A 144,179-nucleotide genomic window follows, 5' to 3' on the forward strand; every position below is an offset into this window, starting at 1 on the left:
CAAAATTTCCCGACATTAGAAGTTAATTTCAAGAGTCTTCATGTGTGACAGAAACATATACGTCTTATAACACGTAAGGCTTACCGCGATAACAAAATATGACTGTTAATGATTTCTTATAACACGTAAGGCTTACCGTGATAACAAAATATGACTGTTAATGATTTCTTATGACACGTAAGACTTACCGTGATAACAAAATACGACTGTTAATGATTTCTTATAACACGTAAGGCTTACCGTGATAACAAAATATCACTGTTAATGATTTCCTATAACATGTAAGGCTTACCGCGATAACAAAATATGACTGTTAATGATTTCTTATAACACGTAAGGCTTACCGTGATAACAAAATATGACTGTTAATGATTTCTTATGACACGTAAGACTTACCGTGATAACAAAATACGACTGTTAATGATTTCTTATAACACGTAAGGCTTACCGTGATAACAAAATATGACTGTTAATGATTTCTTATAACACATAAGGCTTACCACGATAACAAAATACGACTGTTAATGATTTCAACCCTAAGTAAGGCTTACCGCGATAACAAAATGCGACTGTTAATGATTTCAACCCTACGTAAGGCTTACCGCGATAACAAAATACGACTGTTAATGATTTCTTATAACACATAAGGCTTGCCACGATAACAAAATATGACTGTTAATGATTTCTTATAACACGTAAGGCTTACCGCGATAACAAAATGCGACTGTTAATGATTTCAATCCTACGTAAGGCTTACCACGATAACAAAATATGACTGTTAATGATTTCTTATAACACGTAAGGCTTACCGATATAACAAAATACGACTGTTAATGATTTCTTATAACACGTAAGGCTTACCGCGATAACAAAATGCGACTGTTAATGATTTCAATCCTACGTAAGGCTTACCACGATAACAAAATATGACTGTTAATGATTTCTTATAACACGTAAGGCTTACCGATATAACAAAATACGACTGTTAATGATTTCTTATGACACGTAAGACTTACCGCGATAACGAAATATGACTGTTAATGATTTCTTATAACACGTAAGGCTTACCGCGATAACAAAATGCGACTGTTAATGATTTCAATCCTACGTAAGGCTTTCCGCGATAACAAAATACGACTGTTAATGATTTCTTATAACACGTAAGGCTTACCACGATAACAAAATGCGACTGTTAATGATTTCTTATAACACGTAAGGCTTACCGCGATAACAAAATGCGACTGTTAATGATTTCAATCCTACGTAAGGCTTACCGCGATAACAAAATACGACTGTTAATGATTTCTTATAACACGTAAGACTTACCGCGATAACAAAATACTACTGTTAATGATTTCTTATAACACGTAAGGCTTACCGCGATAACAAAATATGACTGTTAATGATTTCTTATAACACGTAAGACTTACCGTGATAACAAAATATGACTGTTAATGACTTCAATCCTTGTCAATGTCTCATTTGTTCGTTTTCTTCACTTAACGGTGTCACATGTTACACGTGATACATATTTACGCTTTAAATAACAACCCTTTTCAATATAGTGAGAGGAATCCTGTTCATGTCTAAGGCTCTAAACGTGTACATGTACAAGGAAAACGTCTGATCACTGTACACTTCACTATAGATAAGTTTAAAATCCAAATAGGTAGCTCAACTTCATAAACTGTCATATATGTAGCTATACATTCACATGAATTATTTCTGATGATGTGGCCACAGATATCACAGTGCCACACTTAAACTCTTTAACATTTCAATATTACGCTGTTAGTCTATAGTTGAAAGGCTGGGAACTAACTGCCAATCGCTGATTGATCAATGAAAACATTGATCAGTTTCACGATACAAAATCAAAGTAGAGCATGTATGGAATCCTGGACACGTGACAATAAATATGATACCCCCTACATCTCCCTTCAGGTGGATTTGATATAAAACCGTCAATTCATAAAACGTCGGTCAGAAATTTAAATTATCCTTTCATTTCAGAGCTATGCTTAAATACTCGCATATGACCTTCGCATTTTTATGATGAACACAAACCAATATACCATCATATCTCGCAATAAAACATTCTTGTTTTTGATACAGTCCAAACATCGAAGTCTGTAGTATATCTAATTGCATTTATACAATAAAACATTCTTGTTTTTGATACAGTCCAAACATCGAAGTCTGTAGTATATCTAATTGCATTTATACAATGTTTACTGAGTTAAATAAACAGAATTATATGCATTATGAAAATTTAGTGTAACAAAGATAATTGTGAGGAATGGAACATACCAAGGATATAACTGCTTCACTCACTGTGATACCTACTTCCGGAATATTTTTTAACTTTCTTTTACATGCAATAAATGTTTCAACAATTAAGCACAATTCAAACTGCATCATACTGACAAAAGTTTTGACATACATATTGTGAAAATTTATCATGTAAGACATGCATTACAATTATTTTTTGAATTGTCTAGTGATATATATCGATCGATCGATCGATCGAGAGAGAGAGAGAGAGAGAGAGAACAATACACCTATACATATCATAAACTTTTATCAATGGTTTAAGTAGGATGTAGATGGTTGAGATAGGACATAATCGTAACATTTATTGTATATATTACGTATTTTGTACCGTTTATGTAGTTTAGAGAGTGAAATGATTGAATTCCTAACGATATCAAAACAATATAAAACGTTCAATCTTCACAACATTCCTCTGTGAAAAGCGTACTCCAATACACTGTGAGTTATAGAGATCTCTGCCCTCCTTGTCGTGATTAGGATGCTAGAAGTTAAGTGTTCTAAACGAAGAATGCGTTCGCTAAGACATCATTTTCTATAAATATATAGCATATTACACAGGTACATACCAGGATAAATGACTGATGGTGTTCACTGTAAACCTTAAGCGTTTCACAGGGTCAGGAACAGTTAACTATGTACATCGTTAAATATCCAGTTTTATAACTATTTAGCACATGACAGAGCTACATATATCAAAGGAAGAATGTGCCGGAGAAGTCAGAATTCTTATATACAATATATTCAGTATTATTTCAGTCGTACATACCTCCTTAATTGGCTGGGTATCATCTGGTCAGGATTACCTAACTACGTATTTCGTTAAATGGCAAAACTGCACCCGGTTGACTACTAATATATGCTATCAAACTTTAGAGCTTTGCCTGATAATTACCTTGGTGATGGTCTGGGGGTTTTCTAACAAGGACACTACCGGGTATTTTAAGTACTCGGTCTGGCCGATATTTTTTTTTTAGCAGATAACAGTTCCAGGTAGATATAATGAGACATTTTTATTTTGTCATGGTGTTGGTGGGTGATAGTGCGTATATAACGGCAGAGTGATATCTCTCCACACAGGTATCTCCTGAGGTTTCTACAATTTAGCAAAATTCCTCAATTTGTTAATTTCTCCAAGTAACCCGATCCTACCCCAGGTATGTCAAGGAATTCCTGTTTGCTCAGATCTGTATTTTGTATTCTCCATAAGATTTATGACTTTGATCACTATCCTTTTTTTTTTCACTTGTCTTCAGATGTCTCTAAATAAAGTCCAACATATAATATTGATCAGTTAGATTTTTTTTCAACCCCAGTAAAACGTATGAAGTAGGTTTAAGCATACACATATCGAACAACTGAAAGAGCATATATTACGTTACAAAAGGTCTTTCTTTTTTTCACAAAATCAGTTCTTCTCAAATCAAAAATAGTTTTAAATGTGGCTTAAACGAAACAATTTGCGTTGTATTCAATGTTGGAAACGACTATATTCAAATTTCTCCATATTTCCTCCCGAGATTTTCCGCATCATATTTTGAAGGAAGAAAAATATACACGGAATATATTTAAGTAACAAACAAGCCAATTGTCACGTTAACGGCTTAAAAATAACATTCTGTTTATAAACCTTACATTTCTGTCACTGAACTAGAAAGGTGAAAATAACGAACATTGGATCAATATCATAACTCCTATAAACAAAACAAATAGATAGTTGGGCAAACTCGGACCGCTGGACACACCAGATGAGATCAACTGCCTAGAAGGAGTAAACACCCCCTGTCGACCTGTAGTGTCCATGGGAATTCCACCAGAGTGTTGGAAGACCTGATCACCAAAGATCACAAATATATTGTCAATGAGGAACCCTTGCACATTTTTTAAATTTCAAATTCAGAATACTTATGCGTGGAATCAGAGCACTGTTTAACAAATTAATTTTTAGGATGACTGATCACTAAATATTAATATTTCCGTTTTCCATTTTTGCTGAAGAACTGTGAATGATGTCAAAAAGTCTAGTCTTTAATTTCTCGTGAGAGATGGTCGTGTAGAGTGATGAAAAGTCATAGATTTTGATTTTGTTGATCTGAGAATAGTTTTGCGATTTTAAGTTAGCTAAAAGTTCTCTAGATTTTTTTAGAATCCACATTTGATTTAAACAATTTCCCACATATGTAGCCGCCCAGTAAGTCTGAAGGTTCTCTTTCACAGCTGTAAATATTTACGTGAGGTACAAAGATAGGGGCTTGGTAGAGCACTTACTGGATACAGCGATGTGTCTTTGTAAGGGATTTTATGAAGTTTAGAAATCCAGTATAAGTACGGTAACTCATATATATTCATCCGACATATTGACTGTGCTATTAAATGTATCTAAAAGTGAAACAGGGTTTTGAAGAGTTTCATCTTTTGATGGGGAAATTAGAGTATAAGTATGATTACCAAAAGAGGAATTAATGCCAAGTTCGTTTACAATTCAGTTGTAATAATGAGCCTTACCAACAAAGATAATGTTGTTACAAGCTTTGTAAACTAGAACCAAAACATTCCGCATGTAATGTATCCAATAACAAGGTGTAATAACCAAACGGACACGTGTAAACGCAGATACAAACAACATGTCGTTGATTTAATAACCACTTAATTATAATATACACAAATTCACACTGCCGCAGCTATACTCAAGTCACCGTTGGCATAACAAGAACAAGAACATAACAAAAAAAAAAACCGGAGTAAAGTTCATGCAACTAAACTCAACAAACTGTTTAGCATAACTATAGACAACACATAAACGGTACTACGCACACAGCACTCCAGGATTTATCATCACTCAGTCAATGACACGCTAGTGGTACTACATTCATTAGGCCATGATTTAACGTCACTCAGTAAATAACACGATAATAGTACTACACTTAACACTCCATGATTTAACGTCACTCAGTAAATAACACAATAATAGTACTACACTTAACACTCCATGATTTAACGTCACTCAGTAAATAACACAATAATAGTACTACACTTAACACTCCATGATTTAACATCACTCAGTAAACAACACAATAATAGTACTACACTTAACACTCCATGATGTAACGTCACTCAGTAAATAACACACTAATAGTACTACACTTAACACTCCATGATTTAACGTCACTCAGTAAACAACACATTAATAGTACAACGCTTAACACTCCATGATGTAAAACGTATACGGTACCAATTTTGATGCGCATTTCGACAAATAATGTCTCTTCAGTGATGCTCAACCGAAATGTTTGAAATCCGAAATAACTATGAAGTTTTAGATCTAAATATAGCCAAAAAAACAGCGTGCCAAACAAGTGGAGCCAAATTCGTCCAAGGATAAGAGCTATGCATGAGACAGATAATCCTTAATTTTGAGATGAATTTCTAAATTTTATAACAGCAATTAAATATACATCCGTATTTTCAAACTAGTAACGAAGTACTTAGCAACTGGTCTGTAGAGACCCTCGGGGACTAACAGTCCACCAGCAGAGGCCTCGACCCAGGGGTCATAATGTAAAACGTATACGGTACCAATTTTGATGCACCAGATGCGCATTTCGACAAATAACGTCAATCAGTAAACAACACAATAATAGTACAACACTTAATACGCCATTATTTTACGTCACTCAATAAACAACACGCAAGCGATACTACACCTTATACTCCATGGTTTAACACTACTGTGAATAACTCGGTAATAGTACTACACACAACAGTCAATGGTTTAATAACACTGTAAACAATACCCTAACGGTATCACATTCAACACTCAATGGTTTAACATCACTCAATAAACAACACGATAACGGTACTACACACAGCACCCCATGATGTAACGTCACTCAATAAACAACCCGTTAACGGTACTACACACAACACTCAATGATTTAACATCACTCAGTAAACAACACGCTAACGGTACTACACACAACACACAATGATTTAACATCACTCAATAAACAACACACTAACGGTACTACACACAACACTCAATGATTTAACATTACTCAGTAAACAACACACTAACGTTACTACACACAACACTCAATGATTTAACATCACTCAATAAACAACACACTAACGGTACTACACACAACACTCAATGATTTAACATTACTCAATAAACAACACACTAACGGTACTACACACAACACTCAATGATTTAACATCACTCCGTAAACAACACGATAACGGTACTACACACAACACTCAATGGTTTAACATCACTCGGTAAACAACACGCTAACGGTACTTCACACAACACCACATGGTTTATCGTAAACAATACGCAGTCACGCTAACACAATTACAAACAACACACATTCGTTTAACGTAATTCCAAACAACACAGTGTCATTGTGCCGCACATAATTGTTTAATTGTTAGATAATGCTCATTAGGGATGACACGGATCATTTGATTGATGTCATCTTTTTATGCAATGCACTACTTACAATTTATTTTAAAGGAAGAATGTGCTGGGTAAGTCAAAATTCTTATATACATGTATATTCAGTACATTTAAGTGATGCATACCTGTTTAAATGGTTGAGTCTCACCTGGCCAGGAACAGCTGACTATGTAAATTGTTAAATCTTAAAACCGCACCCGATAATGTATGAATGCAAACACATGCTATCATAATTTAGAACTTCGCCTGATAATTGCCATGGTGATGGTCTTGTTTTTTTTCTACCAGGGATACTACCGGATATTTTGAATACTCTGTCTGGTCGATAGTTCACAGACAAACAACAACATTTCAGGTGGAGATGATAAGAAATATCGATCCTGTCACCGTGGTGGTGGGTGAGAGATTGCGTGTAAACTGATCACGTCCAGACAGAACAGACAAGCAGTGATCCCTTTCCACACAACAGGTGTCCTCTGAGGAATCTACACATAGTTAAAAGAAAATCTACAATTATCAAAATCGATAAGACAAATTTTACACATGGATTACTCCGTTTCATTACGGAGGTCACTTTTTTATCGTACCTGATCAGTCTACAGGGCTCACGGTAGATGTCACCGGTCGACAGTGGATGCCCACACCTTATACGCATGTCATCCCACCTTTAGTGTTTATTGTTTATCCTACTCTAAATTGTCCATTCATTATAGGATTTTGAAATTACTCATTGCCTGTTATTTCCATTTTTTCATAAAAAAAAAAACAAACTGTACATGGATATCAAATGTTGGTGTTTTTAGATGGTGTTCCTTGGCGTTATATCCCTTTGTCGGTCATGTTTTATATAAAAAATACAGTTAAATATACGATTTTTACTGACAAACGATCGATATGTATGTTTTGATAAATCCCGCTCTGAAATATTTTAGCGACTTTATAATTACAAGAACGATACTTATCATCTCCGATATGTAATATATATTAGCGATACAGGATATAGGGCTCACGGCGGGTGTGACCGGTCATGAGTGATTCAACACTGTCAGTAATAATGCCAAAATTGAATCGTCGTTAAAAACTGTACCATTGACAAACGTCATTAAACTTAATAATTAGATACCTCAGGGTTAAAATGTAGGAAGTTTTAAAATCTCCTCTAGAACAAGAGTACTCTTTATTAGTTGTAGCATATTATGTTTTAGAATTTGATGTGTAACCTGTAAATAAAAGGAATGTCCGGGTATGGCGGTCGCCCGCTCGGACACGTGGCTTTCCCTCTGGCACTTCAGTTTCCTCACTAGCACAAACACCCGTGCATCAAAGGACCCCATTCGAAATAAGCTTTTGAGCTTTCATGGGTTATCCTTGGTATCTATGTATGTGTATTTGTATGTATGTATATACCAAATATACCAAATAAATATTGATTTTTTTATGTCTTCTGTTCAAAAACTAAGGAGCTAGTTTCTTTGATGAACGTTGATGATGTTGAATTATATATTTCTGCCGATTGTAGAATTGTTTAGCCTCCTCCCCTCCATCAAATCCTGATTCCTCATCCTCGCCCGTCCGTCGTGTGAGAATCACGGAACCTTCATCGGTACATGATGACTACATCAGTCAATTAGAAAATCTACAGCGTCTCAGTGGAATGGATTCTGGTGAGTGAAGATCTGGATCCAAATCTCCTTACAGGCAAACTTCATTTGATTCCTATTTAGATATTTATGTAAAGGTTCTAGCAAAATAGATTTCCTCAGAAAATCAGTATACAGAGAGTTACTGCTTAGTATAAGTAATTAACAGTGACACAATCGGATGATATTAAATGTCCTGCTTGACATTAACGGATTTTATGTTTAGTTTTGATTTTATATCAATGCGGAAATTAAAGTAAATTGTAAACATGAAAAATATTTTTCTTGAAGACATGATGATATAAATTGCTGCGCTTCTTGTTAGCAGAAAGCTCATGCTTAGCATACGTAATCAACAGTGACAAAATAGGCTGATATTAAATATTCTGCTTTACATTGGCAGATTTTATGTTTAGTTTTGATTTTTTATCAATGCGGAAATAAAAGTATAATGTAAACATAAAAAAATATTTTTCTTAAAGAAATGAGGATATGGATTGCTGCGCTTCTTGTCAGCAGACATTAAAATTAAATTCCAATTCATTTCTGAAGTATTTGCAAATGCTATATAGACAAAAGAGTGAATTGAAGATTGAACACATGACTTGAATAGTGTAGATGAAGCACGTGGCATACTATTCTGACCTAGATGAAAACTATATATATGGGTCAGTCATACAGACACTATTAGAAAATGTTGTGATTTTCTAGCTGACAGAGAGCACACCAATATTTACATACACATATATCAAACATAACCAGGACACATACATCACACTTAAGCAAAATACATACACATGCATCACACATAACCAGGACACATACATCACACATCACACATAATCAGGAGACATACATCACACATAACCAGGACATGTGCACATACATCACACATAACCAGGACACATGCACACACATCACACATAACCAGGACACATACACATACATAACCAGAACACATACACATGCATCACACATACTTGTAACCAGGATATATACACATACCCAGGACACATACACCACACATACCCAGGACACATACACCACACTTAACCAGGACAGATAAATCACACATAACCAGGACAGATACATCACATATAACCAGGACACATACACATACATCACATATAACCATGACACATACATCACACATAACACATACATCACACATAACCAGTACACATACATCACATATAACCATGACACATACATCACACATAACCAGGACATATACATCACACATAACCATGACACATACATCACACATAACCAGAACACATACATCACACATAACCAGGACACATACACATACATCACACATAACCAGGACACATACATCACACATAACCAGGACACATACATCACACATAACCAGGACACATACATCACACATAACCAGGAAACATACATCACACATAACCAGAACACATACATCACACATAACCAGGAAACATACATCACACATAACCAGGACACATACACATACATCACACATAACCAGGACACATACATCACACATAACCATGACACATACATCACACATAACCAGTACACGTAAAGCATTACATACAACATATCTAGACTTGTCTACCCTTCACAGTGTACTAAACACCATCATCACATAAACATGTCTAGACTTGTCTACCCTTCACAGTGTACTAAACACCATCATCACATAAACATGTCTAGACTTGTCTACCCTTCACAGTGTACTAAACATCATCACATAAACATCTCTAAACTGATCTACCCGTCACAGTGTACTAAACATCATCACATAAACATGTCTAGACTTGTCTACCCTTCACAGTGTACTAAACATTATCACACACAACATCTCTAGACTTGTCTACCCTTCACAGTGTACTAAACATCATCACATACAACAGCCATAGACTTGTCTACCCTTCACAGTACTGAACATAATTAGTCACGTGAATAGGGGAACATTTTGCATGTTTTTTCACTGAGACACCCTCTGTAGTGCATTCTTGGAGATTTTGCGACACTTTTTCTGACAATTCATGATTACATAAGTAACAATAATTACTAGATGTTTCTTATAACATGGCTTGCATGTTACAAATATGTAAATCATACATATTTGTGTGGCATACATATTCATAATGACATGACCTTTTCAAGGTTACATGTGCAGCATAATTACTTACATCCTGTGGGGATCCGGTTAGAATAGGTCCTCAGTACCCCTTGCTTGTCGTAAGAGGCGCCTAAATGCGGCGGTCCTTCAGATGAGACCGCGAAAACCAAGGTCCCGTGCCACAGCAGGTGTGGCACGATACAGATCCCTCCTTGCTCAATGGCCATAAGCGCCGACCATAGGCCTAAATTTTGCAGCCCTTCACCGGCAGCGGTGACGTCTCCATATGACTGAAACATTCTCGAGAGGGACGGTAAACGAAATTAAATTAATGAATCATAATTAGTTACATGCATATTCAAATTTACATTTTCATATCTATTTATGTACCAAGACATTCATAATTCAGTATTTTTTGCACAGTCACCCTTCATAATACTAAGTACATATGCACCAATCACATTTTGTTTTCTTTCACCACATATGAAGAGCAATTGGGAGATATTTTGTGATTAACATGTAATCTTAGTAGTCTAGGTCTGGTGGGCGTTTTATTCATTTGTCTGTGACGTTCATAGTAATCTGTGTTAATTTGGAGCTTGTGAACATTGTGTTTAGATCCTTTAACATAAATTCAAAAAATCATATCATTTAAATCACAGCTACACCTCTTTCATAAAGAGAACTTACTTATAATTTATTTCCATGGAAAAGGAACATGTATGATTTAGCAGGGCAAAGTATAAAAAATACAAATTTGTGATTAATTGAAACATATGCATTCATGGCATGCAATATTTATTCTGGTATGTCCATGAGTCATTGTTTGCCCTACTGTTAATTTTGTGTTCTTCATTAAAGTAATAAGATTAATCTCTGTTCGTTATCTTCACCTTTTTCGCTTACCAGAGCTGAAAGCTCGTGGGCTTTTTTCTGATTACTTTTTGTCTCTCTGTCTGTAAACTGTTTACATTTTCGACTTCTTCTACAAAAACACTGGGCCATACTTGGTAAAAAGCGTCTTGGGTAAAGGGCTTGCAAGTCTATTCAAGTAAAGGGACATGCACCCTTCAAAGAGAACATCACACAAATGCAAAAATAGGATGGGGTCATTCGAAAATCTTCTCAAGAACCACTAAACAATAAGAGCTGAAATTTACATTGAAGCTTCTTGACATAGTGCAGATTAAATTTTGTTTAAATCATGGTTCCTTTGAGTAGGATGAGGCAACAATAGGAGATAAAAAATTTACATACAAATATAAAAGGAAAATATTTAAAAATCTTCTCAAGAATCACTAGACTAGGAAAGTACAAATATACATAAAAGCTTCCTGACATAGTGCGGATTCAAGTTTGTAAAAATCATGGCCCACGGAGGTAGGTTGGGTCTACAATAGGGATCACAGTTTTACATGCGAATATATCTGGAAAATCTTTAGATATGAACTGAGTTGACTCAGGTGAGTGATGTGGCCCATGGGCCTCTTGTTTACTTTTATTATAAAAAAGGCCTGGAAAACTGGTTGACCTATTTTTAGTCCAAAAGTAGGTCAAGGATGGGACAATCCACCTGAAATGCAAACTGAACCTGAATTCCTCGAGAGATAGCCTATGACTAAATATCAGGGCAATATCTGTATCTGTAATAAAAAAGCACGGAAAACTGTTTGACCTATTTTCAGTTTAAAAGTAGGTCATGGATAGACCAATCCAGTTGAAATGCAAACTGAACTTGTATTCCTCCAAGAGGAAGCCTCCGATTAAATTTCAGGGCAAAATCTGTATCTATAATGAAAAAAAGCCGGGAAAACTATTTGACATACTATTAGTCCTAATGTACGTCACAGACGGACGGACAAATACAGCAGACATACAAACTCAACTTGCATTTTTCTGAAAGGAAGCTGATGTGTAAATTCCAGGGCAATATCTGTATCTGTAACCAAAAAAAAGCGGAAAACTGTTTGACCTGCTTATAGCCCTAAAGTAGGTCAACGATGGACCAATCCAGGTGAAATGCAACCTCACTCTTACAATTCTTGAGGGATATATTGCGACCAAATTTCAAATTACATGCATCTGTTACGGAAAAAATTCCGGAGAACATGACCCGGGATGGACGGACAGCGCCATAATATAATACGTCCTCTAAACCAAAGTAAACCTCGAACCTGTCTAGAACGATCTAACTCTAAGGACCGTTTCCCAACTCTACGTTAGTTTTACTCACTGTATGCTGAAAAACCCTATTCTACGGTAACAAATGAAGTCTTGTAAAACAGGGATTTTTTTTAAATACGCCCTATGTGGCAATTTGGAAAAGGATTAACTGAACCCCTCGATCAATAGGATTGAGTCCCTTTCTGATACTTTCCTGCTCAGTGTCGAATTTTGTAAAAAGATTGGTTTTGTTCAAAAAGTAGGTAGAATTTTTAAAGTCATCTGACCCAGAAAATATATGATTCCAGTAAGAGTTCCAAAAATCTGACATTCAAATAAGGACTGTATGTAAACAAATCCAACCTACGTTTAATTTGATCCAAAATTGCTTTGCGTGGTATGACATGAGCGTGAAGTTGGCACAAAATAAATGGAAAAAAATATTCAGAGGGGTTTTCCTTTCAGAAAACATACAGCCCATGAATCGAGCAAATTCATATTCGAATTCATTTTTTCATCTTTTCTTAATACACAGTATACATTTCATTATGCTCGACGGATATGACACCTTTTCTTAAGCAATAATATGGATCAAATTTAACAGTTATCAAGCTCTTTTTGAAAAATAAGGCAGGACAAACTTTCATTCATGAAATAATAAAGCTATCAAATAAGAAATAACTTTAAATTGAGATGATATACTTGGCATGTTAAGCTTAAATTCAAAACACAGATCAAGCTTGATTCAAAACATATTTAAAACAAGACAACATTTTGGGTCTTTTATATACTCAACCGTACCTTGTTTTTTTTTTTAACAGACATCCATAATACAGATAGAAAAAATCTAAAACATTTACATAATTGAAAATTCTTTTACAAAAAAATGCATCATAAAACTTATGTAGAAAATATCTCTCATCAAGTCAATACAAATGTAATATATAAAGTGTCAAAATGAAGGTTTGATCAATGAATCACATGGAGGTTATGATCAACACAACATCATGAATACTTGACACAATGATCAACTTTAATGTATGTCTGCCATCACTGACTGAGAAATGTAATCAATGTCGACCATCACTAGATGAGGAAATGTAATCAATGTCGACCATCACTAGATGAGGAAATGTAATCAATGTCGACCATCACTAGATGAGGAAATGTAATCAATGTCCACCATCACTAGATGAGGAAATGTAATCAATGTCCACCATCACTAGATGAGGAAATGTAATCAATGTCCACCATCACTAGATGAGGAAATGTAATCAATGTCCACCATCACTAGATGAGGAAATGTAATCAATGTCCACCATCACTAGATGAGGAAATGTAATCAATGTCCACCATCACTAGATGAGGAAATGTAATCAATGTCCACCATCACTAGATGAGGAAATGCAATCAGTGTCCACCATCACTAGATGAGGAAATGTAATCAATGTCCACCATCACTAGATGAGGAAATGTAATCAATGTCCACCATCACTAGATGAGGAAATGTAATCAATGTCCACCATCACTAGATGAGGAAATGTAATCAATGTTCACCATCACTAGATCAGGAAATGTAATCAATGTCCACCATCACTAGATAAGGAAATGTAATCAATGTTCACCATCACTAGATGAGGAAATGTAATCAATGTTCACCATCACTAGATCAGGAAATGTAATCAATGTCCACCATCACTAGATGAGGAAATGTAATCAATGTTCACCATCACTAGATGAGGAAATGTAATCAATGTCCACCATCACTAGATGAGGAAATGTAATCAGTGTCCACCATCACTAGATGAGGAAATGCAATCAGTGTCCACCATCACTAGATGAGGAAATGTAATCAATGTTCACCATCACTAGATGAGGAAATGTAATCATTGTCCACCATCACTAGATGAGGAAATGTAATCAATGTCCACCATCACTAGATGAGGAAATGTAATCAATGTCCACCATCACTAGATGAGGAAATGTAATCAATGTCCACCATCACTAGATGAGGAAATGTAATCAATGTCCACCATCACTAGATGAGGAAATGTAATCAATGTCCACCATCACTAGATGAGGAAATGTAATCAATGTCCACCATCACTAGATAAGGAAATGTAATCAATGTTCACCATCACTAGATCAGGAAATGTAATCAATGTCCACCATCACTAGATGAGGAAATGTAATCAATGTTCACCATCACTAGATGAGGAAATGTAATCAATGTCCACCATCACTAGATGAGGAAATGTAATCAGTGTCCACCATCACTAGATGAGGAAATGCAATCAGTGTCCACCATCACTAGATGAGGAAATGTAATCAATGTTCACCATCACTAGATGAGGAAATGTAATCATTGTCCACCATCACTAGATGAGGAAATGTAATCAATGTCCACCATCACTAGATGAGGAAATGTCATCAATGTTCACCATCACTAGATGAGGAAATGCAATCAGTGTCCACCATCACTAGATGAGAAAATGTAATCAGTGTCCACCATCACCAGATTAAGAAATGTAGATTATATGTTTTAGCTGAAGGAATGGTAATGGCAATCGTATGTCACCTGTAAAACATGAAATACAATCATTAAGTCATTTCTGTAAACTAGTGAGAAAACACTTTTCTAAAGAATGTAGGAGTGAAAAAAATTAGCATTTCATTAAGCGTAAATACACACTAAAATTTTAAATTGATGTTTTGTACGTTTCACATATTGAAATTTTAATACAATTTCAAAGCCATTTTGCACTTTAAGATTATGTGACACCACTGGGAAAATTAATTCTTACATCTACACCAAGATACACCGCTGGCAAAATGTTTTAGGAGCAGCTTCTACCCTGGCGTCCTCGTCATCAGAGTCAGATTCTTCTCTGGCGTCCTCGTCATCAGAGTCAGATTCTTTTTTGGCGTCCTCGTCCACACTGTCTGGATAATCTAAAGGTATCAAAAAGTACAGAAGGTAATCAATCAATCACAAATCCTACATCAGAAGCCAAGAGACTAGCTTGCCCACTCGGGCATCTGAGTATGACTACTCCAAAAGAAAACTTATCACTAGCAATCTTGTCACAGTTTGTCTATAACTGAGGCAGATGTTAAGCTTTTAATCTTGTAGAAATGGGTCCAACCTACCACAGACAACATCAATTCTATATTGATCAATGTAATTAATGATTGATCAATTATTTAAATTCATTCAATCATTTAATTACATTTATCACGCATTACATGACCTGCTATTCAAGGCAAGATGCCAATGGGTCACATTGCTCACTTGATCAAACAGTAGCTTTTTCTTCTTGATTTATAACAAAAAATCATTGCTGTGCATCAATTCATATTGGTCATGTAGGAGTTTAATTCAATTCAAATCCACACTACTGTAGTATAATAATTGTAAAGTGAGAAGATTTATTTTGTAGCATGTGACATTCTCCTGGGGCCAGTGTACCACTTACTGCATTACAAATATACAGTGCTACATACATATCACTAGTTATACATGAATCTAAACAATGTATTACACTTGACCCTTGCCCTTTGCAATCAAAATTTCTCAGTGACAAAAATTGGGATGACAATGTATCCAACTGGAAACTTCTGAGATGATACTTGTTGAACCGAGAGCATTATATCAAATCTAACGTTAGAAGTGTTGATTGCATGCGTAATTAGTTATATCAAGTTTTACCTTCATCTTCACCTAATGCACGAAAACCAACTACACTCAACATCCAAGTGCCGGATCTGATAGAAGATACGAGGTCAAATGAAGAAGGATATAAAAAGCACTAAAAATGACCAACAACACGAACAACAGTGAATTGTCAAATTCTCGGGTAGACCTTTCCTTTCCCCAGGATGATAGAATTTCTACATAGAAACGAAAACTAAATAGAAAAGCAAACTAACACTTAAAGTAAACCACAAAAGCTGATAACAAACAAAACGTCTCCATGTTGAAATGAAGTCGTAATTCACTATCCCTGTAATGTAAGTATGTACTCTTCTTTAAAACATTGCTTCCCAATTTCACAACAATCCGAATTCGTTTAACTAAAGAATATTTTGTACAGTCGACATCAACCTCCAAACCTAAAAAAAAATAATAATAAAAAAGCCAGATTTTGTCAGATCTGTTGAAGAACAAGAGGCCCATGTGTAACATCGCTTACCAGACTCACATTGGCTCGTATTTAAAGATTTTTTCCCTATATATTCACATGTAAAACTTTGATCTCTATTGTGTAGGGCTGTCATAGTTCCAAAAAATTTCAGGTCGGGCCGGTTCTAAATTTTTAACTTCGGATCCGGGTATATCGGTTTGGGTTTACGTAACTTGTTTTAAAAATATAATATACAGTTTAAATCAAAAACATTTATTGTACTTTGTCACAATAATTACTCGGGGACGTGGACGGAGGTTTAGACTCGAAAACCATGGTACTAGACACAGCATTGTTACTTCTTCTCGTTTCCATTCCGTGTTTTCAATGTTTTGTCATTGACGATGTCGAACCCGTGGCGTATTTTCAATGCGTTTGACGTATCTTACATACTGTTATTGTTTATAGTTCTGTTCAAAATACCATCATCTGAAAATTGATCAAAATACAGCCACCTTTGAGGATTTTGACGACATTTCGTTTCAATGGATTTCTAATATTGATTCTATTTTAAAACCAAACCCGAACCGAAATACGGAAAAATGGAACTGCGCCCAACCCAAGCAACACAACCCGCGGTTTTTAGTTATGTCGGGTACCTGTTGCAGTCCTACTATTGTGGCCCCAACCTACTCCAATGACCATGATTTTTTTTTTTTCAAAATTGAATCTGGACTATGTCAGGAAGCTTTCATGTGAATGTAAACTTTTCTGGCCCAGTGATTTTTGAATATTTTTAATGATTTTCCCTATATATATATATATATATATATATATATATATATATATATATATATCTGTATGTAAAATGTTGATCCCCTCTTGTCACCACATTTTACCCTAATTTTAAGAAATTTCAATCTGCACCATGTTACTAAATAGGAAGCTTTCATATAAATTTCCACTTTCTTGGTCTAGTAGTTTTTGAGAAGATTTTTACAGATTTTTACTATATATTTCTATGTAAAACTTTGACCCCCCCCCCCTTGTGTCCCCATCCTGCTCCGGGGACCATGCTTTTTACAAACTGGAATCTTCACAGGGTCAGGAAGCTTTCATATAAATTTCCACTTTTCTCTCCCAGTAGTTTTTGAGAAAATTTTTAAATATTTATCCTATATATTTGTATGTAAAATTTTGATCCCATATTGTGGCCCCATCCAACCTCCCGGGGGTCATGATTTTAACAAACTTAAATCTACACTATGTCAGGAAGCATTCATGTAAATATCAGCTTTTCTGGCCCAGTGGATCTTGAGAAGATTTTTAAATGTCTCCACCTTATGTTTTTCATTTTTTGATTATCTCCCCTTTGAAAAAGACTTGGCCCTTCATTTGAACAAACCTGAAAGCCCTTCACACAAGAATGCTTTTGGCCAAGTTTGGTTGAAATTGGCCCAGTGGCTCTGGAAAACAGTCGAAAATGTAAAAAGTTTAGACAGACGACGGACTATCAGAAAAGTTCACTAGAGTTTTCAACATTTTTGGATCCCATTTACCCAAGGCTGTTCTGTACTAAGTTTGATTGAAACCCAGTGGTTCTGGAGACGAGGTTGAAAATGTGTAAAGTTTAGAGACAGACGGATATATTAAAGAGAACGGGTGATCAAAAAACCTCACTTAAGTTCATGTGAACTAACAAGAGATCCACAGGCCTTAACTGTCACCTGAATATTAAAACCCATACATAACCAATACAAGAAGTCTCATATTCACATTTAAGCCTCAATATGAAATCCTCTGTGCACATGTTTATGATTTTTCAAAATAATCTACCATATATTAAATGTTATTTTAGTGAAATGTGTTCTTTTCTTTCTTTTTTTCTTTTGATGTTTTCAGATCATTGGTGATCAGATTATCGCTTTTTAATTCGTCATATGTTTTACCGATTGTGTATATATACATGTATTAGATTTACTTTTCATTACATTACAATGATGGTACGATACAAACAAGAGGCCCACAGGCCTTATCGGTCGCTCGAGTACTATTGAAACATTATCCCTATATACTCCCAAAGGCTATATGAAATCTAGAAAAAAATCCTATTCTGCATATATAAGCTAAATTTTAACATTCAGCAAAAGTATAAAACAAGATGTGTTCTTAAAGCTGCAATGCCCTCATAAGTGCATACACTGATGAAATGCTTCACATAGTATAATAGGCGTATTAAGATTAAAACATTAAAATATAATTCTGACTAATTTGGACCCATCCTAGAATAAAAGCCCTGGGTTGTGAAATTCACCATTTTTGTTCATCTTTTTTCTGTTATTCCTTAGTATGAAGATTTTATACAGTTTTATACAGTATCAGCAAACTTACAACTATAAACACTATGATACTAAGATTGGACCCACACTGCGGTCAAAACCCCTACCACGGGGATCATGAAATTGACAATTTTGGTAGAAGCCTTCCTGCTTTACATCTTAATGCATTTACTTTTTCTTAAACATGTGCCGTTCTAGAAAAAGAATTTTGAAAATGGGTCAATTTTGGGCAGTTTTTGTCTTGCTCCCAAGGCCCCAGGAGTGCAGAAATCCTGAAATTTACAATGTATGTCTCCCTTGTTCCAAAAATGCTTCATGCCAAATTTTAAGGGAATAATGGAATTATAGTTATCAAGAGGAAGTTAAAAATGTCTATTGTTCGCACATTTAATACCTGACAATATTGGACCCACCCTGATACCAAAAACCCCTACCCCTGGATCATCAAATTTACAATAATAGTAAAGGACTACTTGTTCTTTCTTGATATCCAATTAGTTTCGATTTAGTATCAATATCACTAAAGAAGATGTTATTTAAGTGTTTTACACTTTAACACTATATAGTAAGTTTGGCCCCACCCTGCGGTCAGAACCGCTGGCCTACCCTGGGAATAATGAAATTTACAACTTTGGTAGAATCCGTCCTGCTTTACATGTCCATACATTTAGATTTTCTTAAACAGTTGCGGTTCTTGAGAAAAAAAATGAAAATTGGTCATTTTCGGGTAATGTTTGCCCTGCCCCAATGCCCCAGGGGTGCTGGAGTCCTGAAATTTACAATTTATGTCCCCCTTGTCCCAAAGATGCTTCATACCAAATTTAAGAAGAATTGGACTGGTAGTTATCAAGAACTTAAAACATTTCAATTGTTAACGAATGACTCATGACGGCGGACGGCAACCAATTGCAATAGGTCACCTGAGTTTACTCTATAAAACAGAATGAATTCCTGGGGATATGAGCGAAAAAGTAAACTAGTTATACAATACAATGTCCTATAGATTCCATGATTAAATATAAGTTTACATTTTCCTCCAAGAATGGACGTCTCCATATGAGAGACGTTAAACAAGATACAATCGATCAATCAATCAATCCATGAATGAAGGAAATAAAGTCGTAAAGCTTTTGACCATTACCACTGGAGAAAAATTGTCCTAATTTAGGGATAACTTCATCAAGGGTATTCTTCCTACTGGTAACACGTGATTGTCCTTCACTGTTTTTACACATAAATATTGAAGTATTTGTATGTATAAACTGACAACGCTGGTAATCGTTTATATTTATGTATTCAGTGTTAATCATACAAGACTTACAATATTATTAATTTGCAATCGTTCCACAAGGATACACAGCAACACACCACCATTCACTCTCCAGACCAGACGACAACAACCTCGTACATGCGCATCACACACGGTGTCTAGTTAACTCGTACCTGCACACACTCATACCACACTACACTCCCCTCCCTTTTGAGAAAGAGGGAGGTACTCCTGTACCTTAATACAATATATGCAAGTCTTGTTATCAAAAATTACTATTCTTACATGTGACTAGATTTGAATACAAAAAGATTGAAAAATACTATGCAAATAATAATACTATTTTGTATGAAGTGGACATAGTAATAAAGCATTTTAGCAAGCAACATCACATGTAACATGGTAACAACCTGAAAACTGAGTACATTATGAATATATGTCACATCATGATGAACTCTACATAAGTAATATCCCTTTTCAGCTAATGAGAAAAAAAAATTACAGCAGAAAATACTTTCAAATCTCTCTGTGTATCTCTCACTCATGCATGATCCCAAGTAAAATAAAACAACAGTATGATGCATGTTAACCTACTAGTATACATTCATGTAAAATGAATAAACATGTACAAATCACTAGTATGATTCATATTAAACAGTACATGTGCAATGAAGAAAGAGGGGGAAAAATATATCATTTATCATACTGTTCATGAAGTAAACACTACCCTGCATTCCTTGCAAAGTAAACAGTTAAATTAAATGGGCACTTTAAACATCTTGCCTCTGCCAGGAACAATGTAATCTGCCATCTGAAGGATTTTGGTCCAGCTTTTTTCCTGACGGTCTGGATTAAGACTGTTTTTCCTCCATAAGACTGGGTCCACCAGGTCCTCTTGGCATTGGAAAAGGTCACCCACTATCGCCACGGTCCCCAGCTCAGTGTCCTTGACCAATACGGCTACATCAGTACATGATGATCCTGACGTGGAATTAACATCAACATATTTGTCGATTGGAAAATGTTGACCCGATTCAAAGTCATGTCTGAGATGTAGATCACCCGGGCACATGTCAAAGGAGGTAATGTAGACTGTTTCTGGGAAAAGATTAAGGTTTCCTACAAAGTCCACATTACAATTGGTACAGATGCAACACTCTACATCATCGCCGGATACATAATTCTTCTGGAGACCCTCCAGAATGTGATCTTTGTCCGTGGGGTGGCCAGTGTTCACAATTATTGTCATAGGGCCCTTTAGGAGTGTTATGGTACCCCCAGTCCTGACCTTGTTCTGCTCTTCGACGGACACTGCGTACCCCTCTTTGAGAATGGCTACTTCGTACAATTCAGTTTCACCTCCACACTGATCCACCACTGTCCATTCTTCTTTTTCTTCTGCCTTATCCTCCCCCTGCTCAATGAACTCCTGGTCTACTCTCTGCAAACTTACCCTCCTTGACTTTACACAATTTTCTAACTTTGCCAGGTCTTCTTTTCCCCATGCTCTGAACTCCGCCCTCTTCTCAGGTGACATAGTGCACACTATGGCCATCAGAATCCTCCAATGTAAAAGTTATTGGCAACATACTGAAGGTGTCCTTCATAGGCCACTTCATCATACGGGTCAACTGACCCACCTGATGCAGCGTCCTCTGCATGATCGGGTACTCCCGAGGCAAGGGTATCTTCTTGTTTACATAGTCCACCAAGTCCTGAACTGTTGCTGCTGGACCTAAAATGTACTGGGCCAGTGCAAGAAGGCAGGAGGCTCTCAGACTGTGATAGTCAAGAGAATAATCTAGCTCATTCTAAGGGCGATCCCAAAAAACTCTGGGAATCTGCCATGGTTAGTAATACAGACTGAATTTCGAAGTTTGACTTTGTAGAGATATGCTGATACTTTTTGAATAACAATACCTGGTCCTTTCCAGGGTGGATCCAGTTTCTTAGAACGACCTTTAGTTTTGGCGCTATCCAACACATAGATGAGATCACCAACTGCATATTCTCTGGTATGAATCTTTACATCATAGTCTCTTTTCATATGGATTTGATGTGTCTTCAATACATCTCTGGACACTTCATGAGCTATTTGTATAGAGTCTTGTAATCTCGACATATAATCCTCATGGTCAATGGGTGCATTTGTTTCAGGTGGTCGAAAAACTAGATCAGCAGGTACGCTCACTTCTCGGTCCAACATAAGTTTGTTTGGTGTGAAACCAGTGTGTCTGTTTACGGATGATCTAATAGCTCCCGCAAGCTGAGGTAAATGTTCATCCCAATTATTTTGTGACTTGTCCACAAAACAGCGTACAGCATCCATAAGTGTTCTATTAAATCTCTCGACCTGCCCATTTGCTGAAGGGCGATAAGGCGTTGTGCGACTTTTATGAATCTGAAGTATGTCACAAATAGTCTTAAAGAGTCTGCTTTCAAAGTTTCTCCCCTGATCAGTGAATATGTTGAAGGGAAAACCAAATCTAGCAAAAATTCATTTATAGCAGCTCTAGCTGTGACTTCAGCTGTTTGTGATGGTAATGGGACACATTCCACCCATTTGGTAAATTGGTCCACCATGACTAAAATGTTTGAGTTTCCTGAAGTAGATTCGGGTAAAGTACCCAAGAAATCAAGGTGAACTCTCTCCATTGGTACTCCAGCCTGGTATTTTGTCATAGGACATTTTGCTTTTCTGTTGGCCTTTTTGTGTTTACTGCAAATGTCACATATCCGAACAAAATCTCTTATTGACCGATTCATGCTATACCAATAAAACTTCTCTTTCACTCGTAGATATGTTCTTGATATACCTTGATGCCCCATAACCGGTAAGTCATGGCATAGCCCAAGTATCTCATCTACCAAGGTCTTTGGCACCACCAGTCTTGGTTTTCCACCATTCTTGGGGTTATTGCGCAGTATTCCCTCAGCATCGATGAAAAACATCTCTTTATTAACCCAGTATTTCTTTGCTGCTTTACTGCTTATAAAGATTTCATCTTCCGATGGGATTTCATTTGACACCAGATAAGGCAGTATCAATCCAAGATCAGAATCCTTATTCTGAAACTCTTTCAGTTCTTCAGGTGAATATTCAATGCCTGCAAACCCAATAGTACGGGAAGCAGTGCATACTTGATTACACTGTTGGTCTTCCATACTAATGAGAATGGGTATATCTGGGTCTGCAAAGGAAATTTCCAACGATATATAATTCAAGTCTGAGCTTGACTCTTGAAAAAACAATTCCTTGTCATTGGATTCCTTCTGGTTAAACAACCAGGATAAAGCTGCATGCACTTCAGTTGTTTCTACTGTCTTACCCAGAGGAACGACATCATCCACATCTTCAGTGAATTTTCCCCAGTTGCTATGTGCTCTAGTACAATACTTGCATCCTCCACAGGGAAGTTGGGTTGGGTCTATTGTCACCTTCATTTCTGGACAAGGTTTCGCACCAGGTGCTCAGGAAAGTGCATCTGCGTTCCCATGTTTCTTTCCTGGTCTATGTATCACAGTCACTTCAAGCCATCTTGCTAACTGACCTTGTGGATTCCTGAAGTTAAGAAGCCAAGCTAGACTGCTATGGTCAGTCCTAACCACAAAATATCTGCCCAACAGATAATGATTGAATTGTTTGGTGAAACGTACAATTGCGAGTAACTCCTTTCTTGTTGTACAATAGCGCTGTTGCTCTGGGGCGAGACTAAAACTACCATAAGCAATAACTCGCTCTTTACCCTCCTGCACCTGTATGAGTTCTGCACCTATAGCAAAGTCTGATGCATCGGTGTCTAGGATAAATAAATCCTTAGAGTTTGGCAATGCTAGAACTGGAGTAGTTGTAAGTGCCAACTTCAAACTGTCAAAAGCGTCTTGCTGCTCTTGTCCCCACACATACGGCTTCTTATCTGTAAACCGGTTAAGGGGTGTTGCCATCTTTGCATAGTCCTTAATGAATGTTCTGTGATAGTTTGCAAAACCCCAAAATTTCTCAATTTCTTTAGTTGTTGTTGGGGTCTTCCAATTTTTCACAGCTTCTACATACTCGTCACCTATAGCCAATCCTGTTTTGTTTACTTTCCTGCCTAGGAATTCTACTTCTTTCTGGAATAGAAGGCATTTCCTCGCTTTCAGCTTTAATCCGTATCGCTGAAATCTATCAAAGACTATTTGCAGGTTGTGCAGATCATCCTCCAATGATTTTCCCATCACAAGGATGTCGTCCAGGAAGGCTAACACAATGTTCCACGTCAGTCCACGCAAGACTAAGCTCATGACTCTAGCATAAGTCGATGGAGCATTGCAAAGACCAAAACTCATCCGGGTAAACTGGAATAGCCCGTACTTCGTTATGAAGGCTGTTTTGTCCTTATCAGACTCTTTTACTTTTATCTGATAGTACGCTGAGTTGGCATCAAGTTTGGAAAACCACTCATTTCCGGACAATGTGTCAATGCACTCTTCGATTAGAGGTAAAGGGTAAACATCTCTCTTTGTCACTGAGTTTAGTTTCCTATAATCTATGCACCATCTCACTTTGCCGTCTCTTTTCCGAACAAGTACGGGCGGCGACGCCCACTCTGAGGTTGATGGTTCGATTACTCCTGCTTCCAGCATTGTGTGCAAGTGATTTTCTTCCTCCTGAACAAAGTCTAATGGTGTGCGTCTCATCCTCTGCTTAATTGGAGATGCAGAGCCAGTGTTGATTGAATGTTCTATTTCTGTAAAAGTACCAAGATCAAATTCATTCTCAGCGAAAACATCTTGATATTCTTTGAGGATATCCATCATTAATTTGCTCTGACTTTGGTCTAAATTTGCAACAGATTTCTGGAAAAGGGAACTCAAGTGTTCTGGAAGTTCTGATAATGGTCCTTCACTTTGGGATTTTGGTTCTGGTGCAATAGTCACTGGGTCTGCTGACAAAGCTTCTCCTACTATGGTGCCTTTTCGGATGGTAAAGTACCGGTCACTGGCATTAACTAAACATAGCCTAGGTGAGATTTGTTTGGAGTACACGCACCGTGGCATCATAACCGGAATATCTTCCTCAGGTTCAATAATGTAGCTTCCCTCAAAATGTTGAGATAGCTTACCATTGACATGTATGACTGAATTTGGTGGAATCACAGTTTTACCAGGCACTGTTACTTTAGCAATTATTGGAGCTTCCCGACTTTTTCCATATGACATCTGTAAAACTTCAGAGTTAATGGAGAACTGGTTCTTACTACAGTCTAGTACTACATTGTTTTTCCGCATAAAGTCTAATCCCAGAAGCATGTCATCATCCATAGGAGCTACGTATATTTCAGATGGGTATGTTCTGATTCCTATCTTGATGTCAACTGGACCAATGATGAATGTATTCATTTTCATATTACGCCCTGCACCATGCATGACAGTGCGCTTTTTAATAGGCGGCTTTATCTGCATCATTTCATACACTCTATCCGAGATGATAGTGACTTCTGCTCCTGTATCTATTACTGCAACAATGTCTGTAGAGTTCACTTTTACATTTAATCTCAGCATAGAAGCTGATCCCAACTGTAGAATGGTCATTGTTTTATCTATGTCTGTGCTTTTATCCTCAGAATGGGAAGTATGTCTATTTCTGTCTGATGATTTTTTCCTAGGTCTTCTATGCTTCCTGCATTTTCTTGATGCATGCCTTATTGATTTTGGGCCTGTTTATTCTGAAGCACAATTTTTCTCGAGGCAATTTGCAGTATTACGGGTCGGATTTACGCCTGTTCACCCGGCCCATTCTCGTTTAAAGGTGTCGTCTCAGACTGTGAACTCCTGTTTGTATTCTGACTTCTACTTTGATTCTGTGTCCTCAACTTCTTAGGCTTTCTGCAGTCTTTTGCTAGATGTCCTGGTCTGTCACAATTGTAGCATGTACGGGTCTCCGTATTTTTTGGTCTTCTCTGTTTATTCTCCATATTGCTTAATTTTGTTTGAAACATCTGCATGTTGTCCACCAAAATCTTTATCTGTGCCTCCATAGACGTAAGCTGATCTGATTGATGTGCTTGTGGAGAAAAATTCTTGTCTCTTTTCACTGCTGCATTAATTGTTCTCACAGAATCAATCTCATTCTCCGAGTCTTCAGAAAAGTCTCGACGTCTAATGGGTTTACCACAAATGGCTTTGGTAGTATGCTGGTACCACTTTATCTTGTCTATTGCATATTCAATAGATTTTGGTTTGGACAGCATTTTGACCTGCCTCTTTATCACAACAGCCCTGATAGAATCTCCATACAGCTTGTGAGTATATGTGTTCTTCTGGTAGCCCTGTCTTCAAGTTTTTCTCCTGTGTTCCGATGGGTTCCCATAAACTGGACTTGGAGAGTTTCTGGTAGGTCCACAAAGTTAAAGCGTTTTTCTAGCTTGCAAACCAATTCGAAATAGTCTATGCCGTAGTCTCTGCTCACAATACTAGTGTAAAACTCGCTGGCTTTTCCATCGAGACACCAACATAACTGGTCTTTGCGTTCTGTAGCCGTCCAGTGAGATACATCTGCATATCTGTTGAATTTCACAAAGAAGGCTTCCCAGTTAGTGGTTCCATCATACCGCAAGGCTTTGGGCAGATACACAGGTTTTGTTTCGTGCCGCCCTTGATTTTCCGAGACTGTCGCTCGACGTCTCACAAAAGTTGGCGATAACTGAGGTGAAGGCAAAGTACGCCGATATGTATGGGAGGACAAATTTCTAGTATTATCTGTAAGCTGTCCACCGCCATTATTTCCAGATATTGCTGATATCCGTTGTCCCCTGTCTACACCTGAATAGCTGGGTGGATTAAAAGATATTGGCCCTCGTTGCATAGGGAATGTTTGGTCAGGTTCACATTTATTTTCGTGTTTGACCTGAGGATTTCTGCAACTCTGATGTGAGAGTAGGGGTGGTGTCCTTCTTGGTTCAGCTAGTGGGCTTGCTGTATAATGAAAATTAAATCTTGACGGAAGATCTGTTGTCACGTTTTCTATTTCCTTACGGGTAGCCCCCATAATATTCAAGTCCTCATAACTGTCATAAATATTGGCTGAACTGTTCACCATATATTCCGCTAGATAATCGTCCATACCATCACTAGTTGTTTGTTTAACATACCCATGGTCAATGTGAACTGATGGTTCAAACTCCACACAATCCAGTAGTTCTGGAGTTATTTTCATTCTAGGAATGGTAACAAAGACCTCTTTTGTGATGTGACCTTGTTTTCTCAGTTCCCATATCCGGTCAGCTAACACCTGACCAACGCCTGGTAGGATTCTCAAATTTTCATAGGCACAGGTGTTGATGTTTACTCTAAAGGGACTTCCTCTCGAGTTAGACATCATGATATTGGTGTGTGTGTGTGTGTGTGTGTGTGTGTGTGTGTGTGTGTGTGTGTGTGTGTGTGTGTGTGTGTGTGTGTGTGTGTGTGTTTGTAAGCCCTGTCAATTGAACCAGTGAATAAGAAGGCACACGTGTAAATCAACACGGGGTCGGCCAAAGGAACACGGAAATGGTGGTGTTCAGTTGGATTTTTATAAAAATCAGCATAAAATCATTAAATAGGTCATCTACCATCAAAATCCTGAAGTGTTTACTTAACAGGATTTATGAGATGTGTGTAACAAGTGTGTAAAGATTTAGCACTCGTCCATCTTTTTTCCTTGCGAGCATGGCTTACACACTTTCGAAGTGCGCATGCTCTGTTTTAAATGACGTCATTTGTGATATCATCATAATGGAGTTTTCCAGGGAAAGAAGTTGGCCCATCTGAGGTAAGTAAACACGGTTGAAAGAATTTTTTTGCATATTATCAATGGGTTTTTTATTACATAGACTGATTAAATGGTGTTTCATACCGATTGTGTTATGTACAAGCGACAGAGTACCCGAGTTACTGAAAATTTCGATGATAAAAGTGATAAATCTGCGTGAACTGTTTGGGGTTTTTTTCTTTTTGAAATATAATCTTTGCAGTTAATGTACTCTGTATACTAAGAATTCATATTGATTTTGGATAGAATTTCACAAAAAGATTTGCGCCAGGTCCTTAGGAATCAACCCCTCTACCCCACCCCCACCCCCACACGGCACATTTTTTGGATGATTGGAACGTATACCCCTTTACATCTGTCTCCTTACTTTGAAGTTTTTTCCAACGCCATGACATAAATAATAAATAGATAAATAAATAAAAATGCAAAAATAAAAAAGAAAGATGTATATGTATTCGGATTGGCATGTTCCACTTTGTCCGGGTTGAAATCCCTGAGGATGCAAATGTACATTACGCCGCACTGCTTGCAGTACGTACATGGTACAGGCGTACCGCATAGGTATGTAACTACTAAGACTATAAACCAAAGATACTATGATATGTAAAACTATTACTCTGAATGCGTTTTACTTGTCTACAATGTAGCCTGTCGGGCTGTGGTGTCACACGCGTGGTTTACACGTGCACTTTAGGTGGCAGTGGAGGAAATTCGAACGATGTATGGATTATTGTCTCCTGGTAACTTTGGCAGTTACCTTTTGCTTTCAATCTACTTTTTAAGAATAATTCAACCCTCGCTAATCATTTCCAAGCTGCATTTCGATCTTGGAAGAATGATCTTCAGCTACAATACAAAATTAAGGGATGATGTTGTGTATTGACTTTTTCTTGATTGTTTACATCTGGTGATTGTTTATGTGATGTATAAACTGATCAAGCTGTACAGTGTCATGACATATAGTGGCATAGCTTCCATTTATATGCTTGCGCATTATTTTGTCAGAAGAAGAAATTTCTAAAATTAAGATTTTTAACATGTATATGATTATATGTGTTTGTTTGATTTTAGTATAATACCTGTAGAGAATATTTCAGTAATATGAAGTGCGACACATTTAGACGCATGCATGTGGTGTTTAAAGGTCTCATCTGAAAGACCAGCAACTTTCTCTTTTGAATGCTAAATATGACGTTGGAGCATTCACCTCACTACCTACATTTACACCCTAAATAAAGTACATTAGCATGGCTCGAAACCATGATTTCTTCATCATGAAGCAAATGCTCTGTTACCACTGAGCTACCAATTTTTTAACATGAATTCATAGCTAAAAATTTTAAAAATTTATAACTAATTTTTTGGTTAATTCCATAAATATTATTCCTCTCTCTAGACACAATTCTGGGTAACCCCCTGCCTTTGGGGATATAAGCACATCATTTCTTTCAGAATGGGACAATGTCAGGAGAGCTTTTGTTATTTGTTATACTCTTAGTGTTGATGGCATTTATGAACAACAGGATAATGTTTTTAGATTATTATTTCTGATATCATATTTGTAAATTGTTTATGAGGGGTTGTTCAAGTTTGTGGACAAAACGACACACTTTTAAAAAATTCAAAGTTATGATAAGTAAAATATATAGGAGATGTGTAACAAGATTGTAGATTTGAACATTTTAATTTTAATTAATTTTTATAAGTATTGATTTCAGATACATGTATGACATTGCATGCTTGATTGGGGAGGGGGGCTACAGTTAGATAATATTCTGGTCAGCACATTCGATAAACTACAGTTGTACATGGAACTCATTAAATCACTTCTTTTTCTTTCAGTGGTCTTCAACTTTTAATCTCCAAGAAGGAAATGTAATTAAAAGATGAATAAAGTATCCCTAAGAATACCAGAAGAAAGGCTGTGTTGAGAAAAACAGCCCTTCCTCAGAACTAGATGATAGCCCTTGTTACTGTATGCTGAATATGACACAGTATAGAAGATCTGATCATGAAGAAGTTACACCATTGATACACTTGCCAACTGCCAAAACTACTTTCTGATAGTATGACGAGATTAGAAAATATCATGGTGTAGTCATGACACAATCTGCAAATCAAAGATTGTCTTCCCCAGAGGATGAACAGAGTGCTTCACATGGATAACATTTCCTTTTCGAGTTTTGAAATTAGTAAGTATACAAAATATTTTAGGCCACATAGTCATAAATTATTTTTTAGATTTCCATCCTTGCTTGGAAAAAAATGGGGCAGGTGGTGTATTTTTTATTTTTCAGAATATATATTTCCCGTTCATTATACTCGCATGTTGCTGTAGAGTGTAGATTACTTCATATTATTTTTACATTGTTTTCTTTGGACAGAAAATTTTCATACAGCAATATTATAATTGTTTTTAAGTGATTTTGAAGTACATTTTCATGCAACACTGAAGTTGAACATTCTTTTGCGCTTTTTTGAATAATAGTAATTTTTAGCTCACCTGAGCTGAAAGTTTAAATGAGCTTTTCCAATCCCCTGTTGTCCGTCTGTCTGTAAACTTTCACATTTCTGACTTCTTCTCAAGAACCACTGGGCCAATTTCAACCAAACTTGACAAAAAGCATCCTTTGTGAAGGGCTTTCAAGTTTGTTCAAATAAAGGGCCACACCCCCTTTCAAAGGGAAGATATAATTACAAAATTACAAAAATAGGGTTGGGTCATTTAAAAATTTTCTCCTAAAGAACCACTGGGCCAGAAGAGCTGAAATTTACATGAAAGCTTCCTGACATAGTGTAGATTGAAGTTTGTTCAAATCATGACCCCCCTAGGTAGGATGGGGCCAGAATAGGGGATTAAATATTTTACATACAAATATAAAGGGAAAATCTTTAAAAATCATCTTCTCAAGAAACACTGGACTAGGAAAGTACACATTTACATAAAAACTTCCTGACATAGTGCAGATTCAGGTTTGTTAAAGTCATGACCCCCTGGGGTAGAATGGGGCCATAAAAATCTTCTTCTCAAGAACCATTAGGCCAGAGCAGTTTACATAATTTACATGAAAGCTTCCTGACATACAGCTCTGTAGTGCAGATTCAAGTTTGTAAAAATAAAATTTCGAAAAGGTGTCGCTGTGTTTGGTGTAATTTTTGTTCGTTCTGCACAAACTTGCTCACTCAGCTTGACACAGCCTAGGTGTTCATATGTACATTTTTTGTTTTTCGTAACTTAAAATGTCGTGTAGCAATGGTGGCCAGATCAAATTTTCCTTCCAATGTTATAATAGGACTAGACATGGGTATCATTTTGCATACAATTTAAAGTATGTTTTTGCATATACACATTTTTCTAATGCCTGTACACATTGAATTATTAAACACCAGGCACGTCCTCCTATCCCCTTTACAAGCTATGTTTGTGTGGGGTTTTTTGGAGTTAGATTTTAGGTAGGATAAATCATGGCCCCGTGAGTAGGTTGGGCCACAATACTTAAATAGGGATCAAAGTTTTAGAAGCGAATATGTAGAACAAATCTTTAAATATGGGCCAAGGTGAATCAGGTGAGCGATGTGGCCCATGAGCCTCTTGTTTGAATATGCAGTTTATGCAGGATCAGGATATGCCATTGCCGTATCCGCTAATTAATGAGTCATAATTACCATCATTGTACCACAAAGCAACAGTCACTGTACTGTAGTTCTTTTGCTTAACATTATTCAATTCAGTTTGCCATCATCTTCTTCTAGTCTAAGATGCGCACACTCAATAATAAAAGTTCCAAACACAGAATTGGGAAATGGCATGGTATCGCATACTTTCACATTCAATAGCATCTCCATTAATCAATTTTAACAAGGCATACATGTGCAGTCACTTGACCAAATGCATATCACACTGCAACAGTCCTTCACAACTACCACATCTTTGGGTACCCTTATAATAGAAACATGTCAAATATAACCACAACATGCCAAAATGTTAGGGTCAGTCATTGAAATGCTCTAAATGTTTGATATACAAGCCAAATATTTGTTCTCAACTTCTTTTTAAAATAAAAAAAGGTAGAATAAAAAACAATGGGGTGGATAATTTTGAGAGGGGTGGGCGTGGATCTGTAAATATGAAATTCTATGTGGCCTTAAGTACAGTAAATATGAAAGCAGATCTTAGTATTTAACAATTTTGTTGATCCATAATTTATTTACAGATTTTATATGATCTTATTTTGTATAATTAAAATCTTAGATGATATATGTAGAATAATTATATCATTTAGCAAAATGTAATGATTTGTAAACTATAGATACATATACATGTAGTAAATTTGTGTAACAATTAATCCATTCAACCCAAAAATGAATTTGCATATTTTAATTGATTTTTAGCTCACCTGAACCAAAGGTTCAAGTGAGCTTTTCTGATCACATTTTGTCTGTCGTCTGTCTGTCCGTCTATAAACTTTTCACATTTTCGACTTCTTCTCCAGAACCACTGGGCCAATTTCAACCAAACTTGGCCAAAAGCATCCTTGGGTGAAGGGCTTTCAAGTTTGTTCAAATGAAGGGCCATGTCCCTTTCAAAGGGGAGATAATCACAAAAATAGGGTGGGGTCATTTAAAAATCTTCTCAAGAACCACTGGGCCAGAAGAGCTGAAATTTACCTGAAAGCTTCCTGACATATTGCAGATTCAAGTTTGTTCAAATCATGGCCCCCAGGGGTAGGATGGGGCCACAAGGGGGGATCAAAGTTTTACATAAAAATATATACGGAAAAACTTTAAAAATCTTCTTCTCAAGAACCACTAAGCCAGAAAAGCTGAGGCCAAAAATAAAAATTGATTTGCTTGATGTACTCCGACCGACCAATCAAATTTGCTCCTACCTGACCATTTTTTCCAGCAATTTAAAACTTTGGGGGGGGGGGGGTCCCTTGAAAAATAGAAAATTCTCCTTATTCTAAAAGAAAATATTACAAATTTTCATGATGTTAACCCCCCCCCCAAAAAAAAATACCCTACCTACCGACCCACCTTGAAAAATGTGAGTCGGAGTACATCAAACACAAATATTTTTAATGATGGCCTGAGATTTACATGAAAGCTTCCTGACATAATGCAGATTCAAGTTTGTTCAAATCATGGGCCCCGGGGGTTGGATGGGGCCACAATAGGGGATCAAAGTTTTACATATAAATATATATGAAAAATCTTTAAACATCTTCTTCTCAAGAACCACTGAGCCAGAAAAACTGATTTTTACATGAAAACTCTCTGACATAGTGCAGATTCAAGTTTGTTCAAATCATGGCCCCCGGGGGTAGGATGGGGCCACAATTGGGGGGGAACCCATCAGTAAGCACGCCCCCTACTTCCGGTGTAATGGCAGTAACTGCAAAAATGAAGGCCATTGTGTACAATACTTCATTATCATTTAATGTTGTTCACGTTCTTCTAACCCAGGGATCGAATATTTTCCTACAATTTACAGTGGAATTGTTTTATAGTTTTTTTCTTCTTTATGCATATATGACCCAGTATGTCTCTGCAGAGCACAGATCTACATCTGGCATTTTCTAATGACTTAATGTTCACTATTTTTAGCGATCAATTAAGTTTTTTAAAATTAGTTTTTCAATCAAAATTAGCATAAATATAAATCTATAGCTAACCAGGGGTATGATGCATGTGACCCAAATTTGTCATTATGCAGGGGCCTATATCTATTCTACGAAGTATATTTGATGCGCATTAAAGTTTGAAAATTTTAATTCAAAATATGCATTAAAACCGCTGTTTGAACAAGGCATAAGTATCATTTTAAAGTTACATATGTACATAAGTATCTTTGCTAGATATGATGTTCAAAAAGATTAATCAGTTTTTTTAATTACTGATTAGATCACCTGAGTGGGTATAAGGATTGATAAACTAAGATTTTGAATTTTTAAAAAAGCTAACAGACAGATGAAAGAGCTTGATAAATACCATAATACAGTCCATCATAACATGGGTGCATGAAAATCAGGTTCTAGAGCAGATATTAATATATTAGGTAGAACATTGATGATACGTCTGGTATATGTAAGTTGTAACACCCTCTTCATTAATACTGTGTATTTTGACAAAATAGTATATGAAGTCCAGTGGTTCCATTGAATTTGAACATATGTTGAATAAATATATAGTTAGTAGTGGTAGGGAACAGGTATTGCTTGAATGTGTCTACTAGATTTCTTCTTAAATAACCTTCACTTTAATTTCAGTCAAACATAATTTTGCACCAAAGAGAAAAAGTGGCTTTGACATAACCTAGAAAATACAATATTCATTAAAAAGAGCATGGCACCAGGATAGCTAGATGCCCATATTCCCAGCAAAATGAGCCAGTCCTAAAGAGAGTCCACTAGAGATGAAATAAAACTCATTAAAATGTATTGAGAAAAGGTATATATATACAAGTTTTGATTTGCACCGTAAGAGTATATTGATAATTTGTATTTTGACAGCCTACAACTGAAATACAATGAAAATATTGCTGCAGTACTGTAATTATGTCTCCCCTCTTTCAGGGGAGATATATTGTTTTTGTACTTTCTGTCCGTCTGCCACAAAATCTTGTGAACACTTCTCCTATATGGCTTATCGGATAGACTTGAAACTTTGTACAATGCTTCATTGACATTTGTAGATGTGTATATTGGTGGGACGGAAGGATCCAATTATTTTCCTAAAAGTTAATAGTAGATCTAAGAGGGGTGGAGGATGTAAAATACCTTGTCAACACTTCTCCTCCTATATGGCTTATTGGATAGATTTGAAACTTTGTACAATGCTTCATTGCCATTTGTAGATGTGCATATTGTCGGGACAGGAGGGTCCAATTATTTTTCTAAAAGTTAATAGTAGATCTGAGAGGTGTGGAGGATGTTAAAATAGCTTGTGAATACTTCTCCTATACGGCTTATCCGATAGACTTGAAATTTTGTAGAATACTTCAATGCCATTTGCGATGTGCATATTGCAGGGACAGATCAAAGATCCAAATGTTGTCCCTAATATAGTGGATTGTAGGGGTGGAGGGTGTAAAATAGTGTGTGAACCCTTCTCCTATGTGGCTTAATTATTGAAGTTCATAATGTCTATGTTCCTGCTCATGCTTTATCTTCCATACCATGCAGTACATTAAGGGGTTGGAGGTTTCATTTGGAGCACTTCCAATTTGGGGAGCTGGGGATACATTTGTGTTTCATAAAAACAATCTGAAGTTATGATATATTTGTCATAAAATGTTTATGATATCTGTATCACTTTGAATCTTTAAAAATGATAATTGATATGTGAATTAATATTTACAGCTGATCATTTGATAAACACTTACTTTGTAGAAATAGAAATTATGATTTTTATCTAATTGTACATTTCTTGCTACCTTTTACGAAGACCTTTTACTAATCACTTCTCTAAATATTTTTGCAGATTTGTCAGAATGTTATGCATCATGATCAACAGAAAAAAACTTCACAGGTAGACCAAAGCTGACATGGGATGAGATCCTAAAACGAGACCTAGAGTTTAGAGGATTGGATAGGATCAATCCACTGGGTCGCCAAGTGTAGAAGTACAAACTTCAACCTCGACAGGACAGCCAGGCCTCACCCTTGCAAAAATATTAATTTGGCCTGGATAGTCAAAATGAGTGATGATGATGATATCAAGGTCTGACACTGTAAGCTCAGTAAGGGTAGATGCTGGCAATGGAGCTGTTAAGCAATACAACAAACAGGTTTAACATTGAACATGTTTATATACTTTTTTAGCTCACCTGAGCCAAAGGCTCAAATGAGCTTTTCTGATCCCCTTTGCCTGTCGTCTGTCTCTCTGTAAACTTTTCACATTTTCATTTTCTTCTCCAGAGTGAACCACTGGGCCAGTTTCAATCAAACTTGGTATGCATCATCAATAGATAAAGGGTATGCAAAAATAGGGTGGGGTCATTTAAAAAACCTTTTCAAGAACCACTGGACCAGGAAAGTTGAATTCACATAAAAGGTTCCTGTTTTGTGCAAATCATGGTATCCGGGGGTAGGGTGAGGTCACAATCGAGGATCAAAGTTTTACATTCATATATAGTACAGATTCAAGTTTGTTAAAGGTCATGGCTCACAGGGGTAGAGTGGGGTCACAATAGGGGGTCTAAGTTTTATATGTGAAATATATACAAGGAAAATCTTTTAAAATCTTCTCCTAAAAAACTAGATGCAGAACTAAACCCAAAATCGTAGCTCTTTGAGAAGATATTGGGGCAAGTCAGAGCGCTAGAGCTTCAGATGAACCCCTTATTAAAAATCTTCAATTTACTGCACAGAAAAAAAGTGCATGGTTAAGTCCCTCTGTCACTGCATTCCTGCATCGCTGTCTCATGAATTTAATATTAAATAATTCCTAACATATTTTCCCACTATACTTGTTTCCAAGCATACTTTCAAATATTCCTTAAACCCACATATAACCTAAAAACTCACAGCTTCAAGTGATTTTCTTTGTTGATGTAGCCATGTTAGGTATACGTAGCCAGTCAATTTGAACCCCAGTTCATTTCCATACTCGTACTCATTTTGAAACATAATGTCTGTGTGAACTAATATCCCCACAAATATTTTTAGTGAAATATTTTGGATGAAATCATCCCAGTTGGGTTAAATACTTATTATTCAAAAACTGTAGGTTTGAATATTGAACTAATCTCACAGCTTTCTTAAGTTTGGTCCCCATCCACTCTAGTCTGTTTTTACGCTTAACTATTGAAATGGAGTGTAAGGGATCAGACTAGGCTTTAATAGCATTATCAATTTTCAAAAGCTTTAGAAAAATTATACAATTTTAGGTCACTTGAGTAAAGTCAGATGACATATTGCTATTGGTCTGCGTCCGTTGTAGTCCGTCGATGTTAACAATTGAATATTTTTAACTAAATTCTATAACTGAAAGGTGAAGATAACGAACAGCGATCAATCTACGATTCGAATAACAGAATTCTTTTCAAATTTAGTATGAAGCACACAAATTTACATTAAACCTTCCTGACATAGTGCATATTCAAGTTTGTTAAAATCAGTTCCCGGGAGGTATGGTGTGGTAACAATAGGGGATCAAAGTTTTATATGCTGATATATTTAAAGGAAAAATCTTTAAAGATATCTCTTGAACTATTTAAGCTAGAGCTTTCATATCTTGTATATACAATTTTTATGGCAAAACAAATCTGACCTATTCAGTGTGTCCTGAACTACATTGTGCTTAAGGTAAAACTTATACGGTACCAATTTTGATGCACCAGATGCGCATTTCGACAAATAATGTCTCTTCAGTGGTTGGCGTGGGTTCGAATCCTGCTTGCAACGGTAAGTGAGAAAGTTTCCCAGTTTACTATCGGAAGGTCAGTGGTCTCTTCCCAGGTACATTGTATCTGGGTTCTCTCTTCCACCAATAAAAACTGGGCACCACCAGATAACTGAAAAATTGTTGAGTGTGGCGGAAAACAGCTAAAACAATCAATCATATTATGTTCTTTGACCTTGCGATCCTGAACTCTGAGTTTGACCTACTTTTAAGAAAGTATAACTTATTAAGTATATCCAGGACTATTTTAGATAGGGCTTTCATGTATTGTATATAGATTACTTATGGCAAGGTCTTTCATATCATTCCAAGACCTATGACTTCATACCTTGGTCTTATCCAGAACAGCAATATCATGCCTGTCATATCTTTGTGTTATATGATTTCATTTTAGTAATGTTGTGTTCTTTAGAGGTAGGTTTGGGTCACATTATTCATGAGAATAACGATTGATAAAATAGCATTTAAAAATCAAAACAGCAGGGCCAAGGTGACTCAGGTGAGCGATGTGGCCCCTGGGCCTCTTGTTGATTTCGATATTTGTACAGATATCGTTTGTATGAGAAATGGAACTCTTTTTTTCTTTTACAAATACATGTATTATCATATGGATCCATCTGTGTTGATTATTTAATCAAAGGACTACATTCAATGTGTTAAATGCAAATGTATTGATATGTCTGTGGTTGAATTACTCATGTATGCATACATTTTTTTGGCACATGCAATTACATATATAATGTATATATATATATATACTAATTGTACATATAACATATCCTGTAATATAATAAAATATATGACTGAGAATAAAAGACCTGCTGTTTTCATTGCTACCATGGAACATTAAAAGATTAGAATAATTCAAATATCTTAATGAATTCTGTAATATATGAATTTGATATTTGTATACAATTGCCTCACTGGTGTTCAATGTGAACTTTGGTTTATCATTTCAGTTTGCTCTTTATATCAAAGCAAAATTTAAGACAAATAAGGAATTATTTCCGAAATTGGTTAATATGGTACATTGTAGTAAAATAATCAAGAGTTTATTCATATGAGATAGCTAAATTCCACATGGATAACCAGTGACTGATTCTTAATTGTCAACATTTTCACCAAACAGTTTAGAAATTACCCCGGTACATACTATTGGGGGATTATAAAATTCCTTAAAAAGTGACATATTTTTAAATATCACCTTTTCAAGGAGAAAAATCCCTTTAAGTATATGAATCCTATGAAGAAATTAAACGAGAGGTGGCTATAGGTATATGCGACCCACCTGATCTTTATTTTTCTGCAACATATTCAAGTGTGTTTTTATCACTTGTATGGTGAGATTCATTTGTGGCAAGAGCTGTTATGATGTCTCGAGTCAGAAAGCACCAGAATCCACTAGGAATAGTTTTAGATCTATGGAGCGCCAAATTAACAAACTCAAATATTTGAAGATATCTTTAATTATTTGAAGATATTATCAATTCATTTCATGCACGCAATCAAAGATCTCTTCAAATAATTAATATCTTCAATTCTGCATTATATATATATTGCGAGCATGAATTGAATTATTGATATCATTATTTATTCTGCTGAATTGATGCACGCAATAATTTAATTGTTGCTCTCTTCAAATGAATTATAATTTAATGATACCAACAATAGAATTAATGCATTGCTACAATTCAATTGAAGAGAGCAATAATTCATTAATGCTAACATCACTTAATGTGCACAATAATTGAATTATTGCTCTCTTTTATTGAATTAATGATATCATTAATTAAATTGATGCGTGGAATAATTATTTTAGAGAGATTATCTAATTGAGATATAATCTTCAATTCAAGATATCCACAATTGAATGATTTCTTTAATTGAATTGTTGCTCTTTTAAAACAAAAATGATGCGCGCATTAATTGCTTATGAAATAGCCTTGTATATATAATTAAAAAGATCCTCCATTGAATTAAAAGAGATAATCAAGTCATTCATACAGAGCTCTAAATTAATTTTTGCGAGCAATATTTCCACCACATGGATGTGCGCATCAATTGAATTAATGAGAACGATAATTGATTGATGCGCGTATATTATTGGACTTCAATTTGAGCTTATGTAAAACATTAATAAGATTTTAAAAATCAACCTGGTGAATTTGTATTATAAAGGTCATGAGAGGACACGTCCAGTTTTTGAACAAAAACAGAAGGTAATATATTCCCTTGAATTTGCAATTGGTCATCTCTGTCCTCAGATCGGCAGGGAAAGGAGTGGGGGTCCAAATCACTTTTATGAGGGAGATTATTTCTCATTCGAAGGCGCGAATTGCCAATGTTCAGGGAATGTTTTAAATCTCTACTTGCCTTTCGAGACTGAACTAAGTTCATCAATAAAACTTACAAATATGTAACTTGAATTTTACCTTTCGTTATAATAGTTCAATTTATACGCAATGTACCAGGTTCAATTGTCGGTGTGTTTCAGACGTGGTTAATGAGGGGGGGTGTCCAACACGTAACACGTTTAGGGAAGGGCGTAATGAGTGCCAAAGGCACGAAATCTCTAAACAAAAATATCTAAGATGAAGCAAAATCGTGATTTTTGGGGGTTCTCTATTACAATTTTGTCCTCATATTTCAAGGTGAGATGATAGTCAAAATTGACATAATGTGCATGTACATATCATAAACATGTAGATATTTTTGTAACAGTATATAAAGGAACCGGGAACAAATCCTGATTCTGAAGTTATGTTTATATAAACTGGTGCTATAAACCGGATTTTCAAAGAATTTATGGTTTTTGCAACGTTTGATTAAAGTTTTCTGTAAGGTCACATCTATGTAGTTACATATATAAACAGAATGTTCATGAAAATGTTCCCTTTTAGAGTGGAATTAAGATATCGCGTAACATTTCTTTACAAAGATATCTAATTTTTATTCATGTCAAAAGTCAACAAAAAACTTAAAGTGATACAAAAAATGTATATAATTATGAATACTTGTTTTAGATCCTTTAGGCACTGTATTACAGAATTTTGATTTCATTTATCAAACTTTTTGGTCGAATTACTACAGAGTCTAGCCCGTACAGCATGCATTGGCAAACGAGGGAGTCTATAATCATAGAAGTATATATACAGGGCCGTAAATTACATGGAGGCGGAGGAGGCAGCTGCCTCCTCCAACTTTTGAGCCAAAAAAAATTAAAATTTAAAGTTCATTAGAATTTATGTTGTTTCCAATAACTAAGAACATGATACCTCCCTTAAAAAGCATTCCAAATCTTTCTTTTAGAATGAGTTAGTCAAGTAACATCTTAGAAGGCCCTAGAATCAAGGATTTTGCACGAAACGTGTTCAGTGTGCACAAAATGTGCTCAGCGTCTGGGGGCCCCCAGACCCCCGCCTAATTTCCTGCCTCCTCCAAATTGAAGGTTAATTTACGGCCCTGATATATATAATAATGATGATTATCATAAGTTATTATTACATTAAAAGTCATCATTATGGACACTGCTACCCCTCCCCCCGACCTGTCGCGGTAGCTCATTGGTAGAGCGTTCGCTTCGTAACCGGGAGGTCGTGAGTTGAAGCATCGTTCATGCGTCAAACCTAAGACGTTAAAATTGGTAGTGTTAATTGCTCCTTCGCCAAACGCTCGACATTTAGAAGTGAGAATCACGGATCTTTTGGATGTGACCTTATAAACGTATATCCCTTGTCGTACATGTAGTAGGTGTTGGCACGATATTTCAAAGAACCCTCACTGCTACGACCCTGAACCCTATGGATACATTGGATGGGTCTAAATTCGTGGTACTCCGCTTAAAGCTGGTTACGTCTCAATATGAATAAAATATTCTCGACGGGACGTAAAATATATAATCAATCATCCAATCAATACTACCCCCCCCCTTTATTTTTTATTTTCTTGCGGCGATAATTTCAACGAAATGTGTGGATTCCCTGTCTATCCCATCCCAATTTCGATTTATGTCATCGTTTCACGCTTTTTTGTAAGCTTTAGAGATTTGGTCTTATTTATTTAGCGTGGTGAGAATGATTGTTTGGATGTTTCAGAGTGTTTGATTGCCCGTGTGTATCAGAGTGTTTAGCTGGCTGCGTGTATCAGAGTATTTAATTGCCCGTGTGTGCCAGAGTGTTCAATTGCCTGTGTGTAAAGGAAAGTGTTCAATTGACCGTGTGTAAAGGAATGTGTTCAATTGCCTGTGTGTAAAGGAAAGTGTTCAATTGCCCGTATGTAAAGGAAAGTGTTCAATTGCCCGTGTGTAAAGGAAAGTGTTCAATTGACCGTGTGTAAAGGAAAGTGTTCACTTGATAAGCAAAAATTCAAGGAGTGAATAAAACGATATTTCACAAATTTCGACCGCAGCAATGTCTTCTATGTTGTTTTTAGTATCAAATAGTAAATTTTCGTACTAAAATACCAATAACTGTAGAAGTGTTCAGTTGCAGGTGGGAAGTTAAGGTGTTCATTTGACACGCGTTACACGTATGTGTGTGTGTGTGTGTGTGTGTGTGTGTGTGTGTGTGTGTGTGTGTGTGTGTGTGTGTGTGTGTGAAACAACAAAAACTAATGCAAGATTTATTTCACAATACACAACAAATGATAGATACCTATTCAAATACGTAAAAATACGTGTGAATATGACAAAAGTTATTCAATTCAATCAATTTTCAACCGCCAATGGTCTCGCATTCGGTATCCTATACCATGAGCCCAATGATGTGCACGTACTGTACTTTCCGGTGATTGGCCTCACCACAAATTCTCAAGAAATTGCACAAAAACAAAAACAGTGGTTAAACCGAGGAATATTACTGACTGAAGCACGGTAATAAATCTGGAATTCGCCTAACTTACTACAAATTATTGCTTATTATGTATATAATCTACCGTGACTATATGTGACGCTTGACAGTTTCCCGCCACAAGAAAATTCAATACACAGTTTCTCGTGCAGAATCGATTGCTCGCAGCGCCAGTGAAGTATTTGTATGTATAAACTGACAACGCTGGTAATCGTTTATATTTATGTATTCAGTGTTAATCATACAAGACTTACAATATTATTAATGTGTAATCGTTCCACAAGGATACACAGCAACACACCACCATTCACTCTCCAGACCAGACGACAACAACCTCGTACATGCGCATCACACACGGTGTCTAGTTAACTCATACCTGCACATACTCAAACCACACTACAATATGTTTCGCAAACCATCCTCACCTTCACGTTCGTATATTTTGAGTAAATGGTTGAGACATAGTCCAGAACCTGCCACATTTTCAGCTGTGGGCATCTTTATAATACCTTTTGCAATAAGAGGGTGCAATGAATTTATATATTTTGCCTTTTCTCTGTTGAACTGAAGTTGGTTATGAACAGCAGATGGAGGGAAACTGTAGGCAGCAACCTCATGAGGATCCATCTTTGTGTGAGAAATAAGAGCCTCATAAGAAGTTCAAAGCAACACCTTGATTAAATCCTCCTGTTTATAAGACGACTGTGCAGGGAAGGCTTTCTTCAGAATAGGTATACTGCCAATAAGTCCAATAACGCTCTCACAGAACAGGGCTTTACATTTCAAGTTAATCAATGCAGACACCATAACAGGAAAATCAAATTTCTGCCCATTATGAGCAATGAGAAAAACACAGGAATGCCTTTTTAACCACTTGCAAATTTTTTCCCCATCAGTGCAAAATTTCTCTACCTGGACTTGCTGACCATGCACTGTCATAGTGCGACTGTTGTGGAGAATGATGCCGGTGATCTGTTGTGCATTGGAATACATTGGCAATTCTGGGTAAACATAAGTAGATAACTCCTTATCTGATCCTATCACTGAGGCTGCAATTTGTGTGATATGTGGGTGTTTCCTTCCATGTACTGAAACAATAATGTACATTATAAGCTTTTTTTTCAATCGAAAAAAGAAATCAATCACTTGATATGGAAGTATGTCTATGCAATTGTTAATGTACCTAAATCAGTAGTCTCTAAGTCAAAGGAAATGAAGGTGGAGTTTTCTCCAGCTAGCACAGGTTTGAAGTTTCCACGAGTCACAGCCCCAGGTAAGTGTTCCACATCTGCATCAGCATCATGCCCAATACCTGTGTGAAATTTACAATAAGAAATTTAAAACGTTATGACAATCTCTATTAAACAATATAATAATAAGGGTAAGTTAAACGGACATAAAATATAAAATCTGTGATACCGCACTGGTATGAAGATCCTTCCAGTGCCTCATTTGCACTTTGAGTCACAGCACGCCCCCGCTGCAGTATCATATGATGTCTTTTGGTGGAAGGCAAGGCAGATTTTTCTTGAACCCTTCTTATGCTCATTTGCTGATCAGCATATACTTCCGTAAATTTTCCAGGAGATATCCCAGCCTGTTTATTAACCTTTAAATATAATTTAGGTCTTTTAAATTACAAAAAAATATGATACAAGAAATATATATATTATTAATTTATGCCAATGATGACTGCCCTATCTACATGTACGAGTATACATGTGTTACTGTTAAAACTTAGGGGATACTAATGTCACTTACAGTTCTGGTTTTACAGGTCCTGTTTTCAATCCAATTTTCTGTGTTAAAAAAACAAAACTGTAAAAACAGAAATCATACAACAAAAATTAAACATAATGCAGAACAATGCACCATAAATTAAAGAATAGAATTTGAACAAAGGAATTAATAAAAATTGAAACAACTGTTAAAATGTGATTTATTAAATAATGAATAAATATATCAAACAATGTAAAACAAATTCCAATTACCTGTGTAATATACTGTCTTCCCTCGTTGATGCAAGCAGCTGTTGCAGCAACATAGAAATCAATGGATTCTGAGTTCCCGTAATGAAGTCACTTCGGTGCTCGTAGTGTAACCTCCCGATTTGCGTGTTCACACTGTTGTCTAGATCCTAAATCAGCATACTCTTCGACATTACAAATAACTGGCTCAAACACTTTTTTCTAGTTGTAATCTGAGATTTTCATCTTTGAGTGATGCTTTATATGGTAAGCTTCTATGGGTTTACGTTTGAATCCGCAGAATCTTCGATGGCATAGTGAGTGATCTACAAACTGATGATGGTTGCTTTAAGGTTTTCTTCCATACTCGTCTTATTCCCTTGGTTTTTGGCGAAAGCATATTTAACACACCTTTGTATATGTTGAATCACAGTCTTACTCAGATTGTATTTTATGGCATACAAGTGTTTTTCAATGTTCTTGAGAACATGATTTCGATCATACCGCTTTTTCAAGGATAAATTCAAGTCCAATTTGACATGAACCAACATAGTTGTATCGCCATCTTCAACCAAAATTTCAACTGGTGTTCCCTCCTCTGCTAATTCTCTAATACCTTGAACTCCGCTTTTGCACTCCATGAGTTTGGCACTCCCAACATGGTTTTTGACACATATGTGATCGCGGACCGGCATATTTCTCCTTCACCAACTACATGTTCCACACTTTGGATGACGCACCAATGACTTAATCACCTTTTCCACGTATTTTGCCTTGCTCATGAATAATGTGTGTGCTGAAAATAAAATACAAGGTATAAGATAAACTTGCTGCAAAAACACAAAACAACACAACAAATTAATGCAATTGTTAAAGAGTTGAATCTTAAAATTCATATAGTTTTCTCTAGAATATAAATATTCTTACATGTAAGGTTATCAAATCCCCTTTTGTGCCAGGCTGTATCAACAGCTGCCGACATCCCCTGTCTGTTTTTACATGGATACTTAGTAAAAGTCTCAAACCCCTTCTGCTTTTCACAACCTTGTTTCTGTTTTCCTTTTTTTTTTAAATCGGGAAGCTTAAGGAGTTTGCAATACACTTTGCACTAGATGTGGAGCATTACAAGGATTTTTCAATCTAAAAAGAAAAGTACTTGCCAAGAAGCTTAATATGAGAGCACTTACAACAAATGCAAGTTTATTTTAATATATTATTTTTATACATGTAATCCAGGTATTGTTTACAGTGATAATTTAATATATATCATTTACGCTGCACATCAGCTCAAAACAATACCTTTCAGGGCAGGTTTCACTTGATGGGGTATGTAGGGGAGTATCTAGCATAGGTTGGTTATCAATCTTTGACAGCTTTCTAAAAGACAAAAAGTCAAAAATAAATATATTTGCATGAAAATGAAGTTCATAGAGCATCTCTATATTCTATATAAATGCATATATACAGGTATATTTTACAAAATGGGATTTTTTCTACATGGATTTTAAACTAAATCAATGTTGTCACCGTCATCTGTAAGAGTGTGATAAATAGTAGACTCATTGACAATTAAGGAGGTATGCTACACCAGAGAAATTTGATGTAGATGAAAAGTGTAGGATATGTACAAAAATATTTTGAATTTGAAAATTTTCAAATTTGCTTTATTTTGTCAAAAAATACAGTTTTAGTAGAAGGTAATCTGAAAAAAAAATTAAAACCCCTGCTGGACTCGAACCTGCGACCTACAGTTCAGCAGTCGGTATTGTTTTTTTTTTTTTCTCTTTTATTTCGGTATTGTAACCTACTGAGCTACTCGGCTAGGTATTTAAATGGAAAAGGAAAAGTCAAATATTGCTGATATCGATTTTGTCATCCATGTTTTTAAAGGAAGTCAGCCATTATGACGATGTAGAGTACTACCTTAATACCTTTCTGGAGAAGTAAGCAACACTGGTTATTGGAACACTACAGGGATTGTGCAAACTGCCATCTCCACTCATTGTTTCTTCATCGGAAAAATAAAATACTGAAGAGGAATTGACTGCCAATAGTTTTCTAAAATAATAAATACAATCTTTCACAAAATCGGGGGATTTTTACGGTCTGTAATGAATCTTAATTAAATGAACAGATTGATTTAATATATTTCCTTAATTGTGAACACTGTAAATATCTCTCACAAATTGTGAATATTCTCAAAAAATAAACTAGTCTAAAATATATTTTTTTCTATATCAACCTAGTTTCTGGTGGTGCATCGGGCAAGGGATATACACCCAACTCGTCAATGACCTATCCTATGGACTTCAATTCCTCTTCACTTTCAGCTCCTGCAAATTCTCGGTGTGAAAGAGGAACATAAATAGTTATATAAATCAAGTTACTTTGTATTCTTAAATTTACCTCAAACGTAATTTTCCTTCCAAAGAATACCAATATAATCATACAATTAAAAAAAATACAATACACATATATTTTATTTGGAAGCAATCACTGGTTGGGATAAAATATCATAGGATATTCCCGCATATGCCTCACCCACGGTGCCAGGGGCCCTTTTGATTTGATGCATCTTTTTAAATTTATCACACATACACACGCGTTTCTTTTTTTCGGAGTAAAATTGAAAAAAAAATCTAAACAATTTCTAGAAATATTTCAAACATGTTACCGATCTTCTTCAGTCGTGTTAACTATTGTAGCATTGTTTATTATTATAATATTTATTATTCATACTTCGTTATGACAGATAAACACGACTGAAGAAGACCGGTAGCATGGTCGAATTATTTCTGGAAAGTATTTAGATTTTTATATATAAACACATTGTACTCAGTCTCTTTTTGTACTTTTTTATACTCTAAAGAGCCGAACTACACGGTGAAAGCGCTAAGTGTAATTAATTAAATGTGGATCATGTGTACTTAGTCATCGTTGGATATTTTTTTTTTTACTTATTACCTATACCATGGACATTTTCTGCAATTTTACTGTATAATTTACCTAATAACATGTGTATACTTTCAAAAAGAAATTTTAAATGTATAGGATATATATATATATATATATATATATATATATATATATATATATATACCAGCACAAAATACACACACATATATACATACATACATATATACACATATACATGCATGCATGATATTACGTTATGCATAATAATACATCAAATACATACTTTCAAATATATGCGACATAATTATATACATTTGGATTTGGGAAGGTGTACATACACGTACATATAGACCTACACCGCAGGTGCTTTAAATGACACCCAAGGTTTAGATTTCAATGAATGAAAAAGTAAAGATAAATGTCGTCTTCACTAACCTGTACCAAGTTTTGTGCTTAGGACAAAACATGACATCCCAGCTTTCTTTTTATTGTCCCTGTGTGTTTTTGCCACACAGAACCAGATTTACTTCCCCGCATTCTACATTCATGCATTTTGCGAAAAGATATCCGCCTAGTCCAAGTCGTAGCTCACCAACAATATTCAAATAAGTTAACGGCACAGGTCCTAACTTGCAGTATTTGCAACTTCGAAGATTATCTAGAAGCGCACCAAATTCAATAATTCTTCGTCCGTACTACCAGCTGTGTTTTTCCGCATATTTCCCTAACTTTATGTTGTTAAACAGAGGACAGTTGGAATCCTCACATGGATCATTCTCACATGTATGACTCGTAATTATTATCCTTCAATACCCTCTGTATGCCATGAGAAGTCTTGGATATCTTTCCTCCAGAAAACCGATCTTTGTTAGCTCGGGTCGGCGCCACTTATACGGACGATAAATCTGCTCTAGGAATTTAACGCGTTCCGAATAAACGATAACTCTAGCAGTTCCGGAAATTACCGAAGTCGAAAACATCGGATGATTTCGTAACTTTAACCGGATATGCTCTATTATACATTGAATACCTTAATATTAAACAGTACCTCTATTTATAACCAATACTGTAATTAAAAGTAAACACTACCTCTTATCATAACCACACTGTAATTAAAACTAAAGGCTACCCCTATTTATAGCCCACACTGTAAATTAAAATTAAACACTACCTATAATTATAACCCACATTGTAATTAACATTAAATACTATCTCTATTTAAAACCAACACTGTAATTAAAACTAAACACTACCTCTATTTATAACGGATACTGTAATTTAAACTATACACTGCCTCTATTTATAACCCACACTGTAATTATAAAACTAGACACTACCTCTAATTATAACTCACACTCTAGTTAAAAACAAACACTACCTCTAATTATAACCCGAACTGTAATTACAATACTAAACATTACCTCTAACCATAACCCACACTGCAATTAAAACTAATCACTATTTCTAATTATAACCGACTCAGTGATTGAAACTAAAACTACCTATATAATTAAGATGACTGTGTTATGTGTACTGACTGATATAGTACAATAAACTACAAGACTACTAGTACCTACCAGTCAGAGAGTACCTCCTCTGTATATATATGATATAGTACAATAAACGACAGTACTACTAGTACTTACCAGTCAGAAAGTACCTCCTATGTATATATCTGATATAGTACAATAAACTACAGTATTACTAGTACTTACCAGTCAGAGAGTATCTCCTCTGTATATATCTGATATAGTACAATAAACTACAGTACTACTAGTACTTACCAGTCAGAAAGTACCTCTTCTGTATAGATATGATACAGTACAATGAACTACAGTACTACTAGTACTTACCAGTCAGATAGTACCTCCTCTGTATATATCTGATATAATACAATAAACTACAGTACTACTAGTACTTACCAGTCAGAGAGTACCTCCTCTGTAGATATCTATATACAGACACTGTGTTGGTGGTCAGTGATCCGACCCAGAGAAGGTGAGTTTTATCATCATAGTTCAGGCTGAATGGTTTGTTTATCCCGTGTTGTGTCAGTAACAGAGACAGGAAGTGACCGTCCTTGTCAATTATCTGTACTGTGTCGGTTTTAACATCACACACCAGGATGTGTGACAGCGCGTCTGTACAGATTCCACGTGGATCTAGTGATGATCCTGATGGAGGTCCTGTGTAGGAGAATCGATGTCTACCCCCGCGCTCTGTCCCCACTACAGCACCACGGTTAATAGTAATCCACTCAGACACAATAATATCACCGTTGTTGTTCTCTGTGATATAACGAGGACGACTATACATCGTGTGACCTGTATTGTCGTGTTGTATGGTCAGGATATGTTGACCACTACTGTTGTACCGGGTTACTTTGCCTGTATCAGTGTTCCACATCCCGACCATTAGATCCCCAGTGGACAGGGAGCAGTACACACACCGTGGATACCATGGTGATGTACACTGTAACAGTCTGGTGATTGTGTGATTGTCTGTAGACAGTTTGTTGATGTCAAGTTCACTGTCTATATAAATCAGTTCACCGGAACTGTTCACTGTGTGTAGTCCTCCTCCTACATACAATGTAATTATATCTGTCACACGGTGTATAGTGTCTCCTGTTGTATCTGTCAAGATGAAATTGTCTTCATCATCAGAGACCCAGACCCGATCCGACTTCACACGAGATATGTGTAACACATCACTAACACCTGTCACACAGACAGACGTGTGTAATACAGGTGTGGACATCAGTTTCACACACTCGTCTATTCCTACTTGTCGTTTTCCTGTTGTCATTTGGATTTCTGTGATGACACTCAATAACTGACTAGCACTGTTCTTTATCTGCGGGACACGACTGGTCTTTATAAATAAGAGGAATTGTACCGATCTGTTTGCTGATTGTTCATATCTGTCTTCATAGTTCTGTAGGTGAACAAGTTGTCTGTTCATTTTTCTCTTCTGTTGTTGTATTCTATCAATCAATAAACCTCGGTATCTTGTTTTAACATTCCATACCACAGTGTCAATCAGATCCTTCAGTCTCTGGGCTTTTGTTGACATCTGTGATTGACGGTGACAGATTTGTGGGGGACAAGTTTGGATATAAGTTTGGAGTCCTGCCAGGAGAACACGACAGTTATAGAGAGTCTCACTTCTGATGTTGTCAATGATTTCTCTGTGTTGTTGTCGCTTTGTTTGATAGACTGTACTAAGATCCACCAGCGCGTGTGTTCTATGGTTTGTACAGCGCTTACACACGGAAAAGTTACACTGATCACAAAACATTCTGTATTTTCTGTTTGGATGTCTGACACAGGTCTCTCGTAAAGGGAAACGATTAAACTTCTCACGGTAACTCAAAACATCATGATATATGGTATCTAGATCAATGACATTCTTCTCTTTACACTGTAAACACAGATCACGTTTACATGTGTTACAGTAGAACTCAGTGTCCCCCTGACATTGAGAACACTGTCGTAGTTTACACTGTGTGGTAAAACTCCTCTCAGTATGACGAGTTATATAGAACACTACATTGTGATATTTGGTGTTATTTTCTGTAACATGTTTCTTTTTACACTGTAAACACAGATCACGTTTACATGTTTTACAGCAGAATTCGGTGTCCCCTTGACATTGAGAACATTGTCGTACTTTTAGCTGGGTGCTGGGACCTAGTGTGTCCATGATGTGGAGAGTCGGGGTCTTTAGGAATACAATCTGAAATCAAACAAACAGTATAAAGCTAGAGGAACTGGAAAGTAGCAATCATTGAATTTACATTTATTTTTACGTAATGCATATTCCAAGAGTTACATCATTTTGGATATAAATATTCCCATCATGTAATTAATACATTTAAATAGATCTACATAATTTACTGAATAATTTTAATTGACCCCTTTTCTGCATAAACAAGAGGCACCATGACACACATCGCTCACCTGAGTCACCCTGACCCTGTTGTTGTTAAGCGGTTATTGGTTTTTTTTTTCTAAGCTTTTTTATCATATAGTAGACCCAACCTTAGCCCTAAAGGGTCATGACAAAACCAAAATTGAATTCACAAAACATAGGGATACATCGATACCAATACGAAAATAATATGACCTTGTTATTGTGGAGAAAGTCAAGGTAACAAAGTCAAATATCATTCTTTGAAATGAAACGTCTTTCCATAGGATATCTACAAGTATGGAAAACATAAGAAAGCTCTATCTTAACTGGTATTGGGAAACATTGAGTACATTAGGTTTTCTTAACAGTAAGCCTTTCTTTAAGGTCTTGCTAAAGGATATCTATATGTATATAGAAAACATGCAAGTTCTATCTTGAAAGGGTCAGGAAATATTAAACATGTTAGGTTTTCTTAAAGGGACACCAATATTTTCAGTCAGGGTCAAAAATAAATTTGCTATAAAAGGGTTTTACCACAAAGAATGCACATATGGAATAAGAGGGCCTTATCATTCACCATTCAGAAGTTATGAACAAAGTTAGAAATGTGGAGAGACAGACATCCAGAGAGAAAAAAAAACAATGCCCTCCGCCACCCACACACACACACACACACACTTTGGTAAAAAAAAAAACATGACACATTGAGTTCACACAACTTGGTAACATTTGCATTAGGATATGATTTAGTTTGAATCTGCTATTCCTGAAAATACTGTTTAAATAAATTTTCTGCATATTCCAATCTAAAGCTTTGATTTCCTTTTTTGGACCCACCCTACCACAAGGGCCCCTAACTTGAACAAACTTAACTGAATTCTGTTTTGGAATGACTATTTTAAAAGATATTTCTACTTCTGATGAGGGGGGGGGGTTTGAACTGACCAACATATTCACTACCATGGGATGCTTGAAAATCAATATGACTAGCCATTGCACTATTGTTTTCGAGGATAATACTTTTACAGATTTTCCCTTTATATTCGCATTTAAAACTGTGATTCTTAATTGTAGCCCTACGCTACACCTTAGAACATGACTAACTCGATGGTTCTTTTGGAAATATATCCTGTATTAACAGTATATAGCCCCAAGTAAAACTTAATTTCCTGTAGTTGTGTAGGCACCAAATTTATGGGCCGGGAATGTTGGGGGAAGTGTAACAACTAGATATTTTCAGAAAAGGTGTTCCAAAGAATTCCTTTCTTTAAAAGCACGAGAGAATTACACCGTGAGGGCTGGTGAAATTTAGAGACATGTTAATCCAATCCGGCGATGAACGAATTAAGTGGGGGGGGGGTGTCATTAAAGGGGCGTGTCAACGATTTGAGCTGATTTTTTTAAAATTGTATTTTTTTCATTTTTAGTGTTTACAATGCTTAACTAACTTGAAAATGTTTCTATTTTACATAACCAAAATTTGACTATCATTTGTTGAGTTACAAGTGAGATACATCCCAGACACATAAGTTCTTGTCAGATTATTTCACACAAAACAACACATTTTCTGTATTTCATTACATGTATTTTGGAAGCCAACACAACAGGAATATACAACTTGGTAACTAATTTAAAATGAGTCTCGCTTGGGTTTTTGCACACCTCACTCATGGTTAAACTTAACCTTGTTTGAGTATGAAATTATCCCCTTACAATGTAAAATTCCCTGAGTTAGGACTTTCTAGATCTTGTTAGAGGCATTGGGTATTGAAGACTTTAAAGCAATGATACATGATAACATAAAAAAGGGTATCAGTCATCCAGAAAGCATATTGCACCTACTGCAAAACATATGTAAATATTTAATTCAAAACACAATTATAGAAAGTTGAAAGTTTGTAGTCAAAACCCTTTATATTATCATTTGAGTTTTCATGATCACACAGTGGAGCTTCATATTAAAGACATATACAGTCCTGATTGGTATTTAAAAATGACTACACACAACAAAAAGTTTTTTAAAAATAAGGAAATTATGTCGTTCGCACGATATAATAAGTCGTGCGAACGAGAAAACAAGTCATGTGAACGAGATAATTATCTCGTGTAAACGAGATATTATGCCATGCAAACGAGATATTATGTCGTGCGAACGAGATAATATCTCGTGCAAACGACATAATATTTCCCAAAATAAGAAGTAAAAAAAATTGCATGTCCTAAATATACCACCGTATAATTCTTTATTAGAACATTTAATGTTCATGGTAACAGACACCAGTCCCGCAAAAACGCAGGCGACTTCTCCAAACTTATATAATGGGTCGGCCAATTATAATAATAAAGTCAATAAAACTCCATTTCCGCAGAAAAAAAAATGTGTTTATTCATTAATAAGAACTCGCATATCAGTTTTACTTTTCCTCCATTCCCAGAATGTCAAGGTACCCGCCACACAAATAGGGAGGGTGCGTAATCACAAAACTTTGGCATTGTGAAGATGATTTTCTTCCGACTGTGCATAAGCCGTACCTTGCTCTTTGAAGCGGTATTTACTAAAACCTACTTGGGTCATTTGAAACAAAAGGAAATATTTTAAAAGGTGTAATAATGCGATAGAAAGGTGTAATAACGCGAATCTTAGACGTAGCAACGCAAAATAAAGGTATTATAACGAAAAGAAAGGCGTGGTAACGCGAAAAAAGGCGTAATACATGTCACACGGATTTAAAAGACACAATAAAGCAAATTAAAGGTGTAAGAAAGCGAAGTTTAACACAGCCGCCCACTGATGTTTTTTTTTTCAAATTTAAAGTAAATCGTAATTTCTTGTTTAGAAAAATAGTAAACGATAGAAGAATAAATAATTTCACTCACTCTCAGCACAGACACTTGTTTCTGTAAATATGACCTCAGAGGTCGTAAGTTATTTACAGAAACAAGTGTCTGTGACTCTCGGAAAAATAAAAAGACAAAATGTGTTTATCTATTGAATTACTTTTATTAGGGGAACTTTTTTTTTTTACACATTTTCCAAAAATTCTTAAAATTTGAACAATTTTATCAATTTCATCTTATCAAAAAATGATAGAGAATAGTAAACATGAGTGCATAGGAGACATATTTCTTGTCCTATAAAATCTTTAAACTCTAGGGGCTTTCAGGGAATTCGCCTCGTTGATCCCCAGACCCCCTGTCTCAAAAAATTGCACCCCCTAACAGCAATTCCTGGATCCTGGATCCGCCCCTGATATAAATTTGATAGTTGTAGAACAACCATATTCATCCAGTTTTACCATTCAGCATTTGATTTCTGTCATCTATACATTTGGATTAAAATGCATTGATTTGATCTACATTAAATAAATTCTAATTATGTACATGGCACGTGGGTACATGAACTAGACTTATGTATCTGTATACACTGTGACGTCATGCATGTTGTTGGTCACGGTGTCAAAACGTACTAAATCATTACGGTAGTATTCACGCTGTTTTATATGAATAAAAACACGTTACATAAGTTATGGTGTATTTGAATATAAAAAATAAAACAGACAGCGCCCCATGATTTATATTTACCAGGTAACTTACTTTTGCGGGTCAGGGTACATTTTGAAGAACAGTCATTTGCAGGCAGATCGTTGAATGGCTCCACCTTAGTCACGTGTACCACTAATTGAATGTTTTGTTTTAAATAAAGGACAACTCAGCGTCCTGTGAGATATCCAGTAGATCAGTTACACGTAAACAATGTCTTGTACAAACTTTTCAATGACTCTTCCGCATTCCCCAGTTCACGATAATGGCGGCTGCTTGGGTAGTTTTAGTAGGTCATTGATCCGCAACCAGGTGTGTAACTGTGTCGTGTAATCGACTGAACTCACTGAAGCGTGAGTGTGCCTATTACAATTCCATTTAAACGCCACATTTAGATTTCATAACATTGCAGATCTATACAGTTTTAAATTTATCAGAAATTTCATTTCAGTTTTTGCTAAAGACTTTGTCTGTATAGAATAATTTAGGAAAATACTATATTTTGCAGTGGGTGTCTTGGTTTTATTTCGTGTTATTTGGGTTTTTCCAGGGGTTGATAGCGGTCTTTTCCAATCAAGTCGAGAAATAAAGCAATATTCCTCGAGATCCGAGTGTCGATCCTTCAAGATTGACAACGGAATATCTATATTAAATACATTGATTATTAAAACACAAATATGTAGATAATAATCACAATATATGGGTGAATCCAGGAATTGTCACAGGGGAGCAATGGATGCAGAAGACACAAATACTCTATAGACCCTAGAAAGCTATGAGGTTTTGGGGTTTTTTCAATGAAAGCACAGTGTAATTTAAGGTGTTATATTTAGGATATGTGTATAACTTGCATATGTCATGCAAATTCCGAGGGTCTTTGCCACAATACTTAGCTAATCAGTGTAACTGAAATTAACAGAATTGTTTGACTTATTGCCGAAAACATGAAATCAAGTCGGTTCACGATAGATTTGATCTAGATCTGCTACTACGCTGACCCAATATGTTAGAAGTCAATTAACAAATACACGCTGACTCAATATGTTAGAAGTCAAACAACAAATACAAGCGACCCCACCAAATCTGCTACAAAGCTGCCCTAATATGCTAGAAGTCAAATAACAAATACACGGTGACCCAATATGTTAGAAGTCAAATAACAAATACACGGTGACCCAATATGTTAGAAGTCAAATAACAAATACACGGTGACCCAATTTGTTAGAAGTCAAACAGCAAATACACGCGACCCCCACTAGTTCTATCTTGGCAAAAAAAAACCACCTTCGAATCTGCATATAATATACAACGTATACATAGATCACTGTATCATCTATACATGTAATATACAACTTATACATAGATCACTGTATCATCTATACATGTAATATACAACTTATACATAGATCACTGTATCATCTATACATGTAAAATACAACTTATACATAAATCACTGTATCATCTATACATGTAATATACAACTTATACATAGATCACTGTATTATCTACACATGTAATATACAACTTATACATATATCACTGTATTATCTATACATGTAATATACAACTTATACATAGATCAGTGTATCATCTATACATGTAATATACATCTTATACATAGATCACAGTATTATCTATACATGTAATATACAACTTCTACATAGATCACTGTATCATCTATACATGTAATATACAACTTATACATAGATCACTGTATTATCTATATATGTAATATAAGCTTATACATAGATCACTGCATCATCTATACATGTAATATAAAATTATACATATATCACTGTATCATCTATACATATAATATACAACTTATACATAGATCACTGCATCATCTATACATGTAATATACAACTTATACATAGATCACTGTATCATCTATACATGTAATATACAACTTATACATAGATAACTGTATCATCTATACATATAATATACAACTTATACATAGATCACTGTATCATCTATACATATAATATACAACTTATACATAGATCACTGTATCATCTACACATGTAATATACAACTGATACATAGATCACTTTATCATCTATACATGTAATATACAACTTATACAAAGATCAATGAATCATCCATACAGACTTGTGTTTTTTGTGTAAATGATATATCTATATGTATTTAATTAATTGTGACCTTCATGTTGAGATAGGGCTAAAATAGACTATGTCTGCTGCAGGATGCCATTCACTTACTTGTGTATAAAAAAATATTAACTAAAATAAACAGTCCTGGTAAACATTTTTCTTCATTGAATGACGAAACAGGCAAAGAACATGACCCACGATATGCCATTTTTGGCTTACCAAATTTGGAAAAATTAAAGAACACTTTAGAATAAATCTAAGATTATATTTTTTATCCATAACATGAACCAAGTTGTATTGCGCAATCGTTTCCTCACACCGGATATTTAAAGCACTCAAGTAAATGCCCAATCCTACCGGAGTTTCACGTTTTCCGGGAAAATCGCATAAATTTGCCAACTTCAGTCTATAAATTCACGTGGACCGCATTACTCACGACTCAATTTTGTAAACTAAAATTAAAATGCAAAGTTCGATTAACACTTTCCATCAAAAAAATTAACTCGTAAGCAATGCGGCCATGTCGAAAAAAAAAATGATAACAAAGGTGTCGTCTGGAAACGTCAGATTCCAAGGAAGTCAATACATACACCTAACACAGTTGATGCGACTCAAAAAGGAACAGCAAAGAGGTGAGTTTTTATGTTCTTATATATTTTTTAAATTAAAAAATCAATATCTAAACGAGTAAATATGAGAGTCATGGCCTATGGTAAAAAGGTGAAGGGGTGGGGGGGGGGGGGGTGGGGTGTTACACCTATCGTGTATTTTTGATTCCGAAGTCCGTTCCGATGGCTTTAAAAGTACCGATTTCCCTACCTTTTGTTACTTTAAAAATGATATTGTTCGAAACAGAATGAATGTTCGAATCAAATGTACAGTACAAACTTATTCGGCCATACAGAATACCCTAGTTAGAATAATCTAACTGTGTCTCGGGACAGGCCCTCACCACAATCGGTGCCGTAGGACATTATCATTTTAACGATAGAACATTCTCTCTAGGAATACCCCAGTAAACATTTCAATTATACAGGCCCAGCATGTACACATGTATTACGCATGGAGATGTGCGATATATATTCAGACATTATGATCCATCGTATGAATTTGTCCATTGGTTCTCATAATTTTTACAAATTATGTACGTTTGATTAATATAGGCTACAGTTCAAAGTTTCGTATAAAATATGAAGTCTGTCAATTATAACTGTAAAGTTGTAGCAACGTGTTACATTAACAAATGTCCGAATATCACGGCAATGTCAAACACGGCTGTAGGCTCTATCTATTTTACATTTGTACTTGAGAATTTGAACGCACAATATTCATACATCGAACGGAGTTAAAACAATTATCGTTTTGTTTTCAACTTCAACTATTTAAGTTCGTAAATTCATAAGTCCCTTGTATATACGTGGAAAGAAACCTACAAAAACACACAGAAAGTTTGTTTTTAAAGAAGTAGGTCAATTTAAATACATACCAAAATATATCTTGTTAAATAATATTTGACATAACTTGTGTTGAAATGTAGAGTATTCTCTTAATTATATTTACTTTTTTTCGATTGAAGGGCAATAACTCTAAATGGAAAACATAGTTTACTAGTGGAGGATCCTAGTTTTTTTTTCTTTCTTTCGTTTTGTTTTATATATACACACGAAAATCAAACGCTTTAATTGATTTTAGAATTTTTATTTTGTGCTATAGACAAAATTGATATTGAAAAGATATGTTTTAAATGTTAGGGGGAAAAAAACAATCTATAAAGGTGAAACGGCAACCCCCCACCCCCCGAAAATGTATTACAATACTACTGATAATTTTTCTATTATTTATATTATTTCATGTATGGAGATGTGCATGGTTTTTGCACCAGTTTTCTTTTTAGATTAGGAAAATGGTTTACTTTTTCCTTAAAAAAGGACTTTGGACGGGTCCATTAAACAGACCCAGGTTGGGAGATTTCAGGCTCTCATGGACTTAATTTCCGTGGAAACGAGGGGGTTATTTACATTCGGTCTTTCCTACCCCGGGATAGGAAAGACCGAATATAAATAACTTCCTTGTTTCCACAGAAATTTACATGGACTATATAATAGAAATAAATTAACCATGTAATATACATTGTTGTAAACCCCATACTCCCTCTATATGTCACACTGACATTAATCAACAAAACATTTGAAGATACACATTTTCAGTTTATTAGTGGAAAAAAAATAATTCCAAGTTTTTGAATACAATTTATTAATTGATTCACCAAGCATTAATTAACAAGTTAATTGATTTATAATTAGATTTTAGGAAAAATAACCTAGGCTAATGGGTTTTAACATGAAGATAAGATTTTCATCCAACCCAAATTGTATATTTTAATTACATGTATATGACATAAATATTTCAGATATGCCAAGGAGTGGTCCCTAATTCTTTCTCTGTTTCAACTGTCCATGGAGAGTAAAACCAAAACACAGATCCAGGATTTCAAAGAAATATAGGTCAGTGATCACCACTCTGATAGGGAGGGCACCATCTGATCATGATTTTCTGTGCAATATATGCCAGAGTGTGTGTGTTGCTCCCATATTAAACAGAAGAATATCAAGTCGGTTAGGCAACAGATTCAAGACAGTCCAGCACCACCACCAGCAGCAGCAGTTTTTCCAATTAGTCCCCCTTCTGTATCGCTCCCATCCCCATGTACATCAAGAGGGCACAGTTCATGCTGTATCTGCGAGTGACCAGGTCCAAAGTTAGTTGTAGTCCCAGTAGGAGTAAGGCATGAAATCTTCATTTCGAAAGAGGCCATCATTCCTGCCGGTTCTCGCTTCTGTACAAATCACCTACAACAAGACATAGAAGAACTTGAACCTATTGCTGACAACACCATGTTCAACAAAACAGGAGTGACATAATTAATTAAGCAAGGTTTTGAGAGCTGAAGTTTTGAGAAAAGAGAAAATATGGTTGGATTTTGACAACAGTGAAAGTCTAACAGTGAGCATCAGAATCTCCTGGGAACCCCTAAAGCTGCTTTTGAGGACTTGCTGACATATGTAAACCTGTAGAATATGGAAACTTGTGCTAGATAAAAGCTTTATAACCTTTCTACCAGTGATGTATTTGTTGACAATAAAAAGGGTATTTGATTTTAGCAGAATAATTACTTATTATGAACTACTAGTATTATCATTATGATACTTTTAAACTGGCAAATAACAAACAACAAACATGATTTGTAAATGTTATTTCCTGTATAGATCTACATGATACTTCTATTTTGGGAACATTATGAAAATAGGCCAATTTAGATTATTTCTCATTCTGTGGCATTTACAAGCATGTATACATTACATGTAAATGCAATATAATCCAAACAATTTAAAACTACAGTGCCTTAGGATATATTCTATTTCAAATATGTATCTAGATGTAATTCTATTCAAATCTATGTTAATGCCTGGAAGATTTTTAGATCACAGCTCATGAATTACGTTCTGTCAGTTAATAATGTATTGCACAAACATTTAAAAAAAAAATGTTGGTTAAAAGACCTCAGTATCTTTACATGATTAATACGTATAGGAATATACAATTATTGATCAAGATAAATACAGTAAAATTTATACAGTATCATTTCTCAAATCGTATTTTCAGAGTCAATAATATACTGACTCTGATCCCCTATATCGGTGTTGTGTTGTTATTATTCACGTTATGAAATCTACATGTACATTTAACAAAAAGATCATTTGATACTTACTATTAGGTGTCTACAGTAATTTTCCTTTAATCAGGTTTCACAGCAAATGCTCGTTGAACGTGTAATTCCGAGTCAATTCGAATTGAACATGTTTTGACGAGACGCCGTGTCAACTTATTTCGTTACCATTAATATCGATACTCGGTCGTTTTAATACCAAAAAAAAAATATTAAAAAACTATGGAATATGATATGAAACAGAATTGTTCCAATGATTCACTTCTTTCACCATGTAAATAGACTACATACTATATTTATTCTTCTTATTTCAGTATTTTAAAATTCAAGTAAAAATAATTTAAAAGTAAAGTTGAACAATCACGGCTTTGAACATCATTTCCAAAATATTTCTTATTTCTATTTCCCAAATTTGGTCAAAAATGCTTATTATGATCATTGAATAAGCCATTCTAGCTATTTGAGTGCATATAACTTGATATATTCAGAGATTTATAGGTTCATGTACATTGTACATGGTCATTGGAGGTTTATTGTTGTAACGTGTATCCGAAATGTTAATTGTTTAACATTAAATACCACAATATTCAACGTCATATTAACAAAAAAGTATAGAATATATGAAAAAAAAGAAAAACATTTCTAGAAAGCCTATATCCCGAAGCTTATTATATACGGAAATTATCAAAATCCTAGGCTAGGCCATTTTTCATGGTTCGTGGGTCATGTTCTTTGAGAGCTTCATACTAACATTACTTACATTTTTCAAAGTATGAAAGGGGACGAGCTGCATGTTGACTTGTCCAACATTCAAAAAGAAAACAATAGCAACATAACATTGTGCCTTTGTAAGAACTTCAAAACCCTAAATCTCGTACATGTGTGTGGGTAGGGCGGGGGAGAGTTAACACAAGCAGCCTCATCCCCTGATGATTTGTGAAGTGGGTTGGTCAATACATGAATTAGATTCGTGGCTTTAAGCTTATATATTATATGCATTGTACGTTATCAAAATTGGTGGGGGGGACCCAATACATTTTTAATATTGTCGTCAACAATAGTGGGAGGGAAGCCCCTCCCCGCCGCTGATTCTACGTTTCTGCAATCAATATGGAGGGATGAAAACATCGGGCAATGCCAAAAACCACCAAAACATGATTCCTTTTAAAGACAAAACTTACCTTGGTGGTTTGCATGACATTTGTTTTATATTTGCTATCAATCATCAACACTAATTTAATTTCTATATTGAATCATTTTTTTTTATTTAGATGCAGAGAGAGAGAGAGATCACATCGGCAATTATTGAATGCCCCAAACCCTTACAAATAGTGTTACAAAATCCTACAGGGGTATCCCATCTACCCTTAATGACACATAGTTAGTTGTGTTGTCAATTGTTAGTCTACAAAACTGAAGAGTTGTCAACGAGTAACAATGAATGTGCATGTACAGTAATTGTGCAACATATCTCCATCTCCATGCGTAACGTATAGGTATGAACTCAGTTTCCCGTGAGACCGTGACCGAATTTCAAGCATTGAAGCGCGCGGACCTCGTGTCTTACAATCAAGTTTTAAGTATTCCAAGTCAGTTTAATTCCCCATAATACTTGACTGATTGATATTCATCTAAACTTGTAAATCAGATTTTACTTCAGTGAAGAACTAATCGCGTTTCCGAGGGTCGACTTCTGTATCTGTATACAAAGTTAAACACGTTACATTTATAGTCAAAATCAATTCATAATATGAATGTTTGAGAAATAAAAAAAAATATAAATCATTCTGGTAATCAAGATGAAAAACTTGATGAAGCTTTGAAGCTGACTGCATCATTTACTGACAGTTTCAAAAACAATTACACACGGGGAAAGTATAGGAACAATATTAACTTGCCGCTATTACTTCATCAAAAAGTTAGGATTTAAAAATACCGCTGATAGGTTCATTTACATCGTCTAACAAAAAATCCAGGTTTCAATATCATTTTCCTAAGATTCTATACAGACACGGTGTGACACGGGGGATATTAGGGACTAACTTCTTAAATAAGGCGAACTTCTTGTGTATTTGAAATGTTATACGGACAGAAAGTCACAGGACAAAATGTCACAGGACAAACATTTACAGGACAAAAAGTCACAAAATCCGTAGGACAAAAAGTCACAGGACAAAAAGTCACAGTAATCACTTTGGATCACATAGGATAAAAAGTCACAGGACAAAAAGTCACAGGACAAAACGTCACTGGAGACGTCACAAAATCGGTAGGAAAAGTCACACAAATTACTTAGCAAATCATACCCCATCTATACCTTTAAGTTAACAATAACAGGTGGTACCTAAATGCTCATTAAAGCTGCTGTTCAGACACCAGACATTTCTTACAGTGGATGGGGGATAGAAGGGAATACATGTCATCATTCTTATTGGTGTTTTATTTTGCCATATTTAGAACTTTCAGTTCATTATTAGATAATAAGAAAGGAAAAATCATAAACTTGTTTATATAGCAATTATTATATGACAGTTCACTAACTTCTTATTTTGGCTATAATCTGGAGTGAAAGGAAGCCAACCATAATTCTTCCATCAGATTTTGTTTTGACAATCATTAATATGTAGTATACTAAACCAAATGATGATAAAGCTTAATTTTATTTTATCTCAATAACATTTTTCTCTTTTTAAAAATCAATTACAATAAATACGATAAAAAAGGAATAACAATTTTATAATCATTATGAAAATCTCATAGAAAATATAAATTTTGCATAAATATTTTCTTAAACTTTACAAAAAGAATAGATATGTTTTCAAATTTATATGAAAAATCAATATATTTTTTTTATTTTAATATAAACTTTGACTTTTTGTCCTCTGCTATTTTGTTCTACTTTCATAAAAATTTTAATTGTGACTTTTTATCTTGTGTTCTTATACAAAAACTGTGACTTTTTATCTTGTGTTCTTACAAAACTGTGACTTTTTATCTTGTGTTCTTACAAAACTGTGACTTTTTATCTTGTGTTCTTATAAAACTGTGACTTTTTATCTTGTGTTCTTATAAAACTGTGGCTTTTTATCTTGTGTTCTTATAAAACTGTGACTTTTGATCTTGTGTTCTTATAAAACTGTGACTTTTTATCTTGTGTTCTTACAAAACTGTGACTTTTGATCTTGTGTTCTTACAAAACTGTGACTTTTGATCTTGTGTTCTTATAAAACTGTGATTTTTTGTTGCAGTTTGTCCTACTTTCACAAAATTTGTTATTGTGACTTTTTGTCCATGATCATTTTGTCCGTGACTTTTTGTCCTATGACTTTCTGTCCTACATTCTTTGAAATACACACACACCGTGCCACACCGTGTCCACGGTGTAATATGGACCATTTTACACAGTGTTCTTTCCACCGTGCGACGGGGAATATTCGTGACCTGTATTGTAAGTCCAAAATTGTTATTTTTGGTAACCATACTTCCACTACCAAACCTGTTTTTAAACGTAACCATGGAATTCAATAAATATATAGTTGATAGTGGTATGTTCTACAAAACTTTATATTACAACAGTCCTTAGTTTCATCACATAAAACTTTATATTACAACAGTCCTTAGTTTTATCACAGAAAACAAAACTTTATATTACAACAGTCCTTAGTTTCATTACATAAAACTTTCTATTACAACAGTCCTTAGTTTCATCACATAAAACTTTATATTACAACAGTCCTTTGTTTCATCACATAAAACTTTATATTACATCAGTCCTTAGTTTCATCACACAAAACTTTATATTACAACAGTCCTTAGTTTCATCACATAAAACTTTATATTAGAACAGTCCTTAGTTTCATCACATAAAACTTTATATTACATCAGTCCTTAGTTTCGTCACATAAAACTTTATATTACAACAGTCCTTAGTTTCATCACATAAAACTTTACATTACAACTGTCCTTAGTTTCATCACATAAAACACATTTTGATTGAGTGTTGATTGTCTTACACAGACTGAACAGCCATTAAATAAAACAGTTTTTCACATAAACACTGCCTTATTCTACGACATAACACCTCAAACTTCAGGTTTTCAATATTTACATCAGGGAACACAACACGATGACGTCACTAACTCATACACTCAGTCAAGTAAAGATCACGTTATTCTACGACTTAACAATATCTCACACTTCAGCGGACATATTCACAAATCTACCTTAGGACGAAGTAACGTCTTAAGATATAATTAGGACACTTTATTTACGTAAGTAAACACAACACAGTCGCGCTACCATATCACACACTCACGCAGAGAAAGCATAACACACTAGAGATCAAGTAAGCATTGCTCTACTCTTTTAGTAAACAACGTCTCGCACTTTTATTTTTTCACTATTTACACGAGAGAACACAACATCGTTGCGTCATCCATTCGCGTAGTTTAAATCAACATAGCGCTATTCTATGACAACACTGTCTCACATTTCATGTTTCTCATTATTTACGTTAGAGAACATCTGATAATCCGACGAACTCAAGCTATAGTTTCTACATACTAACAACATGTCGTGGGTCTAACAATAACATTAGATTATTTATCACCAACACACTGTCAGGTCTTCGTAACATCATACATCATAAACGTCATCAGACTAGCAATAATGTAATTTGATAACCAACTTTAAGTTAAGATGACGCAAATGGAAACAAAACACTATTGGTCTGAAATAGCATTGAGTCATAGCCATCATGAACTGCAACTGCAGGTACACATAGCTTGTTGTTGATATAACAAACATCAAATTATAACCAACGCTGAGGCATATACGTATACACAGGATGTACACAGAGCGTCGTCGGTCGCACAATAACATGAAGTGATAACCAACATGAACTTGTGTAAGCGCAGCTACAGACCACAATTCATTGGTTTAACAAACATATAAGGACGGGTTCTTTTACTCTTTCAATCTAATGAGTCAGATTATGTCTGTCATATTCCCTTGTAGGTGTCACTAGATCACTCGACATTCGATGGGTCAGATTATGTCTGCCATCCTCCCTGAGACCGTCTTCAGATAAACATTAGATGGGTCAGATTACGTCTGCCATCCTCCCATAGACCATTAATTGGGTCAGATTATGTCTGCCATCCTCCCATAGACCGTCTTCATATCAACATTAGATGGGTCAGATTATGTCTGCCATCATTCTATGACTCTTAGTATATGTAAGTTATTAGTGATGAGTAGCCTCAGTAGGCCAGCTTATGTCTGCTACTTCCTCCTACACCTGTGCTGCTAGTATACATGTATTCCCGTATGTGATAAATGTTACACTGATGTAATCCAGGTCATAGAATCAGGGGTTTTGCTGGCTAGTTGAAATTGTATAGGTATTATGTGGTGTTATGTATTATTGAATTTCCTTTTCTCAAGATTCTGATATTAGAGAGGATTTTCTTTGCTCTGGCATGTTTTATGTTGTTTCCCTTGGGTGGCGAGAAATCCAATGTTTGTTGGATTTTGGTGGCCTATTGTTTGTTGCCACCTTATTTTTCATCATAGTGATTATAATTTTCACACTATATCTTAACATGTAACTTTGGGAGATCCTAAACCAAGTCTATGTACAATTTGATAAGAAAGTAGGATCTCCCTAATTGTTTATCTTGATATCTTCTTGTCATCAATAAATGACAATTTTACAACTACAATAATTACTTGTTTGTTGAGATGAAAAATAACTAGCTGCGGGAAACTTGTTTTAACTTCTAGATTTATCATATAGAAGGCATAAAGTGATATTATTGTAAATAATATGTTTTATGCATTTATATGTAACAATACACCGGTGCATTATTTTGCCGGCTTGTGACGTAACAATGCACTAGTACATATGTGACGTTAGATTATCTCTTGACGTCATAAATTACTGGGTGACGTTATCAGTATATTGTTATTGTCGTTAGACGTTCGACTTGTTTTAAGCGAATCATAAGAAAAGATAAGTAAGTGCAGCTACAGACCACAAGTCGTTAGTTTAACGAACATCAGTCTATGCTAAACACAACACATGCTGACACAGCTACACACGAGGTGTAACGAACACCAGTCTATGATAAACACATGCTGACACAGCTACACACGAGGTGTAACAAACACCAGTCTATGATAAACACATGCTGACACAGCTACACACGAGGTGTAACGAACACCAGTCTATGACAAACACATGCTGACACAGCTACACACGAGGTGTAACGAACATCAGTCTATGATAAACACATGCTGACACAGCTACACACGAGGTGTAACGAACACCAGTCTATGATAAACACATGCTGACACAGCTACACACGAGGTGTAACGAACATCAGTCTATGATAAACACACACACATGCTGACACAGCTACACACGAGGTGTAACGAACACCAGTCTATGATAAACACATGCTGACACGACTACACACGAGGTGTAACGAACATCAGTCTATGATAAACACATGCTGACACGACTACACACGAGGTGTAGCGAACACCAGTCGATGATAAACACATGCTGACACGACTACACACGAGGTGTAACGAACATCAGTCTATGATAAACACATGCTGACACAGTTACACACGAGGTGTAACGAACACCAGTCTATGATAAACACATGCTGACACAGCTACACACGAGGTGTAACGAACACCAGTCTATGATAAACACATGCTGACACAGCTACACACGAGGTGTAACGAACACCAGTCTATGATAAACACATGCTGACACAGCTACACACGAGGTGTAACGAACATCAGTCTATGATAAACACATGCTGACACAGCTACACACGAGGTGTAACGAACACCAGTCTATGATAAACACATGCTGACACAGCTACACACGAGGTGTAACGAACATCAGTCTATGATAAACACACACACATGCTGACACAGCTACACACGAGGTGTAACGAACACCAGTCTATGATAAACACATGCTGACACAGCTACACACGAGGTGTAACGAACACCAGTCTATGATAAACACAACACATGCTGACACAGCTACACACGAGGTGTAACGAACACCAGTCTATGATAAACACACACACATGCTGACACAGCTACACACGAGGTGTAACGAACATCAGTCTATGATAAACACATGCTGACACAGCTACACATGAGGTGTAACGAACACCAGTCTATGATAAACACATGCTGACACAGCTACACACGAGGTGTAACGAACATCAGTCTATGACAAACACATGCTGACACAGTTACACACGAGGTGTAACGAACACCAGTCTATGATAAACACATGCTGACACAGCTACACACGAGGTGTAACGAACACCAGTCTATGATAAACACATGCTGACACAGCTACACACGAGGTGTAACGAACACCAGTCTATGATAAACACATGCTGACACAGCTACACACGAGGTGTAACGAACACCAGTCTATGATAAACACAACACATGCTGACACAGCTACACACGAGGTGTAACGAACACCAGTCTATGATAAACACATGCTGACACAGCTACACACGAGGTGTAACGAACACCAGTCTATGATAAACACATGCTGACACAGCTACACACGAGGTGTAACGAACACCAGTCTATGATAAACACATGCTGACACAGCTACACACGAGGTGTAACGAACACCAGTCTATGATAAACACATGCTGACACAGCTACACACGAGGTGTAACGAACACCAGTCTATGATAAACACATGCTGACACAGCTACACACGAGGTGTAACGAACACCAGTCTATGATAAACACATGCTGACACAGCTACACACGAGGTGTAACGAACACCAGTCTATGATAAACACATGCTGACACAGCTACACACGAGGTGTAACGAACACCAGTCTATGATAAACACATGCTGACACAGCTACACACGAGGTGTAACGAACACCAGTCTATGATAAACACATGCTGACACAGCTACACACGAGGTGTAACGAACACCAGTCTATGATAAACACATGCTGACACAGCTACACACGAGGTGTAACGAACATCAGTCTATGATAAACACATGCTGACACAGTTACACACGAGGTGTAACGAACATCAATCTATGATAAACACAACACATGCTGACACAGCTACACACGAGGTGTAACAAACACCAGTCTATGATAAACACACACACATGCTGACACAGCTACACACGAGGTGTAACAAACACCAGTTTATGATAAACACACACACATGCTGACAGAGCTACACACGAGGTGTAACGAACATCAGTCTATGATAAACACAACACATGCTGACACAGCTACACACGAGGTGTAACGAACATCAATCTATGATAAACACAACACATGCTGACACAGCTACACACGAGGTGTAACGAACACCAGTCTATGATAAACACATGCTGACACAGCTACACACGAGGTGTAACGAACACCAGTCTATGATAAACACATGCTGACACAGCTACACACGAGGTGTAACGAACACCAGTCTATGATAAACACATGCTGACACAGCTACACACGAGGTGTAACGAACACCAGTCTATGATAAACACAACACATGTTGACACAGCTACACACGAGGTGTAACGAACATCAATCTATGATAAACACAACACATGCTGACACAGCTACACACGAGGTGTAACGAACACCAGTCTATGATAAACACAACACATGCTGACACAGCTACACACGAGGTGTAACGAACACCAGTCTATGATAAACACAACACATGCTGACACAGCTACACACGAGGTGTAACGAACACCAGTCTATGATAAACACACGCTGACACAGCTACACACGAGGTGTAACGAACACCAGTCTATGATAAACACATGCTGACACAGCTACGCACGAGGTGTAACGAACACCAGTCTATGATAAACACAACACGTGCTGACACAGCTACACACGAGGTGTAACGAACACCAGTCTATGATAAACACATGCTGACACAGCTACACACGAGGTGTAACGAACACCAGTCTATGATAAACACATGCTGACACAGCTACACACGAGGTGTAACGAACACCAGTCTATGATAAACACATGCTGACACAGCTACACACGAGGTGTAACGAACACCAGTCTATGATAAACACATGCTGACACAGCTACACACGAGGTGTAACGAACACCAGTCTATGATAAACACATGCTGACACAGCTACACACGAGGTGTAACGAACATCAGTCTATGATAAACACATGCTGACACAGTTACACACGAGGTGTAACGAACATCAATCTATGATAAACACAACACATGCTGACACAGCTACACACGAGGTGTAACAAACACCAGTCTATGATAAACACACACACAAGCTGACACAGCAACACACGAGGTGTAACAAACACCAGTCTATGATAAACACACACACATGCTGACACAGCTACACACGAGGTGTAACGAACATCAGTCTATGATAAACACAACACATGCTGACACAGCTACACACGAGGTGTAACGAACATCAATCTATGATAAACACAACACATGCTGACACAGCTACACACGAGGTGTAACGAACACCAGTCTATGATAAACACATGCTGACACAGCTACACACGAGGTGTAACGAACACCAGTCTATGATAAACACATGCTGACACAGCTACACACGAGGTGTAACGAACACCAGTCTATGATAAACACATGCTGACACAGCTACACACGAGGTGTAACGAACACCAGTCTATGATAAACACATGCTGACACAGCTACACACGAGGTGTAACGAACATCAGTCTATGATAAACACATGCTGACACAGTTACACACGAGGTGTAACGAACATCAATCTATGATAAACACAACACATGCTGACACAGCTACACACGAGGTGTAACAAACACCAGTCTATGATAAACACACACACATGCTGACACAGCTACACACGAGGTGTAACAAACACCAGTTTATGATAAACACACACACATGCTGACAGAGCTACACACGAGGTGTAACGAACATCAGTCTATGATAAACACAACACATGCTGACACAGCTACACACGAGGTGTAACGAACATCAATCTATGATAAACACAACACATGCTGACACAGCTACACACGAGGTGTAACGAACACCAGTCTATGATAAACACATGCTGACACAGCTACACACGAGGTGTAACGAACACCAGTCTATGATAAACACATGCTGACACAGCTACACACGAGGTGTAACGAACACCAGTCTATGATAAACACATGCTGACACAGCTACACACGAGGTGTAACGAACACCAGTCTATGATAAACACAACACATGTTGACACAGCTACACACGAGGTGTAACGAACATCAATCTATGATAAACACAACACATGCTGACACAGCTACACACGAGGTGTAACGAACACCAGTCTATGATAAACACAACACATGCTGACACAGCTACACACGAGGTGTAACGAACACCAGTCTATGATAAACACAACACATGCTGACACAGCTACACACGAGGTGTAACGAACACCAGTCTATGATAAACACACGCTGACACAGCTACACACGAGGTGTAACGAACACCAGTCTATGATAAACACATGCTGACACAGCTACGCACGAGGTGTAACGAACACCAGTCTATGATAAACACAACACGTGCTGACACAGCTACACACGAGGTGTAACGAACACCAGTCTATGATAAACACATGCTGACACAGCTACACACGAGGTGTAACGAACACCAGTCTATGATAAACACATGCTGACACAGCTACACACGAGGTGTAACGAACACCAGTCTATGATAAACACATGCTGACACAGCTACACACGAGGTGTAACGAACACCAGTCTATGATAAACACATGCTGACACAGCTACACACGAGGTGTAACGAACACTAGTCTATGATAAACACATGCTGACACAGCTACACACGAGGTGTAACGAACATCAGTCTATGATAAACACATGCTGACACAGTTACACACGAGGTGTAACGAACATCAATCTATGATAAACACAACACATGCTGACACAGCTACACACGAGGTGTAACAAACACCAGTCTATGATAAACACACACACAAGCTGACACAGCAACACACGAGGTGTAACAAACACCAGTCTATGATAAACACACACACATGCTGACACAGCTACACACGAGGTGTAACGAACATCAGTCTATGATAAACACAACACATGCTGACACAGCTACACACGAGGTGTAACGAACATCAATCTATGATAAACACAACACATGCTGACACAGCTACACACGAGGTGTAACGAACACCAGTCTATGATAAACACATGCTGACACAGCTACACACGAGGTGTAACGAACACCAGTCTATGATAAACACATGCTGACACAGCTACACACGAGGTGTAACGAACACCAGTCTATGATAAACACATGCTGACACAGCTACACACGAGGTGTAACGAACACCAGTCTATGATAAACACAACACATGCTGACACAGCTACACACGAGGTGTAACGAATATCAATCTATGATAAACACAACACATGCTGACACAGCTACACACGAGGTGTAACGAACACCAGTTTATGATAAACACAACACATGCTGACACAGCTACACACGAGGTGTAACGAACACCAGTCTATGATAAACACAACACATGCTGACACAGCTACACACGAGGTGTAACGAACACCAGTCTATGATAAACACACGCTGACACAGCTACACACGAGGTGTAACGAACACCAGTCTATGATAAACACATGCTGACACAGCTACGCACGAGGTGTAACGAACACCAGTCTATGATAAACACAACACGTGCTGACACAGCTACACACGAGGTGTAACGAACACCAGTCTATGATAAACACATGCTGACACAGCTACACACGAGGTGTAACGAACACCAGTCTATGATAAACACATGCTGACACAGCTACACACGAGGTGTAACGAACACCAGTCTATGATAAACACAACACATGCTGACACAGCTACACACGAGGTGTAACGAACACCAGTCTATGATAAACACAACACATGCTGACACAGCTACACACGAGGTGTAAGGAACACCAGTCTATGATAAACACACGCTGACACAGCTACACACGAGGTGTAACGAACACCAGTCTATGATAAACACAACACATGCTGACACAGCTACACACGAGGTGTAACGAACACCAGTCTATGATAAACACAACACATGCTGACACAGCTACACACGAGGTGTAACGAACACCAGTCTATGATAAACACATGCTGACACAGCTACACACGGGGTGTAACGAACACCAGTCTATGATAAACACATGCTGACACAGCTACACACGAGGTGTAACGAACACCAGTCTATGATAAACACATGCTGACACAGCTACACACGAGGTGTAACGAACACCAGTCTATGATAAACACATGCTGACACAGCTACACACGAGGTGTAACGAACACCAGTCTATGATATTCACAAACACATGCTAACACAGCTACACACGAGGTGTAACGAACACCAGTCTATGATAAACACATGCTGACACAGCTACACACGAGGTGTAACGAACACCAGTCTATGATAAACACATGCTGACACAGCTACACACGAGGTGTAACGAACACTAGTCTATGATAAACACATGCTGACACAGCTACACACGAGGTGTAACGAACACCAGTCTATGATAAACACATGCTGACACAGCTACACACGAGGTGTAACGAACACCAGTCTATGATAAACACAACACATGCTGACACAGCTACACACGAGGTGTAAGGAAAACCAGTCTATGATAAACACACGCTGACACAGCTACACACGAGGTGTAACGAACACCAGTCTATGATAAACACAACACATGCTGACACAGCTACACACGAGGTGTAACGAACACCAGTCTATGATAAACACAACACATGCTGACACAGCTACACACGAGGTGTAACGAACACCAGTCTATGATAAACACATGCTGACACAGCTACACACGAGGTGTAACGAACACCAGTCTATGATAAACACATGCTGACACAGCTACACACGAGGTGTAACGAACACCAGTCTATGATAAACACAACACATGCTGACACAGATACACACGAGGTGTAACGAACACCAGTCTATGATAAACACAACACATGCTGACACAGCTACACACGAGGTGTAAGGAACACCAGTCTATGATAAACACACGCTGACACAGCTACACACGAGGTGTAACGAACACCAGTCTATGATAAACACACGCTGACACAGCTACACACGAGGTGTAACGAACACCAGTCTATGATAAACACATGCTGACACAGCTACACACGAGGTGTAACGAACACCAGTCTATGATAAACACATGCTGACACAGCTACACACGAGGTGTAGCGAACACCAGTCTATGATAAACACATGCTGACACAGCTACACACGAGGTGTAACGAACACCAGTCTATGATAAACACATGCTGACACAGCTACACACGAGGTGTAACGAACACCAGTCTATGATAAACACAACACATGCTGACACAGCTACACACGAGGTGTAACGAACACCAGTCTATGATAAACACATGCTGACACAGCTACACACGAGGTGTAACGAACACCAGTCTATGATAAACACAACACATGCTGACACAGCTACACACGAGGTGTAAGGAAAACCAGTCTATGATAAACACACGCTGACACAGCTACACACGAGGTGTAACGAACACCAGTCTATGATAAACACAACACATGCTGACACAGCTACACACGAGGTGTAACGAACACCAGTCTATGATAAACACAACACATGCTGACACAGCTACACACGAGGTGTAACGAACACCAGTCTATGATAAACACATGCTGACACAGCTACACACGAGGTGTAACGAACACCAGTCTATGATAAACACAACACATGCTGACACAGCTACACACGAGGTGTAACGAACACCAGTCTATGATAAACACAACACATGCTGACACAGCTACACACGAGGTGTAACGAACACCAGTCTATGATAAACACATGCTGACACAGCTACACACGAGGTGTAACGAACACCAGTCTATGATAAACACATGCTGACACAGCTACACACGAGGTGTAACGAACACCAGTCTATGATAAACACAACACATGCTGACACAGATACACACGAGGTGTAACGAACACCAGTCTATGATAAACACAACACATGCTGACACAGCTACACACGAGGTGTAAGGAACACCAGTCTATGATAAACACACGCTGACACAGCTACACACGAGGTGTAACGAACACCAGTCTATGATAAACACACGCTGACACAGCTACACACGAGGTGTAACGAACACCAGTCTATGATAAACACATGCTGACACAGCTACACACGAGGTGTAACGAACACCAGTCTATGATAAACACATGCTGACACAGCTACACACGAGGTGTAGCGAACACCAGTCTATGATAAACACATGCTGACACAGCTACACACGAGGTGTAACGAACACCAGTCTATGATAAACACATGCTGACACAGCTACACACGAGGTGTAACGAACACCAGTCTATGATAAACACAACACATGCTGACACAGCTACACACGAGGTGTAACGAACACCAGTCTATGATAAACACATGCTGACACAGCTACACACGAGGTGTAACGAACACCAGTCTATGATAAACACAACACATGCTGACACAGCTACACACGAGGTGTAAGGAAAACCAGTCTATGATAAACACACGCTGACACAGCTACACACGAGGTGTAACGAACACCAGTCTATGATAAACACAACACATGCTGACACAGCTACACACGAGGTGTAACGAACACCAGTCTATGATAAACACAACACATGCTGACACAGCTACACACGAGGTGTAACGAACACCAGTCTATGATAAACACAACACATGCTGACACAGCTACACACGAGGTGTAACGAACACCAGTCTATGATAAACACAACACATGCTGACACAGCTACACACGAGGTGTAAGGAACACCAGTCTATGATAAACACACGCTGACACAACTACACACGAGGTGTAACGAACACCAGTCTATGATAAACACAACACATGCTGACACAGCTACACACGAGGTGTAACGAACACCAGTCTATGATAAACACAACACATGCTGACACAGCTACACACGAGGTGTAACGAACACCAGTCTATGATAAACACATGCTGACACAGCTACACACGAGGTGTAACGAACACCAGTCTATGATAAACACATGCTGACACAGCTACACACGAGGTGTAACGAACACCAGTCTATGATAAACACATGCTGACACAGCTACACACGAGGTGTAACGAACACCAGTCTATGATAAACACATGCTGACACAGCTACACACGAGGTGTAACGAACACCAGTCTATGATATTCACAAACACATGCTAACACAGCTACACACGAGGTGTAACGAACACCAGTCTATGATAAACACATGCTGACACAGCTACACACGAGGTGTAACGAACACCAGTCTATGATAAACACATGCTGACACAGCTACACACGAGGTGTAACGAACACTAGTCTATGATAAACACATGCTGACACAGCTACACACGAGGTGTAAGGAAAACCAGTCTATGATAAACACACGCTGACACAGCTACACACGAGGTGTAACGAACACCAGTCTATGATAAACACAACACATGCTGACACAGCTACACACGAGGTGTAACGAACACCAGTCTATGATAAACACATGCTGACACAGCTACACACGAGGTGTAACGAACACCAGTCTATGATAAACACATGCTGACACAGCTACACACGAGGTGTAACGAACACCAGTCTATGATAAACACATGCTGACACAGCTACACACGAGGTGTAACGAACACCAGTCTATGATAAACACAACACATGTTGACACAGCTACACACGAGGTGTAACGAACATCAATCTATGATAAACACAACACATGCTGACACAGCTACACACGAGGTGTAACGAACTCCAGTCTATGATAAACACAACACATGCTGACACAGCTACACACGAGGTGTAACGAACACCAGTCTATGATAAACACAACACATGCTGACACAGCTACACACGAGGTGTAACGAACACCAGTCTATGATAAACACACGCTGACACAGCTACACACGAGGTGTAACGAACACCAGTCTATGATAAACACATGCTGACACAGCTACGCACGAGGTGTAACGAACACCAGTCTATGATAAACACAACACGTGCTGACACAGCTACACACGAGGTGTAACGAACACCAGTCTATGATAAACACATGCTGACACAGCTACACACGAGGTGTAACGAACACCAGTCTATGATAAACACATGCTGACACAGCTACACACGAGGTGTAACGAACACCAGTCTATGATAAACACATGCTGACACAGCTACACACGAGGTGTAACGAACACCAGTCTATCATAACCACATGCTGACACAGCTACACACGAGGTGTAACGAACACCAGTCTATGATAAACACATGCTGACACAGCTACACACGAGGTGTAACGAACATCAGTCTATGATAAACACATGCTGACACAGTTACACACGAGGTGTAACGAACATCAATCTATGATAAACACAACACATGCTGACACAGCTACACACGAGGTGTAACAAACACCAGTCTATGATAAACACACACACATGCTGACACAGCAACACACGAGGTGTAACAAACACCAGTCTATGATAAACACACACACATGCTGACACAGCTACACACGAGGTGTAACGAACATCAGTCTATGATAAACACAACACATGCTGACACAGCTACACACGAGGTGTAACGAACATCAATCTATGATAAACACAACACATGCTGACACAGCTACACACGAGGTGTAACGAACACCAGTCTATGATAAACACATGCTGACACAGCTACACACGAGGTGTAACGAACACCAGTCTATGATAAACACATGCTGACACAGCTACACACGAGGTGTAACGAACACCAGTCTATGATAAACACACGCTGACACAGCTACACACGAGGTGTAACGAACACCAGTCTATGATAAACACATGCTGACACAGCTACGCACGAGGTGTAACGAACACCAGTCTATGATAAACACAACACGTGCTGACACAGCTACACACGAGGTGTAACGAACACCAGTCTATGATAAACACATGCTGACACAGCTACACACGAGGTGTAACGAACACCAGTCTATGATAAACACATGCTGACACAGCTACACACGAGGTGTAACGAACACCAGTCTATGATAAACACATGCTGACACAGCTACACACGAGGTGTAACGAACACCAGTCTATGATAAACACATGCTGACACAGCTACACACGAGGTGTAACGAACACCAGTCTATGATAAACACATGCTGACACAGCTACACACGAGGTGTAACGAACATCAGTCTATGATAAACACATGCTGACACAGTTACACACGAGGTGTAACGAACATCAATCTATGATAAACACAACACATGCTGACACAGCTACACACGAGGTGTAACAAACACCAGTCTATGATAAACACACACACATGCTGACACAGCAACACACGAGGTGTAACAAACACCAGTCTATGATAAACACACACACATGCTGACACAGCTACACACGAGGTGTAACGAACATCAGTCTATGATAAACACAACACATGCTGACACAGCTACACACGAGGTGTAACGAACATCAATCTATGATAAACACAACACATGCTGACACAGCTACACACGAGGTGTAACGAACACCAGTCTATGATAAACACATGCTGACACAGCTACACACGAGGTGTAACGAACACCAGTCTATGATAAACACATGCTGACACAGCTACACACGAGGTGTAACGAACACCAGTCTATGATAAACACATGCTGACACAGCTACACACGAGGTGTAACGAACACCAGTCTATGATAAACACAACACATGCTGACACAGCTACACACGAGGTGTAACGAATATCAATCTATGATAAACACAACACATGCTGACACAGCTACACACGAGGTGTAACGAACACCAGTCTATGATAAACACAACACATGCTGACACAGCTACACACGAGGTGTAACGAACACCAGTCTATGATAAACACAACACATGCTGACACAGCTACACACGAGGTGTAACGAACACCAGTCTATGATAAACACACGCTGACACAGCTACACACGAGGTGTAACGAACACCAGTCTATGATAAACACATGCTGACACAGCTACGCACGAGGTGTAACGAACACCAGTCTATGATAAACACAACACGTGCTGACACAGCTACACACGAGGTGTAACGAACACCAGTCTATGATAAACACATGCTGACACAGCTACACACGAGGTGTAACGAACACCAGTCTATGATAAACACATGCTGACACAGCTACACACGAGGTGTAACGAACACCAGTCTATGATAAACACAACACATGCTGACACAGCTACACACGAGGTGTAACGAACACCAGTCTATGATAAACACAACACATGCTGACACAGCTACACACGAGGTGTAAGGAACACCAGTCTATGATAAACACACGCTGACACAGCTACACACGAGGTGTAACGAACACCAGTCTATGATAAACACACGGTGACACAGCTACACACGAGGTGTAACGAACACCAGTCTATGATAAACACATGCTGACACAGCTACACACGAGGTGTAACGAACACCAGTCTATGATAAACACATGCTGACACAGCTACACACGAGGTGTAGCGAACACCAGTCTATGATAAACACATGCTGACACAGCTACACACGAGGTGTAACGAACACCAGTCTATGATAAACACATGCTGACACAGCTACACACGAGGTGTAACGAACACCAGTCTATGATAAACACAACACGTGCTGACACAGCTACACACGAGGTGTAACGAACACCAGTCTATGATAAACACATGCTGACACAGCTACACACGAGGTGTAACGAACACCAGTCTATGATAAACACAACACATGCTGACACAGCTACACACGAGGTGTAAGGAAAACCAGTCTATGATAAACACACGCTGACACAGCTACACACGAGGTGTAACGAACACCAGTCTATGATAAACACAACACATGCTGACACAGCTACACACGAGGTGTAACGAACACCAGTCTATGATAAACACAACACATGCTGACACAGCTACACACGAGGTGTAACGAACACCAGTCTATGATAAACACAACACATGCTGACACAGCTACACACGAGGTGTAACGAACACCAGTCTATGATAAACACAACACATGCTGACACAGCTACACACGAGGTGTAAGGAACACCAGTCTATGATAAACACACGCTGACACAGCTACACACGAGGTGTAACGAACACCAGTCTATGATAAACACAACACATGCTGACACAGCTACACACGAGGTGTAACGAACACCAGTCTATGATAAACACAACACATGCTGACACAGCTACACACGAGGTGTAACGAACACCAGTCTATGATAAACACATGCTGACACAGCTACACACGGGGTGTAACGAACACCAGTCTATGATAAACACATGCTGACACAGCTACACACGAGGTGTAACGAACACCAGTCTATGATAAACACATGCTGACACAGCTACACACGAGGTGTAACGAACACCAGTCTATGATAAACACATGCTGACACAGCTACACACGAGGTGTAACGAACACCAGTCTATGATATTCATAAACACATGCTAACACAGCTACACACGAGGTGTAACGAACACCAGTCTATGATAAACACATGCTGACACAGCTACACACGAGGTGTAACGAACACCAGTCTATGATAAACACATGCTGACACAGCTACACACGAGGTGTAACGAACACTAGTCTATGATAAACACATGCTGACACAGCTACACACGAGGTGTAACGAACACCAGTCTATGATAAACACATGCTGACACAGCTACACACGAGGTGTAACGAACACCAGTCTATGATAAACACAACACATGCTGACACAGCTACACACGAGGTGTAAGGAAAACCAGTCTATGATAAACACACGCTGACACAGCTACACACGAGGTGTAACGAACACCAGTCTATGATAAACACAACACATGCTGACACAGCTACACACGAGGTGTAACGAACACCAGTCTATGATAAACACAACACATGCTGACACAGCTACACACGAGGTGTAACGAACACCAGTCTATGATAAACACATGCTGACACAGCTACACACGAGGTGTAACGAACACCAGTCTATGATAAACACAACACATGCTGACACAGATACACACGAGGTGTAACGAACACCAGTCTATGATAAACACAACACATGCTGACACAGCTACACACGAGGTGTAAGGAACACCAGTCTATGATAAACACACGCTGACACAGCTACACACGAGGTGTAACGAACACCAGTCTATGATAAACACACGGTGACACAGCTACACACGAGGTGTAACGAACACCAGTCTATGATAAACACATGCTGACACAGCTACACACGAGGTGTAACGAACACCAGTCTATGATAAACACATGCTGACACAGCTACACACGAGGTGTAGCGAACACCAGTCTATGATAAACACATGCTGACACAGCTACACACGAGGTGTAACGAACACCAGTCTATGATAAACACATGCTGACACAGCTACACACGAGGTGTAACGAACACCAGTCTATGATAAACACAACACATGCTGACACAGCTACACACGAGGTGTAACGAACACCAGTCTATGATAAACACATGCTGACACAGCTACACACGAGGTGTAACGAACACCAGTCTATGATAAACACAACACATGCTGACACAGCTACACACGAGGTGTAAGGAAAACCAGTCTATGATAAACACACGCTGACACAGCTACACACGAGGTGTAACGAACACCAGTCTATGATAAACACAACACATGCTGACACAGCTACACACGAGGTGTAACGAACACCAGTCTATGATAAACACAACACATGCTGACACAGCTACACACGAGGTGTAACGAACACCAGTCTATGATAAACACAACACATGCTGACACAGCTACACACGAGGTGTAACGAACACCAGTCTATGATAAACACAACACATGCTGACACAGCTACACACGAGGTGTAAGGAACACCAGTCTATGATAAACACACGCTGACACAACTACACACGAGGTGTAACGAACACCAGTCTATGATAAACACAACACATGCTGACACAGCTACACACGAGGTGTAACGAACACCAGTCTATGATAAACACAACACATGCTGACACAGCTACACACGAGGTGTAACGAACACCAGTCTATGATAAACACATGCTGACACAGCTACACACGAGGTGTAACGAACACCAGTCTATGATAAACACATGCTGACACAGCTACACACGAGGTGTAACGAACACCAGTCTATGATAAACACATGCTGACACAGCTACACACGAGGTGTAACGAACACCAGTCTATGATAAACACATGCTGACACAGCTACACACGAGGTGTAACGAACACCAGTCTATGATATTCACAAACACATGCTAACACAGCTACACACGAGGTGTAACGAACACCAGTCTATGATAAACACATGCTGACACAGCTACACACGAGGTGTAACGAACACCAGTCTATGATAAACACATGCTGACACAGCTACACACGAGGTGTAACGAACACTAGTCTATGATAAACACATGCTGACACAGCTACACACGAGGTGTAACGAACACCAGTCTATGATAAACACATGCTGACACAGCTACACACGAGGTGTAACGAACACCAGTCTATGATAAACACATGCTGACACAGCTACACACGAGGTGTAACGAACACCAGTCTATGATAAACACATGCTGACACAGCTACACACGAGGTGTAACGAACACCAGTCTATGATAAACACATGCTGACACAGCTACACACGAGGTGTAACGAACACCAGTCTATGATAAACACATGCTGACACAGCTACACACGAGGTGTAACGAACACCAGTCTATGATAAACACATGCTGACACAGCTACACACGAGGTGTAACGAACACCAGTCTATGATAAACACATGCTGACACAGCTACACACGAGGTGTAACGAACACCAGTCTATGATAAACACACACACATGCTGACACAGCTACACACGAGGTGTAACGAACATCAGTCTATGATAAACACATGCTGACACAGCTACACATGAGGTGTAACGAACACCAGTCTATGATAAACACATGCTGACACAGCTACACACGAGGTGTAACGAACATCAGTCTATGACAAACACATGCTGACACAGTTACACACGAGGTGTAACGAACACCAGTCTATGATAAACACATGCTGACACAGCTACACACGAGGTGTAACGAACACCAGTCTATGATAAACACATGCTGACACAGCTACACACGAGGTGTAACGAACACCAGTCTATGATAAACACATGCTGACACAGCTACACACGAGGTGTAACGAACACCAGTCTATGATAAACACATGCTGACACAGCTACACACGAGGTGTAACGAACACCAGTCTATGATAAACACATGCTGACACAGCTACACACGAGGTGTAACGAACACCAGTCTATGATAAACACATGCTGACACAGCTACACACGAGGTGTAACGAACACCAGTCTATGATAAACACATGCTGACACAGCTACACACGAGGTGTAACGAACACCAGTCTATGATAAACACATGCTGACACAGCTACACACGAGGTGTAACGAACACCAGTCTATGATAAACACATGCTGACACAGCTACACACGAGGTGTAACGAACACCAGTCTATGATAAACACATGCTGACACAGCTACACACGAGGTGTAACGAACACCAGTCTATGATAAACACAACACATGCTGACACAGCTACACACGAGGTGTAACAAACACCAGTCTATGATAAACACACACACATGCTGACACAGCTACACACGAGGTGTAACAAACACCAGTCTATGATAAACACACACACATGCTTACAGAGCTACACACGAGGTGTAACGAACATCAGTCTATGATAAACACAACACATGCTGACACAGCTACACACGAGGTGTAACGAACATCAATCTATGATAAACACAACACATGCTGACACAGCTACACACGAGGTGTAACGAACACCAGTCTATGATAAACACATGCTGACACAGCTACACACGAGGTGTAACGAACACCAGTCTATGATAAACACATGCTGACACAGCTACACACGAGGTGTAACGAACACCAGTCTATGATAAACACAACACATGCTGACACAGATACACACGAGGTGTAACGAACACCAGTCTATGATAAACACAACACATGCTGACACAGCTACACACGAGGTGTAAGGAACACCAGTCTATGATAAACACACGCTGACACAGCTACACACGAGGTGTAACGAACACCAGTCTATGATAAACACACGCTGACACAGCTACACACGAGGTGTAACGAACACCAGTCTATGATAAACACATGCTGACACAGCTACACACGAGGTGTAACGAACACCAGTCTATGATAAACACATGCTGACACAGCTACACACGAGGTGTAGCGAACACCAGTCTATGATAAACACATGCTGACACAGCTACACACGAGGTGTAACGAACACCAGTCTATGATAAACACATGCTGACACAGCTACACACGAGGTGTAACGAACACCAGTCTAAGATAAACACAACACATGCTGACACAGCTACACACGAGGTGTAACGATCACCAGTCTATGATAAACACATGCTGACACAGCTACACACGAGGTGTAACGAACACCAGTCTATGATAAACACAACACATGCTGACACAGCTACACACGAGGTGTAACGAACATCAGTCTATGATAAACACAACACATGCTGACACAGCTACACACGAGGTGTAACGAACATCAATCTATGATAAACACAACACATGCTGACACAGCTACACACGAGGTGTAACGAACACCAGTCTATGATAAACACATGCTGACACAGCTACACACGAGGTGTAACGAACACCAGTCTATGATAAACACATGCTGACACAGCTACACACGAGGTGTAACGAACACCAGTCTATGATAAACACATGCTGACACAGCTACACACGAGGTGTAACGAACACCAGTCTATGATAAACACAACACATGCTGACACAGCTACACACGAGGTGTAACGAATATCAATCTATGATAAACACAACACATGCTGACACAGCTACACACGAGGTGTAACGAACACCAGTTTATGATAAACACAACACATGCTGACACAGCTACACACGAGGTGTAACGAACACCAGTCTATGATAAACACAACACATGCTGACACAGCTACACACGAGGTGTAACGAACACCAGTCTATGATAAACACACGCTGACACAGCTACACACGAGGTGTAACGAACACCAGTCTATGATAAACACACGGTGACACAGCTACACACGAGGTGTAACGAACACCAGTCTATGATAAACACATGCTGACACAGCTACACACGAGGTGTAACGAACACCAGTCTATGATAAACACATGCTGACACAGCTACACACGAGGTGTAGCGAACACCAGTCTATGATAAACACATGCTGACACAGCTACACACGAGGTGTAACGAACACCAGTCTATGATAAACACAACACATGCTGACACAGCTACACACGAGGTGTAACGAACACCAGTCTATGATAAACACAACACATGCTGACACAGCTACACACGAGGTGTAACGAACACCAGTCTATGATAAACACAACACATGCTGACACAGCTACACACGAGGTGTAAGGAACACCAGTCTATGATAAACACACGCTGACACAACTACACACGAGGTGTAACGAACACCAGTCTATGATAAACACAACACATGCTGACACAGCTACACACGAGGTGTAACGAACACCAGTCTATGATAAACACAACACATGCTGACACAGCTACACACGAGGTGTAACGAACACCAGTCTATGATAAACACATGCTGACACAGCTACACACGAGGTGTAACGAACACCAGTCTATGATAAACACATGCTGACACAGCTACACACGAGGTGTAACGAACACCAGTCTATGATAAACACATGCTGACACAGCTACACACGAGGTGTAACGAACACCAGTCTATGATAAACACATGCTGACACAGCTACACACGAGGTGTAACGAACACCAGTCTATGATAAACACATGCTGACACAGCTACACACGAGGTGTAACGAACACCAGTCTATGATATTCACAAACACATGCTAACACAGCTACACACGAGGTGTAACGAACACCAGTCTATGATAAACACATGCTGACACAGCTACACACGAGGTGTAACGAACACCAGTCTATGATAAACACATGCTGACACAGCTACACACGAGGTGTAACGAACACTAGTCTATGATAAACACATGCTGACACAGCTACACACGAGGTGTAACGAACACCAGTCTATGATAAACACATGCTGACACAGCTACACACGAGGTGTAACGAACACCAGTCTATGATAAACACATGCTGACACAGCTACACACGAGGTGTAACGAACACCAGTCTATGATAAACACATGCTGACACAGCTACACACGAGGTGTAACGAACACCAGTCTATGATAAACACATGCTGACACAGCTACACACGAGGTGTAACGAACACCAGTCTATGATAAACACATGCTGACACAGCTACACACGAGGTGTAACGAACACCAGTCTATGATAAACACATGCTGACACAGCTACACACGAGGTGTAACGAACACCAGTCTATGATAAACACATGCTGACACAGCTACACACGAGGTGTAACGAACACCAGTCTATGATAAACACATGCTGACACAGCTACACACGAGGTGTAACGAACACCAGTCTATGATAAACACAACACATGCTGACACAGCTACACACGAGGTGTAACGAATATCAATCTATGATAAACACAACACATGCTGACACAGCTACACACGAGGTGTAACGAACACCAGTTTATGATAAACACAACACATGCTGACACAGCTACACACGAGGTGTAACGAACACCAGTCTATGATAAACACAACACATGCTGACACAGCTACACACGAGGTGTAACGAACACCAGTCTATGATAAACACACGCTGACACAGCTACACACGAGGTGTAACGAACACCAGTCTATGATAAACATACGGTGACACAGCTACACACGAGGTGTAACGAACACCAGTCTATGATAAACACATGCTGACACAGCTACACACGAGGTGTAACGAACACCAGTCTATGATAAACACATGCTGACACAGCTACACACGAGGTGTAGCGAACACCAGTCTATGATAAACACATGCTGACACAGCTACACACGAGGTGTAACGAACACCAGTCTATGATAAACACAACACATGCTGACACAGCTACACACGAGGTGTAACGAACACCAGTCTATGATAAACACAACACATGCTGACACAGCTACACACGAGGTGTAACGAACACCAGTCTATGATAAACACAACACATGCTGACACAGCTACACACGAGGTGTAAGGAACACCAGTCTATGATAAACACACGCTGACACAACTACACACGAGGTGTAACGAACACCAGTCTATGATAAACACAACACATGCTGACACAGCTACACACGAGGTGTAACGAACACCAGTCTATGATAAACACAACACATGCTGACACAGCTACACACGAGGTGTAACGAACACCAGTCTATGATAAACACATGCTGACACAGCTACACACGAGGTGTAACGAACACCAGTCTATGATAAACACATGCTGACACAGCTACACACGAGGTGTAACGAACACCAGTCTATGATAAACACATGCTGACACAGCTACACACGAGGTGTAACGAACACCAGTCTATGATAAACACATGCTGACACAGCTACACACGAGGTGTAACGAACACCAGTCTATGATAAACACATGCTGACACAGCTACACACGAGGTGTAACGAACACCAGTCTATGATATTCACAAACACATGCTAACACAGCTACACACGAGGTGTAACGAACACCAGTCTATGATAAACACATGCTGACACAGCTACACACGAGGTGTAACGAACACCAGTCTATGATAAACACATGCTGACACAGCTACACACGAGGTGTAACGAACACTAGTCTATGATAAACACATGCTGACACAGCTACACACGAGGTGTAACGAACACCAGTCTATGATAAACACATGCTGACACAGCTACACACGAGGTGTAACGAACACCAGTCTATGATAAACACATGCTGACACAGCTACACACGAGGTGTAACGAACACCAGTCTATGATAAACACATGCTGACACAGCTACACACGAGGTGTAACGAACACCAGTCTATGATAAACACATGCTGACACAGCTACACACGAGGTGTAACGAACACCAGTCTATGATAAACACATGCTGACACAGCTACACACGAGGTGTAACGAACACCAGTCTATGATAAACACATGCTGACACAGCTACACACGAGGTGTAACGAACACCAGTCTATGATAAACACATGCTGACACAGCTACACACGAGGTGTAACGAACACCAGTCTATGATAAACACACACACATGCTGACACAGCTACACACGAGGTGTAACGAACATCAGTCTATGATAAACACATGCTGACACAGCTACACATGAGGTGTAACGAACACCAGTCTATGATAAACACATGCTGACACAGCTACACACGAGGTGTAACGAACATCAGTCTATGACAAACACATGCTGACACAGTTACACACGAGGTGTAACGAACACCAGTCTATGATAAACACATGCTGACACAGCTACACACGAGGTGTAACGAACACCAGTCTATGATAAACACATGCTGACACAGCTACACACGAGGTGTAACGAACACCAGTCTATGATAAACACATGCTGACACAGCTACACACGAGGTGTAACGAACACCAGTCTATGATAAACACATGCTGACACAGCTACACACGAGGTGTAACGAACACCAGTCTATGATAAACACATGCTGACACAGCTACACACGAGGTGTAACGAACACCAGTCTATGATAAACACATGCTGACACAGCTACACACGAGGTGTAACGAACACCAGTCTATGATAAACACATGCTGACACAGCTACACACGAGGTGTAACGAACACCAGTCTATGATAAACACATGCTGACACAGCTACACACGAGGTGTAACGAACACCAGTCTATGATAAACACATGCTGACACAGCTACACACGAGGTGTAACGAACACCAGTCTATGATAAACACAACACATGCTGACACAGCTACACACGAGGTGTAACAAACACCAGTCTATGATAAACACACACACATGCTGACACAGCTACACACGAGGTGTAACAAACACCAGTCTATGATAAACACACACACATGCTTACAGAGCTACACACGAGGTGTAACGAACATCAGTCTATGATAAACACAACACATGCTGACACAGCTACACACGAGGTGTAACGAACATCAATCTATGATAAACACAACACATGCTGACACAGCTACACACGAGGTGTAACGAACACCAGTCTATGATAAACACATGCTGACACAGCTACACACGAGGTGTAACGAACACCAGTCTATGATAAACACATGCTGACACAGCTACACACGAGGTGTAACGAACACCAGTCTATGATAAACACAACACATGCTGACACAGATACACACGAGGTGTAACGAACACCAGTCTATGATAAACACAACACATGCTGACACAGCTACACACGAGGTGTAAGGAACACCAGTCTATGATAAACACACGCTGACACAGCTACACACGAGGTTTAACGAACACCAGTCTATGATAAACACACGCTGACACAGCTACACACGAGGTGTAACGAACACCAGTCTATGATAAACACATGCTGACACAGCTACACACGAGGTGTAACGAACACCAGTCTATGATAAACACATGCTGACACAGCTACACACGAGGTGTAGCGAACACCAGTCTATGATAAACACATGCTGACACAGCTACACACGAGGTGTAACGAACACCAGTCTATGATAAACACATGCTGACACAGCTACACACGAGGTGTAACGAACACCAGTCTATGATAAACACATGCTGACACAGCTACAAACGAGGTGTAACGAACACCAGTCTAAGATAAACACAACACATGCTGACACAGCTACACACGAGGTGTAACGAACACCAGTCTATGATAAACACATGCTGACACAGCTACACACGAGGTGTAACGAACACCAGTCTATGATAAACACAACACATGCTGACACAGCTACACACGAGGTGTAACGAACATCAGTCTATGATAAACACAACACATGCTGACACAGCTACACACGAGGTGTAACGAACATCAATCTATGATAAACACAACACATGCTGACACAGCTACACACGAGGTGTAACGAACACCAGTCTATGATAAACACATGCTGACACAGCTACACACGAGGTGTAACGAACACCAGTCTATGATAAACACATGCTGACACAGCTACACACGAGGTGTAACGAACACCAGTCTATGATAAACACATGCTGACACAGCTACACACGAGGTGTAACGAACACCAGTCTATGATAAACACAACACATGCTGACACAGCTACACACGAGGTGTAACGAATATCAATCTATGATAAACACAACACATGCTGACACAGCTACACACGAGGTGTAACGAACACCAGTTTATGATAAACACAACACATGCTGACACAGCTACACACGAGGTGTAACGAACACCAGTCTATGATAAACACAACACATGCTGACACAGCTACACACGAGGTGTAACGAACACCAGTCTATGATAAACACACGCTGACACAGCTACACACGAGGTGTAACGAACACCAGTCTATGATAAACACATGCTGACACAGCTACGCACGAGGTGTAACGAACACCAGTCTATGATAAACACAACACGTGCTGACACAGCTACACACGAGGTGTAACGAACACCAGTCTATGATAAACACATGCTGACACAGCTACACACGAGGTGTAACGAACACCAGTCTATGATAAACACATGCTGACACAGCTACACACGAGGTGTAACGAACACCAGTCTATGATAAACACAACACATGCTGACACAGCTACACACGAGGTGTAACGAACACCAGTCTATGATAAACACAACACATGCTGACACAGCTACACACGAGGTGTAAGGAACACCAGTCTATGATAAACACACGCTGACACAGCTACACACGAGGTGTAACGAACACCAGTCTATGATAAACACACGGTGACACAGCTACACACGAGGTGTAACGAACACCAGTCTATGATAAACACATGCTGACACAGCTACACACGAGGTGTAACGAACACCAGTCTATGATAAACACATGCTGACACAGCTACACACGAGGTGTAGCGAACACCAGTCTATGATAAACACATGCTGACACAGCTACACACGAGGTGTAACGAACACCAGTCTATGATAAACACATGCTGACACAGCTACACACGAGGTGTAACGAACACCAGTCTATGATAAACACAACACGTGCTGACACAGCTACACACGAGGTGTAACGAACACCAGTCTATGATAAACACATGCTGACACAGCTACACACGAGGTGTAACGAACACCAGTCTATGATAAACACAACACATGCTGACACAGCTACACACGAGGTGTAAGGAAAACCAGTCTATGATAAACACACGCTGACACAGCTACACACGAGGTGTAACGAACACCAGTCTATGATAAACACAACACATGCTGACACAGCTACACACGAGGTGTAAGGAACACCAGTCTATGATAAACACACGCTGACACAGCTACACACGAGGTGTAACGAACACCAGTCTATGATAAACACAACACATGCTGACACAGCTACACACGAGGTGTAACGAACACCAGTCTATGATAAACACAACACATGCTGACACAGCTACACACGAGGTGTAACGAACACCAGTCTATGATAAACACATGCTGACACAGCTACACACGGGGTGTAACGAACACCAGTCTATGATAAACACATGCTGACACAGCTACACACGAGGTGTAACGAACACCAGTCTATGATAAACACATGCTGACACAGCTACACACGAGGTGTAACGAACACCAGTCTATGATAAACACATGCTGACACAGCTACACACGAGGTGTAACGAACACCAGTCTATGATATTCACAAACACATGCTAACACAGCTACACACGAGGTGTAACGAACACCAGTCTATGATAAACACATGCTGACACAGCTACACACGAGGTGTAACGAACACCAGTCTATGATAAACACATGCTGACACAGCTACACACGAGGTGTAACGAACACTAGTCTATGATAAACACATGCTGACACAGCTACACACGAGGTGTAACGAACACCAGTCTATGATAAACACATGCTGACACAGCTACACACGAGGTGTAACGAACACCAGTCTATGATAAACACAACACATGCTGACACAGCTACACACGAGGTGTAAGGAAAACCAGTCTATGATAAACACACGCTGACACAGCTACACACGAGGTGTAACGAACACCAGTCTATGATAAACACAACACATGCTGACACAGCTACACACGAGGTGTAACGAACACCAGTCTATGATAAACACAACACATGCTGACACAGCTACACACGAGGTGTAACGAACACCAGTCTATGATAAACACATGCTGACACAGCTACACACGAGGTGTAACGAACACCAGTCTATGATAAACATATGCTGACACAGCTACACACGAGGTGTAACGAACACCAGTCTATGATAAACACAACACATGCTGACACAGATACACACGAGGTGTAACGAACACCAGTCTATGATAAACACAACACATGCTGACACAGCTACACACGAGGTGTAAGGAACACCAGTCTATGATAAACACACGCTGACACAGCTACACACGAGGTGTAACGAACACCAGTCTATGATAAACACACGCTGACACAGCTACACACGAGGTGTAACGAACACCAGTCTATGATAAACACATGCTGACACAGCTACACACGAGGTGTAACGAACACCAGTCTATGATAAACACATGCTGACACAGCTACACACGAGGTGTAGCGAACACCAGTCTATGATAAACACATGCTGACACAGCTACACACGAGGTGTAACGAACACCAGTCTATGATAAACACATGCTGACACAGCTACACACGAGGTGTAACGAACACCAGTCTATGATAAACACAACACATGCTGACACAGCTACACACGAGGTGTAACGAACACCAGTCTATGATAAACACATGCTGACACAGCTACACACGAGGTGTAACGAACACCAGTCTATGATAAACACAACACATGCTGACACAGCTACACACGAGGTGTAAGGAAAACCAGTCTATGATAAACACACGCTGACACAGCTACACACGAGGTGTAACGAACACCAATCTATGATAAACACAACACATGCTGACACAGCTACACACGAGGTGTAACGAACACCAGTCTATGATAAACACAACACATGCTGACACAGCTACACACGAGGTGTAACGAACACCAGTCTATGATAAACACATGCTGACACAGCTACACACGAGGTGTAACGAACACCAGTCTATGATAAACACAACACATGCTGACACAGCTACACACGAGGTGTAACGAACACCAGTCTATGATAAACACAACACATGCTGACACAGCTACACACGAGGTGTAACGAACACCAGTCTATGATAAACACATGCTGACACAGCTACACACGAGGTGTAACGAACACCAGTCTATGATAAACACATGCTGACACAGCTACACACGAGGTGTAACGAACACCAGTCTATGATAAACACAACACATGCTGACACAGATACACACGAGGTGTAACGAACACCAGTCTATGATAAACACAACACATGCTGACACAGCTACACACGAGGTGTAAGGAACACCAGTCTATGATAAACACACGCTGACACAGCTACACACGAGGTGTAACGAACACCAGTCTATGATAAACACACGCTGACACAGCTACACACGAGGTGTAACGAACACCAGTCTATGATAAACACATGCTGACACAGCTACACACGAGGTGTAACGAACACCAGTCTATGATAAACACATGCTGACACAGCTACACACGAGGTGTAGCGAACACCAGTCTATGATAAACACATGCTGACACAGCTACACACGAGGTGTAACGAACACCAGTCTATGATAAACACATGCTGACACAGCTACACACGAGGTGTAACGAACACCAGTCTATGATAAACACAACACATGCTGACACAGCTACACACGAGGTGTAACGAACACCAGTCTATGATAAACACATGCTGACACAGCTACACACGAGGTGTAACGAACACCAGTCTATGATAAACACAACACATGCTGACACAGCTACACACGAGGTGTAAGGAAAACCAGTCTATGATAAACACACGCTGACACAGCTACACACGAGGTGTAACGAACACCAGTCTATGATAAACACAACACATGCTGACACAGCTACACACGAGGTGTAACGAACACCAGTCTATGATAAACACAACACATGCTGACACAGCTACACACGAGGTGTAACGAACACCAGTCTATGATAAACACAACACATGCTGACACAGCTACACACGAGGTGTAACGAACACCAGTCTATGATAAACACAACACATGCTGACACAGCTACACACGAGGTGTAAGGAACACCAGTCTATGATAAACACACGCTGACACAACTACACACGAGGTGTAACGAACACCAGTCTATGATAAACACAACACATGCTGACACAGCTACACACGAGGTGTAACGAACACCAGTCTATGATAAACACAACACATGCTGACACAGCTACACACGAGGTGTAACGAACACCAGTCTATGATAAACACATGCTGACACAGCTACACACGAGGTGTAACGAACACCAGTCTATGATAAACACATGCTGACACAGCTACACACGAGGTGTAACGAACACCAGTCTATGATAAACACATGCTGACACAGCTACACACGAGGTGTAACGAACACCAGTCTATGATAAACACATGCTGACACAGCTACACACGAGGTGTAACGAACACCAGTCTATGATATTCACAAACACATGCTAACACAGCTACACACGAGGTGTAACGAACACCAGTCTATGATAAACACATGCTGACACAGCTACACACGAGGTGTAACGAACACCAGTCTATGATAAACACATGCTGACACAGCTACACACGAGGTGTAACGAACACTAGTCTATGATAAACACATGCTGACACAGCTACACACGAGGTGTAAGGAAAACCAGTCTATGATAAACACACGCTGACACAGCTACACACGAGGTGTAACGAACACCAGTCTATGATAAACACAACACATGCTGACACAGCTACACACGAGGTGTAACGAACACCAGTCTATGATAAACACATGCTGACACAGCTACACACGAGGTGTAACGAACACCAGTCTATGATAAACACATGCTGACACAGCTACACACGAGGTGTAACGAACACCAGTCTATGATAAACACATGCTGACACAGCTACACACGAGGTGTAACGAACACCAGTCTATGATAAACACAACACATGTTGACACAGCTACACACGAGGTGTAACGAACATCAATCTATGATAAACACAACACATGCTGACACAGCTACACACGAGGTGTAACGAACTCCAGTCTATGATAAACACAACACATGCTGACACAGCTACACACGAGGTGTAACGAACACCAGTCTATGATAAACACAACACATGCTGACACAGCTACACACGAGGTGTAACGAACACCAGTCTATGATAAACACACGCTGACACAGCTACACACGAGGTGTAACGAACACCAGTCTATGATAAACACATGCTGACACAGCTACGCACGAGGTGTAACGAACACCAGTCTATGATAAACACAACACGTGCTGACACAGCTACACACGAGGTGTAACGAACACCAGTCTATGATAAACACATGCTGACACAGCTACACACGAGGTGTAACGAACACCAGTCTATGATAAACACATGCTGACACAGCTACACACGAGGTGTAACGAACACCAGTCTATGATAAACACATGCTGACACAGCTACACACGAGGTGTAACGAACACCAGTCTATGATAAACACATGCTGACACAGCTACACACGAGGTGTAACGAACACCAGTCTATGATAAACACATGCTGACACAGCTACACACGAGGTGTAACGAACATCAGTCTATGATAAACACATGCTGACACAGTTACACACGAGGTGTAACGAACATCAATCTATGATAAAGACAACACATGCTGACACAGCTACACACGAGGTGTAACAAACACCAGTCTATGATAAACACACACACATGCTGACACAGCAACACACGAGGTGTAACAAACACCAGTCTATGATAAACACACACACATGCTGACACAGCTACACACGAGGTGTAACGAACATCAGTCTATGATAAACACAACACATGCTGACACAGCTACACACGAGGTGTAACGAACATCAATCTATGATAAACACAACACATGCTGACACAGCTACACACGAGGTGTAACGAACACCAGTCTATGATAAACACATGCTGACACAGCTACACACGAGGTGTAACGAACACCAGTCTATGATAAACACATGCTGACACAGCTACACACGAGGTGTAACGAACACCAGTCTATGATAAACACAACACATGCTGACACAGATACACACGAGGTGTAACGAACACCAGTCTATGATAAACACAACACATGCTGACACAGCTACACACGAGGTGTAACGAATATCAATCTATGATAAACACAACACATGCTGACACAGCTACACACGAGGTGTAACGAACACCAGTCTATGATAAACACAACACGTGCTGACACAGCTACACACGAGGTGTAACGAACACCAGTCTATGATAAACACATGCTGACACAGCTACACACGAGGTGTAACGAACACCAGTCTATGATAAACACAACACATGCTGACACAGCTACACACGAGGTGTAAGGAAAACCAGTCTATGATAAACACACGCTGACACAGCTACACACGAGGTGTAACGAACACCAGTCTATGATAAACACAACACATGCTGACACAGCTACACACGAGGTGTAAGGAACACCAGTCTATGATAAACACACGCTGACACAGCTACACACGAGGTGTAACGAACACCAGTCTATGATAAACACAACACATGCTGACACAGCTACACACGAGGTGTAACGAACACCAGTCTATGATAAACACAACACATGCTGACACAGCTACACACGAGGTGTAACGAACACCAGTCTATGATAAACACATGCTGACACAGCTACACACGGGGTGTAACGAACACCAGTCTATGATAAACACATGCTGACACAGCTACACACGAGGTGTAACGAACACCAGTCTATGATAAACACATGCTGACACAGCTACACACGAGGTGTAACGAACACCAGTCTATGATAAACACATGCTGACACAGCTACACACGAGGTGTAACGAACACCAGTCTATGATATTCACAAACACATGCTAACACAGCTACACACGAGGTGTAACGAACACCAGTCTATGATAAACACATGCTGACACAGCTACACACGAGGTGTAACGAACACCAGTCTATGATAAACACATGCTGACACAGCTACACACGAGGTGTAACGAACACTAGTCTATGATAAACACATGCTGACACAGCTACACACGAGGTGTAACGAACACCAGTCTATGATAAACACATGCTGACACAGCTACACACGAGGTGTAACGAACACCAGTCTATGATAAACACAACACATGCTGACACAGCTACACACGAGGTGTAAGGAAAACCAGTCTATGATAAACACACGCTGACACAGCTACACACGAGGTGTAACGAACACCAGTCTATGATAAACACAACACATGCTGACACAGCTACACACGAGGTGTAACGAACACCAGTCTATGATAAACACAACACATGCTGACACAGCTACACACGAGGTGTAACGAACACCAGTCTATGATAAACACATGCTGACACAGCTACACACGAGGTGTAACGAACACCAGTCTATGATAAACATATGCTGACACAGCTACACACGAGGTGTAACGAACACCAGTCTATGATAAACACAACACATGCTGACACAGATACACACGAGGTGTAACGAACACCAGTCTATGATAAACACAACACATGCTGACACAGCTACACACGAGGTGTAAGGAACACCAGTCTATGATAAACACACGCTGACACAGCTACACACGAGGTGTAACGAACACCAGTCTATGATAAACACACGCTGACACAGCTACACACGAGGTGTAACGAACACCAGTCTATGATAAACACATGCTGACACAGCTACACACGAGGTGTAACGAACACCAGTCTATGATAAACACATGCTGACACAGCTACACACGAGGTGTAGCGAACACCAGTCTATGATAAACACATGCTGACACAGCTACACACGAGGTGTAACGAACACCAGTCTATGATAAACACATGCTGACACAGCTACACACGAGGTGTAACGAACACCAGTCTATGATAAACACAACACATGCTGACACAGCTACACACGAGGTGTAACGAACACCAGTCTATGATAAACACATGCTGACACAGCTACACACGAGGTGTAACGAACACCAGTCTATGATAAACACAACACATGCTGACACAGCTACACACGAGGTGTAAGGAAAACCAGTCTATGATAAACACACGCTGACACAGCTACACACGAGGTGTAACGAACACCAATCTATGATAAACACAACACATGCTGACACAGCTACACACGAGGTGTAACGAACACCAGTCTATGATAAACACAACACATGCTGACACAGCTACACACGAGGTGTAACGAACACCAGTCTATGATAAACACATGCTGACACAGCTACACACGAGGTGTAACGAACACCAGTCTATGATAAACACAACACATGCTGACACAGCTACACACGAGGTGTAACGAACACCAGTCTATGATAAACACAACACATGCTGACACAGCTACACACGAGGTGTAACGAACACCAGTCTATGATAAACACATGCTGACACAGCTACACACGAGGTGTAACGAACACCAGTCTATGATAAACACATGCTGACACAGCTACACACGAGGTGTAACGAACACCAGTCTATGATAAACACAACACATGCTGACACAGATACACACGAGGTGTAACGAACACCAGTCTATGATAAACACAACACATGCTGACACAGCTACACACGAGGTGTAAGGAACACCAGTCTATGATAAACACACGCTGACACAGCTACACACGAGGTGTAACGAACACCAGTCTATGATAAACACACGCTGACACAGCTACACACGAGGTGTAACGAACACCAGTCTATGATAAACACATGCTGACACAGCTACACACGAGGTGTAACGAACACCAGTCTATGATAAACACATGCTGACACAGCTACACACGAGGTGTAGCGAACACCAGTCTATGATAAACACATGCTGACACAGCTACACACGAGGTGTAACGAACACCAGTCTATGATAAACACATGCTGACACAGCTACACACGAGGTGTAACGAACACCAGTCTATGATAAACACAACACATGCTGACACAGCTACACACGAGGTGTAACGAACACCAGTCTATGATAAACACATGCTGACACAGCTACACACGAGGTGTAACGAACACCAGTCTATGATAAACACAACACATGCTGACACAGCTACACACGAGGTGTAAGGAAAACCAGTCTATGATAAACACACGCTGACACAGCTACACACGAGGTGTAACGAACACCAGTCTATGATAAACACAACACATGCTGACACAGCTACACACGAGGTGTAACGAACACCAGTCTATGATAAACACAACACATGCTGACACAGCTACACACGAGGTGTAACGAACACCAGTCTATGATAAACACAACACATGCTGACACAGCTACACACGAGGTGTAACGAACACCAGTCTATGATAAACACAACACATGCTGACACAGCTACACACGAGGTGTAAGGAACACCAGTCTATGATAAACACACGCTGACACAACTACACACGAGGTGTAACGAACACCAGTCTATGATAAACACAACACATGCTGACACAGCTACACACGAGGTGTAACGAACACCAGTCTATGATAAACACAACACATGCTGACACAGCTACACACGAGGTGTAACGAACACCAGTCTATGATAAACACATGCTGACACAGCTACACACGAGGTGTAACGAACACCAGTCTATGATAAACACATGCTGACACAGCTACACACGAGGTGTAACGAACACCAGTCTATGATAAACACATGCTGACACAGCTACACACGAGGTGTAACGAACACCAGTCTATGATAAACACATGCTGACACAGCTACACACGAGGTGTAACGAACACCAGTCTATGATATTCACAAACACATGCTAACACAGCTACACACGAGGTGTAACGAACACCAGTCTATGATAAACACATGCTGACACAGCTACACACGAGGTGTAACGAACACCAGTCTATGATAAACACATGCTGACACAGCTACACACGAGGTGTAACGAACACTAGTCTATGATAAACACATGCTGACACAGCTACACACGAGGTGTAAGGAAAACCAGTCTATGATAAACACACGCTGACACAGCTACACACGAGGTGTAACGAACACCAGTCTATGATAAACACAACACATGCTGACACAGCTACACACGAGGTGTAACGAACACCAGTCTATGATAAACACATGCTGACACAGCTACACACGAGGTGTAACGAACACCAGTCTATGATAAACACATGCTGACACAGCTACACACGAGGTGTAACGAACACCAGTCTATGATAAACACATGCTGACACAGCTACACACGAGGTGTAACGAACACCAGTCTATGATAAACACAACACATGTTGACACAGCTACACACGAGGTGTAACGAACATCAATCTATGATAAACACAACACATGCTGACACAGCTACACACGAGGTGTAACGAACTCCAGTCTATGATAAACACAACACATGCTGACACAGCTACACACGAGGTGTAACGAACACCAGTCTATGATAAACACAACACATGCTGACACAGCTACACACGAGGTGTAACGAACACCAGTCTATGATAAACACACGCTGACACAGCTACACACGAGGTGTAACGAACACCAGTCTATGATAAACACATGCTGACACAGCTACGCACGAGGTGTAACGAACACCAGTCTATGATAAACACAACACGTGCTGACACAGCTACACACGAGGTGTAACGAACACCAGTCTATGATAAACACATGCTGACACAGCTACACACGAGGTGTAACGAACACCAGTCTATGATAAACACATGCTGACACAGCTACACACGAGGTGTAACGAACACCAGTCTATGATAAACACATGCTGACACAGCTACACACGAGGTGTAACGAACACCAGTCTATGATAAACACATGCTGACACAGCTACACACGAGGTGTAACGAACACCAGTCTATGATAAACACATGCTGACACAGCTACACACGAGGTGTAACGAACATCAGTCTATGATAAACACATGCTGACACAGTTACACACGAGGTGTAACGAACATCAATCTATGATAAAGACAACACATGCTGACACAGCTACACACGAGGTGTAACAAACACCAGTCTATGATAAACACACACACATGCTGACACAGCAACACACGAGGTGTAACAAACACCAGTCTATGATAAACACACACACATGCTGACACAGCTACACACGAGGTGTAACGAACATCAGTCTATGATAAACACAACACATGCTGACACAGCTACACACGAGGTGTAACGAACATCAATCTATGATAAACACAACACATGCTGACACAGCTACACACGAGGTGTAACGAACACCAGTCTATGATAAACACATGCTGACACAGCTACACACGAGGTGTAACGAACACCAGTCTATGATAAACACATGCTGACACAGCTACACACGAGGTGTAACGAACACCAGTCTATGATAAACACAACACATGCTGACACAGATACACACGAGGTGTAACGAACACCAGTCTATGATAAACACAACACATGCTGACACAGCTACACACGAGGTGTAACGAATATCAATCTATGATAAACACAACACATGCTGACACAGCTACACACGAGGTGTAACGAACACCAGTCTATGATAAACACAACACATGCTGACACAGCTACACACGAGGTGTAACGAATATCAATCTATGATAAACACAACACATGCTGACACAGCTACACACGAGGTGTAACGAACACCAGTTTATGATAAACACAACACATGCTGACACAGCTACACACGAGGTGTAACGAACACCAGTCTATGATAAACACAACACATGCTGACACAGCTACACACGAGGTGTAACGAACACCAGTCTATGATAAACACACGCTGACACAGCTACACACGAGGTGTAACGAACACCAGTCTATGATAAACACATGCTGACACAGCTACGCACGAGGTGTAACGAACACCAGTCTATGATAAACACAACACGTGCTGACACAGCTACACACGAGGTGTAACGAACACCAGTCTATGATAAACACATGCTGACACAGCTACACACGAGGTGTAACGAACACCAGTCTATGATAAACACATGCTGACACAGCTACACACGAGGTGTAACGAACACCAGTCTATGATAAACACAACACATGCTGACACAGCTACACACGAGGTGTAACGAACACCAGTCTATGATAAACACAACACATGCTGACACAGCTACACACGAGGTGTAAGGAACACCAGTCTATGATAAACACACGCTGACACAGCTACACACGAGGTGTAACGAACACCAGTCTATGATAAACACACGGTGACACAGCTACACACGAGGTGTAACGAACACCAGTCTATGATAAACACATGCTGACACAGCTACACACGAGGTGTAACGAACACCAGTCTATGATAAACACATGCTGACACAGCTACACACGAGGTGTAGCGAACACCAGTCTATGATAAACACATGCTGACACAGCTACACACGAGGTGTAACGAACACCAGTCTATGATAAACACATGCTGACACAGCTACACACGAGGTGTAACGAACACCAGTCTATGATAAACACAACACGTGCTGACACAGCTACACACGAGGTGTAACGAACACCAGTCTATGATAAACACATGCTGACACAGCTACACACGAGGTGTAACGAACACCAGTCTATGATAAACACAACACATGCTGACACAGCTACACACGAGGTGTAAGGAAAACCAGTCTATGATAAACACACGCTGACACAGCTACACACGAGGTGTAACGAACACCAGTCTATGATAAACACAACACATGCTGACACAGCTACACACGAGGTGTAACGAACACCAGTCTATGATAAACACAACACATGCTGACACAGCTACACACGAGGTGTAACGAACACCAGTCTATGATAAACACAACACATGCTGACACAGCTACACACGAGGTGTAACGAACACCAGTCTATGATAAACACAACACATGCTGACACAGCTACACACGAGGTGTAAGGAACACCAGTCTATGATAAACACACGCTGACACAGCTACACACGAGGTGTAACGAACACCAGTCTATGATAAACACAACACATGCTGACACAGCTACACACGAGGTGTAACGAACACCAGTCTATGATAAACACAACACATGCTGACACAGCTACACACGAGGTGTAACGAACACCAGTCTATGATAAACACATGCTGACACAGCTACACACGGGGTGTAACGAACACCAGTCTATGATAAACACATGCTGACACAGCTACACACGAGGTGTAACGAACACCAGTCTATGATAAACACATGCTGACACAGCTACACACGAGGTGTAACGAACACCAGTCTATGATAAACACATGCTGACACAGCTACACACGAGGTGTAACGAACACCAGTCTATGATATTCATAAACACATGCTAACACAGCTACACACGAGGTGTAACGAACACCAGTCTATGATAAACACATGCTGACACAGCTACACACGAGGTGTAACGAACACCAGTCTATGATAAACACATGCTGACACAGCTACACACGAGGTGTAACGAACACTAGTCTATGATAAACACATGCTGACACAGCTACACACGAGGTGTAACGAACACCAGTCTATGATAAACACATGCTGACACAGCTACACACGAGGTGTAACGAACACCAGTCTATGATAAACACAACACATGCTGACACAGCTACACACGAGGTGTAAGGAAAACCAGTCTATGATAAACACACGCTGACACAGCTACACACGAGGTGTAACGAACACCAGTCTATGATAAACACAACACATGCTGACACAGCTACACACGAGGTGTAACGAACACCAGTCTATGATAAACACAACACATGCTGACACAGCTACACACGAGGTGTAACGAACACCAGTCTATGATAAACACATGCTGACACAGCTACACACGAGGTGTAACGAACACCAGTCTATGATAAACACATGCTGACACAGCTACACACGAGGTGTAACGAACACCAGTCTATGATAAACACAACACATGCTGACACAGCTACACACGAGGTGTAACGAACACCAGTCTATGATAAACACAACACATGCTGACACAGCTACACACGAGGTGTAAGGAACACCAGTCTATGATAAACACACGCTGACACAGCTACACACGAGGTGTAACGAACACCAGTCTATGATAAACACACGGTGACACAGCTACACACGAGGTGTAACGAACACCAGTCTATGATAAACACATGCTGACACAGCTACACACGAGGTGTAACGAACACCAGTCTATGATAAACACATGCTGACACAGCTACACACGAGGTGTAGCGAACACCAGTCTATGATAAACACATGCTGACACAGCTACACACGAGGTGTAACGAACACCAGTCTATGATAAACACATGCTGACACAGCTACACACGAGGTGTAACGAACACCAGTCTATGATAAACACAACACATGCTGACACAGCTACACACGAGGTGTAAGGAAAACCAGTCTATGATAAACACACGCTGACACAGCTACACACGAGGTGTAACGAACACCAGTCTATGATAAACACAACACATGCTGACACAGCTACACACGAGGTGTAACGAACACCAGTCTATGATAAACACAACACATGCTGACACAGCTACACACGAGGTGTAACGAACACCAGTCTATGATAAACACAACACATGCTGACACAGCTACACACGAGGTGTAACGAACACCAGTCTATGATAAACACAACACATGCTGACACAGCTACACACGAGGTGTAAGGAACACCAGTCTATGATAAACACACGCTGACACAACTACACACGAGGTGTAACGAACACCAGTCTATGATAAACACAACACATGCTGACACAGCTACACACGAGGTGTAACGAACACCAGTCTATGATAAACACAACACATGCTGACACAGCTACACACGAGGTGTAACGAACACCAGTCTATGATAAACACATGCTGACACAGCTACACACGAGGTGTAACGAACACCAGTCTATGATAAACACATGCTGACACAGCTACACACGAGGTGTAACGAACACCAGTCTATGATAAACACATGCTGACACAGCTACACACGAGGTGTAACGAACACCAGTCTATGATAAACACATGCTGACACAGCTACACACGAGGTGTAACGAACACCAGTCTATGATATTCACAAACACATGCTAACACAGCTACACACGAGGTGTAACGAACACCAGTCTATGATAAACACATGCTGACACAGCTACACACGAGGTGTAACGAACACCAGTCTATGATAAACACATGCTGACACAGCTACACACGAGGTGTAACGAACACTAGTCTATGATAAACACATGCTGACACAGCTACACACGAGGTGTAACGAACACCAGTCTATGATAAACACATGCTGACACAGCTACACACGAGGTGTAACGAACACCAGTCTATGATAAACACATGCTGACACAGCTACACACGAGGTGTAACGAACACCAGTCTATGATAAACACATGCTGACACAGCTACACACGAGGTGTAACGAACACCAGTCTATGATAAACACATGCTGACACAGCTACACACGAGGTGTAACGAACACCAGTCTATGATAAACACATGCTGACACAGCTACACACGAGGTGTAACGAACACCAGTCTATGATAAACACATGCTGACACAGCTACACACGAGGTGTAACGAACACCAGTCTATGATAAACACATGCTGACACAGCTACACACGAGGTGTAACGAACACCAGTCTATGATAAACACATGCTGACACAGCTACACACGAGGTGTAACGAACACCAGTCTATGATAAACACAACACATGCTGACACAGCTACACACGAGGTGTAACAAACACCAGTCTATGATAAACACACACACATGCTGACACAGCTACACACGAGGTGTAACAAACACCAGTCTATGATAAACACACACACATGCTTACAGAGCTACACACGAGGTGTAACGAACATCAGTCTATGATAAACACAACACATGCTGACACAGCTACACACGAGGTGTAACGAACATCAATCTATGATAAACACAACACATGCTGACACAGCTACACACGAGGTGTAACGAACACCAGTCTATGATAAACACATGCTGACACAGCTACACACGAGGTGTAACGAACACCAGTCTATGATAAACACATGCTGACACAGCTACACACGAGGTGTAACGAACACCAGTCTATGATAAACACAACACATGCTGACACAGATACACACGAGGTGTAACGAACACCAGTCTATGATAAACACAACACATGCTGACACAGCTACACACGAGGTGTAAGGAACACCAGTCTATGATAAACACACGCTGACACAGCTACACACGAGGTGTAACGAACACCAGTCTATGATAAACACACGCTGACACAGCTACACACGAGGTGTAACGAACACCAGTCTATGATAAACACATGCTGACACAGCTACACACGAGGTGTAACGAACACCAGTCTATGATAAACACATGCTGACACAGCTACACACGAGGTGTAGCGAACACCAGTCTATGATAAACACATGCTGACACAGCTACACACGAGGTGTAACGAACACCAGTCTATGATAAACACATGCTGACACAGCTACACACGAGGTGTAACGAACACCAGTCTAAGATAAACACAACACATGCTGACACAGCTACACACGAGGTGTAACGAACACCAGTCTATGATAAACACATGCTGACACAGCTACACACGAGGTGTAACGAACACCAGTCTATGATAAACACAACACATGCTGACACAGCTACACACGAGGTGTAAGGAAAACCAGTCTATGATAAACACACGCTGACACAGCTACACACGAGGTGTAACGAACACCAGTCTATGATAAACACAACACATGCTGACACAGCTACACACGAGGTGTAACGAACACCAGTCTATGATAAACACAACACATGCTGACACAGCTACACACGAGGTGTAACGAACACCAGTCTATGATAAACACAACACATGCTGACACAGCTACACACGAGGTGTAACGAACACCAGTCTATGATAAACACAACACATGCTGACACAGCTACACACGAGGTGTAAGGAACACCAGTCTATGATAAACACACGCTGACACAACTACACACGAGGTGTAACGAACACCAGTCTATGATAAACACAACACATGCTGACACAGCTACACACGAGGTGTAACGAACACCAGTCTATGATGAACACAACACATGCTGACACAGCTACACACGAGGTGTAACGAACACCAGTCTATGATAAACACATGCTGACACAGCTACACACGAGGTGTAACGAACACCAGTCTATGATAAACACATGCTGACACAGCTACACACGAGGTGTAACGAACACCAGTCTATGATAAACACATGCTGACACAGCTACACACGAGGTTTAACGAACACCAGTCTATGATAAACACATGCTGACACAGCTACACACGAGGTGTAACGAACACCAGTCTATGATATTCACAAACACATGCTAACACAGCTACACACGAGGTGTAACGAACACCAGTCTATGATAAACACATGCTGACACAGCTACACACGAGGTGTAACGAACACCAGTCTATGATAAACACATGCTGACACAGCTACACACGAGGTGTAACGAACACTAGTCTATGATAAACACATGCTGACACAGCTACACACGAGGTGTAAGGAAAACCAGTCTATGATAAACACACGCTGACACAGCTACACACGAGGTGTAACGAACACCAGTCTATGATAAACACAACACATGCTGACACAGCTACACACGAGGTGTAACGAACACCAGTCTATGATAAACACATGCTGACACAGCTACACACGAGGTGTAACGAACACCAGTCTATGATAAACACATGCTGACACAGCTACACACGAGGTGTAACGAACACCAGTCTATGATAAACACATGCTGACACAGCTACACACGAGGTGTAACGAACACCAGTCTATGATAAACACAACACATGTTGACACAGCTACACACGAGGTGTAACGAACATCAATCTATGATAAACACAACACATGCTGACACAGCTACACACGAGGTGTAAGGAACACCAGTCTATGATAAACACACGCTGACACAACTACACACGAGGTGTAACGAACACCAGTCTATGATAAACACAACACATGCTGACACAGCTACACACGAGGTGTAACGAACACCAGTCTATGATAAACACAACACATGCTGACACAGCTACACACGAGGTGTAACGAACACCAGTCTATGATAAACACATGCTGACACAGCTACACACGAGGTGTAACGAACACCAGTCTATGATAAACACATGCTGACACAGCTACACACGAGGTGTAACGAACACCAGTCTATGATAAACACATGCTGACACAGCTACACACGAGGTGTAACGAACACCAGTCTATGATAAACACATGCTGACACAGCTACACACGAGGTGTAACGAACACCAGTCTATGATATTCACAAACACATGCTAACACAGCTACACACGAGGTGTAACGAACACCAGTCTATGATAAACACATGCTGACACAGCTACACACGAGGTGTAACGAACACCAGTCTATGATAAACACATGCTGACACAGCTACACACGAGGTGTAACGAACACTAGTCTATGATAAACACATGCTGACACAGCTACACACGAGGTGTAACGAACACCAGTCTATGATAAACACATGCTGACACAGCTACACACGAGGTGTAACGAACACCAGTCTATGATAAACACATGCTGACACAGCTACACACGAGGTGTAACGAACACCAGTCTATGATAAACACATGCTGACACAGCTACACACGAGGTGTAACGAACACCAGTCTATGATAAACACATGCTGACACAGCTACACACGAGGTGTAACGAACACCAGTCTATGATAAACACACACACATGCTGACACAGCTACACACGAGGTGTAACGAACATCAGTCTATGATAAACACATGCTGACACAGCTACACATGAGGTGTAACGAACACCAGTCTATGATAAACACATGCTGACACAGCTACACACGAGGTGTAACGAACATCAGTCTATGACAAACACATGCTGACACAGTTACACACGAGGTGTAACGAACACCAGTCTATGATAAACACATGCTGACACAGCTACACACGAGGTGTAACGAACACCAGTCTATGATAAACACATGCTGACACAGCTACACACGAGGTGTAACGAACACCAGTCTATGATAAACACATGCTGACACAGCTACACACGAGGTGTAACGAACACCAGTCTATGATAAACACATGCTGACACAGCTACACACGAGGTGTAACGAACACCAGTCTATGATAAACACATGCTGACACAGCTACACACGAGGTGTAACGAACACCAGTCTATGATAAACACATGCTGACACAGCTACACACGAGGTGTAACGAACACCAGTCTATGATAAACACATGCTGACACAGCTACACACGAGGTGTAACGAACACCAGTCTATGATAAACACAACACATGCTGACACAGCTACACACGAGGTGTAACAAACACCAGTCTATGATAAACACACACACATGCTGACACAGCTACACACGAGGTGTAACAAACACCAGTCTATGATAAACACACACACATGCTGACAGAGCTACACACGAGGTGTAACGAACATCAGTCTATGATAAACACAACACATGCTGACACAGCTACACACGAGGTGTAACGAACATCAATCTATGATAAACACAACACATGCTGACACAGCTACACACGAGGTGTAACGAACACCAGTCTATGATAAACACATGCTGACACAGCTACACACGAGGTGTAACGAACACCAGTCTATGATAAACACATGCTGACACAGCTACACACGAGGTGTAACGAACACCAGTCTATGATAAACACATGCTGACACAGCTACACACGAGGTGTAACGAACACCAGTCTATGATAAACACAACACATGTTGACACAGCTACACACGAGGTGTAACGAACATCAATCTATGATAAACACAACACATGCTGACACAGCTACACACGAGGTGTAACGAACACCAGTCTATGATAAACACAACACATGCTGACACAGCTACACACGAGGTGTAACGAACACCAGTCTATGATAAACACAACACATGCTGACACAGCTACACACGAGGTGTAAGGAACACCAGTCTATGATAAACACACGCTGACACAGCTACACACGAGGTGTAACGAACACCAGTCTATGATAAACACATGCTGACACAGCTACGCACGAGGTGTAACGAACACCAGTCTATGATAAACACAACACGTGCTGACACAGCTACACACGAGGTGTAACGAACACCAGTCTATGATAAACACATGCTGACACAGCTACACACGAGGTGTAACGAACACCAGTCTATGATAAACACATGCTGACACAGCTACACACGAGGTGTAACGAACACCAGTCTATGATAAACACATGCTGACACAGCGACACACGAGGTGTAACGAACACCAGTCTATGATAAACACATGCTGACACAGCTACACACGAGGTGTAACGAACACCAGTCTATGATAAACACATGCTGACACAGCTACACACGAGGTGTAACGAACATCAGTCTATGATAAACACATGCTGACACAGTTACACACGAGGTGTAACGAACATCAATCTATGATAAACACAACACATGCTGACACAGCTACACACGAGGTGTAACAAACACCAGTCTATGATAAACACACACACATGCTGACACAGCAACACACGAGGTGTAACAAACACCAGTCTATGATAAACACACACACATGCTGACACAGCTACACACGAGGTGTAACGAACATCAGTCTATGATAAACACAACACATGCTGACACAGCTACACACGAGGTGTAACGAACATCAATCTATGATAAACACAACACATGCTGACACAGCTACACACGAGGTGTAACGAACACCAGTCTATGATAAACACATGCTGACACAGCTACACACGAGGTGTAACGAACACCAGTCTATGATAAACACATGCTGACACAGCTACACACGAGGTGTAACGAACACCAGTCTATGATAAACACATGCTGACACAGCTACACACGAGGTGTAACGAACACCAGTCTATGATAAACACAACACATGCTGACACAGCTACACACGAGGTGTAACGAATATCAATCTATGATAAACACAACACATGCTGACACAGCTACACACGAGGTGTAACGAACACCAGTTTATGATAAACACAACACATGCTGACACAGCTACACACGAGGTGTAACGAACACCAGTCTATGATAAACACAACACATGCTGACACAGCTACACACGAGGTGTAACGAACACCAGTCTATGATAAACACACGCTGACACAGCTACACACGAGGTGTAACGAACACCAGTCTATGATAAACACATGCTGACACAGCTACGCACGAGGTGTAACGAACACCAGTCTATGATAAACACAACACGTGCTGACACAGCTACACACGAGGTGTAACGAACACCAGTCTATGATAAACACATGCTGACACAGCTACACACGAGGTGTAACGAACACCAGTCTATGATAAACACAACACATGCTGACACAGCTACACACGAGGTGTAAGGAACACCAGTCTATGATAAACACAACACATGCTGACACAGCTACACACGAGGTGTAAGGAACACCAGTCTATGATAAACACACGCTGACACAGCTACACACGAGGTGTAACGAACACTAGTCTATGATAAACACACGGTGACACAGCTACACACGAGGTGTAACGAACACCAGTCTATGATAAACACATGCTGACACAGCTACACACGAGGTGTAACGAACACCAGTCTATGATAAACACATGCTGACACAGCTACACACGAGGTGTAGCGAACACCAGTCTATGATAAACACATGCTGACACAGCTACACACGAGGTGTAACGAACACCAGTCTATGATAAACACATGCTGACACAGCTACACACGAGGTGTAACGAACACCAGTCTATGATAAACACAACACGTGCTGACACAGCTACACACGAGGTGTAACGAACACCAGTCTATGATAAACACACACACATGCTGACAAAGCTACACACGAGGTGTAACGAACATCAGTCTATGATAAACACATGCTGACACAGCTACACATGAGGTGTAACGAACACCAGTCTATGATAAACACATGCTGACACAGCTACACACGAGGTGTAACGAACATCAGTCTATGACAAACACATGCTGACACAGTTACACACGAGGTGTAACGAACACCAGTCTATGATAAACACATGCTGACACAGCTACACACGAGGTGTAACGAACACCAGTCTATGATAAACACAACACATGCTGACACAGCTACACACGAGGTGTAACGAACACCAGTCTATGATAAACACATGCTGACACAGCTACACACGAGGTGTAACGAACACCAGTCTATGATAAACACATGCTGACACAGCTACACACGAGGTGTAACGAACACCAGTCTATGATAAACACATGCTGACACAGCTACACACGAGGTGTAACGAACACCAGTCTATGATAAACACATGCTGACACAGCTACACACGAGGTGTAACGAACACCAGTCTATGATAAACACATGCTGACACAGCTACACACGAGGTGTAACGAACACCAGTCTATGATAAACACATGCTGACACAGCTACACACGAGGTGTAACGAACACCAGTCTATGATAAACACATGCTGACACAGCTACACACGAGGTGTAACGAACACCAGTCTATGATAAACACATGCTGACACAGCTACACACGAGGTGTAACGAACATCAGTCTATGATAAACACATGCTGACACAGTTACACACGAGGTGTAACGAACATCAATCTATGATAAACACAACACATGCTGACACAGCTACACACGAGGTGTAACGAACACCAGTCTATGATAAACACACGCTGACACAGCTACACACGAGGTGTAACGAACACCAGTCTATGATAAACACATGCTGACACAGCTACGCACGAGGTGTAACGAACACCAGTCTATGATAAACACAACACGTGCTGACACAGCTACACACGAGGTGTAACGAACACCAGTCTATGATAAACACATGCTGACACAGCTACACACGAGGTGTAACGAACACCAGTCTATGATAAACACATGCTGACACAGCTACACACGAGGTGTAACGAACACCAGTCTATGATAAACACAACACATGCTGACACAGCTACACACGAGGTGTAACGAACACCAGTCTATGATAAACACAACACATGCTGACACAGCTACACACGAGGTGTAAGGAACACCAGTCTATGATAAACACACGCTGACACAGCTACACACGAGGTGTAACGAACACCAGTCTATGATAAACACACGGTGACACAGCTACACACGAGGTGTAACGAACACCAGTCTATGATAAACACATGCTGACACAGCTACACACGAGGTGTAACGAACACCAGTCTATGATAAACAGATGCTGACACAGCTACACACGAGGTGTAGCGAACACCAGTCTATGATAAACACATGCTGACACAGCTACACACGAGGTGTAACGAACACCAGTCTATGATAAACACATGCTGACACAGCTACACACGAGGTGTAACGAACACCAGTCTATGATAAACACAACACGTGCTGACACAGCTACACACGAGGTGTAACGAACACCAGTCTATGATAAACACATGCTGACACAGCTACACACGAGGTGTAACGAACACCAGTCTATGATAAACACAACACATGCTGACACAGCTACACACGAGGTGTAAGGAAAACCAGTCTATGATAAACACACGCTGACACAGCTACACACGAGGTGTAACGAACACCAGTCTATGATAAACACATGCTGACACAGCTACACACGAGGTGTAACGAACACCAGTCTATGATAAACACATGCTGACACAGCTACACACGAGGTGTAACGAACATCAGTCTATGATAAACACATGCTGACACAGTTACACACGAGGTGTAACGAACATCAATCTATGATAAACACAACACATGCTGACACAGCTACACACGAGGTGTAACAAACACCAGTCTATGATAAACACACACACATGCTGACACAGCAACACACGAGGTGTAACAAACACCAGTCTATGATAAACACACACACATGCTGACACAGCTACACACGAGGTGTAACGAACATCAGTCTATGATAAACACAACACATGCTGACACAGCTACACACGAGGTGTAACGAACATCAATCTATGATAAACACAACACATGCTGACACAGCTACACACGAGGTGTAACGAACACCAGTCTATGATAAACACATGCTGACACAGCTACACACGAGGTGTAACGAACACCAGTCTATGATAAACACAACACATGCTGACACAGCTACACACGAGGTGTAACGAACACCAGTCTATGATAAACACAACACATGCTGACACAGCTACACACGAGGTGTAACGAACATCAGTCTATGATAAACACATGCTGACACAGTTACACACGAGGTGTAACGAACATCAATCTATGATAAACACAACACATGCTGACACAGCTACACACGAGGTGTAACAAACACCAGTCTATGATAAACACACGCTGACACAGCTACACACGAGGTGTAACGAACACCAGTCTATGATAAACACATGCTGACACAGCTACGCACGAGGTGTAACGAACACCAGTCTATGATAAACACAACACGTGCTGACACAGCTACACACGAGGTGTAACGAACACCAGTCTATGATAAACACATGCTGACACAGCTACACACGAGGTGTAACGAACACCAGTCTATGATAAACACATGCTGACACAGCTACACACGAGGTGTAACGAACACCAGTCTATGATAAACACAACACATGCTGACACAGCTACACACGAGGTGTAACGAACACCAGTCTATGATAAACACAACACATGCTGACACAGCTACACACGAGGTGTAAGGAACACCAGTCTATGATAAACACACGCTGACACAGCTACACACGAGGTGTAACGAACACCAGTCTATGATAAACACACGGTGACACAGCTACACACGAGGTGTAACGAACACCAGTCTATGATAAACACATGCTGACACAGCTACACACGAGGTGTAACGAACACCAGTCTATGATAAACACATGCTGACACAGCTACACACGAGGTGTAGCGAACACCAGTCTATGATAAACACATGCTGACACAGCTACACACGAGGTGTAACGAACACCAGTCTATGATAAACACATGCTGACACAGCTACACACGAGGTGTAACGAACACCAGTCTATGATAAACACAACACGTGCTGACACAGCTACACACGAGGTGTAACGAACACCAGTCTATGATAAACACATGCTGACACAGCTACACACGAGGTGTAACGAACACCAGTCTATGATAAACACAAAACATGCTGACACAGCTACACACGAGGTGTAAGGAAAACCAGTCTATGATAAACACACGCTGACACAGCTACACACGAGGTGTAACGAACACCAGTCTATGATAAACACATGCTGACACAGCTACACACGAGGTGTAACGAACACCAGTCTATGATAAACACATGCTGACACAGCTACACACGAGGTGTAACGAACATCAGTCTATGATAAACACATGCTGACACAGTTACACACGAGGTGTAACGAACATCAATCTATGATAAACACAACACATGCTGACACAGCTACACACGAGGTGTAACAAACACCAGTCTATGATAAACACACACACATGCTGACACAGCTACACACGAGGTGTAACAAACACCAGTCTATGATAAACACACACACATGCTGACACAGCAACACACGAGGTGTAACAAACACCAGTCTATGATAAACACACACACATGCTGACACAGCTACACACGAGGTGTAACGAACATCAGTCTATGATAAACACAACACATGCTGACACAGCTACACACGAGGTGTAACGAACATCAATCTATGATAAACACAACACATGCTGACACAGCTACACACGAGGTGTAACGAACACCAGTCTATGATAAACACATGCTGACACAGCTACACACGAGGTGTAACGAACACCAGTCTATGATAAACACAACACATGCTGACACAGCTACACACGAGGTGTAACGAACACCAGTCTATGATAAACACAACACATGCTGACACAGCTACACACGAGGTGTAACGAACACCAGTCTATGATAAACACATGCTGACACAGATACGCACGAGGTGTAACGAACACCAGTCTATGATAAACACAACACGTGCTGACACAGCTACACACGAGGTGTAACGAACACCAGTCTATGATAAACACATGCTGACACAGCTACACACGAGGTGTAACGAACACCAGTCTATGATAAACACAACACGTGCTGACACAGCTACACACGAGGTGTAACGAACACCAGTCTATGATAAACACATGCTGACACAGCTACACACGAGGTGTAACGAACACCAGTCTATGATAAACACATGCTGACACAGCTACACACGAGGTGTAACGAACACCAGTCTATGATAAACACATGCTGACACAGCTACACACGAGGTGTAACGAACACCAGTCTATGATAAACACATGCTGACACAGCTACACACGAGGTGTAACGAACACCAGTCTATGATAAACACATGCTGACACAGCTACACACGAGGTGTAACGAACATCAGTCTATGATAAACACATGCTGACACAGTTACACACGAGGTGTAACGAACATCAATCTATGATAAACACAACACATGCTGACACAGCTACACACGAGGTGTAACAAACACCAGTCTATGATAAACACACACACATGCTGACACAGCAACACACGAGGTGTAACAAACACCAGTCTATGATAAACACACACACATGCTGACACAGCTACACACGAGGTGTAACGAACATCAGTCTATGATAAACACAACACATGCTGACACAGCTACACACGAGGTGTAACGAACATCAATCTATGATAAACACAACACATGCTGACACAGCTACACACGAGGTGTAACGAACACCAGTCTATGATAAACACATGCTGACACAGCTACACACGAGGTGTAACGAACACCAGTCTATGATAAACACATGCTGACACAGCTACACACGAGGTGTAACGAACACCAGTCTATGATAAACACATGCTGACACAGCTACACACGAGGTGTAACGAACACCAGTCTATGATAAACACAACACATGCTGACACAGCTACACACGAGGTGTAACGAATATCAATCTATGATAAACACAACACATGCAGACACAGCTACACACGAGGTGTAACGAACACCAGTTTATGATAAACACAACACATGCTGACACAGCTACACACGAGGTGTAACGAACACCAGTCTATGATAAACACACGCTGACACAGCTACACACGAGGTGTAACGAACACCAGTCTATGATAAACACATGCTGACACAGCTACGCACGAGGTGTAACGAACACCAGTCTATGATAAACACAACACGTGCTGACACAGCTACACACGAGGTGTAACGAACACCAGTCTATGATAAACACATGCTGACACAGCTACACACGAGGTGTAACGAACACCAGTCTATGATAAACACATGCTGACACAGCTACACACGAGGTGTAACGAACACCAGTCTATGATAAACACAACACATGCTGACACAGCTACACACGAGGTGTAACGAACACCAGTCTATGATAAACACAACACATGCTGACACAGCTACACACGAGGTGTAAGGAACACCAGTCTATGATAAACACAACACATGCTGACACAGCTACACACGAGGTGTAAGGAACACCAGTCTATGATAAACACATGCTGACACAGCTACACACGAGGTGTAACGAACACTAGTCTATGATAAACACACGGTGACACAGCTACACACGAGGTGTAACGAACACCAGTCTATGATAAACACATGCTGACACAGCTACACACGAGGTGTAACGAACACCAGTCTATGATAAACACATGCTGACACAGCTACACACGAGGTGTAGCGAACACCAGTCTATGATAAACACATGCTGACACAGCTACACACGAGGTGTAACGAACACCAGTCTATGATAAACACATGCTGACACAGCTACACACGAGGTGTAACGAACACCAGTCTATGATAAACACAACACGTGCTGACACAGCTACACACGAGGTGTAACGAACACCAGTCTATGATAAACACACACACATGCTGACAAAGCTACACACGAGGTGTAACGAACATCAGTCTATGATAAACACATGCTGACACAGCTACACATGAGGTGTAACGAACACCAGTCTATGATAAACACATGCTGACACAGCTACACACGAGGTGTAACGAACATCAGTCTATGACAAACACATGCTGACACAGTTACACACGAGGTGTAACGAACACCAGTCTATGATAAACACATGCTGACACAGCTACACACGAGGTGTAACGAACACCAGTCTATGATAAACACAACACATGCTGACACAGCTACACACGAGGTGTAACGAACACCAGTCTATGATAAACACATGCTGACACAGCTACACACGAGGTGTAACGAACACCAGTCTATGATAAACACATGCTGACACAGCTACACACGAGGTGTAACGAACACCAGTCTATGATAAACACATGCTGACACAGCTACACACGAGGTGTAACGAACACCAGTCTATGATAAACACATGCTGACACAGCTACACACGAGGTGTAACGAACATCAGTCTATGATAAACACATGCTGACACAGTTACACACGAGGTGTAACGAACATCAATCTATGATAAACACAACACATGCTGACACAGCTACACACGAGGTGTAACAAACACCAGTCTATGATAAACACACGCTGACACAGCTACACACGAGGTGTAACGAACACCAGTCTATGATAAACACATGCTGACACAGCTACGCACGAGGTGTAACGAACACCAGTCTATGATAAACACAACACGTGCTGACACAGCTACACACGAGGTGTAACGAACACCAGTCTATGATAAACACATGCTGACACAGCTACACACGAGGTGTAACGAACACCAGTCTATGATAAACACAACACATGCTGACACAGCTACACACGAGGTGTAACGAACACCAGTCTATGATAAACACAACACATGCTGACACAGCTACACACGAGGTGTAACGAACACCAGTCTATGATAAACACAACACATGCTGACACAGCTACACACGAGGTGTAAGGAACACCAGTCTATGATAAACACACGCTGACACAGCTACACACGAGGTGTAACGAACACCAGTCTATGATAAACACAACACATGCTGACACAGCTACACACGAGGTGTAACGAACACCAGTCTATGATAAACACAACACATGCTGACACAGCTACACACGAGGTGTAACGAACACCAGTCTATGATAAACACATGCTGACACAGCTACACACGAGGTGTAACGAACACCAGTCTATGATAAACACATGCTGACACAGCTACACACGAGGTGTAACGAACACCAGTCTATGATAAACACATGCTGACACAGCTACACACGAGGTGTAACGAACACCAGTCTATGATATTCACAAACACATGCTAACACAGCTACACACGAGGTGTAACGAACACCAGTCTATGATAAACACATGCTGACACAGCTACACACGAGGTGTAACGAACACCAGTCTATGATAAACACATGCTAACACAGCTACACACGAGGTGTAACGAACACCAGTCTATGATATTCACAAACACATGCTAACACAGCTACACACGAGGTGTAACGAACACCAGTCTATGATAAACACATGCTGACACAGCTACACACGAGGTGTAACGAACACCAGTCTATGATAAACACATGCTGACACAGCTACACACGAGGTGTAACGAACACTAGTCTATGATAAACACATGCTGACACAGCTACACACGAGGTGTAACGAACACCAGTCTATGATAAACACATGCTGACACAGCTACACACGAGGTGTAACGAACACCAGTCTATGATAAACACATGCTGACACAGCTACACACGAGGTGTAACGAACACTAGTCTATGATAAACACATGCTGACACAGCTACACACGAGGTGTAACGAACACCAGTCTATGATAAACACATGCTGACACAGCTACACACGAGGTGTAACGAACACCAGTCTATGATAAACACAACACATGCTGACACAGCTACACACGAGGTGTAAGGAAAACCAGTCTATGATAAACACACGCTGACACAGCTACACACGAGGTGTAACGAACACCAGTCTATGATAAACACAACACATGCTGACACAGCTACACACGAGGTGTAACGAACACCAGTCTATGATAAACACATGCTGACACAGCTACACACGAGGTGTAACGAACACCAGTCTATGATAAACACAACACATGCTGACACAGCTACACACGAGGTGTAACGAACACCAGTCTATGATAAACACAACACATGCTGACACAGCTACACACGAGGTGTAAGGAACACCAGTCTATGATAAACACACGCTTACACAGCTACACACGAGGTGTAACGAACACCAGTCTATGATAAACACACGGTGACACAGCTACACACGAGGTGTAACGAACACCAGTCTATGATAAACACATGCTGACACAGCTACACACGAGGTGTAACGAACACCAGTCTATGATAAACACATGCTGACACAGCTACACACGAGGTGTAGCGAACACCAGTCTATGATAAACACATGCTGACACAGCTACACACGAGGTGTAACGAACACCAGTCTATGATAAACACATGCTGACACAGCTACACACGAGGTGTAACGAACACCAGTCTATGATAAACACAACACATGCTGACACAGCTACACACGAGGTGTAAGGAAAACCAGTCTATGATAAACACACGCTGACACAGCTACACACGAGGTGTAACGAACACCAGTCTATGATAAACACAACACATGCTGACACAGCTACACACGAGGTGTAACGAACACCAGTCTATGATAAACACAACACATGCTGACACAGCTACACACGAGGTGTAACGAACACCAGTCTATGATAAACACATGCTGACACAGCTACACACGAGGTGTAACGAACATCAGTCTATGATAAACACATGCTGACACAGTTACACACGAGGTGTAACGAACATCAATCTATGATAAACACAACACATGCTGACACAGCTACACACGAGGTGTAACAAACACCAGTCTATGATAAACACACACACATGCTGACACAGCAACACACGAGGTGTAACAAACACCAGTCTATGATAAACACACACACATGCTGACACAGCTACACACGAGGTGTAACGAACATCAGTCTATGATAAACACAACACATGCTGACACAGCTACACACGAGGTGTAACGAACATCAATCTATGATAAACACAACACATGCTGACACAGCTACACACGAGGTGTAACGAACACCAGTCTATGATAAACACATGCTGACAGAGCTACACACGAGGTGTAACGAACACCAGTCTATGATAAACACATGCTGACACAGCTACACACGAGGTGTAACGAACACCAGTCTATGATAAACACATGCTGACACAGGTACACACGAGGTGTAACGAACACCAGTCTATGATAAACACATGCTGACACAGCTACGCACGAGGTGTAACGAACACCAGTCTATGATAAACACAACACATGCTGACAAAGCTACACACGAGGTGTAACGAACATCAGTCTATGATAAACACATGCTGACACAGCTACACATGAGGTGTAACGAACACCAGTCTATGATAAACACATGCTGACACAGCTACACACGAGGTGTAACGAACACCAGTCTATGATAAACACATGCTGACACAGCTACACACGAGGTGTAACGAACACCAGTCTATGATAAACACATGCTGACACAGCTACACACGAGGTGTAACGAACACCAGTCTATGATAAACACATGCTGACACAGCTACACACGAGGTGTAACGAACACCAGTCTATGATAAACACATGCTGACACAGCTACACACGAGGTGTAACGAACACCAGTCTATGATAAACACATGCTGACACAGCTACACACGAGGTGTAACGAACACCAGTCTATGATAAACACATGCTGACACAGCTACACACGAGGTGTAACGAACACCAGTCTATGATAAACACATGCTGACACAGCTACACACGAGGTGTAACGAACACCAGTCTATGATAAACACATGCTGACACAGCTACACACGAGGTGTAACGAACACCAGTCTATGATAAACACATGCTGACACAGCTACACACGAGGTGTAACGAACACCAGTCTATGATAAACACATGCTGACACAGCTACACACGAGGTGTAACGAACATCAGTCTATGATAAACACATGCTGACACAGTTACACACGAGGTGTAACGAACATCAATCTATGATAAACACAACACATGCTGACACAGCTACACACGAGGTGTAACAAACACCAGTCTATGATAAACACACACACATGCTGACACAGCTACACACGAGGTGTAACAAACACCAGTCTATGATAAACACACACACATGCTGACAGAGCTACACACGAGGTGTAACGAACATCAGTCTATGATAAACACAACACATGCTGACACAGCTACACACGAGGTGTAACGAACACCAGTCTATGATAAACACATGCTGACACAGCTACACACGAGGTGTAACGAACACCAGTCTATGATAAACACAACACATGCTGACACAGCTACACACGAGGTGTAACGAACACCAGTCTATGATAAACACAACACATGCTGACACAGCTACACACGAGGTGTAACGAACACCAGTCTATGATAAACACAACACATGCTGACACAGCTACACACGAGGTGTAACGAACACCAGTCTATGATAAACACATGCTGACACAGATACGCACGAGGTGTAACGAACACCAGTCTATGATAAACACAACACGTGCTGACACAGCTACACACGAGGTGTAACGAACACCAGTCTATGATAAACACATGCTGACACAGCTACACACGAGGTGTAACGAACACCAGTCTATGATAAACACAACACGTGCTGACACAGCTACACACGAGGTGTAACGAACACCAGTCTATGATAAACACATGCTGACACAGCTACACACGAGGTGTAACGAACACCAGTCTATGATAAACACATGCTGACACAGCTACACACGAGGTGTAACGAACACCAGTCTATGATAAACACATGCTGACACAGCTACACACGAGGTGTAACGAACACCAGTCTATGATAAACACATGCTGACACAGCTACACACGAGGTGTAACGAACACCAGTCTATGATAAACACATGCTGACACAGCTACACACGAGGTGTAACGAACATCAGTCTATGATAAACACATGCTGACACAGTTACACACGAGGTGTAACGAACATCAATCTATGATAAACACAACACATGCTGACACAGCTACACACGAGGTGTAACAAACACCAGTCTATGATAAACACACACACATGCTGACACAGCAACACACGAGGTGTAACAAACACCAGTCTATGATAAACACACACACATGCTGACACAGCTACACACGAGGTGTAACGAACATCAGTCTATGATAAACACAACACATGCTGACACAGCTACACACGAGGTGTAACGAACATCAATCTATGATAAACACAACACATGCTGACACAGCTACACACGAGGTGTAACGAACACCAGTCTATGATAAACACATGCTGACACAGCTACACACGAGGTGTAACGAACACCAGTCTATGATAAACACATGCTGACACAGCTACACACGAGGTGTAACGAACACCAGTCTATGATAAACACATGCTGACACAGCTACACACGAGGTGTAACGAACACCAGTCTATGATAAACACAACACATGCTGACACAGCTACACACGAGGTGTAACGAATATCAATCTATGATAAACACAACACATGCTGACACAGCTACACACGAGGTGTAACGAACACCAGTTTATGATAAACACAACACATGCTGACACAGCTACACACGAGGTGTAACGAACACCAGTCTATGATAAACACACGCTGACACAGCTACACACGAGGTGTAACGAACACCAGTCTATGATAAACACATGCTGACACAGCTACGCACGAGGTGTAACGAACACCAGTCTATGATAAACACAACACGTGCTGACACAGCTACACACGAGGTGTAGCGAACACCAGTCTATGATAAACACATGCTGACACAGCTACACACGAGGTGTAACGAACACCAGTCTATGATAAACACATGCTGACACAGCTACACACGAGGTGTAACGAACACCAGTCTATGATAAACACAACACATGCTGACACAGCTACACACGAGGTGTAACGAACACCAGTCTATGATAAACACAACACATGCTGACACAGCTACACACGAGGTGTAAGGAACACCAGTCTATGATAAACACAACACATGCTGACACAGCTACACACGAGGTGTAAGGAACACCAGTCTATGATAAACACATGCTGACACAGCTACACACGAGGTGTAACGAACACTAGTCTATGATAAACACACGGTGACACAGCTACACACGAGGTGTAACGAACACCAGTCTATGATAAACACATGCTGACACAGCTACACACGAGGTGTAACGAACACCAGTCTATGATAAACACATGCTGACACAGCTACACACGAGGTGTAGCGAACACCAGTCTATGATAAACACATGCTGACACAGCTACACACGAGGTGTAACGAACACCAGTCTATGATAAACACATGCTGACACAGCTACACACGAGGTGTAACGAACACCAGTCTATGATAAACACAACACGTGCTGACACAGCTACACACGAGGTGTAACGAACACCAGTCTATGATAAACACACACACATGCTGACAAAGCTACACACGAGGTGTAACGAACATCAGTCTATGATAAACACATGCTGACACAGCTACACATGAGGTGTAACGAACACCAGTCTATGATAAACACATGCTGACACAGCTACACACGAGGTGTAACGAACATCAGTCTATGACAAACACATGCTGACACAGTTACACACGAGGTGTAACGAACACCAGTCTATGATAAACACATGCTGACACAGCTACACACGAGGTGTAACGAACACCAGTCTATGATAAACACAACACATGCTGACACAGCTACACACGAGGTGTAACGAACACCAGTCTATGATAAACACATGCTGACACAGCTACACACGAGGTGTAACGAACACCAGTCTATGATAAACACATGCTGACACAGCTACACACGAGGTGTAACGAACACCAGTCTATGATAAACACATGCTGACACAGCTACACACGAGGTGTAACGAACACCAGTCTATGATAAACACATGCTGACACAGCTACACACGAGGTGTAACGAACATCAGTCTATGATAAACACATGCTGACACAGTTACACACGAGGTGTAACGAACATCAATCTATGATAAACACAACACATGCTGACACAGCTACACACGAGGTGTAACAAACACCAGTCTATGATAAACACACGCTGACACAGCTACACACGAGGTGTAACGAACACCAGTCTATGATAAACACATGCTGACACAGCTACGCACGAGGTGTAACGAACACCAGTCTATGATAAACACAACACGTGCTGACACAGCTACACACGAGGTGTAACGAACACCAGTCTATGATAAACACATGCTGACACAGCTACACACGAGGTGTAACGAACACCAGTCTATGATAAACACAACACATGCTGACACAGCTACACACGAGGTGTAACGAACACCAGTCTATGATAAACACAACACATGCTGACACAGCTACACACGAGGTGTAACGAACACCAGTCTATGATAAACACAACACATGCTGACACAGCTACACACGAGGTGTAAGGAACACCAGTCTATGATAAACACACGCTGACACAGCTACACACGAGGTGTAACGAACACCAGTCTATGATAAACACAACACATGCTGACACAGCTACACACGAGGTGTAACGAACACCAGTCTATGATAAACACAACACATGCTGACACAGCTACACACGAGGTGTAACGAACACCAGTCTATGATAAACACATGCTGACACAGCTACACACGAGGTGTAACGAACACCAGTCTATGATAAACACATGCTGACACAGCTACACACGAGGTGTAACGAACACCAGTCTATGATAAACACATGCTGACACAGCTACACACGAGGTGTAACGAACACCAGTCTATGATATTCACAAACACATGCTAACACAGCTACACACGAGGTGTAACGAACACCAGTCTATGATAAACACATGCTGACACAGCTACACACGAGGTGTAACGAACACCAGTCTATGATAAACACATGCTAACACAGCTACACACGAGGTGTAACGAACACCAGTCTATGATATTCACAAACACATGCTAACACAGCTACACACGAGGTGTAACGAACACCAGTCTATGATAAACACATGCTGACACAGCTACACACGAGGTGTAACGAACACCAGTCTATGATAAACACATGCTGACACAGCTACACACGAGGTGTAACGAACACTAGTCTATGATAAACACATGCTGACACAGCTACACACGAGGTGTAACGAACACCAGTCTATGATAAACACATGCTGACACAGCTACACACGAGGTGTAACGAACACCAGTCTATGATAAACACATGCTGACACAGCTACACACGAGGTGTAACGAACACTAGTCTATGATAAACACATGCTGACACAGCTACACACGAGGTGTAACGAACACCAGTCTATGATAAACACATGCTGACACAGCTACACACGAGGTGTAACGAACACCAGTCTATGATAAACACAACACATGCTGACACAGCTACACACGAGGTGTAAGGAAAACCAGTCTATGATAAACACACGCTGACACAGCTACACACGAGGTGTAACGAACACCAGTCTATGATAAACACAACACATGCTGACACAGCTACACACGAGGTGTAACGAACACCAGTCTATGATAAACACATGCTGACACAGCTACACACGAGGTGTAACGAACACCAGTCTATGATAAACACAACACATGCTGACACAGCTACACACGAGGTGTAACGAACACCAGTCTATGATAAACACAACACATGCTGACACAGCTACACACGAGGTGTAAGGAACACCAGTCTATGATAAACACACGCTTACACAGCTACACACGAGGTGTAACGAACACCAGTCTATGATAAACACACGGTGACACAGCTACACACGAGGTGTAACGAACACCAGTCTATGATAAACACATGCTGACACAGCTACACACGAGGTGTAACGAACACCAGTCTATGATAAACACATGCTGACACAGCTACACACGAGGTGTAGCGAACACCAGTCTATGATAAACACATGCTGACACAGCTACACACGAGGTGTAACGAACACCAGTCTATGATAAACACATGCTGACACAGCTACACACGAGGTGTAACGAACACCAGTCTATGATAAACACAACACATGCTGACACAGCTACACACGAGGTGTAAGGAAAACCAGTCTATGATAAACACACGCTGACACAGCTACACACGAGGTGTAACGAACACCAGTCTATGATAAACACAACACATGCTGACACAGCTACACACGAGGTGTAACGAACACCAGTCTATGATAAACACAACACATGCTGACACAGCTACACACGAGGTGTAACGAACACCAGTCTATGATAAACACATGCTGACACAGCTACACACGAGGTGTAACGAACATCAGTCTATGATAAACACATGCTGACACAGTTACACACGAGGTGTAACGAACATCAATCTATGATAAACACAACACATGCTGACACAGCTACACACGAGGTGTAACAAACACCAGTCTATGATAAACACACACACATGCTGACACAGCAACACACGAGGTGTAACAAACACCAGTCTATGATAAACACACACACATGCTGACACAGCTACACACGAGGTGTAACGAACATCAGTCTATGATAAACACAACACATGCTGACACAGCTACACACGAGGTGTAACGAACATCAATCTATGATAAACACAACACATGCTGACACAGCTACACACGAGGTGTAACGAACACCAGTCTATGATAAACACATGCTGACAGAGCTACACACGAGGTGTAACGAACACCAGTCTATGATAAACACATGCTGACACAGCTACACACGAGGTGTAACGAACACCAGTCTATGATAAACACATGCTGACACAGGTACACACGAGGTGTAACGAACACCAGTCTATGATAAACACATGCTGACACAGCTACGCACGAGGTGTAACGAACACCAGTCTATGATAAACACAACACATGCTGACAAAGCTACACACGAGGTGTAACGAACATCAGTCTATGATAAACACATGCTGACACAGCTACACATGAGGTGTAACGAACACCAGTCTATGATAAACACATGCTGACACAGCTACACACGAGGTGTAACGAACACCAGTCTATGATAAACACATGCTGACACAGCTACACACGAGGTGTAACGAACACCAGTCTATGATAAACACATGCTGACACAGCTACACACGAGGTGTAACGAACACCAGTCTATGATAAACACATGCTGACACAGCTACACACGAGGTGTAACGAACACCAGTCTATGATAAACACATGCTGACACAGCTACACACGAGGTGTAACGAACACCAGTCTATGATAAACACATGCTGACACAGCTACACACGAGGTGTAACGAACACCAGTCTATGATAAACACATGCTGACACAGCTACACACGAGGTGTAACGAACACCAGTCTATGATAAACACATGCTGACACAGCAACACACGAGGTGTAACGAACACCAGTCTATGATAAACACATGCTGACACAGCTACACACGAGGTGTAACGAACACCAGTCTATGATAAACACATGCTGACACAGCTACACACGAGGTGTAACGAACACCAGTCTATGATAAACACATGCTGACACAGCTACACACGAGGTGTAACGAACACCAGTCTATGATAAACACATGCTGACACAGCTACACACGAGGTGTAACGAACACCAGTCTATGATAAACACATGCTGACACAGCTACACACGAGGTGTAACGAACATCAGTCTATGATAAACACATGCTGACACAGTTACACACGAGGTGTAACGAACATCAATCTATGATAAACACAACACATGCTGACACAGCTACACACGAGGTGTAACAAACACCAGTCTATGATAAACACACACACATGCTGACACAGCTACACACGAGGTGTAACAAACACCAGTCTATGATAAACACACACACATGCTGACAGAGCTACACACGAGGTGTAACGAACATCAGTCTATGATAAACACAACACATGCTGACACAGCTACACACGAGGTGTAACGAACACCAGTCTATGATAAACACATGCTGACACAGCTACACACGAGGTGTAACGAACACCAGTCTATGATAAACACAACACATGCTGACACAGCTACACACGAGGTGTAACGAACACCAGTCTATGATAAACACAACACATGCTGACACAGCTACACACGAGGTGTAAGGAACACCAGTCTATGATAAACACACGCTTACACAGCTACACACGAGGTGTAACGAACACCAGTCTATGATAAACACACGGTGACACAGCTACACACGAGGTGTAACGAACACCAGTCTATGATAAACACATGCTGACACAGCTACACACGAGGTGTAACGAACACCAGTCTATGATAAACACATGCTGACACAGCTACACACGAGGTGTAGCGAACACCAGTCTATGATAAACACATGCTGACACAGCTACACACGAGGTGTAACGAACACCAGTCTATGATAAACACATGCTGACACAGCTACACACGAGGTGTAACGAACACCAGTCTATGATAAACACAACACATGCTGACACAGCTACACACGAGGTGTAAGGAAAACCAGTCTATGATAAACACACGCTGACACAGCTACACACGAGGTGTAACGAACACCAGTCTATGATAAACACAACACATGCTGACACAGCTACACACGAGGTGTAACGAACACCAGTCTATGATAAACACAACACATGCTGACACAGCTACACACGAGGTGTAACGAACACCAGTCTATGATAAACACATGCTGACACAGCTACACACGAGGTGTAACGAACATCAGTCTATGATAAACACATGCTGACACAGTTACACACGAGGTGTAACGAACATCAATCTATGATAAACACAACACATGCTGACACAGCTACACACGAGGTGTAACAAACACCAGTCTATGATAAACACACACACATGCTGACACAGCAACACACGAGGTGTAACAAACACCAGTCTATGATAAACACACACACATGCTGACACAGCTACACACGAGGTGTAACGAACATCAGTCTATGATAAACACAACACATGCTGATCAGCTACACACGAGGTGTAACGAACATCAATCTATGATAAACACAACACATGCTGACACAGCTACACACGAGGTGTAACGAACACCAGTCTATGATAAACACATGCTGACAGAGCTACACACGAGGTGTAACGAACACCAGTCTATGATAAACACATGCTGACACAGCTACACACGAGGTGTAACGAACACCAGTCTATGATAAACACATGCTGACACAGGTACACACGAGGTGTAACGAACACCAGTCTATGATAAACACATGCTGACACAGCTACGCACGAGGTGTAACGAACACCAGTCTATGATAAACACAACACATGCTGACAAAGCTACACACGAGGTGTAACGAACATCAGTCTATGATAAACACATGCTGACACAGCTACACATGAGGTGTAACGAACACCAGTCTATGACAAACACATGCTGACACAGCTACACACGAGGTGTAACGAACACCAGTCTATGACAAACACATGCTGACACAGCTACACACGAGGTGTAACGAACACCAGTCTATGATAAACACATGCTGACACAGCTACACACGAGGTGTAACGAACACCAGTCTATGATAAACACATGCTGACACAGCTACACACGAGGTGTAACGAACACCAGTCTATGATAAACACATGCTGACACAGCTACACACGAGGTGTAACGAACACCAGTCTATGATAAACACATGCTGACACAGCTACACACGAGGTGTAACGAACACCAGTCTATGATAAACACATGCTGACACAGCTACACACGAGGTGTAACGAACACCAGTCTATGATAAACACATGCTGACACAGCTACACACGAGGTGTAACGAACACCAGTCTATGATAAACACATGCTGACACAGCTACACACGAGGTGTAACGAACACCAGTCTATGATAAACACATGCTGACACAGCTACACACGAGGTGTAACGAACACCAGTCTATGATAAACACATGCTGACACAGCTACACACGAGGTGTAACGAACACCAGTCTATGATAAACACATGCTGACACAGCTACACACGAGGTGTAACGAACACCAGTCTATGATAAACACATGCTGACACAGCTACACACGAGGTGTAACGAACACCAGTCTATGATAAACACATGCTGACACAGCTACACACGAGGTGTAACGAACACCAGTCTATGATAAACACATGCTGACACAGCTACACACGAGGTGTAACGAACACCAGTCTATGATAAACACATGCTGACACAGCTACACACGAGGTGTAACGAACATCAGTCTATGATAAACACATGCTGACACAGTTACACACGAGGTGTAACGAACATCAATCTATGATAAACACAACACATGGTGACACAGCTACACACGAGGTGTAACAAACACCAGTCTATGATAAACACACACACATGCTGACACAGCTACACACGAGGTGTAACAAACACCAGTCTATGATAAACACACACACATGCTGACAGAGCTACACACGAGGTGTAACGAACATCAGTCTATGATAAACACAACACATGCTGACACAGCTACACACGAGGTGTAACGAACATCAATCTATGATAAACACAACACATGCTGACACAGCTACACACGAGGTGTAACGAACACCAGTCTATGATAAACACATGCTGACACAGCTACACACGAGGTGTAACGAACACCAGTCTATGATAAACACATGCTGACACAGCTACACACGAGGTGTAACGAACACCAGTCTATGATAAACACATGCTGACACAGCTACACACGAGGTGTAACGAACACCAGTCTATGATAAACACAACACATGTTGACACAGCTACACACGAGGTGTAACGAACATCAATCTATGATAAACACAACACATGCTGACACAGCTACACACGAGGTGTAACGAACACCAGTCTATGATAAACACAACACATGCTGACACAGCTACACACGAGGTGTAACGAACACCAGTCTATGATAAACACAACACATGCTGACACAGCTACACACGAGGTGTAACGAACACCAGTCTATGATAAACACACGCTGACACAGCTACACACGAGGTGTAACGAACACCAGTCTATGATAAACACATGCTGACACAGCTACACACGAGGTGTAACGAACACCAGTCTATGATAAACACATGCTGACACAGCTACACACGAGGTGTAACGAACACCAGTCTATGATAAACACATGCTGACACAGCTACACACGAGGTGTAACGAACACCAGTCTATGATAAACACATGCTGACACAGCTACACACGAGGTGTAACGAACACCAGTCTATGATAAACACATGCTGACACAGCTACACACGAGGTGTAACGAACACCAGTCTATGATAAACACATGCTGACACAGCTACACACGAGGTGTAACGAACATCAGTCTATGATAAACACATGCTGACACAGTTACACACGAGGTGTAACGAACATCAATCTATGATAAACACAACACATGCTGACACAGCTACACACGAGGTGTAACAAACACCAGTCTATGATAAACACACACACATGCTGACACAGCTACACACGAGGTGTAACAAACACCAGTCTATGATAAACACACACACATGCTGACAGAGCTACACACGAGGTGTAACGAACATCAGTCTATGATAAACACAACACATGCTGACACAGCTACACACGAGGTGTAACGAACACCAGTCTATGATAAACACATGCTGACACAGCTACACACGAGGTGTAACGAACACCAGTCTATGATAAACACAACACATGCTGACACAGCTACACACGAGGTGTAACGAACACCAGTCTATGATAAACACAACACATGCTGACACAGCTACACACGAGGTGTAAGGAACACCAGTCTATGATAAACACACGCTTACACAGCTACACACGAGGTGTAACGAACACCAGTCTATGATAAACACACGGTGACACAGCTACACACGAGGTGAAACGAACACCAGTCTATGATAAACACATGCTGACACAGCTACACACGAGGTGTAACGAACACCAGTCTATGATAAACACATGCTGACACAGCTACACACGAGGTGTAGCGAACACCAGTCTATGATAAACACATGCTGACACAGCTACACACGAGGTGTAACGAACACCAGTCTATGATAAACACATGCTGACACAGCTACACACGAGGTGTAACGAACACCAGTCTATGATAAACACAACACATGCTGACACAGCTACACACGAGGTGTAAGGAAAACCAGTCTATGATAAACACACGCTGACACAGCTACACACGAGGTGTAACGAACACCAGTCTATGATAAACACAACACATGCTGACACAGCTACACACGAGGTGTAACGAACACCAGTCTATGATAAACACAACACATGCTGACACAGCTACACACGAGGTGTAACGAACACCAGTCTATGATAAACACATGCTGACACAGCTACACACGAGGTGTAACGAACATCAGTCTATGATAAACACATGCTGACACAGTTACACACGAGGTGTAACGAACATCAATCTATGATAAACACAACACATGCTGACACAGCTACACACGAGGTGTAACAAACACCAGTCTATGATAAACACACACACATGCTGACACAGCAACACACGAGGTGTAACAAACACCAGTCTATGATAAACACACACACATGCTGACACAGCTACACACGAGGTGTAACGAACATCAGTCTATGATAAACACAACACATGCTGACACAGCTACACACGAGGTGTAACGAACATCAATCTATGATAAACACAACACATGCTGACACAGCTACACACGAGGTGTAACGAACACCAGTCTATGATAAACACATGCTGACAGAGCTACACACGAGGTGTAACGAACACCAGTCTATGATAAACACATGCTGACACAGCTACACACGAGGTGTAACGAACACCAGTCTATGATAAACACATGCTGACACAGGTACACACGAGGTGTAACGAACACCAGTCTATGATAAACACATGCTGACACAGCTACGCACGAGGTGTAACGAACACCAGTCTATGATAAACACAACACATGCTGACAAAGCTACACACGAGGTGTAACGAACATCAGTCTATGATAAACACATGCTGACACAGCTACACATGAGGTGTAACGAACACCAGTCTATGACAAACACATGCTGACACAGCTACACACGAGGTGTAACGAACACCAGTCTATGACAAACACATGCTGACACAGCTACACACGAGGTGTAACGAACACCAGTCTATGATAAACACATGCTGACACAGCTACACACGAGGTGTAACGAACACCAGTCTATGATAAACACATGCTGACACAGCTACACACGAGGTGTAACGAACACCAGTCTATGATAAACACATGCTGACACAGCTACACACGAGGTGTAACGAACACCAGTCTATGATAAACACATGCTGACACAGCTACACACGAGGTGTAACGAACACCAGTCTATGATAAACACATGCTGACACAGCTACACACGAGGTGTAACGAACACCAGTCTATGATAAACACATGCTGACACAGCTACACACGAGGTGTAACGAACACCAGTCTATGATAAACACATGCTGACACAGCTACACACGAGGTGTAACGAACACCAGTCTATGATAAACACATGCTGACACAGCTACACACGAGGTGTAACGAACACCAGTCTATGATAAACACATGCTGACACAGCTACACACGAGGTGTAACGAACACCAGTCTATGATAAACACATGCTGACACAGCTACACACGAGGTGTAACGAACACCAGTCTATGATAAACACATGCTGACACAGCTACACACGAGGTGTAACGAACACCAGTCTATGATAAACACATGCTGACACAGCTACACACGAGGTGTAACGAACACCAGTCTATGATAAACACATGCTGACACAGCTACACACGAGGTGTAACGAACACCAGTCTATGATAAACACATGCTGACACAGCTACACACGAGGTGTAACGAACATCAGTCTATGATAAACACATGCTGACACAGTTACACACGAGGTGTAACGAACATCAATCTATGATAAACACAACACATGGTGACACAGCTACACACGAGGTGTAACAAACACCAGTCTATGATAAACACACACACATGCTGACACAGCTACACACGAGGTGTAACAAACACCAGTCTATGATAAACACACACACATGCTGACAGAGCTACACACGAGGTGTAACGAACATCAGTCTATGATAAACACAACACATGCTGACACAGCTACACACGAGGTGTAACGAACATCAATCTATGATAAACACAACACATGCTGACACAGCTACACACGAGGTGTAACGAACACCAGTCTATGATAAACACATGCTGACACAGCTACACACGAGGTGTAACGAACACCAGTCTATGATAAACACATGCTGACACAGCTACACACGAGGTGTAACGAACACCAGTCTATGATAAACACATGCTGACACAGCTACACACGAGGTGTAACGAACACCAGTCTATGATAAACACAACACATGTTGACACAGCTACACACGAGGTGTAACGAACATCAATCTATGATAAACACAACACATGCTGACACAGCTACACACGAGGTGTAACGAACACCAGTCTATGATAAACACAACACATGCTGACACAGCTACACACGAGGTGTAACGAACACCAGTCTATGATAAACACAACACATGCTGACACAGCTACACACGAGGTGTAACGAACACCAGTCTATGATAAACACACGCTGACACAGCTACACACGAGGTGTAACGAACACCAGTCTATGATAAACACATGCTGACACAGCTACACACGAGGTGTAACGAACACCAGTCTATGATAAACACATGCTGACACAGCTACACACGAGGTGTAACGAACACCAGTCTATGATAAACACATGCTGACACAGCTACACACGAGGTGTAACGAACACCAGTCTATGATAAACACATGCTGACACAGCTACACACGAGGTGTAACGAACACCAGTCTATGATAAACACATGCTGACACAGCTACACACGAGGTGTAACGAACACCAGTCTATGATAAACACATGCTGACACAGCTACACACGAGGTGTAACGAACATCAGTCTATGATAAACACATGCTGACACAGTTACACACGAGGTGTAACGAACATCAATCTATGATAAACACAACACATGCTGACACAGCTACACACGAGGTGTAACAAACACCAGTCTATGATAAACACACACACATGCTGACACAGCTACACACGAGGTGTAACAAACACCAGTCTATGATAAACACACACACATGCTGACAGAGCTACACACGAGGTGTAACGAACATCAGTCTATGATAAACACAACACATGCTGACACAGCTACACACGAGGTGTAACGAACACCAGTCTATGATAAACACATGCTGACACAGCTACACACGAGGTGTAACGAACACCAGTCTATGATAAACACAACACATGCTGAGACAGCTACACACGAGGTGTAACGAACACCAGTCTATGATAAACACAACACATGCTGACACAGCTACACACGAGGTGTAAGGAACACCAGTCTATGATAAACACACGCTTACACAGCTACACACGAGGTGTAACGAACACCAGTCTATGATAAACACACGGTGACACAGCTACACACGAGGTGTAACGAACACCAGTCTATGATAAACACATGCTGACACAGCTACACACGAGGTGTAACGAACACCAGTCTATGATAAACACATGCTGACACAGCTACACACGAGGTGTAGCGAACACCAGTCTATGATAAACACATGCTGACACAGCTACACACGAGGTGTAACGAACACCAGTCTATGATAAACACATGCTGACACAGCTACACACGAGGTGTAACGAACACCAGTCTATGATAAACACAACACATGCTGACACAGCTACACACGAGGTGTAACGAACACCAGTCTATGATAAACACATGCTGACACAGCTACACACGAGGTGTAACGAACACCAGTCTATGATAAACACATGCTGACACAGCTACACATGAGGTGTAACGAACACCAGTCTATGATAAACACATGCTGACACAGCTACACACGAGGTGTAACGAACACCAGTCTATGATAAACACATGCTGACACAGCTACACACGAGGTGTAACGAACACCAGTCTATGATATTCACAAACACATGCTAACACAGCTACACACGAGGTGTAACGAACACCAGTCTATGATAAACACATGCTGACACAGCTACACACGAGGTGTAACGAACACCAGTCTATGATAAACACATGCTGACACAGCTACACACGAGGTGTAACGAACACTAGTCTATGATAAACACATGCTGACACAGCTACACACGAGGTGTAACGAACACCAGTCTATGATAAACACATGCTGACACAGCTACACACGAGGTGTAACGAACACCAGTCTATGATAAACACATGCTGACACAGCTACACACGAGGTGTAACGAACACTAGTCTATGATAAACACATGCTGACACAGCTACACACGAGGTGTAACGAACACCAGTCTATGATAAACACATGCTGACACAGCTACACACGAGGTGTAACGAACACCAGTCTATGATAAACACAACACATGCTGACACAGCTACACACGAGGTGTAAGGAAAACCAGTCTATGATAAACACACGCTGACACAGCTACACACGAGGTGTAACGAACACCAGTCTATGATAAACACAACACATGCTGACACAGCTACACACGAGGTGTAACGAACACCAGTCTATGATAAACACATGCTGACACAGCTACACACGAGGTGTAACGAACACCAGTCTATGATAAACACAACACATGCTGACACAGCTACACACGAGGTGTAACGAACACCAGTCTATGATAAACACAACACATGCTGACACAGCTACACACGAGGTGTAAGGAACACCAGTCTATGATAAACACACGCTTACACAGCTACACACGAGGTGTAACGAACACCAGTCTATGATAAACACACGGTGACACAGCTACACACGAGGTGTAACGAACACCAGTCTATGATAAACACATGCTGACACAGCTACACACGAGGTGTAACGAACACCAGTCTATGATAAACACATGCTGACACAGCTACACACGAGGTGTAGCGAACACCAGTCTATGATAAACACATGCTGACACAGCTACACACGAGGTGTAACGAACACCAGTCTATGATAAACACATGCTGACACAGCTACACACGAGGTGTAACGAACACCAGTCTATGATAAACACAACACATGCTGACACAGCTACACACGAGGTGTAAGGAAAACCAGTCTATGATAAACACACGCTGACACAGCTACACACGAGGTGTAACGAACACCAGTCTATGATAAACACAACACATGCTGACACAGCTACACACGAGGTGTAACGAACACCAGTCTATGATAAACACAACACATGCTGACACAGCTACACACGAGGTGTAACGAACACCAGTCTATGATAAACACATGCTGACACAGCTACACACGAGGTGTAACGAACATCAGTCTATGATAAACACATGCTGACACAGTTACACACGAGGTGTAACGAACATCAATCTATGATAAACACAACACATGCTGACACAGCTACACACGAGGTGTAACAAACACCAGTCTATGATAAACACACACACATGCTGACACAGCAACACACGAGGTGTAACAAACACCAGTCTATGATAAACACACACACATGCTGACACAGCTACACACGAGGTGTAACGAACATCAGTCTATGATAAACACAACACATGCTGACACAGCTACACACGAGGTGTAACGAACATCAATCTATGATAAACACAACACATGCTGACACAGCTACACACGAGGTGTAACGAACACCAGTCTATGATAAACACATGCTGACAGAGCTACACACGAGGTGTAACGAACACCAGTCTATGATAAACACATGCTGACACAGCTACACACGAGGTGTAACGAACACCAGTCTATGATAAACACATGCTGACACAGGTACACACGAGGTGTAACGAACACCAGTCTATGATAAACACATGCTGACACAGCTACGCACGAGGTGTAACGAACACCAGTCTATGATAAACACAACACATGCTGACAAAGCTACACACGAGGTGTAACGAACATCAGTCTATGATAAACACATGCTGACACAGCTACACATGAGGTGTAACGAACACCAGTCTATGATAAACACATGCTGACACAGCTACACACGAGGTGTAACGAACATCAGTCTATGACAAACACATGCTGACACAGTTACACACGAGGTGTAACGAACACCAGTCTATGATAAACACATGCTGACACAGCTACACACGAGGTGTAACGAACACCAGTCTATGATAAACACAACACATGCTGACACAGCTACACACGAGGTGTAACGAACACCAGTCTATGATAAACACACACACATGCTGACACAGCTACACATGAGGTGTAACGAACACCAGTCTATGACAAACACATGCTGACACAGCTACACACGAGGTGTAACGAACACCAGTCTATGACAAACACATGCTGACACAGCTACACCCGAGGTGTAACGAACACCAGTCTATGATAAACACATGCTGACACAGCTACACACGAGGTGTAACGAACACCAGTCTATGATAAACACATGCTGACACAGCTACACACGAGGTGTAACGAACACCAGTCTATGATAAACACATGCTGACACAGCTACACACGAGGTGTAACGAACACCAGTCTATGATAAACACATGCTGACACAGCTACACACGAGGTGTAACGAACACCAGTCTATGATAAACACATGCTGACACAGCTACACACGAGGTGTAACGAACACCAGTCTATGATAAACACATGCTGACACAGCTACACACGAGGTGTAACGAACACCAGTCTATGATAAACACATGCTGACACAGCTACACACGAGGTGTAACGAACACCAGTCTATGATAAACACATGCTGACACAGCTACACACGAGGTGTAACGAACACCAGTCTATGATAAACACATGCTGACACAGCTACACACGAGGTGTAACGAACACCAGTCTATGATAAACACATGCTGACACAGCTACACACGAGGTGTAACGAACACCAGTCTATGATAAACACATGCTGACACAGCTACACACGAGGTGTAACGAACACCAGTCTATGATAAACACATGCTGACACAGCTACACACGAGGTGTAACGAACACCAGTCTATGATAAACACATGCTGACACAGCTACACACGAGGTGTAACGAACACCAGTCTATGATAAACACATGCTGACACAGCTACACACGAGGTGTAACGAACACCAGTCTATGATAAACACATGCTGACACAGCTACACACGAGGTGTAACGAACATCAGTCTATGATAAACACATGCTGACACAGTTACACACGAGGTGTAACGAACATCAATCTATGATAAACACAACACATGCTGACACAGCTACACACGAGGTGTAACAAACACCAGTCTATGATAAACACACACACATGCTGACACAGCTACACACGAGGTGTAACAAACACCAGTCTATGATAAACACACACACATGCTGACAGAGCTACACACGAGGTGTAACGAACATCAGTCTATGATAAACACAACACATGCTGACACAGCTACACACGAGGTGTAACGAACACCAGTCTATGATAAACACATGCTGACACAGCTACACACGAGGTGTAACGAACACCAGTCTATGATAAACACAACACATGCTGACACAGCTACACACGAGGTGTAACGAACACCAGTCTATGATAAACACAACACATGCTGACACAGCTACACACGAGGTGTAAGGAACACCAGTCTATGATAAACACACGCTTACACAGCTACACACGAGGTGTAACGAACACCAGTCTATGATAAACACACGGTGACACAGCTACACACGAGGTGTAACGAACACCAGTCTATGATAAACACATGCTGACACAGCTACACACGAGGTGTAACGAACACCAGTCTATGATAAACACATGCTGACACAGCTACACACGAGGTGTAGCGAACACCAGTCTATGATAAACACATGCTGACACAGCTACACACGAGGTGTAACGAACACCAGTCTATGATAAACACATGCTGACACAGCTACACACGAGGTGTAACGAACACCAGTCTATGATAAACACAACACATGCTGACACAGCTACACACGAGGTGTAAGGAAAACCAGTCTATGATAAACACACGCTGACACAGCTACACACGAGGTGTAACGAACACCAGTCTATGATAAACACAACACATGCTGACACAGCTACACACGAGGTGTAACGAACACCAGTCTATGATAAACACAACACATGCTGACACAGCTACACACGAGGTGTAACGAACACCAGTCTATGATAAACACATGCTGACACAGCTACACACGAGGTGTAACGAACATCAGTCTATGATAAACACATGCTGACACAGTTACACACGAGGTGTAACGAACATCAATCTATGATAAACACAACACATGCTGACACAGCTACACACGAGGTGTAACAAACACCAGTCTATGATAAACACACACACATGCTGACACAGCAACACACGAGGTGTAACAAACACCAGTCTATGATAAACACACACACATGCTGACACAGCTACACACGAGGTGTAACGAACATCAGTCTATGATAAACACAACACATGCTGACACAGCTACACACGAGGTGTAACGAACATCAATCTATGATAAACACAACACATGCTGACACAGCTACACACGAGGTGTAACGAACACCAGTCTATGATAAACACATGCTGACAGAGCTACACACGAGGTGTAACGAACACCAGTCTATGATAAACACATGCTGACACAGCTACACACGAGGTGTAACGAACATCAGTCTATGACAAACACATGCTGACACAGTTACACACGAGGTGTAACGAACACCAGTCTATGATAAACACATGCTGACACAGCTACGCACGAGGTGTAACGAACACCAGTCTATGATAAACACAACACATGCTGACAAAGCTACACACGAGGTGTAACGAACATCAGTCTATGATAAACACATGCTGACACAGCTACACATGAGGTGTAACGAACACCAGTCTATGATAAACACATGCTGACACAGCTACACACGAGGTGTAACGAACATCAGTCTATGACAAACACATGCTGACACAGTTACACACGAGGTGTAACGAACACCAGTCTATGATAAACACATGCTGACACAGCTACACACGAGGTGTAACGAACACCAGTCTATGATAAACACATGCTGACACAGCTACACACGAGGTGTAACGAACACCAGTCTATGATAAACACATGCTGACACAGCTACACACGAGGTGTAACGAACACCAGTCTATGATAAACACATGCTGACACAGCTACACACGAGGTGTAACGAACACCAGTCTATGATAAACACATGCTGACACAGCTACACACGAGGTGTAACGAACACCAGTCTATGATAAACACATGCTGACACAGCTACACACGAGGTGTAACGAACACCAGTCTATGATAAACACATGCTGACACAGCTACACACGAGGTGTAACGAACACCAGTCTATGATAAACACATGCTGACACAGCTACACACGAGGTGTAACGAACACCAGTCTATGATAAACACATGCTGACACAGCTACACACGAGGTGTAACGAACACCAGTCTATGATAAACACATGCTGACACAGCTACACACGAGGTGTAACGAACACCAGTCTATGATAAACACATGCTGACACAGCTACACACGAGGTGTAACGAACACCAGTCTATGATAAACACATGCTGACACAGCTACACACGAGGTGTAACGAACACCAGTCTATGATAAACACATGCTGACACAGCTACACACGAGGTGTAACGAACACCAGTCTATGATAAACACATGCTGACACAGCTACACACGAGGTGTAACGAACACCAGTCTATGATAAACACATGCTGACACAGCTACACACGAGGTGTAACGAACACCAGTCTATGATAAACACATGCTGACACAGCTACACACGAGGTGTAACGAACACCAGTCTATGATAAACACATGCTGACACAGCTACACACGAGGTGTAACGAACATCAGTCTATGATAAACACATGCTGACACAGTTACACACGAGGTGTAACGAACATCAATCTATGATAAACACAACACATGCTGACACAGCTACACACGAGGTGTAACAAACACCAGTCTATGATAAACACACACACATGCTGACACAGCTACACACGAGGTGTAACAAACACCAGTCTATGATAAACACACACACATGCTGACAGAGCTACACACGAGGTGTAACGAACATCAGTCTATGATAAACACAACACATGCTGACACAGCTACACACGAGGTGTAACGAACATCAATCTATGATAAACACAACACATGCTGACACAGCTACACACGAGGTGTAACGAACACCAGTCTATGATAAACACATGCTGACACAGCTACACACGAGGTGTAACGAACACCAGTCTATGATAAACACATGCTGACACAGCTACACACGAGGTGTAACGAACACCAGTCTATGATAAACACATGCTGACACAGCTACACACGAGGTGTAACGAACACCAGTCTATGATAAACACAACACATGTTGACACAGCTACACACGAGGTG

At 40.5% G+C, this 144,179-nt stretch overlaps 1 protein-coding gene across 1 annotated transcript; it reads right to left on the minus strand.

Moving 5' to 3' along the window:
• Positions 1–15,500: 15,500 nt before the first annotated feature.
• Positions 15,501–50,191, minus strand: LOC130050720 (uncharacterized). The gene is made up of 2 exons (XM_056150966.1): positions 49,277–50,191; positions 15,501–15,646 (listed from the first exon to the last, which is right to left on the minus strand). The coding sequence occupies exons 1-2, from the start codon at positions 50,160–50,162 to the stop codon at positions 15,501–15,503; spliced, it is 1,032 nt and encodes a 343-aa protein (XP_056006941.1). The 5' UTR covers positions 50,163–50,191.
• Between the last annotated feature and the right edge of the window lie 93,988 nt (positions 50,192–144,179).

Source organism: Ostrea edulis, chromosome 10, assembly GCF_947568905.1.
Source record: "Ostrea edulis chromosome 10, xbOstEdul1.1, whole genome shotgun sequence".
In the NCBI taxonomy this organism is placed as follows: domain Eukaryota; kingdom Metazoa; phylum Mollusca; class Bivalvia; order Ostreida; family Ostreidae; genus Ostrea; species Ostrea edulis.

Bases quoted from the DNA above. Each gene is read 5' to 3' on its own strand.
- LOC130050720 (XM_056150966.1), bottom strand. From the start codon at position 50,162: ATGACAACAGGAAAACGACAAGTAGGAATAGACGAGTGTGTGAAACTG. The intron at 15,647-49,276 runs GTAAGTACTAGT...TGATACCTTTAG, and splicing joins GAGGAGGTACTCTCTGACTG to ATTATCCAGACAGTGTGGAC.